This window comes from Hyperolius riggenbachi, chromosome 4, assembly GCF_040937935.1.
Source record: "Hyperolius riggenbachi isolate aHypRig1 chromosome 4, aHypRig1.pri, whole genome shotgun sequence".
Taxonomy (NCBI): Eukaryota; Metazoa; Chordata; class Amphibia; order Anura; family Hyperoliidae; genus Hyperolius; species Hyperolius riggenbachi.
In genome coordinates, this window is record NC_090649.1 from 494,174,824 (window position 1) to 494,319,002 (window position 144,179).

The 144,179-nt window shown below is 46.0% G+C and overlaps 1 protein-coding gene across 4 annotated transcripts; it reads left to right on the forward strand.

Annotated features, from left to right (window-relative positions):
- The first annotated feature begins 10,918 nt into the window (after window positions 1-10,918).
- Window positions 10,919-100,502, forward strand: FOXN2 (forkhead box N2). Of its 4 annotated transcripts, none has more exons than XM_068233056.1 (7): window positions 10,919-11,064; window positions 60,994-61,544; window positions 74,146-74,270; window positions 80,038-80,099; window positions 85,798-85,866; window positions 90,903-90,950; window positions 95,036-100,502. In XM_068233056.1, the coding sequence occupies exons 2-7, from the start codon at window positions 61,008-61,010 to the stop codon at window positions 95,554-95,556; spliced, it is 1,362 nt and encodes a 453-aa protein (XP_068089157.1). In that variant the 5' UTR covers window positions 10,919-11,064; window positions 60,994-61,007; the 3' UTR covers window positions 95,557-100,502. The 4 variants fall into 4 exon arrangements, with proteins under 4 accessions (XP_068089157.1, XP_068089158.1, XP_068089159.1 ...); XM_068233057.1 differs by having other exon boundaries at window positions 60,994-61,532; XM_068233058.1 differs by lacking the exon at window positions 90,903-90,950.
- Window positions 100,503-144,179: the final 43,677 nt, after the last annotated feature.

Sequence of the window (144,179 nt, forward strand, 5' to 3'; positions counted from 1 at the left end):
AACTCCGCCGCAACTGTCGCTAGTCCGCGTGAGTATGCGGACTAGCGACAGCAACCTCCATAAAGAACATGGAGCTACTGGCGGGGGGAGGAGGAACGTCGGCGACAGCTTCCGCCGCACCGCTGGTCCCTCTTCCGCATGTGTACGCGGAGGGACGTGGCGACCAGCTGTCGCCAAACTGTCGCACATACGCTCCCGTGTGCTAGCAACAGCCCCAAAAAGTTGCCCGTGAGTATGGGCCATTAGAGGGAAATATACATATCTGGGGCTTCCTCCAGGCCGATTGTTCCCTCGCCGCCCTCCTCCGCCTCATGGATCGGCGAAGGAACAATCGGCCTGGAGGGGGCTGGGACGTGACGTACTGTGACTAAGGGGACACTTTTAGGTGATGCACACCAGAGATCCCTTTTTACGTCAGAGCATAAGATCTGCAGGTTCTTATTCTTCTTGTTATACGCTCATGCTATGCAGACATTACACTCACAGAGGACAGAGACAACTTGCACGCACCACAACTAAGACGCCTTTGTCAACTTTTTTATTATCATTTTTATTCTAAGAATAGAGTCTGTTCATTTATTGCCAAAACTAACACTGGACGGTTGGAGCACGTACCAAGAAACACCCTGCGACTGGTTATCTTCCTCGTCTAAAACAAATATGCCTCACAGTGCACCCGAGGTGACATGTGACATGATAAGATAAACGTGTATGTACAGTAAAAGACATATTAATAACCAGGCTGTTTTACATGTTTTATTTTGCTGTCTGAAAGAGTTAATTTTCAGACATGCAAGTTACAGCTTCTGTCTTGTCAGGAACATAGTAGACATCACTGATAAGCAAATTACAGCCATAAATGATTTCCTGGCAGAATACAACTTCTGAGGGCAGGGAAGAGATAAAATAAATAAACTATTGACTTTTTTCCCCCTAATTCTGGGACACTTAATAGGCTGCCACTGATTAGAGACAGTAAAAACATTCAACCTACTATGTAAATGTATAAATAAAAAAGAAAACCATTGGATACTTTAAAAAGTAATTTTTAGGAGTAGGAGGATAAATATAATTGTTAATATCATCAGTTTATTTTCACCTCTGGTTCACTTTAAGCCTGATTTAAGTCAGCTGGGGCGAAGCTACCCGAAGATCCCCCACGCCCATCCCCAAGCGATCCGCTGGACTCAACCTCAGCAACGCCAATCCTGCCGCCAATTCCATTGTTCACGCCGCTCCCCTGCCCGCGGATTGACGTCACCCATGTGCTGCTCGTTGTCCCTGCGTCTTCTCCCCGCCCCCCACATAGCAGCACAGCATCATCAGCTACATGGCTGACGTGGATGTGCGCAGCCTGTCCCAGCGAAGTCGCTCAAGGGGATTAGCTCCTCATCCCCAACAGGTGACATCAGTTGGGCATGTGCATGAGCCCTTAGTGCTATGTCTAAAGGTGCGTACAGAACTTTGACTTCTGTTTCCTGTCAGGAATCGGAACCCGATTCCCTTGGGCGTCATCGCTGGGCTGGCCAGTGCAGACATGTGTCAGCTGTAGCTGACAATGCGTTGTGTTGCTATGCGGGGGCAGTATCTTACTCAGAGCATATGTATATCTATAGACAACAAACAAACAAAAAAACTTTTAGCTTATCACATTGTTAGGGGGTGTAGTTATAGATAATGGCAGTTGGTGCTGTCTGTTTTTTTCATGCCTGCCAGCAGTAAAGATGATGACCTGCAGGCTGATTGTGGATCAAACAACATGAACAAATGACATGGGGAATATCAATCATTTCTTGATCTCTATTCAATTTTTCAACTCCTCACTTTGCAATGTATTGATTTCTTTTTTCCCCTTTTTGCCAAAGTTCCTCTTTAACAGGGACATGGAAAATAAAACCAGCCTGGTTGAGGTTCTAAAGCTAAACCTCCCCTCCTCTGTTCAATGCTACAACAACGGCTGAAGTTGTACTTTAGGGAGGAATTCGGATGATTGGCTGTAACAAGGTTATAATCCTGTATTCCAGAATCCAGCATTTAAAACATTTAATAAAAAGCTCTGCTATACGATTGCTGTCACAGGCGTGTTTTAATAAACTGCTAATAGATGGTAATTGTTTTTGGAACAAGCTATATCGCTGCTTATTTTACGGTTAAAAGATACTACCGATTACATGCATAATGAAAATGACACTCCGACACAATAAATATTTGCAAAATAACAATTAAAATAAGGATGATTGGAATTAGGGAAATGTAATGCTTAATGAATTCATTTACAGGGTCTCTCGGGAAATAGAAGATTTGAGCAGTTGTAGCTTTGTTGTTGGTTAGTCAGGTCTGTTTATGCCGTCATAATTACCACAATATTAATGATGGGTAATGTGGCAGATCTGTTTTTAAAGGGAACCTGAACTGAGTAAAATTCTTTAAAATAAACACATGAGGTAACTTCAAATGAACATTGCATAGTTACCTCGCCATCAGTTCCTCTCAGAAGCTCACCATTTTCTTCTTACAGTGATCCCTTCCAGTTCTGACAACATTTTGTCAGAACTGAAATATATCAGTTACTGTCAGTTATATATCGGTTGCTGTCAGTTATAGCTGAGAGGAGAACTGATGTGCCAGGTAATGTCCATGTTTCCCTATGGCTCAAGTGGGCGATGTTACAGTTTAACAGTGTGCTGACCAGGAAGCTGTTATGGGGTAATGGCTGTTTTCATAATGGAGGACGGAGAATTCCATTGATCACAGTGAACAAACAGGACGCAGGAGAGGAGAAAGACACTGAGGAGTAGAATACATGGGAGGCAAGTATGACTTGTGTATGTTTATTTTGACTTTTCATTTTCAGTTCAGGTTTTCTTTAAGTTATCACTCCTGAGAAGGGGCGGCGCCAGCTTCAAATGTTTGCGGGGCACAAAGGAGGTACGATGGTTGGCTGGTGGGAACCATTTGGGTGTTCAGAATTGATTTTGGATGGCAAATGTTAGATATTTTTTGCCTAAGGCCCGGTTCACATTAGCGGTGGCCGTCCGGAATCGCCGTGCCGGAGCCGGACCGCTTGCAGAACGGACGGAACGGACGCACGGCATAGCAATGAAAGCCTATGCGTCCGTTCACATGCGTCCGTTCTGCCGGACCGGAGCCGGACCGGAGCCGGACCGGATCCGGACTCCGGCGTCCGTTCCAACATGCGCTATTTTTTGGTCCGGCTCCTCCGGCAGCCGTATCCGGGGCGGAGCCGGACTGCACCATCCGGCCAATACAAAGCAATGAGAGCCGGAGAGCGCACAACACACTGGCTACAAAAACCGGACGTTCTACCCCACTTCCTATGCATTTTGGATGGGGACCACATGGGCCCAGCGAAGAGTGGGGCAGCAGCGATTTCATGCTGGAGCTCGTTTTGGCAGCAACATGTCTGATGTCTGATAACGAGGAGGCGAACAACAGGAAGGAGAGAATTCCCAGGTTTACGAGTAAAAAATGCCTGGATCCATGGTCCCAACTGCAGTCTCTGTATCCACGGATGGTCTCCACACATCCACCTGTCTCCAACAATGACCCCAGACCCTTCTGCTGACCTCCCAGACCCCAGGTATTTACAGGATGTTATCTCCTTAAGAAACCGGATCCGGACCGCAACCGTGTTCACACCGCACGGAAACCGGATGCAAACGGACCGGATCCGGATCGGATCCGGATAGGAACCGTACGGATCAGGTCCGGTCCGGATACGGTGCGGTCCGGACATCCGGTGCGGTTTTTACTAAACCGCAAGTGTGAACGGGGCCTAACTCAGGTGCTAAAATTAAAGCGGACCTGAACTCAGAACTTCCTCTGTGCTCTAAAAGATAAGCAACAGCATAATAACCTTAAAAAAACAACAACATTTCTTTGTTACAGCTGATACAAATCCTGCAATAAATCAAATATAAAATAACATATATATATATATATATAAATATATATATATATATATATATATATATATTTAAAAATATAATTAAAAATAAATACAGTGTGTCTACTTCCTGTTTTCATGAAAGCAGACATCTTGTTAACATCCTGTGCTTACAAATGAGCTTATCTGGCCTTGGCTGTCACATGACACAGCTGAGAGATCAAATTACAACTTGTGATTATTCCCAGATGAGGGGGCATTGGACAGGCTAAACTCTCTAAATACATACATGGTGCATTTCTCGCTGTTTTCCTTCTGTCCTGCGCAAGAGTTCAGCTCCACTTTAAGGCTAGTTCAGGATTGATGGGGACCAAATGTAAATATCACAAACAGGACTCAGAGCCTTTAGAGCAGTGCAGATTGTCCAAATGATGGTGCTATTATGGAAAAAAGATGTACTTGGGTAGTTGGCTGGCGTGCTTAAATCCCTGCTTGTTGGCAAGCTGCTCCTGTGTGAACAGATCACAGATAAATCATTCCAGGCCCAAGCCTGTGTCTGAGGACGAGCAAGAGGGAGGAGGAAGAGGCAGGAGGGAGAGACTGTGTGTGTAATTCAGTATCTTAGTAGCTAAGCATTGCTGCAGACTAAAGCTTGCATTTTACAGACAGGAAGTTCTGAATCAGGATAATACCATATATTGACTAATTTTAAGTAAGCTTTCAGCTATTAAGCATTCCTAAGACTGTTTTCCTGTTGCTGTGCTTATATGTACTTATGTTAATAATAAAGGCATGTCCGTTCCGTACAAAGGTCTCAGTTTATGTGGAGTGTGTGCAAGCCATTATTCCCCCCCCCCCCCCCCATAAAAAAAAACCCCAAAGTGACAGCATTTAGGGAGGGAATTAAAGAAAAATCGCTTTTTTTATAATATATACATATATACATGCATACATATATATATATAAAACCAATAAAATTGATAATCCCCCCCCTAAAAATCGCAACAGCAATATTTATTTCCTTTTAAAGAATGCACACTGCCTGGCTGTCCTGCCTGGCAATGTGCATTGTTTAACGGTAAATAAATATGGCAGCCTCCACATTCCTCTCCCTTCGGATACACTTTAAAAGTCATCTCCCCAAGTACCATCCTCTTTGTATTGAGACCACCATATGTGATACATCTGCTTCAGCAGTATCGGTTCATAGAAAGTAGAAATCAGTTTGGAGAAAGCAGAATGATATTGCTGATCCTGTGCTGTATGTAGGCCATGTACCTTGGCAGACCCTGATCATGAGCTAATCCCAGACACTGAACATCTGGATGTGCAATCAGCATTACATAACTGCCAGCATTAAGTCATATCAAGACTCATTTTGTCATTTTTTCATCTTTAGTCAAGACAAGACAAGACAAGACAAATAACATTTATATTGCGCTTTTCTCCTTGCGGACTCAAAGCGCCAGAGCAGAGCAGCAGCCACTAGGGCGCGCTCTATTGGCAGTAGCAGTGTAAGGGAGACTTGCCAAAGGTCTCCTACTGAATTAGTGCTGGCTTACTGAACAGGCAGAGTCGAGATTCGAACCCAGGTCTCCTGTGTCAGAGGCAGAGCCCTTATCCATTACACTATCCAGCCTACTTCTTGTAGTACCAGTCCAGAGACTTCTAGGTAGAGAAGTGTGTTTATTATGTCATCAACAAAACAAAGAAAGAAAATAGAACCTAAATCTTTTCAAGGGGAATACAAACAAATGCTAATCAGATGTAACCAGGACTGGATATCTGAGTAACGTTACATAGACAATACAATTTGTGGTAAATTAAAGGGAATCTGAAGTGAAAATGAACTTAAGAGATAATTAATTGTATGTGTAGTACTGCTAAGAAATAGAACATAATTAGCACTGATATGAGTCTCATATTGTTTCCAGTAAAGGAAGAGTTAAGAGACTTCACTTGTTGTGTACGGAAAAGAGCTTCTCTGAACTCTACAACTAATTGAGTCAGAGAGCAGTGCTATTTTCTGAAGCACTTATCCATCAAAGAAACAGTGAAAGACAACTTTAGATAAGATTTTACTGCGGAGAAGTTCAAAGGGTCATTAGCGCTGATCTGTGTCATACCATGTTAGGCCCCGTTTACACTTAATCAGTTGCTCTCAGTTATAACTGAAAGGACAACTGATTTTCAAAGTAATGCCCATGTTTTCCTATGGCACCGTTCACACTTAACGCGTTTTAACTGAAATCTTCTTCCCAATGCACTGCTATGGAAAAAACGCATACCAACGCGCACTAACGCATACTAACTGATTATGTGTAAACTGGCCTTACCCCAAAAATAAGACAGTGACTTATATTAATGTTTGCTCCAAAAGATGCACTAGGGCTTATTTTCAGGGGATGTCTTATATTTCTATTAGGAAGTGTCTCTCAGCAGAACTTTTCCTGTTCCTTTGTACTGTGCTGTTCCTGGATTTGAAGGTATGCTACTGTACTGATTAGGCACCTACTGTCACGGTCACTTACCTGTCTAGACATGGCAGCTGGCACACACGGATGTCGGCAGGCGGCCTGGCACACTGCATCTGACTTCTACCAGGGCTGGCATGGGTGCATGCGTGCGTTGTGCATTTGGTGGGTACGCCGGTGCTGGTGTGTCACTAGGCACGCACATAACGGTCATCTGTTATGTACATGTTCTATTGCGCATATAGATGTGCGCGTGATGGCGTGCGGGCTTGCGCATCACTGCGTGGGTCCATATGTGTCATTGCGTTCTGACATATGCGTGTGACGTGTTACGCAGTTCGTGCCACTCGGCCTATTTAAGTGTGGAGAGTGCCACTCTCCAGTGCTATAGTATTGCAGCTTGTGAGTGTGTTACTCCTGTGACGTGACCTGATTCCTGTTGCTGATCCTGGCCTGTCTGACTGCCCGCTCTGGTTTTGACTTCTGCTCTGTCTGACTGCCCGCTCTGTTGGAGAAACCGGCCCGTCTGAGAACCCGCTCTGTTACTGACCTCTTGCCTGTCCGAGGACGAGAACTGTTGCCAACTCCTGCCTGTCGTTATCCTTACCTGATTACCGAATCTCTACTTTCTTCTAGGTCCATCGGTTGGCTGAGTCCCTGCAGTACCAGACTCAGCCAGTGGGAGTGCTCCAGTTCCTCCTTGGCAAGGCGTCACACCATTGGTCCTGCAAGCTCTCTTGCCCTTTGTTCACTGGTCACCCCTGTTCCCACTCCAGGGCAACCAGTTAATAAGTCGCAGGGGTTGCTGTCCTCAGCACATCGGTCTCCTCCAACAAAGATACGTGATACCTACCCTGTCAGCTGATAACCTTGCTGTGCTGGGATGAAATGTCTGGTGCCTCAGCTGCACTGCACCGATGTGTCCCCGCTTGCTTGCCGTCTCTTCCTCCTCTTTAACTTCCGCTAGGGCTTATTTTCGGGTTAAGGCTTATTTTCAGAGAAAGAGGATACTTTAAAATCGTATCATCCTGATTCAAAACTTCATAGTTTAAAATGCAGAGTGTAGTTTGTAAACTGAAAATATTAGAGAATGATTCAATGTTATAAAATAAGCTATATAACTGAAAATAAAAATGAGACTCTTTTCTTTGCTACTGATGTTCTATCAATTATCCGTACTACACATGGAATTCATTATAAGTTTGTTTTTGTTTTTTTCGCTTCAGTGTCACTTTAAAGAGACGCTGTAACAAAATGTTGAGCCTTATTTCTTCTATCCTATAAGTTCCTATACCTGTTCTAATGTGCTCTGGCTTACTGCAGCTTTTCATAGCAGGAAGCTATGAACTCATAAAAAGGACCTGGCTTAGTCTGAGATGCATCACAGTGACGCTGATAAGAAGTTAGGAGTCAGTGCAGGGCCTAGGTTAATGGGTGCATATCAATTCAGCACCACTCAGTTTGGCACGGTGAGAGCCGAATGACGGCTCTCACCGCTGCCGCTAAACTCTGAGGCGGCGTTAAATACAATATAATATTCCCTCTCCGTATTGTCGCACCTTGGAGGGAAATGTAATTCGGGGTCTAGCTACGCGCCCCGGGCAGCATAGCTGCTATGGCGCGCCCAGTTTCGGCGCTCGGCTCTCAGAGCCGCTCCGAAAACAGCTAATCCGGGGTTAATAAATCACTTTCTCTTGACAGATGAAAAGCAGCTAAGATTCAAAAGTGAAATTTCCCTTGTCCTGTCAAGGGAAAGATGGAACCAATTGTCCTTTAATTCACCTAAAAAATAAATAATTTAGGTTTTCATTCATCACTTCATATTTTCATTTATGCCAGTCTTATGAAAATGAGGGAGATTATCGCTAGACACAAAATGAATGTGTCAAGGAGGGATAGGCGAGCATGAAAAGGTGAGACTTGAGAGCTCGTTTAAAGGTATAAAAAGCAAGTCTGATGGGTGGTGAGAGTGAGTTCCAGAGAGTAGGTGCAGCCCTAGTGAAGTCTTGCAATCATGCACGGGAATGATATATGCGCAGTGCGAACAAGCGCATGTTGTCGGAGGATCGGAGTGGGTGGATCAGGATATGCCTGTGGACCAGGTCAGAGGTGTAGGTCAGGCAGGTCATGTGCACTGATTTGTAGGCCAAAAACATTTTTACTACTAGGCCAAGCACAGAACTTTGAAATTGATCCTGAAGCGGAGGGGGAGCCAGTGGAGGGCTTTACAGAGGGAAGGCGGAGTGATGGGAAGAGTTGATCAGTCTGGCCGCCGCATCCATTACAGATTAAAGGGAGGCAATACGGTTAGAGGGGAGGCCAGACAAAAGAGAATTGCAATCGTCCAGATGGGAAATGACAAGGGCATGGATGAGGAGTTTGGTGCAGGATTGGGTAACACTTTGGATGTGGGGTGCAAAAGAGAGAGCAGAATCCAGGGTGACACCTAGGCAGCGGGCTTGGGAGGTACGGTGGATGGTAGTGTTGTCCATTGTGACATGCCTATCTGGGAGGAGGGGGGGCTAATATCAGAAGCTCAGTATTGTCCAGATAAGCCTTAGGAACCTGGCGGCCATCCAGGAGGAAATGGATGTGAGGCCCAGTGCACACCAAAACCTCTAGCAGATGTGCAAAACTCTAGAGGTTTTTGAAGCAGATTTCAGAGCGATTCTAGGCATGTTTAGGGCCCGTTCTCACCTGAGCGGGAATCGCGCGATTCCCACTCACGGCAAACCGCTAGCGGTTCTGCAAGAACCGATACACAATGTAGCGAGTGGCAGTGTTCTCACTGCTGCGGTTTGCCGGCGACGAGCGTTCCGTGTTTAGCGATCGTGATTAGCGTGCAAGCAAAAACCGCCGCAGTGTCCAGTGATTTTTACGTGCTAATCGCGGGAAAATCACTCCCGCATGCAATTTTAAGTGTGAACGGGCCCTTAGAGCGGATTCCTAAACATGCCTAGCGGTTTTGGGAGCGTTTTTGTGTAGCAGATTACACATATTGTTACAGTAAAAGCTGTTACTGAACAGCTTCTGTAATAAAAACGCCTGGAATACCACTCTGAAGTAACGTTTTTCAGAGCGGTTTGAGCTTTTCCTATCCTTTACATTGAGGCAGAAACGCTTCTGCAAACCGCAAACGTGCAGCAGGAGGCACGTTTGCGGTTTGCTACAATCCTCAAACCAACGGTGTGCACCATCCCATTGAGATACATTAACCGAGCGGTTTGACAGGCGGATGCGGCCGGCGGATCGCATCAAAAACCTCTCGGTGTGCACTGGGCCTGAGGCAGGTGGAGACCTTGTCCATGGTGGAGGAGAGATCTGGGGTGTGGAGGTATATCGGGGTGTCGTCCTCATAGGTAGCTGAGGCTCATGGAGATGAATTTCCCAATCGAGGCGGTGCAGGGTGAGAATAGCAAAGGTCCCAGATCCATAGTTACTTCTGAATTTTCAACACAGTCATTTTTAAAATGAAAATGCTATTTTCGATTGTGAAAAAATATTTACAAAAATAATTGTATTTTTTCTCTGTACGGTCAAGGGAAGATTTTTATTTCTGATTCAAAGATCTGTCATTTTACCACAACATTTTTCCCAAAATAATTTTATTAAACGTGAAAATTCAGAAAAAAAATATCCCAATCTATCGTATTACAAAATGATTTTCAACGGCATTTTCGCTTGAAAGTCGAATTTTACATTACTTTTGCAGTATTTGCATGTTTGCTCAAGATTAGAAATGTATAATAATTTCCCTTTAGATAAATCTCTTATGTCCCCAGGAATGAATGGAGGGTGACGTGTTTACATAGGATTTATTGCCCTCCCTCATATTCCCGCCATGTGTGACAGACTGTGAGCACGTGACTTCTCCTCAGCGCACGGCACGCGCTCTATATAGAATGTGATCATCCACAAGCCCCTCCCCGAACGGAGCACTGAGCGCCACGCGCGCAGCATAGCGACGGTTGCCATGCCATTATTCCAAACAGCTACCAGGGGCAACACCACCACGTGACCCCCCGCGTGTCAGACGGCATCCCCCGCCCCGCCCACTCTGTCAAGGCCGCGTGCGCCCGCCGTCTCCACGGCAACGCATCGCGTGACTGCAGCAGATTTCCCGCGTCAGCGGCCCTTCTTCCCCTCATCGACACAGCATAGAAACTGCGCGGCAGGCTCCGCCCTCCATCCCGCTCGTCATCCTGGAGGAAGGGAGGGGGTGAAAGAAAGCCCCGTCACATGGCCAGCGGGCGGGCGGCGTGCCGTGAGCGTCAGCTCCGGGGCGCCGCCCACGTTCACCACAAAGGCGCAAAAAAGCCGCGAAAAGGAGCAGCTGTCAGCTGTATCCATGGTAACGCGCGGACAGCGGCGAGCGCGCGGCTGGGGGCGGGGTCAGAGCTTCCCGAGCAGCCGCTAGTATAATGTAACCACACGTGAGGTAAAAATGAAAGGAATGGAGCGTCCGAGGCGTGGCCAGGAAGGATGTAGCGTCTGGGGCGTGGCGAGCCGTGCGTGCCTCACGCCGAGGGCGGGGGGAGGTTCCATTGGGCGCCGCGTTGCCATGGCGACTCGGTGGGGGATTTGGTGGCGTTGCTGTGCGCGGATGGAGGGAGCAGCTGCTGATCTCTGACACATTCTCCCCGCTCCGCACTGCCACACCGTGCCGGGACGCGCTTCATGCCGGTGAGTACCGACCAGGGGCGCCCCGCCCACTCCTTCTCAGTGTCCGCGGGGCCGCCGCGTGCCGGGCGTGATGTCACACAGGGAGGGGGGGGGGCAGCCTTTATGTCTGTGCAGCATGCTGGGCATTCTATAGGTCACTGTTCTCAGTGTAGCATTCTGCTCTCCATATGGCACACCGGTCATTATACAGCTCGCTGGTCTCTATATAGCTCACTGGTCTCTATATAACATGCTGGGCTTCATATGGCACACCGGTCATTATACAGCTCGCTGGTCTCTATATAGCTCACTGGTCTCTATATAACATGCTGGGCTTCATATGGCACACTGGTCATTATACAGCTCGCCGGTCTCTATATAACATGCTGGTCTCCATATAGCGCGCTGGGCTTCATATGGCACACCGGTCATTATACAGCTCGCCGGCCTCTATATAGCTCACCGGTCTCTATATAACATGCTGGGCTTCATATGGCACACTGGTCATTATACAGCTCGCCGGTCTCTATATAACATGCTGGTCTCCATATAGCTCGCTGGGCTTCGTATGGCACACCGGCGGTCATTATACAGCTCGCCGGCCTCTATAGCGCACTGCCCTCCGCATGGCACATCGGTCTCTATATAACATGCCGGTCGCCATATGGCACACCGGTCGTTATACAGCTCGCCGGTCTCTATATAACATGCTGGTCTCCATATAGCTCGCTGGGCTTCATATGGCACACCGGTCATTATATAGCTTGCTGGGCATTATATAGCTCACCGGCCTCTATATAGCGCACTGCCCTCCGCATGGCACATCAGTCTCTAGATAACATGCCGGTCTCAGTATAACATGCCGGTTGCCATATGGCACACTGGTCATTATATAGCTCGCCGGCCTCCATATAGCGCACTTCCCTCCGCATGGCACATTGGTCTCTATATAACATGCTGGTCATTATACAGCTCGCCGGCCTCTATATAGCGCACTGCCCTCCACACGGCACATCGGTCTCTATATAACATGCTCGTCATTATATAGCTCGCCGGTCTCTATATAACGCGCTGCCCTTCGTCTCGCATGCTGGGCATTCTATAGGTCACTGCTCTCAGTGTAGCACTGGTCTCCATATGGCACGCCGGTCATTATACAACTCGCCGGACTCTATATAGCGTGCTTCCCTCCGCATGGCACACTGGTCACTATATAGCTTGCCGGCCTCTATAGCGCGCTGCCCTCTGCATGGCCCATCGGTCTCTGTATATAACATGCTGGTCCATTATACAGCTCGCCGGCCTCTAAATAGCGCACTGGTCAATATACAGCCCGTGGGTCTCCTTATAGCGCACCAGTCATTATACAGCTCGCCAGTCTCCATATAGTTCACTGGTCATTATACAGCTCGCCAGTCTCCATATAGTTCACTGGTCATTATACAGCTTGCCGATCTCCATATAGTGCACTGGTCATTATACAGCTCGTGGGTCTCCATATAGCGCACTGGTCATTATACAGCTCGCCAGTCTCCGTATAGCGCATTGGTCATTATACAACTCACCGGTCTCCATATAGCGCACCGGTCATTATACAGCCTGCTTGTCTCCATATAGCGCACCAGTCTCTATATGGCACACCAGTCTCTGTATAACACGCTGCTTGCCAGTCTTGATATAGTGCGCCGCCCTCCGTATGGCATACCAGTCTCTATATAATGCACCGCTATCCATATAGCACTCTAGTCTCAGTATAGCGCCGGTCTCTATATAATGCACTGGTCTCAAAATTGTGCTGCCAACCCTCTGTATGGCACGAAGGTCTCTATATAACGCGCCACTTTCTGTATAATCACCCCAGTTTCTATATAGCAGGCCGCCTTCATATGACATGCTGGTCTCTATATAGCACACTGCTCTCTTTATAGCACACCAGTCTCTGTATAGCATGGGGGTCTCCATATAGCACACTGGTAGAGAAGAGCATGTGTGTTACATTGAGGTCCCTCTTGGGGTGCAAATTAAACCTGCATACATATTAGTGCCTGTCTTAGTGAGAGGGCAGAGTGGAGTCATCAGTTCTGTATGATGAAAAGGGAGCAAATTATTATTTATTGTATTTTTATACATATTATGCAGCTGGAATCTCCCAGGAATGTATACATATGTAGGTGGAATTGGCACCTCCAGCACACCTACTGCTGGCTAGCTCTGTGGGCCTCGGCTTGTGGGTGGACACATGACTAGGTTGGATAACATGCTGGTATTCTAGTGTTTTATCTGGGGGAAGAGATAATGAAGTTAATTGTGCATACTGAACATCTGCCCTCCCCAACCTCTTCTGCCTATCAGTCCTTCCCCAGCCATGACCTCTTCTGCCTTTGCTTGCCCAACCCCATATGACATCTACTGCCACCCCCCTTCCCATATGACCTGCCTCTATTTCACCCCCCCCCCCCCCCCATCCCAACATGAGCTTCCCTGCCTCTGGCCTACCCTCTGCTCACCTCCCATGACCTCTCTCTCTCCTGCTTCTGACCTAGGCCTAGCACAGCCCCATATGTGTACCTATCCCACCTCTGCACTGATCCATGAAGCTAAGTGGCACAGAGTACCCAGATAGCTCATGATGACCCAGAACCACTAGGGGGGCTAAATATATCCGTGTGTCTTATACATTGGTGCATTATGTTTGAAGATTGTTTCCTATTAGTGAAACACTTGCCCGTTGGCTTCTGGACACACTAGCTATAAAGCTTGCTGTGGACATTTGAGATGTTCTGGTGTTGTTGAGTGACAGTTGAGGAACATTCATTGATCTCCCTGTTCTGTTGTTTTGAGAGGGGAAAGGAGTGGAGTGGAGTGTGGGGGGGGGGGGGGGGGGGGGGGGGAGCAGGGGAGGAGTTCTGCTGTAGGAACTGCAGTAAAGTTAGCGGGGTAAGAACATTTCCCCTCTGCCTGTCTTTAGTAGCACACAACAATCTCCATGTAGCCAGTGGAAGCAGAACTAAAAGATTTACTCCGGAAACTTGCCAAAGCCGTGGTGATGAAACGGGATCCATGTTCCTCCACCCAGAACTATGGGGAAGCTTGACAGACTGTGCATGTGATATTTTAATGGGAGTGTTTAAAGCAGACCTGAACTCAGAACTTCCTCTCTGCTCTAAAAGATAAGCAACAGCATACTAACATTTTAAGAAAAAGTCTTTGTTACAGCTTATACAAATCCTGCAATAAATATGCAGTGTGTCTACTTCCTGCTTTCATGGAAGCAGACATAGGGTTAACATCCTATGTTGACAAATTAGCTGATCTGCCCAGGCAGCAGAGATTTCGGAACTGACACAGGAGAGAGCTCAAATTACACTTGTGATTAGTCAGGCAAAGCTCTCTCTAAATACATACAGGGTGTATTTCTCTCTGCTTCCCTTCTGTCCTGTGCAAGAGTTCAGGCCCATTTTACCCTCTGGAGCTGGTGCAAAAAGCTCCATCTCTGTCTATAGGAGCTCAATGGCAACTTTATCTGGTTGGAAGTTTGTATGTGTCTTGCACTATGGATGGATATGACCCCCCATAGCAGCACCAGTAGATGTCAGATGAGAAGTCCATACAGCTCCTGTACATTTCCATCTGAAGCCACGTCCTCCTTGCACTGCATTGGTGGCTTGGCAGAAGTATTCCCTGTGTGTAGAGAGGCAGCCTGATTCCAATGTCTGGATATTTATTGTGTGACCATGGTTACACGGATGAGGATGCAGGCTGTCCATTTTAATGATTGGCAGCTATATGTGACTTGGTGTGCTTAGTAAGGCCGAGCTGTCCTCGTTTTATGGCCTCTGTGTTTAGGGATATAACATCCCTGTGTTATAAAGAGGACACTAGGCCTGGTGGATGGTGTGTAGGGGGTGAATCCTGTATCAGCCTGCTTCTGCATTGCTGATTGAACGTTCTGGCATTCCCAGATCCCGTGTACATCTCAGGTCCGGATCCAGCAGATACAGGTCTATCCAGTCTGGCTGTGCTCTTGTACTTTTGCCCTACAATGGGTTGGCTGTGCACAACGTGCTGGGGAGAGGGTGGTGCTGCGTGATATGGCTGGCTTTGTCTCCACTTAACCTCTCAGCTGCTAGTGGTAGAATGAGAGGAATGCCACGTCTGTTGCCGATCTTCCTTTACCTTGTAGAATGCAAGGAGACCGGCCAGCCAGCAGCTTTTATCCAACATCCTGTTTTGCTTGTAGCTTTCTGTATTGAATGCTCCTATTTCCTGTTATTTCCCCCCTCTGTTCTCAGTCAGTCCTGAGGACAATATCATAAGCAGCACATAGATTGCTGTGAGTCTTGTGAGCTTTGTTGATTGCCATGGTGATGCCAACTCCCTGTTCCTAGATCTATGGATTGATAAATGAATTGTACTTAGAAAGGAGATTGTGTATCAGCATAGCATTGGTGTATCGCAGACTGGTGATGTAGTGCCCAATCAGACTGGCAGGGCGGCGGTATATCCGGGACCCACAGAGGGTTAACTTCTTATGTAGGGATTTGGGACTCGAATGTAATTGTCTGAGTGGTCATGTGACTAATAGGTCTGTACACTGTACTAAAGTTCTTAAAGAGCAACCAGGGATTGAATTTAATTCAGTCAGTAGCTGATACCCTGTCCCACGAGAAATTATTATTTAAGTATTTATATAGCACCGACATATTCCGCAGCGCTGTACAGAGTATATTGTCTTGTCACTAACTGTCCCTCAGAGAGGCTCTAAGCCTACCATAGTCATATGTCTGTGTATGTATCGTAGTCTAGTGCCAATTAACTTATCTGTATGTTTTTGGGACGTGGGAGGAAACCAGAGTGTCCGGAGGAAACCCACACAGACACGAAGAGGGCATACAAAATACTTGCAAATGTTTGACCTGGCTGGGAACCGGGGACCCAGCGCTGCAAGGCGAGAGCGCTAACCTCTACGCCACAGAGCTGCCCCTAGAGAAAGCTTTACCTTTTATTACATCCTTACCTTAGATCTAGATCATCAGGGCCATCTGTGTGGCTGAATATTGTGGTCAAACCCCTCCCACAGTGTGATGCCATGGTCCTGACCGTTTCCTGTCTGTGAACCTCATTGCATTGTGGGAAATAATGGCTTTTTCCAATTGCCAAGCAAGCAGCATCCCCCCTCTGTGCATAGAACTCTCAGTAACGAACATTCCGTACAGATCACCTGGCAGAAGTAAAGGTGGCACCACCAGTGATACATTTCAGAATGTAAATCAGGGAGAGGAAAGATTTTACAGGGGCACACACTGACTAAGTCTATAATAACATTTTCATTCATAATGTTATATTCACTACAGTCCCTGTTTAAGTTATGCGGATAGTTCCCAAGGGTTTCTGCCTATTGCCTCCTCACCATCTGTACAAGTGAAATAGCCCATTTTTCTAGAAATAAAAAATGCCGTATAACTTTTTGTGGACCTTTATAGTGCTGATCATGGGGCTGTGTTCCTGTTTACAACCCCCCCCCCCCCCCCCCCCCAGCTTTGTGTGCTTTGCTCTTTATGTCAGTTCTTTGGTCAGTCAGTTGGTCAGTTTTGTGTTTAGGGCCCGTTTCCACAACTGCGGAATATGCAATATTTCCCAGCGTCCGAGTCCCATGGAGAAATGCTGCCTATTCCATCAAGGGCTTGCTGACCGATTTGCAAGCCAATGGAAATAAGCCCCAACTCGAGGTGTATGTATAAACAAAAGCATGTGCTATCCTGGTAAAGCTAGAGAAGAGCGAGGGAAAGAGGTTTTCTGACCTGCTGTTTACGCAGCTATGCAAGCTGTGATTTGGTGTTGGCATAATGCAGATTTCTGTAGCACTACTGCAGCATCTAATGAAAACAATTGCGTCAAGGAATAGGCTATTGCTGGGTATGTAGAATGCTGCTTGAATGTCCTCCTCCAGGCACAGTTGTGAACCTAATTGCTACAGAGAACCTAAGTATTCCCTCTTTGTGTCAAACATGTCTGCTAAAGAAGCTACCAGTATTTATAAAATATGACCTGAAGCAGCCTGGCTGAAGAAGTTAACATCCAGGTCTGGGTAGTATCTCTGCAGCTTGGCTTAGCATCATTATGATGTTTAGGGTAGTGTGGCACAAAGCTGGCTGAGGAGGTGGCAGCCTTAAAGGGAACCTATACTGAGAGGCATATGGAGGTTTCCTTTTAAACAATAACAGTTGCCTGGCAGTCCTGCTGATCTTTGGCTGCAGTAGTAGCTGAATCACGCACCTGAAACAAGTATGCAGTTAATCCAGTCTGACTTCAGTCAGAACACCTGATCTGCATGCCTGTTCAGGGGCTGTGGCTAAAAGTATTAAAGACACAGGATCAGCAGGAGAGTCAGGCAACTGGTATTATTTTAAAAGGAACAATCCATATCCTTCACAGTTTAGGTTCCCTTTAAACAGCAGCTGCCCTAGGCTTGGGCCTTTTTGGCCTTACCATGCGTCCGGTCTTTGACATCTGCTGCTTTGGGAAACAGTTGTTATCATGCTTATTTAGACATGTGGTTCATTTCTGTAGGTATTTTCACTGTATGACCTGCTCATCACTGGTTGTGTACAGGTATGTAGCAGTGGCAATACTTGTGGAGTTTGGAGAAACAGAGCAGATTGGTCAGCGCTGGCTTGCAGCAGCCAATCAGGTCTCGCTTTTCATCTGGAGTTGCCAGAGCAATGTTAATGTTGTAATTGGTGATAAGATGGCTCCAGTGCATTGGCTTCCCATGTAAGATGAGGACTGGCCTTTCTGTGGAGTGTCAGGCTACAGATGTGTCTCTGTATGAACCCTGATTAGGGCCTTTTGTTCTTATTCACAGCAGCCCTGCCAGTCAGCTTCATTAAGCCCTGAATGTGTGAATGGGATTAGGTGTTTAGCTTTGCTTGCTGTGTGCTCTTTGTCCTCAGTAGCCTGAACTGCTGTTTGGTTTATAGTCCTCTCCAGTTTATGTACTTCCATAGCTGAGGCCAGCTGTTTATTGCCAGGCAGGCTCTGCCCTCCTCTCTGGATACACCTGGCCATGGATAGTCCTCTCCATGCTCTCCAGCAGCCAGGGCTGGCTCCATACTGCCAGGCAGGCTCTGCTCTCCTCTCTGGGCACACCTGGCCATGGATAGTCCTCTCCAGCAGCCAGGGCCGGCTCCATACTGCCAGGCAGGCTCTGGACTCCTCTCTGGGCACACCTGGCCATGGATAGTCCTCTCCATGCTCTCCAGCAGCCAGGGCCGGCTCCATACTGCCAGGCAGGCTCTGCTCTCCTCTCTGGGCACACCTGGCCATGGATAGTCCTCTCCAGCAGCCAGGGCCGGCTCCATACTGCCAGGCAGGCTCTGCTCTCCTCTCTGGACACACCTGGCCATGGATAGTCCTCTCCATGCTCTCCAGCAGCCAGGGCTGGCTCCATACTGCCAGGCAGACTCTGCTCTCCTCTCTGGACACACCTGGCCATGGATAGTCCTCTCCATGCACTCCAGCAGCCAGGGCTGGCTCCATACTGCCAGGCAGGCTCTGGTCTCCTCTCTGGACACACCTGGCCATGGATAGTCCTCTCCATGCTCTCCAGCAGCCAGGGCTAGCTCCATACTGCCAGGCAGGCTCTGCTCTCCTCTCTGGACACACCTGGCTATAGATAGTCCTCTCCATGCACTCCAGCAGCCAGGGCTGGCTCCATACTGCCAGACAGGCTCTGCTCTCCTCTCTGGGCACACCTGGCCATGGATAGTCCTCTCCATGCTCTCCAGCAGCCAGGGCTGGCTCCATACTGCCAGACAGGGTCTGGCCTCCTCTCTGGATACACCTGGCCATGGATAGTCCTCTCCATGCACTCCAGCAGCCAGGGCCGGCTCCATACTGCCAGGCAGGCTCTGCCCTCCTCCCTGGACACACCTGGCTATGGATAGTCCTCTCCATGCTCTGAGGCAGCCAGGGCTAGCTCCATACTGCCAGGCAGGCTCTGCCCTCCTCCCTGGACACACCTGGCTATGGATAGTCCTCTCCATGCTCTGAGGCAGCCAAGGCTGGCTCCATACTGCCAGGCAGGCTCTGCCCTCCTCCCTGGACACACCTGGCCATGGATAGTCCTCTCCATGCTCTGAGGCAGCCAGGGCTAGCTCCATACTGCCAGGCAGGCTCTGCTCTCCTCTCTGGATACACCTGGCCATGGATAGTCCTCTCCATGCTCTCCAGCAGCCAGGGCTGGCTCCATACTGCCAGGCAGGCTCTGGCCTCCGCTCTGTACACACCTGGTCATGGATAGTCTTCTCCAAGCTCTCCAGGAGCCAGGGCCGGCTCCATACTGCCAGGCAGGCTCTGCTCTCCTCTCTGGACACACCTGGCCATGGATAGTCCTCTCCATGCTCTCCAGCAGCCAGGGCTAGCTCCATACTGCCAGGCAGGCTCTGCTCTCTTCTCTGGGCACACCTGGCCATGGATAGTCCTCTCCATGCTCTCCAGCAGCCAGTGCCGGCTCCATACTGCCAGGCAGGCTCTGCCCTCCTCTCTGGACACACCTGGCTATGGATAGTCCTCTCCATGCACTCCAGCAGCCAGGGCCGGCTCCATACTGCCAGGCAGGCTCTGCTCTCTTCTCTGGGCACACCTGGCCATGGATAGTCCTCACCATGCTCTCCAGCAGCCAGGGCTAGCTCCATACTGCCAGGCAGGCTCTGCCCTCCTCTTTGGACACACCTGGCTATGGATAGTCCTCTCCATGCTCTCCAGCAGCGAGGGCCGGCTCCATACTGCCAGGCATGCTCTGCTCTCCTCTCTGGACACACCTGGCCATGGATAGTCCTCTCCATGCTCTCCAGCAGCCAGGGCCGGCTCCATACTGCCAGGCAGGCTCTGGCCTCCTCTCTGTACACACCTGGCCATGGATAGTCCTCTCCAGCAGCCAAGGCTGGCTCCATACTGCCAGACAGGCTCTGGCCTCCTCTCTGGACACACCTGGCCATGGATAGTCCTCTCCATGCTCTCCAGCAGCCAGGGCCGGCTCCATACTGCCAGGCAGGCTCTGGCCTCCTCTCTGGACACACCTGGCCATGGATAGTCCTCTCCATGCTCTCCAGCAGCCAGGGCCGGCTCCATACTGCAAGGCAGGCTCTGGCCTCCTCTCTGGACACACCTGGCCATGGATAGTCCTCTCCATGCTCTCCAGCAGCCAGGGCTAGCTCCATACTGCCAGGCAGGCTCTGGCCTCCTCTCTGGACACACCTGGCCATGGATAGTCCTCTCCATGCTCTCCAGCAGCCAGGGCCGGCTCCATACTGCCAGGCAGGCTCTGGTCTCCTCTCTGGACACACCTGGCCATGGATAGTCCTCTCCATGCTCTCCAGCAGCCAGGGCCGGCTCCATACTGCCAGGCAGGCTCTGGCCTCCTCTCTGGACACACCTGGCCATGGATAGTCCTCTCCATGCTCTCCAGCAGCCAGGGCCGGCTCCATACTGCCAGGCAGGCTCTGGTCTCCTCTCTGGACACACCTGGCCATGGATAGTCCTCTCCATGCTCTCCAGCAGCCAGGGCCGGCTCCATACTGCCAGACAGGCTCTGGCCTCCTCTCTGTACACACCTGGCCATGGATAGTCCTCTCCATGCTCTCCAGCAGCCAGGGCTGGCTCCATACTGCCAGGCAGGCTCTGCTCTCCTCTGGGCACACCTGGCCATGGATAGTCCTCTCCATGCTCTCCAGCAGCCAGGGCTGGCTCCATACTGCCAGGCAGGCTCTGACCTCCTCTCTGGACACACCTGGCCATGGATAGTCCTCTCCCTGCTCTCCAGCAGCCAGGGCCGTCTCCATACTGCCAGGCAGGCTCTGACCTCCTCTCTGGACACACCTGGCCATGGATAGTCCTCTCCATGCACTTCAGCAGCCAGGGCCGTCTCCATACTGCCAGGCAGGCTCTGACCTCCTCTCTGGACACACCTGGCCATGGATAGTCCTCTCCATGCACTCCAGCAGCCAGGGATGGCTCCATACTGCCAGGCAGGCTATGCCCTCCTCTCTGGAGACACCTGGCCATGGATAGTCCTCTCCATGCACTCCAGCAGCCAGGGATGGCTCCATACTGCCAGGCAGGCTCTGGACCCACCTGGCCACTGTAAGGCTCTGTACACATTGGCTGTCTTGCGATTTTAAAATCGCATGCCATTTTAATTGCAAAGCCTTCATGAAAATAAAAAATTGCATGGCACCACTGTGTACAGGTCATCACGATTTTCATGGTTTTTCAAAAGACTTTGCAATTAAACCTATTCGATTTTAAAAACGCAATGCAGCCAGTGTGTACAGGCCCTGACTGCAATAAGAAAAGCAAGGTCAATAAATGGCAGTGCTTGTTGGGAGGACTCCCCTTCTGCTGTGACACACATGGTGACAAGAGGCTGAGCCAGCAATAGGGAGTGCACTGCCTGCTACCCCACCCACTGCCCAGTTCAGCATTCCTGCCTGCACTTCCTGCTGTCACTGCTCTCTGGGGGCTGCTGCTTCCTGTCAGTTAGTGCTGCCTGACAGTCTCGCATGCTGTTTCCTGTGCTCGATGAAAGGCTGTATTAGCTGAATGTTTCTGTACAGCTTATAGTGAAGTGCAACATGCTCACTTAATGTTTCTGTCTCTTTCTTTGAAAATGATCTCGACAAAAATAAATGAATGTAAAATGAAACTAGAGACAGGCAGAGAAATATACATGTGGGTTGTGTTACTGGGCAGAGGATTTTGTAATTCTATCTGGCCGGTTGTGCAACTAAAGCAAAGCAGAAGGTTTTTTTTTGAACAGATTTTTTTTTTTTTTTTTTTTTGCCTCTTTAAATGTATTGCCTCCCTTCAGTGCGAGAGCACAAGTGTGTATTGCTAATGTGCAGAGTAAGGTTATGTTAATCTTGGTGGGGCAGCCACAAATGTGCATACAGGTATCTTCTAACCCCCCCCCCCCCTCCAACCCCCGTGTGTGTACAGGTATCTGGAGTATCACCCGTGGGTTTATCCTTTAGACAAGACACTGGACATTTTATACATTTATATCGCACTTTTCTCCTGGCAAGCTTAAAGCACCAGAGCTGAAGCCACTAGGGGGCGCTCTATAGGCAGTAGCAGTGTTAGGCCAGAGCTGCAGCCACTAGGGTGCGCTCTATAGGCAGTAGCAGTGTTAGGCCAGAGCTGCAGCCACTAGGGGGCGCTCTATAGGCAGTAGCAGTGTTAGGCCAGAGCTGCAGCCACTAGGGGGTGCTCTATAGGCAGTAGCAGTGTTGGGCCAGAGCTGCAGCCACTAGGGGGTGCTCTATAGGCAGTAGCAGTGTTAGGCCAGAGCTGCAGCCACTAGGGGGTGCTCTATAGGCAGTAGCAGTGTTAGGCTAGAGCTGCAGCCACTAGGGACATGCTCTATTGGCAGTAGCAGTGTTAGGCCAGAGCTGCAGCCACGAGGGGGCGCTCTCTAGGCAGTAACAGTGTTAGGCCAGAGCTGCAGCCACTAGGGGGCGCTCTATAGGCAGTAGCAGTGTTAGTTCAGAACTGCAGCCACTAGGGGGCGCTCTATAGGCAGTAGCAGTGTTAGTTCAGAACTGCAGCTACTAGGGGGCGCTCTATAGGCATTAGCAGTGTTAGGCCAGAGCTGCAGCCACTAGGACATGCTCTATAGGCAGTAGCAGTGTGTGTTCAGAGCTGCAGCCACTAGGGGGTGCTCTATAGGCATTAGCAGTGTTAGGCCAAAGCTGCAGCCACTAGGGGGTGCTCTACAGGCAGTAGCAGTGTTAGGCCAGAGCTGCAGCCACTAGGGGGTGCTCTATAGGCAGTAGCAGTGTTAGGCCAGAGCTGCAGCCACTAGGGGACGCTCTATAGGCAGTAGCAGTGTTAGGCCAGAGCTGCAGCCACTAGGGGGTGCTCTATAGGCAGTAGCAGTGTTAGGCCAGAGCTGCAGCCACTAGGGGGTGCTCTATAGGCATTAGCAGTGTTAGGCCAGAGCTGCAGCCACTAGGGTACGCTCTATAGGCAGTAGCAGTGTTAGGCCAGAGCTGCAGCCACTAGGGGTGCTCTACAGGCAGTAGCAGTGTTAGGCCAAAGCTGCAGCCACTAGGGGTGCTCTATAGGCAGTAGCAGTGTTAGGCCAGAGCTGCAGCCACTAGGGGAGAGGCTCTATAGTCAGTAGCAGTGTTTGGCCAGAGCTGCAGCCACTAGGGGACGCTATATAGGCAGTAGCAGTGTTAGGCCAGAGCTGCAGCCACTAGGGGGTGCTCTATAGGCATTAGCAGTGTTAGGCCAGAGCTGCAGCCACTAGGGTACGCTCTATAGGCAGTAGCAGTGTTAGGCCAGAGCTGCAGCCACTAGGGGGTGCTCTACAGGCAGTAGCAGTGTTAGGCCAGAGCTGCAGCCACTAGGGGGTGCTCTACAGGCAGTAGCAGTGTTAGGCCAGAGCTGCAGCCACTAGGGGGAGCTCTATAGGCAGTAGCAGTGTTAGGGAGTCTTGCTCAAGGTGTCCTTCCAGGTGGAAATGTAATTGAAATCCACTATATGTTTGCAGCGTTTTAGATCAGTTCAGGTTTTCTTTAAATTCAGTCTTACATGCCTGAGTGTATCATTGTATTGGCCTCCAGTGACCCCCATCACAGCATGGTTTTGCTTTAGGCTGGATTCTCAGTGGTCAGTTGCATAATGCATTATTATTAGTATTATTCTTATTATTATTATTTATTGTATTTATAAAGTGCCAACATATTACGCAGCGCTGGACAATAAATAGAGATACATACATTGCAACAAGGGGTGACAGGCAGAGAGGTAGCAAACGGTCATATAACATAGCACAAGGTTATACATGCAATCGGGGTATAAAATGCGTTTTACAGAGACCCGGCAAAACAAGTCCGAGTTAGTCCATGAGAAGGGTGTCATTGCTGGGGACATAAGGTAGGACTGTGGAAAAGGTGGTTGATTGATAGAGTTATAGTGTGGTAGATGTGGGGTAGGCCAATTTAAAGAAATATGTTTTGAGGGCTTGCTTGAAGGTGTTGAAGGAAGGAACAAGTCTGAGGGGGAGTGGAAGGGATTTCCGTAGGGTGGGCGCAGCTCTTGAGAAATCTTGTAAGCGTGCATGGGAATGAGAAATGCGTGGGGAGGTCAGGTGGAGATCACTGGAGGACCGGAGGGGGCGGGCAGGTATATGTTGACGAGCTCAGAATTGTAGGTTGGGCAAGTCTTGTGCACAGATTTATAGGTAAGGCACAAAACCTTAAAACTGATCCTGAAGCTGATATGGAGCCAGTGTAGGGCTTCGCAGAGGGGAGAAGTGGAAGCATAGTAGTGGGAAAGTCTGAGTCTAGCTGCTGCATTCATGACTGAAGGGGTTCAATGCGTTTTAAGGGGAGGCCAGATAGTAGGGCATTGCAGTAGTCAAGGCGTGTGCTATGAGTGTGAACTGCAATGGAGACTGGACATAGACGTTAATACAAACCCTGTATTCAGCAAGTTAGAATAATGTGATCAGATACAACACAGTACTGTGAACAGCCCCATAAAACTGTATGGACAGTGAGCGGAAACGCAGAATTACAGTATTCTGCAACACAACTGAGCAGTGTGAACTAGGCCTTAATGTCTAATGCTGGGCATACACGGACCGGAGGGAGGCTTATCAATCGAGACAGATGGCTCGATTGATAAGATCCAACCTGTCCGATAACCCGCCGGTACCGGGCGCAGAACAATGGGAGAAGCGAGCGGCTGATTAGCAGCCACCCGCGGGGACGAGCGGGGATCGATACGAGCGGGGATGCGGCGCATAATCTATGCCGTGTATGCCCGGCATAAGCAGTGAGCTGGGAGTCAGCTGGTCTGAGGCTGCCTTTCCAAACTGCAGTGGAGGACAGTGAGGTCACTGGTTCCTTTTTGCTTTATGAATCATAGGAAATAGAATTACACTGCAGGGCACTTGGTTTAGTTTTGTAAACCCAGAACCTCTAGGAACTGTAAAGCCATCTTCTAAACAAGCGCATAGTGTGATTATTGCCTTCTGAGAATAGTTGATGGTGCGTTTTATAACTTCTTGCCTGAAATTCAGCACCTATGATGGCTTCAGGATAGCGGCCGGAGCCATGTCATTTCTTCTCTTTGGGAGCCAGGAATGCACCCTGTGTATGTTTAGGTTGATGAGACAAGCGGTACAGGGTACCCAGTTCTGTTGTGGTGAACCAGTCTGTCTGGAGATGTTGTAGTAAGCGGAAAGTCCTCTGTTTAAATCACTGATGTGCATGATTTAATGAAAATGCATAATGTGCACATGCAGGGCTTTGGAGTCGGTACAAAATTCATCTGACTCCTCCTCCTCAAGGTACCCAAAAATTGCTAAGACTCAACAGCCGAGTGTGTGTGGTCTTCAATGTTATACCCATAGTGCATCATTCAAGGTGTACACACACGCAGAGTTACTGTCACTCACAGAGCTAGGGTCTCAATCTTTTGGGGGAGTGCCCAGACAAAGGCGTTCTGCTGCTGTGGAGGAGGGACGACAGTGCAGCGCATGACAGGGAAGCTTCAAGCAGGCAGTGTGAGCAGGGGAACAATGGTCTCTGCCTGATCTTACCCTCCAGATCTCTCATTGGGGCTGGTGCTTGGTGAGACCGTCCCAACCGGTCACATTGGTTGAGAACCATCTAGTGTGTGTACAAGGCTTCACACTGATGATGGGCAGATAGTCTGACAGCTGTGCATATACATTGGATCAAGGTTTCTATCTGATTGGCTAAAGGTGGCCATACATGCATAGATTGCTTCCTGATGCGGCCAAACAATCAAACCCTCTCTGATTACAATCTGATCAGAGAGGGATCGTTCCCTACCATACACAGCACAAAAAATGTAATTCGATTTCAGCAGGAAGTCTATTTAAAATCGATTGAACTGCAGCTTTGTACAAAATTACATCCGATCAAACATGTTGTGCAATTGACTCCCTGTAGATTTCATCAGAGCAATCAAAACCGGAATTGATGTGTGTATGGCCTGCTTAAAGCGGATCTGATCTCAGAACTTCCTCTCTGCTCTAAAAGACAAGCAACAGCATAATAACATTTAAAGAAAAATATTTCCTTGTTACAGCTGATTGCAATAAATCTGCAGTGTGTCTACTTCCTGCTTTCATGGAAGCAGACCTATTGTTAACATTTTGTGCTTTCAGATCATCTTATCTGCCATGGCAGTCAGCTGACACGGGGAGAGATCAAACTACAACTTGTGGTTAGTCGCAGATGAGGAGGATTAAAAAGGCTAAACTCTCTAAATATATACAGAGTGCATTTCTCTGATTTCCTTCTGTCCCTTGCAAGAGGAGTTTAGGTCCACTTTAACAGGAAATTAAGCAGGCTAGATATTCCATATGCAGGAACCAGGGCAGAAAATACAGCCGTTATGCCATCTTCTGAGAATAAGTAGCTTGTTTTGGTGCTCTGTAACCCCATAGAAAGGTTTCGGAGCAGGAAATGCTTGTACATGATGTTGTCTTATTGCTATTATAAGTTAGGATTCATTTTGTTGAAGAGCTACAGTAATCCTCTCCTGATAACATAATTCTTATATCTGACTATTGGCCATCTCCTATGTAGTCTCTGATAATGGCTATTTACTCTTCCAGCTAGTGCAAACAGCTGAGAGGCTGCAGCAATAATAAGGTTCCTCCAGGCCCAGCTCTGCATGAAATAGGAAGTAAAGGCTGATTTCCATTGTAAACAGGGCGTTGGTGTGTACTGAGTACCTGCAAAGACCTTCGATCTCTCTGTATGCTCCAGGATTTCCCTTGTAGACCTTGTACAGCTGTTTTATGAAATGATCTTTGCTCTTTATGGATTATATTTTAAGAGCCTGTACATGTTTCTGTACTAAGTATGTTTTCCTACAACTATATTCTGTGTAAAGTGTTTTCAGCATAAAATGACTAATATCTAATTCAGGGATGGGTGACACTGCGGATTGTTCATAGCATTAACACTTTGTATAGTCCTGAAATGAATGTCTCATGAAGCAGTTGTGTGGTTCTTTTAGTAGAATGACTGTATGGGCTCAGCAACACTCCTGACAAAGATGAATGCTTTACTATTGCATCTATAGATGCAAAGAAGAAATGCATGTATAAGGCTGCTTACACACCAAGACGTTACAGGCGCACGTTAGTGCGCCTGTAACGCTCCCCCCAACGCACAGCAATGTAACACAAGTGGGTTGTTCACACAGCCGACGTTGCGTTACATGTAACGCTGCACGTTCTCCGGAAAGTGCAGCATGCTACGGCGTTGGAGCGGCTATAGCCGCGTTAGACTGTTTGCACATGCGCAGTGGGGGGCGGAGAGGAGGCGGGGAGAGCCAGCTACAGTAGCCGCGCACACATGGCTACTTAATATTCACTGCACTGGCGGCCGCTGATTGGCCGGCGGGACCACGTGATGCGGAGTGTCTCGCTCCGCATCACGTGGACCCGCTGGCCAATCAGCGCCACTCTAGGAGACATTATAGGAATCGAGCCGCCTAACGCGGCTCACTCTACCGTCGGCTCTTGCAGCACCATACGTTGTGTTAGGTGCACGTTATGCGACCTTAACGTAGCACCTAACGCAACGTCTTGGTGTGCAAGTAGCCTAAATATGCTCCAGAAAAGCCACCACCTTCTCTGTGCCCAAACTCAAAGTACACGGGGGAGGGAGGGTTGGGTGTATGGGGCTGTGTCTGTCTGTGCGCATGGCTTGGTATGGGGCTGTGTCTGTGCGCATGGCTTGGTACGGGGCTGTGTCTGTGCGCATGGCTTGGTACGGGGCTGTGTCTGTGCGCATGGCTTGGTACGGGGCTGTGTCTGTGCGCATGGCTTGGTACGGGGCTGTGTCTGTGCGCATGGCTTGGTACGGGGCTGTGTCTGTGCGCATGGCTTGGTACGGGGCTGTGTCTGTGCGCATGGCTTGGTACGGGGCTGTGTCTGTGCGCATGGCTTGGTACGGGGCTGTGTCTGCGCATGGCTTGGTACGGGGCTGTGTCTGTGCGCGTGGCTTGGTACGGGGCTGTGTCTGTGCGCGTGGCTTGGTACGGGGCTGTGTCTGTGCGCGTGGCTTGGTACGGGGCTGTGTCTGTGCGCGTGGCTTGGTACGGGGCTGTGTCTGTGCGCGTGGCTTGGTACGGGGCTGTGTCTGTGCGCGTGGCTTGGTACGGGGCTGTGTCTGTGCGCATGGCTTGGTACGGGGCTGTGTCTGCGCATGGCTTGGTACGGGGCTGTGTCTGTGCGCGTGGCTTGGTACGGGGCTGTGTCTGTGCGCATGGCTTGGTGCGGGGCTGTGTCTGTGCGCATGGCTTGGTGCGGGGCTGTGTCTGTGCGCATGGCTTGGTGCGGGGCTGTGTCTGTGCGCATGGCTTGGTGCGGGGCTGTGTCTGTGCGCGTGGCTTGGTACGGGGCTGTGTCTGTGCGCGTGGCTTGGTACGGGGCTGTGTCTGTGCGCGTGGCTTGGTACGGGGCTGTGTCTGCGCATGGCTTGGTACGGGGCTGTGTCTGTGCGCATGGCTTGGTACGGGGCTGTGTCTGTGCGCGTGGCTTGGTACGGGGCTGTGTCTGTGCGCGTGGCTTGGTACGGGGCTGTGTCTGTGCGCATGGCTTGGTACGGGGCTGTGTCTGTGCGCATGGCTTGGTGCGGGGCTGTGTCTGCGCATGGCTTGGTACGGGGCTGTGTCTGTGCGCATGGCTTGGTACGGGGCTGTGTCTGTGCGCGTGGCTTGGTACGGGGCTGTGTCTGTGCGCATGGCTTGGTACGGGGCTGTGTCTGTGCGCATGGCTTGGTGCGGGGCTGTGTCTGCGCATGGCTTGGGCAGCCCTGCACATCTGGGGAGGAGCCGTTAATTCTGATCAATATATGAAGGCTTTCAAGCAGCATATGGTGCTGTCCAGACAATTTATTTTTCAGAGAAGGTCTTCTTTACTTCAGCAAGACAATGATGAATGGCGTGTTACAACATGACTCTGTAATATAAGTTGGGTGCCAAACTGGCCCACATGCACTCCTGACTGGTTACCCAGCGTTAAACTGAAAAATGCAACATCGGAGACTTGAACTGTTTGGCGCACATCCTGCTGGTGCCCAGATGGTCATCACAGCGTTCCTGGCTTTAGCTGCTGTGCAGTAGTGCGCACAAGCAGGGGGTGTGAAGTAGGACAGAGCATACACTAATAAGAGAAGGCCTTTGGTGCTCTTGTGTTTCCTGAAGTTTTTTTTGTTTGTTTTTTTCCCAGTACCAAAACTGTCAAGCCCCATACACACTCTCAACAGCCGTCTTTTATGCAGCACAATTATCAAACCACTTTTTTTGTTTTAGAACAACCAAAAAAGGTTGCTTGCTATTGTTCAAACAACTGAGAAGATGTTAATCCAACAGTCGTGTGAACAATAGCAAACAACTTTGGTTGTTTCAACTTGTTTCACAACAAAAGCTGTTTGATAATTGTGCTGCATAAAAGACCGCTGTTGAGCGGGGTGTATGGGGGTTTAGTTTCCTGATAACTGTGTGTGGCCTCTAACATCTAAGCCTGTGTGCTACAGCTGTTATCTAGGAAACCATCTTCCTTTCAAAGTTCCGCAGCAAGTGGAGAGCTTTAGAATGATAACTCCTTGTTGTTGAATCTCAATAATTCGCACATTTGCCTGTAAAGCATAATCTCCTGACATTTGCAGAGACTCCAGTGGGATAAATAACATGGTGTTTGCTGCAGGTCTGTGTTGTGGAATCGGCTAGTAGTGACTAGAAGCAGCTGCTAATGAGTACATGTCATTCACATAATAACGGAACAATGGAATAATGTGGAGAAAAGACAAAGGGAAACTTGGCGTATTCTTCACAGAGCTACAATTCTTCTATCATTCTCATGACTCCTTTCCATTCTTCATATAATGCTTTAGATCAATTGGGAATAGATGATTCCTGTATGAGTGCTATCTTGTAGTGCCCACAAGCTCAGTGCAAGGTTCAGTCGTTAACACACAAACACACTTACAGGATACCGGAGGTGACATGTGACATGATGAGATAGCCGTGTATGTACAGTGCCTAGCACACAAATAACTATGCTGAGTTCCTTTTTTTCTTTCTCTGTCTGAAAGAGTTAAATATCGGGTATGTAAGTGGCTGACTCAGTCCTGACTCCGACAGGAAGTGACTACAGTGTGACCCTACTGATGATAAATTCCCCCCTTTTTTTTTCAGCCACTTACATACCCGATATTTAACTCTTTCAGGCAGAGAAAGGAAAAAAAGGAACTCAGCATAGTTATTTGTGTGCTAAGCACTGTACATACACATGTCTATCTCATTATGTCACATGTCACCTCGGGTATCCTTTAACTGAAACCAATGTCCAGTTACTTACCTGGGGCTTCCTCCAGCCCCCTGAAGTCCTCCTACTCACTCTTCGTGATTCAGTGCTCCGCTGTTCCTCCGCTGTATCCCTCCCTAAGCCGGGCAGCTCACCTGATCAATGTACATATGCTGCACTGGTCACACGCCTCCTCTGGCGCCTCCTGTGGCCAGGAGCGTTCTGCGCAGGTGGAGTAGCAGTTTTTTCTTACTGCACAAACGCAGCTACGGGAGCGTGTTGGAAGAGGGGTGGGGCTGCGCATGAGTCAGTGGGAGGGGCTACCGGGGAACCAAGCAACACATAACAGTGAGGAACCAGGTAGACCTCTGGGGGCTGGAGGAAGCCCCAGATAATTAACTGGGAAATTTTTTACTTTTCCAACTTAAGCTTCCTTTAAGCTGGCCTTACGTCGACTGATGATTTTTTTTTTCCCTTTTAATACCCAGCTGATTTGCTAGAATTTGCTAGTAATTGATGCACCAAACGATGCCTAATGAAATCAGGTGATCACGCTAGACTGAAGGTATGGTTTGGTCAGGAGCGGGTCAGTAGTAGCATTAGATTTCAGGATAAGAGTTGCACTGGGCAGTGGAGCTCACACTCACCTGTCCTTTGGCGCACTTCCCATGTCTTCTCTCCACAGCTGAGGAGCGCTCTTTCCTCTGTCTCCCCCCCCCCCCCCCCCCCCCTAAGGCGCTGGTGTCACATGACAAACGCTAGGGGCTGAACACTATCGGCCTCCAGTGGTCACATAAGGTACATGCCAGAACCTGCTGCTTGGCAGAGGCTGAACTCTCTATAAAGCGATTGTCAGATTCCTCCTGGAATGGTCACTGTAGATTCTTGCAGTCCATAACACTGTGTGTATTTAGCTTTCCCCTCGTGATCCTGGCCCACACACCTATAAATAAATATATTGGCCATACTCCTGGTGTCTGGAACATCCCCCAAATCTCCTTAGTTGACCCCAGAATCTGTATTTCTTGTTGCATAAAAGATCTGAGCGATCCAACCGGCAGGACGCAGTGCGTATAGAGGAACATTGTCATTACAGTGCGTGTATTGGTCATGCATGCTGCTGGTCACAAGACTTGGCTTTGTGCTTTGTTTGCATGTACTATGAGCAGGCTTCAGCAGGCCAGAGATCTCAAGGATCCTCAAAGTGTACCTGAGACGAGGGAAACAAAAGGATTTTTACTTACCTGGGGCTTTTTTTCAGCCCCCTGTAGTCTGTTATGCAGCACATTTGTCAAACAACTTTTGTGAAACAATTTGAAACAACCAAAAAAAAGTTGTTTGCTGTTCAAACAACTGACGTCAATCCAACAGTTAGGTTGATATCTTATCAGTTGTGTGAACAATAGCAGGCAACTTGTTTTTGGCTGTTTGATAATTGTGCTGCATAAAAGACCTCTGCTGAGGGTGTGTATGGGGAGCTAGTAAAAAAGGGCACACAGGGATAGTGGACAAAAAGGGCGCCGCCATAGACTGAAGGTTTATAACAAATATTGATGGGTAATCTGACAGGAAGTTGTATGTGTCCAAACTGCTCCTGGTTGATAATCGACCGGATAATGAATCGCTTTTTTTTTTTTTTCCTCTTTTCCCTTTTAAAATCAATGGGAATCGATTATAAAAAAAAAATAAAAAAATCATCCGGATACTTGAGAGGGAAGGCTCTTGGTCTTATAGAGCCTCTCCTCTTCTGGTCCTTGTTACAGCGCTGCTCCCAGTAGCAGTATTCAACAAATTTGTTGAAATCCTGCCCTCTCCGCTGCCGAAGGAGGCTTCTGAAGTCTTTGGTAGTGTCCGAGTGCTTCTGAAGACTGGCCACTCCGTACTGAGCACGCTTTTAGCACCCTCTCTCGCACACTCACGTGCTTGCAGTATGGAGCTGCTTGTCTTCGGGAGGACTCAAACGGGGGAGCCAGCGATTAACGGAGGGCACTGGGAGAGGAGAGGGAGAGCTCTATAGAACCCAGAGCCTTCCTTTTCCTTAGGTAAGTATCTGGCATTAAGAGATGCACTGCAGTATGTAAATGTTACACATGGAATGGGAGAGGCTGCTGTACATGGATGGTACACATGGAAGAAGGGTCTGCTGTACATGAATGATACACATGGAAGAGGGGGCTGCACATGGAATGGGAGAGGCTGCTGTACATGGATGATACACATGGAGGAGGCTGCACATGGAATGGGAGGGGGCTGCTGTACATGGAGGGTACACATGGAAGAAGGGCCTGCTGTACATGAATGATACACATGGAAGAGGGGGCTGCACATGGAATGGGAGGAGGCTGCTGTACATGGATGATACACATGGAAAAGGGGGCTGCACATGGAATGGGAGGGGCTGCTGTACATGGATGATGCACATGGAAGAGGGGGCTGCACATGGAATGGGAGGGGCTGCTGTACATGGGTGTTACACATGAAAGAGGGGGCTGCACATGGAATGGAAGAGGCTGCTATACATGGATGATGCACATGGAAGAGGGGGCTGCACATGGAATGGGAGGGGCTGCAGTACATGGATGCTACACATGGAAGAGGGGGCTGCATATGGAATGGGAGGGGCTGCTGTACATGGATGATGCACATGGAAGAGGGGGCTGCACATGGAATGGGAGGGGCTGCTGTACATGGGTGTTACACATGAAAGAGGGGGCTGCACATGGAATGGGAGAGGGGCTGCTGTACATGGATGATACACATGGAAGAGGGGGTTGCACAAGGAATGGGAGGGCTGCTGTACATGGATGTTACACATGGAAGAGGGGGCTGCACATGGAATGGGAGGGGCTGCTGTACATGGGTGTTACACATGAAAGAGGGGGCTGCACATGGAATGGGAGAGGGGCTGCTGTACATGGATGATACACATGGAAGAGGGGGCTGCACATGGAATGGGAGGGGCTGCTGTACATGGATGTTACTCATGGAAGAGGGGGCTGCACTTGGAATGAGTGGGGGGATGCTGCATAGAACGGGAGTCACAGCACACTTGGCCTAGGGGTGTAAATAGTATAAATCCGGTCTTATTATCAGCACTTTGTAGAATGGCCAAAGCATTGGGAGTTTGTTTTGTTCTGCTTATAAAATGTTCTTGGAGTTATCTAGACTCCGCCAGCGAAACTTGTGATCAGATTTTAGAGTTGGCTTGTAAACCGGTCGTGTGCATCTTTGTGTGGTGCACAATGTGTCCCGTGTGGCGGTCTCGCTGTGCTTTGAGTCTTGCGGGATGATTTCGTGTGTTAGGCGGTCTGGTTAATGCACCCCTTTCCTTTCACACCTTCTATAGCTGCTAAATGATCCTCTGGGCTCCTGATAATGTCCTGTTGTTGAGAGACTTGCTTTATTATGGCCGGCGTTACAGCCATTCACATGCAGATCGCTCAGGATTTGCATAACAGTTGCATACTTGAGTAGGATGAAAGAATGGCCTTTGTTACCCCTTCAGCTAATTTTCAGCTTGTTCCAATGGGCACCTCTTGCCACTGGCTGGTTTAAGTAGCCGCTACTTACACAAACAAAGAGCATTGTCCCAAGAAACAGGCACTGTGGGGAAGTTTAACATTTTCACTGTTCTTTGATTTTGTGATTTGTTGTTCCTAGAAGCCTTTGTTCACTTCTTGATTGAGAGCTGCTGTTTTCCCTGTGTGTGTCGGGAAGAAAGACGTGGTTGCTTTGTGGCACTGCAGTAACTTTGTAGGTGTGTGTTGCACTCAACAATGAAACAGGGCTGTGGAGTTGGAGTCGGGGCAATTTTGGGCACCCGGAGTCGGAGTCGTGGTTTCAGAAACTGAGGAGTCTGAGTTGGAGTCGGAAGATTTTTGTACCGACTCCACAGCCCTGCAATGATACTCTGTAAAGTTGGCTGTAGCTAGAAGCCCAGCTAAAGCTAAGGACCCTTTCACACTGGCGTGGTACGCACAATTGCCACACTGCTACCGCAGCCTAATGTATACCTGTGGAGGAGTTCACACTCCCTACGTTGTGGTGCGCTGCACCCAAAGTGCCGATCTCTTGCTGGCGCAAAACTACCTTACTGTGCGGTGATCTGCGTAGGCCCGGTAGTCGTATTAGTCGATGACGATGCAGGAATTTAAAAAATTTGTTACACTTGTTTTGTTTTTTGTTTTTTTTTGTTACGGTACGCTTCCGTGCACTTCCACACTCTTGAAGCAGGAAGTGACTGCAATCGTATCACTTCCTTCTTGGCTGGTGGCCAGACAGGGAGCACCGCGTACTAACTCAGTAAATCCTGATGGCCTGTTTTTGGCGGGTGGAGTGCTGCACAGCGGACGCCGATTCATCGCTGCCTAATATGGTGGCGCTTTATAAATACAATAAATAGTGTGAAACCGGCCTCAAGAATGTCATACATCAGGTGACTTAGCGGCCGATCAGTCATCCGAGTTGATTATTATAATTGGATGAAAATCGGTGCCGCTAAAATCACGCCCAATCGTCGACGCGACCAATTTAATAAGCTCAGATGAGCGGCCTGTTTGGGGAGGCCCTCCCTGCAGTTTCACTCTGTATCTCCTGCACTGTTATTTATTTTATTGGAGGATTATAATTCTTGCCCACATTCCTGTTACAAATCTCATTCCTGTCCCTTTGTGTAGAGAATGACTTCTGCTTTCTTAGCGGAGTGAGGCGACATCTGCTTGTCACTCCGTCAGCCACAATCTGCCGGGCCGTTATTCTAGCAATGAATAGCTTCTTAATTATTAATGGCTCTCCATCTTGCAGCAGATTTATCACTTTTAATGTGTCATTTTGTCACGGTTTCCTGGCTTTGCGATAATTGTGATATTTACTCTGGCGAGGTCTCGGGTGGCGGGAGAATTGGGAGAGGGCTGCGCTTTCATACATCCGTCTTCTCGGCCACTCTGCATTCCTTCTCCATTCAGAAATCTTTGGGGAGTTTAAAGAGAAACCGTTACCAAGAATTGAACTTCATCCCAATCAGTAGCTGATACCCCCTTTCCCATGAGAAATGTATTCCTTTTCTCAAACGGATCATCAGGCGGGTCTGTATGGCTGATATTTGGGTGAAACCCCTCCCACAGTGTGATGTCAGGACCATGGTTCTGACATCACACTGTTTCGAGCCTTGTTGCATTGTGGGAAATAACAGCTCTTTCAAACTGCCAAAAAAGCAGCATCTCCTTCTACTGACCTAACCTTCCAGCAGTAAAAATGTTACCATGTAATGTCAGAATGCAAATCAGGGAGAAGAAAGATTTTACAATGGGCAAACACTGACTAGTAATTAATACATACGGTAATTATTGTAAAAAATGAAGCTTTATTTTTTTTTTTTTTTTTTCTCCTCTCCTGACACAGGCGTGGCTGTACTGTGCCTGCGCTCCTCCTCTCTTGACACATACGTGGCTGTACTGTGCCTGCGCTCCTCTCCTGACATGAGTGGCTGTACTGTGCCTGCACTCCTCTCCTGACACATGCGTGGCTGTACTGTGCCTGCACTCCTCTCCTGACACATGCGTGGCTGTACTGTGCCTGCGCGCCTCCTCTCCTGGCACATGCGTGGCTGTACTGTGCCTGCGCTCCTCTCCTGACACATGCGTGGCTGTACTGTGCCTGCGCTCCTCTCCTGACACATGCGTGGCTGTACTGTGCCTGCGCTCCTCTCCTGACACATGCGTGGCCATACTGTGCCTGCGCTCCTCCTCTCCTAGCACATGCGTGGCTGTACTGTGCCTGCGCTCCTCTCCTGACACATGCGTGGCCGTACTGTGCCTGCGCTCCTCTCCTGACACATGCGTGGCTGTACTGTGCCTGCGCTCCTCTCCTGACACAGGCGTGGCTGTACTGTGCCTGCGCTCCTCCTCTCTTGACACATACGTGGCTGTACTGTGCCTGCGCTCCTCTCCTGACACATGCGTGGCTGTACTGTGCTTGCGCTCCTCTCCTGACACATGCGTGGCCGTACTGTGCCTGCGCTCCTCTCCTGACACATGCGTGGCTGTACTGTGCCTGCGCTCCTCTCCTGACACATGCGTGGCTGTACTGTGCCTGCGCTCCTCTCCTGACACATGCGTGGCTGTACTGTGCCTGCGCTCCTCTCCTGGCACGTGTGGCTGTACTGTGCCTGCGCTCCTCTCCTGACATGCGTGGCTGTACTGTGCCTGCGCTCCTCTCCTGACACATGCGTGGCTGTACTGTGCCTGCGCTCCTCTCCTGACACATGCGTGGCTGTACTGTGCCTGCGCTCCTCTCCTGACACATGCGTGGCTGTACTGTGCCTGCGCTCCTCTCCTGACACATGCGTGGCTGTACTGTGCCTGCGCTCCTCTCCTGACACATGCGTGGCCATACTGTGCCTGCGCTCCTCTCCTGACACATGCGTGGCTGTACTGTGCCTGCGCTCCTCTCCTGACACATACATGGCTGTACTGTGCCTGCGCTCCTCTCCTGACACATGCGTGGCTGTACTGTGCCTGCGCTCCTCTCCTGACACATGCGTGGCCGTACTGTGCCTGCGCTCCTCTCCTGACACATGCGTGGCTGTACTGTGCCTGCGCTCCTCTCCTGACACATGCGTGGCTGTACTGTGCCTGCGCTCCTCTCCTGACACATGCGTGGCTGTACTGTGCCTGCGCTCCTCTCCTGACACATGCGTGGCTGTACTGTGCCTGCGCTCCTCTCCTGACACATGCGTGGCCGTACTGTGCCTGCGCTCCTCTCCTGGCACGTGTGGCTGTACTGTGCCTGCGCTCCTCTCCTGACACATGCGTGGCTGTACTTTCCCTGCGCTCCTCTCCTGGCACATGCGTGGCTGTACTGTCCCTGCGCTCCTCTCCTGACACATGCGTGGCTGTACTGTCCCTGCGCTCCTCTCCTGGCACGTGTGGCTGTACTGTGCCTGCGCTCCTCTCCTGGCACGTGTGGCTGTACTGTGCCTGCGCTCCTCTCCTGACACATGCGTGGCTGTACTGTGCCTGCGCTCCTCTCCTGACACATGCGTGGCTGTACTGTGCCTGCGCTCCTCTCCTGACACATGCGTGGCTGTACTGTGCCTGCGCGCCTCCTCTCCTGGCACATGCGTGGCCATACTGTGCCTGCGCTCCTCTCCTGACACATGCGTGGCTGTACTGTGCCTGCGCTCCTCTCCTGACACATACATGGCTGTACTGTGCCTGCGCTCCTCTCCTGACACATGCGTGGCTGTACTGTGCCTGCGCTCCTCTCCTGACACATGCGTGGCTGTACTGTGCCTGCGCTCCTCTCCTGACACATGCGTGGCTGTACTGTGCCTGCGCTCCTCTCCTGACACATGCGTGGCTGTACTGTGCCTGCTCTCCTCTCCTGACACATGCGTGGCTGTATTGTGCCTGCGCTCCTCCTCTCCTGACACATACATGGCTGTACTGTGCCTGCGCTCCTCTCCAGACACATACATGGCTGTACTGTGCCTGCGCTCCTCTCCTGACACATACATGGCTGTACTGTGCCCGCAGGAGTACTGCGCAGTGAACCAGAGATGCTCATGCAGTGGCAGCCCGGATACCTGTGGTGTACATGCACAGGGTGCCACATAGTGGATCCACAGTCACTGCTAGGCTCCACGTTATTGTTTTACGTGGCCAGCAGGGAATCAATCTCCTCTATCTGTACTGTTGTCTATCTTGTTAATGTACTGTTAGCATTGTGACATCCGATAGTAACTGAATATAGATCTGAACACGGGAGACTTTATTCCTCCTCCTGTCATCTATAATAGAGACGGGCAGCTGTCTTGTTCCTTCCAGCCATTCTTATGGCCTGAAGCTCTGGTGTAAGGAGCACTGTGTGCGCTGAAAGACACTAATGCCTCAGTTGTCCTGGAGACGGACATCACGCAGCATTGTAATCAAATCTGGGCTTTTTACTGGGCGTTTTGGGATTCAAATCTGACCTCCAATCTGAGCAGCTGCTCCAGCGGGATGGACAATGCCGTGCTGGAGGGGAGATGCAGACAAAGAGATGCAAAGCTGCTTTGTACAGCGCTTTCCATGCTTTCAGGCCTGCTGTACAGTGATCAGCACTGTAATCTTCCACTTCTCATCCTCTGCCTTCTATGCTGTCACCCCTGCAGTACAGTGATCAGCACTGTAACCTTCCATGCTGTCCCATCCTCTGCCTTCCATGCTGTCAGGCCTGCAGTACAGTGATCAGCACTGTAACCTTCCACTCCTCATCCTCTGCCTTCTATGCTGTCACCCCTGCAGTACAGTGATCAGCACTGTAACCTTCCATGCTGTCCCATCCTCTGCCTTCCATGCTGTCAGGCCTGCAGTACAGTGATCAGCACTGTAACCCTCCACTCCTCATCCTCTGCCTTCCATGCTGTCAGGCCTGCAGTACAGTGATCAGCACTGTAACCTTCCACTCCTCATCCTCTGCCTTCTATGCTGTCACCCCTGCAGTACAGTGATCAGCACTGTAACCTTCCATGCTGTCCCATCCTCTGCCTTCCATGCTGTCAGGCCTGCAGTACAGTGATCAGCACTGTAACCCTCCACTCCTCATCCTCTGCCTTCCATGCTGTCAGGCCTGCAGTACAGTGATCAGCACTGTAACCTTCCACTTCCCATCCTCTGCCTTCCATGCTGTCAGGCCTGCAGTACAGTGATCAGCACTGTAACCTTCCACTTCTCATCCTCTGCCTTCCATGCTGTCAGGCCTGCAGTACACTGATCAGAGCTGTAACCTTCCACTTCTCATCCTCTGCCTTCCATGCTGTCAGGCCTGCAGTACAGTGATCAGCACTGTAACCTTCCACTTCTCATCCTCTGCCTTCCATGCTGTCAGGCCTGCAGTACAGTGATCAGCACTGTAACCTTCCACTTCTCATCCTCTGCCTTCCATGCTGTCAGGCCTGCAGTACAGTGATCAGCACTGTAACCTTCCACTTCTCATCCTCTGCCTTCCATGCTGTCAGGCCTGCAGTACAGTGATCAGCACTGTAACCTTCCACTTCTCATCCTCTGCCTTCCATGCTGTCAGGCCTGCAGTACACTGATCAGAGCTGTAACCTTCCACTTCTCATTCTCTGCCTTCCATGCTGTCAGGCCTGCAGTGCAGTGATCAGCACAGTAACTTTCCACTTCTCATCCTCTGCCTTCCATGCTGTCAGGCCTGCAGTGCAGTGATCAGCACAGTAACCTTCCACTTCTCATCCTCTGCCTTCCATGCTGTCCCATCCTCTGCCTTCCATGCTGTCAGGCCTGCAGTACAGTGATCAGCACTGTAACCTTCCACTTCCCATCCTCTGCCTTCCATGCTGTAAGGCCTGCAGTACACTGATCAGCACTGTAACCTTCCACTTCTCATCCTCTGCCTTCCATGCTGTCAGGCCTGCAGTGCAGTGATCAGCACTGTAACCCTCCACTTCCCATCCTCTGCCTTCCATGCTGTCCCATCCTCTGCCTTCAATGCTGTCAGGCCTGCAGTACAGTGATCAGCACTGTAACCTTCCACTTCTCATCCTCTGCCTTCCATGCTGTCAGGCCTGCAGTGCAGTGATCAGCACTGTAACCCTTCACTACTCAGCTTCCAAACAGCTCTGAAGCATTAAGAGGTCACACAACATTTTATCTGTCAGAGTGCGGAGCATGTCCCAGCACAAGATCGCAGCCCCGCGTGTCGGCCTATCCGTTCCTGGAGCAAAGATCAGCACCGTGGCCGTGCGATGATACCCAGAGGTACGCAAACCTGCACGAGCCACTCTACCGAAGGGGATATAAAATATAATCATCATTTTATATAAACACTTAATACCATTACCCTCCATAGCATATATTTTTTTTTTCATTTGATTTACTTCTCTGCTCCTTAGTGTAAAATTTTAAAGCTCAAATCTGATTAAGGAGCACATATCCCAGACTTAGAGGAACTGTCGCGAAAATCTTAAAATTTAAAACGCATACAAATAAGAAGTACATTTCCAGAGTAAAATGAGCCAAAAATTACTTCTCTCCTATGGTGCTGTCACTTACAGTAGGTAGTAGAGATCTGACAGATGCAACAGGTTTTGGGCTAGTCCATCTCTCCATAGGGGATTCTCAGCATGGCCTATATTCTTTATAAAGCCACTCCCTGAAAAAGATTTATACAAAGAAGCTGGCCTGCCTCCGTGTTCACTACACACATTTTGGCAGTTGGACGGAGCAACTGCCATTCACTAAGTGCTTTTGATAATAAAGAAAACTTGAAAATCTGTCGGTAATGTCAGATTTCTACTCACTGTAAGTGACAGCAACATAGGAGAAAAGTAATTTATGGCTCATTTCACTTTGGCAGAAACTTACTTATTTGTATATGTTTACATGTATTTAAGATTTTCGTAAAGGAGGTCCTTTGACAACTGTCGCAAAAAAAAAAGTTTAAAATGCACGTGCGTTAGTTGTACATTTTGTCCCAGAGTAAAATGCACTACAGTATAAATGTGTTTTTTTTGTTTGTTTTTGTTTTTTTCTTCTCTTATGTTACTATCGCTCACAGTAGCTAATAAAATTCTGACAGGTTTTGGACTAGCCCATCTCTTCATGGGGGATTCTCAGTATTTACATAAAAAAAAAAAAAAAACACTTCCTGGAAAGGGCCTTCACAATGGTGCTGGAAAGCCAGTGTCATCCTATGCGCACTATCACTATTCACACACAATCGATTGAAAATCTATGCACACTGCCTGCTGGGTCTCTCAATCCATCTCGTCGTCCTCCCTCTCCTCCCAGGCATTGTACTGTAGAAACAGCAGAGCTTATATTCACCTGCCTGCTGCCTTCCCCCCCCCCCCCCCTTCCCTCTCTCCCGGGCCAAGTGGAAACAGTGGAGGTTATACTCACCTGTCTGCTGGGTCTCCCCATACCCCCCCTCCCTCTCCCGGGCCATGTAGAAACAGAGGTTATACTCACCTGGCTACTGGGTCTCACCGAAAGTCAAGGAAGCATCTGTGAAGATGGTAAAACCAGAATAAAATCCAAACCTTGAGATTACTGTAATCCACTGTCTGGAGTATCACTAAGAGGTAATGTACTGGTGAGCTCTGTAATACCACAGTGACCTGTAGGCCAAGGAAGCCCTCCACTGCAAGTATCCTCTCTATATGGTAAAGACAGCTCCTCAAGCCTAGGTACAGAAGACTTCATGTGCAGACATACAAAGGCTACATTGCAAGATGCATAAGGACCCGTTTCCACTAGTGCGATGCGAATCGCTGGGATTCCACTGCTGACAAAATCGCATGCGGATTCGCTCTAGTGGAAACGGGCCCTTAGAGTTCTAAAGAGTCTGCAGACTTCTGGAAAAGGGTGTTATTGTCAGATGAAGTTCTAGTTCACCATGAGCTTGATGGGTAATCCTTAACAATGGTCAGATGAGACCAAGATTAATCTGTATGAAAGACCCTGCAAGAGGAAAGTGTGGAGACGAAAAGGAATTGCCCAAGATCCAGAGCATACTGGCTCATCTGTGAAGCGTGGCGGTGGGGGAGTTGTGGTCTGAGCATGTATGGTTGGTACTGGCAATTCATTTCCCAGTGAATTCTGAGATGATTAGATCCATCTGCTTGAGTTTTAGTAAATGCCTCCAAACTCATTGGATGGCCATATATCCTGCAACAAGCTCATATTCACTAACGTACTGCTAAAGTAATGCTGGAGTTTCTCTCTCAAGCTAAAAACTAAAAATCATTGAATGGCCAAGCCACCTGATTTTAATATGCTAAAGAATAAATGTACAGGGGCAAGCCAAGTAGCCTCCCCTGTGAAATGGCCCTGATGCATAAACGTAATGCGGAAATGTGCAGCTAAAATACTCCCAGCTGCCATGAAATGACTGTTGTATTTTGCCTAAAACATCACTTTTTTTTTTCTCTCCGAGGCATGCTAACCTAGCCACAGAATACTTATCAGATCGTGAATGATGGCAGTGCCAGGGCTCATGGAGGATGGCAGTGCCAGGGCTGATGGATGATGGTAGTGCCAGGGCTGATGGATGATGGCAGTGCCAGGGCTGATGGATGATGGATAGCTGTAGCATCATTCTGAACAAAGAAAATAATGCCAGTCTATCTGCAAGGGTCGATATGAATTTTATTTAGATAATCTGCACTTGACTATGAAGCCTCTTGGCAAAGTGGATTGATATGCACTGTCCTATGGACAAGACAAACATTTATATCGCGCTTTTCTCCTGGCGGACTCAAAGTGCCAGAGCTGCAGCCACTAGGGCGCGCTCTATTGGCAGTAGCAGTGTAAGGGAGACTTGCCTAAGGTCTCCTACTGAATTAGTGCTGGCTTACTGAACAGGCAGAGCCGAAATTCGAACCCTGGTCTCCTGTGTCAGAGGCAGAGCCCTTAACCATTACCCCAACCAGCCACTGCTGCATGGAGGGGGGAGAGGGGGAGGGCAAGAAGCAGGAGGGTGGCATTGCAGATGGGAATAAGCAGTCAGACAATCCCGCCCTGATGAATTCTCTCTGGCAGAGGGGACAAAGGAAGCCTGTCCAAACTTCTCACTGTTAGCCCAAAACAACCAGCTGAGACTTCAAAACACTACTGCACCTTTTACAGGGCTGTATCAGATGAAAGCTCTCTTTTAAAGGCAATATAAAGAGGTTTCTTTTTGGGGTTTTTTTTTCCCTTCAAAAAGCAGGTTTGCTGTTACATTTTCAGATGTGACCTGTTTATTGCTCCACCTGCTGGTCTCACTGGCATGCTTTGTAACTTGTCGGAGCAGGAAGAGGGCAGATGATCACTCGCCAAGTCTAGGAAGTCGCTAAACAGGAAACCAGATGTCTACCACTGACACTCTGTTCAAAAATCAATAAAAGAAACGCCACACAAGCCTGGAGACTTGCACCATATCTGCATCCGACATTGCAAGTGGAGAACGGCTGTGATTCACGTGTAGTGGAAATGGGCCTTAAAGAGAAACCGTGATCAAGAATTGAACTTCATCCCAATCAGTAGCTGATACCCCCTTTTACAAGAGAAATATATTCCTTTTCTCAAATGGATCATCGGGGCTCTGTATGGCTGATATTGTGGTGAAACCCCTCCCACAGGAAACTCTGAGGACCATGGTCCTGGCAGTTTCCTGTCTGAACCTCGTTGCATTGTGGGAAATGGCGGTTTGCAGCCGTTACCAACTCCCAAAACGCCAGCAGCAACTACTTCCAGTGACATCACCTGCCAGCAGTATAAATGTCACCATGTGATAAATGTCAGAATGTAAATCAGGGAGAGGAAAGATTTTACAATGGGCAAACACTGACTAAATCATTTATACATAATTCTTGTAAAAATGAAGCACTTTTTTTATTACATTATTTTCACTGGAGTTCCTCTTTAAGCCCATGTTTACGATACTCTAGGTTGTTTTTCAGAAATGAATATCTTTGTAGTTTTTGTTTCCTGTTGATTAAAGGTGCATAGCCATTCCCAGGTGTCACCTGCAATGCTTGTGCTCAGTCATTAGGATGACACTGTGAGGGATGAGCGCTGTACAGACAGTTCACTGGGGTATAGCTGAAAGGCGTGTGCTTTTATGTATGGGAGGAGGGACAATGGGGGCAGCTCATGACAGAGTAGCCCCAGCAGGTGGGGTAAATGTGGTAATGGTGCGCTTGGCTGTCATTAGTGTAAAGGTAGCCGTGCGTCTAGCTATGGATGGGCAGAATCAACCAAGAGACAAAGCTCCTCTATTATTGAATCTGATTAGAGAGAGATCTGTCAGCTGCCCATACACCCCAGGCCAATTCCCAATCAACTTCATGCTGAAATCGGATTTGTGCGCCGCATCCCCCGCCCTGACGCTGTGCCCTCCTAATGTAAATGTGCCCCGTGTAAGGTGTACATTACCTCTCCGCGGCCTCCACTTGTCCCCTGCTGGCTTCCTCCCCTCCATACACGCGAGCCCCCAAGTGGTTTCCTAGTAATGTGCCGTCACACAGGCCCTTACTAGGAAACCACGTGGGGCGTGTGTGTATGGAGAGGAGAATGTACCCGGAGCAGCGGAGGGACAAGCGCAGGCCGCACCCAAAAAAGTGTCATTTTTAATTAAAATATTTTAGGTGACTTTCTTTTTAGCGCTATAAGCAATAGCTAAAATAAGTACTTGTACTGGGATAACTGTTCCTTTTTTTTCTTGATCGAAAAAAGACTATTTTAAACGTACATTTCATTGTTTTGGTCGAATAAACGGGAAAATCAAACGTTTTTTCACTGTACAGTGTATGGGCACCATTTGTTCTGCAGTACGGTAGTTTGCGTGGTTTCCGGTCTTATTGAGCCGATCTCATTTCAGGTAACAGGATGAGAGTGTCTGTTAGATAGAGGCTTAGGACACAATGGCCTCGATTCATAAACTGCAGTGCGATAAAAAAATCTTGTCGGGAAAATACAGCACTCTGTATTTTCCCGGTCTGTGTGCTAATTCATAAAGATTTCCCCAGCTGCCCTTGGAGGTCGGTAAATTACCGCAGCCCTTTGAGCGGTAGAGTAGAGCAGTGTCTCGATTCTCTTTGCCCTGCAGAAATGAATCACACAGACGGCTTTCTGGCTCTCTCCACTGATGACTCAAACAGACTTCGGCTCTCTGCACTTTTGCATTCATCAGAGCTGTCGGTAACTTGTTATCGCCTCACTAGAGGTGTCGGCAACTACCGCCAGGCTTACCGCTTGTTGAAGGCTTTATGAATTGACATATTGCTAAGTGGTCGGTAAAAGTCAGCTGTTTTCAGCATTACCGCATGAGGTAATGCTTTATGAATCGAGGCCATTGGTGGTTTGCTTGTTTTGTCTCTCCTGTACAAAGCCCAGCAGGGGGAATATTGTACAATGTACATCATCACCTGTATGCTACAAATGGCAGAGAGCTGAGAAAGTCAGTGCAGCTGGAAGCAGTGTGCTCTGCCTACAATGCAGAATATTTGTATTTCCCGGAGAGGCGTGAGCTGCAGCTGCCCCGGATTGTCCCGCGTGTAACGGGAGATAAATGTTCCCTTTATGTCGCTTCAGTGTTTGGGCTTTGTTCAGTGCAGAGGAGGACTTGGCAAGCGTCGCTCCATCTTGTCTGCTGCATCTCTTTAAATACTTGCTTATAATGGAGATGGGTTTATAGGAGTCATGGGAATTGTGTCCATTTCACATCCTCCAAATGTCTGTTGGAGGGGTCAGTGGAGCGGCCATATGGCTGTGTATTTTTGTCAGTTAGCTGGGGGGGGGGGGGGGGATGCAAATGTTCTTTTAGGCTGTTTGAGGCAGCTTGTTAGGACATGCCGTGTTTTGTAGCTGGTAAAGGAGGCCGAGAGCCACAAGTTAGATCTTTCCAGACTTTCCCTATTCGTCATGGGCAATATAGAACATTCCAGGCCTTGGAGGACTTCCTTGGGGGGGGGGAGGGGGGGGTATTGTTGACCTATTTGGCCTTGAAGAAGGATTTCAAAGCTCAAACTAACCCTGAAACTGAGCAAGAGGAATTCTTATAGCAATCATGTTGTTTGGTGAAAATTGAAAAGTAGTTGAAGCTGAACTGATTGAATCGAAAAATGGTGTAGCTATCTAGTTTGTAGTTTGCAGGAAGTCGGTTCAAGACCTGAACAGGAAATATCAGTCCTCTTTCCTCACATAGACAGGCGGCTTCAGTGATGCTGATAAAACTAGTCTGGCATCAACCTCGTGTTTTGTGTTTCCTCCGGCCCCTCTGGTTTCCTCCCACATTTTAAATTCATACAGATCAGTTATCGGCTCCCCTCCAAAAACTCCTCCTGTGTTAAGTTCAAGCTAGTGCTAGCAGGAAATCATTTGCTTTGGGTAGTATTCAAGTATTAGGCTGGTTTCACAGGGGGACGTTACAGTCGCACGTTAGAGCAGCCTGTAACGCATCCCCACCGCACAGCAATGAAAAATCAATGGGCTGTTCACAGTGCACATGTTGCGTTACAGTGTAAGACAGCACGTCTACATAACGTACTGCATGCAGTACTTTACATGCGGCTAAGCCGCGTTAGGGCCCGTTCAGACTACAAAGTGCGGACCGCAACGCATGCGGACCGCAACGCGTACGAACGCACACCATCCGCGTTCGTATGCGTTGCGTGGCTGATCCCATCACTGAAAAGTGAATGGGACAGCCGCGCGTTTTTGTAAAATCTGCGTGCAGCATGCGTTCCCGGACCGCACAGGTCCGGAACGCATGCTGTGTGAACATCAGACATTGCACTCTATGCAATGTCTGATGTCCTGCGTGTCAGCCCCCCCGCACGCGTTTCCAAAACGCATATGGAAACGCGTGCAGTGTGAACGGACCACTGCTTGCACATGCTCAGTACGGGTTTTTTTTTTTTTGGGGGGTGGAGAAGAGGCGGGGAGAGGCCGCTACGTAGCCAGGCACATGGCTACTTAATATTCACTGCACTTGCAGTGTTTTCTTCCTGGAGCGGCCGCTGATTGGCTGGCGGGACCACATGATGCGGAGAGCTCCGCTCACGTGGTCTCCGCAGTGCCTCCGACAGAGCAGGCGCACCAAAAGCTGCTTGTAACACGGCTCTTGGTAGCGTCCTGCTCCACCACCACCAGGCGTTGCGTTAGGGGCACGTTATGCGATCTTAACGCCCCCTCTAACGCAACGTCCTGGTGTGAAACCAGCCTTAACCTTGATATCGCACACCTAAAAGACCTAGGCCCAGAATATTTGTCTGATCTTGCGGGGGTCTGGGACATGCCCAGGTTTTGCGAGGGAGGCTGTTGATCAGCTTATTAACTGCTTTTCCATTGCAAGAAGTTTGTAAACCTCACTTATGATAATGGCATTGAAATGCTTCTCATTTTAAAGGACAACTGAAGGGAGAGGGATATGGAGTCTGCCATATTTATTTCCTTTTAAACTATGCACATTGCTTGGCTATCCTGATTATTCTCTGCCTCTTATGGTTTTAACCATAGCCCCTGAACAAGCATGCAGGTGTTTCTGACATTATTGTCAGATCTGACAAGATTAGCTGCATGCTTGTTACTGGTGTGATTCAATCACTACTACAGCCAAACAGATCATCGGCAACTGGTATTGTTTTAAAAGGAAATAAATATGGTAGCCTCCATATTCTTCTCATTTCAGTTGTCCTTTAAAGAGACACTGAAGCGAAAAAAAAAAAGATTTGTATGTGTAGTACAGCTAAGAAATAAAACATTAGGAGCAGAGACATAAGTCTAATATTGGTTCCAGTGCAGGGGGAAAAAAAAAATTTATATTGCGCTTTTCTCCTGGTGGACTCAAAGCGCCAGAGCAGAGCAGCAGCCACTAGGGCGCGCTCTATTGGCAGTAGCAGTGTAAGGGAGTCTTGCCTAAGGTCTCCTACTGAATTAGTGCTGGCTTGCTGAACAGGCAGAGCCGAGATTCGAACCCTGGTCTCCTGTGTCAGAGGCAGAGCCCTTAACCATTACACCATCAGCCATCAGGAAGAGTTAAGAAACTCAGTTGTTATCTATGCAAAAGAGCAATTGAGCTCCAAGACTTTCAAAATCGCAGAGAGCTCTGTCTTCTAAAACTTATCTCAACTGTCAGCCACTGTATTTTCTTTTTCTCTCCAGAAGACAGGTCAAAAGTTCACTGGGCTGCTCTGTAAAATCATTTAGAATGCTGAGTAGTGTGTAAACTGCAAATATTAGAGCATGATGCAATGTTATAAAAAAAAACACTATATAACTTAAAATAAAAATGAGACTATTTTGCTACTATTCTAGTAATTATCAGTACTACACAACCAATTCACTATATCGTAGTTTTTTTTTTGTTTTTTTTTTGTTTTGTTTTGCTTCCGTATCTCTTTAAATCAATTAGCCTTTTATTTGCCGTAAGCGTCGGATTGTGGTAATTTTCCAGTGGAGTAATGGCGACTTACTATGGACAACGCACACAGATCCCCCAGAAGCCCCGGTTTGTTTTAGTTTTTCCTTCAGGTGCAGATGTGGCAGCGCGATGGGACTTGTAATCCTCTGTATTATTTAGTGAAGATCAGCTCTTAAGCCTGGAGAAAGCGCTGTCACTGGAGAGCGAGGTCACTCCGCAGCCGCCGTGGGCGAGAGTGAAAGAGAATTCAGGACAGATGATATCTGCACCTGAGAGCAAACATGACTAGGCAGAATTCTTCAAATGCCGTCTCACTTCTACCGCTCTAAGGGGAGCTTTACCGAAGGATAGTCCTGGGGAAAATCAATGCATTGCAAAGGGAGAAGGTAAAAGATCAATTAAGAAATAATAAATGTCATTAAAGAACCACTCAGCAAAAAAAAGTAAACAGTTAAAATCAAAAGACCAAAACCGACAGGCTTTGGACTAGTCCATATCCTCATGGGGGATTATCAAGATTTTCTTTGTTTTCAAAAGCATTTTCTGAAATGCAGTTGCTAAGCCTAACTGCCAGAAGAGTAAGATACTAGCCAGCCTCCCTACTCACTTTGAACACTATTGTAGCATTTAGACATAGCAAATTCCATTCAGGAAATGCTTTTGAAATCAAAGAAAACCCTGAGAATCCCCCATGATGAGATGGACTATTCCAAACGGGAACTCCAGCGGTTATTTTTGTGTCGTTACTGTAGGATTACGGCGGAGCGGCGATACCTGAAGCTGCGGTGGCGTGCGGGCTGGGAATCCCTGCTCTAGAGTGTGTACAGGGCTGACTGACAACCATTTTTTAAATTGTATTTCTAAAGCAAACTGAAGTCAGAGTATCTCAAATACAGATAACGCCGCTTAATAAGATATCATTCAATATTTACCATTCATGTAACATTCTGTGGAGACACAGATCAAATGCTAAGGGGAGTCCATGTGCACAACGCGGTACTAATCACTGAAGATGGACACACACTCATCAATGTTTTTGTTTTCTTATTAAGATTTTGATCTCCTAAATTATATTTATCAATCCTACCATACACCATTCAGTTTTCAGAGCACTCAACCTGATTTTTCCAAAACATCCAATCAGATTCTTATATAAAAAAAGTGTTCTTTATCGATCAGAAGTGGTGTTTTTCAATTTGTTCAATATGGCTGGAAAAATGTAAGAAGGGAGGGGGGTGGGGCAGAAGGGGGAGGGGGTGTGGGGCAGAAGGGGGGGAGGGGGTGTGGGGCTTGAAGCGGACCCGGGCTCAGAACTTCCCCTCTGCTCTAAAAGATGAGCAACAGCATAATCTTTTTAAAGAAAAACATTGCTTTGTTACAGCTGATATAAATCCGCAGTGTGTCTACTTCCTGCTTTCATGGAAGCAGACAAAGGGTTAACATCCTGTGCTTACCAATTAGCTGACTGCTGTGGCAGTCAGCTGACACGGCTTAGATAAATTACAATTATTAGTCACAGATGAGGGGGAATTATGCTGGGGATACACAGTACGTTTCTGTACCGTGTATCGACCAGCTGATCCGACCAGCTGACAATATTCAGCTGGCCCGATCATGCCGCTCGACTGCCGCCCGCTCGATCCCCGCTGGCGGACAATGGCAGGGAATCGAGCAGCTGATTAGGAAGCACCGGCGAGGACGAGCGGCAATCGATCCGGTGCAATAAACGAGCCGTGTATGCACGGCATTAGACAGGCTAAACTCTCTAAATGCATGCAGATTGCATTTCTCTCCGTTTTCCTTCTGTCCTGTGCAAGAGTTCAGCTCCACTTTAATACAATGAAACCTTTGAATTGACGTGATTACATCTGCTCTCTGTGTAGTATGCTTTGCTTAAAGAGACTCTGTAACAACAAAAACCTCCACTGGGGGGTACTCACCTCGGGTGGGGGAAGCCTCCGGATCCTAATGAGGCTTCCCACGCCGTCCTCTGTCCCACGGGGGTCTCGCTGCAGCCCTCCGAACAGCCGGCGACTGTGCCGACTGTCAGTTCAATATTTACCTTTGCTGGCTCCAGCGGGGGCGCTGTGGCGACTTTCGGCACGGAAATAGACGGAAATACCCGATCTCCGTCGGGTCCGCTCTACTGCGCAGGCGCCGGAAACTTGCGCCTGCGCAGTAGAGCAGACCCGACGGCGATCGGGTATTTCCGCCTACTTCGGAGCCGACAGCCGTCAGAGCGCCTGCGCAGGAGCCAGGAAGGTAGATATTGCGTCACCGCTGCACGGAGGGCTGCAGCGAGACTCCTGACGGATGGAGGACGGCGTGGGAAGCCTCATTAGGATCCGGAGGCTTCCCCCACCCGAGGTGAGTACCCCCCAGGGGCCGTTTTGTCGTTACAGTTCCTCTTTAAGCCATCACACTTCTGCACATTTTGTAATAACGTGCATTTATTTGACTGCAATGAACGGATAATGTACTTTTCTGTCTTGTTTGCTTAAAGAGGAACTCCAGTGAAAATAATGTCATAAAAAAGTGCTTCATTTTTACAATAATTATGTATAAATGATTTAGTCAGTGTTTGCCCATTGTAAAATCTTTTAAATCTGATTCACATTCTGACATTTATCACATGGTGACATTTTTACTGCTGGCAAGTGATGTAGCTGCTGCTTGCTGTTTTGGCAGTTGGAAACAGCTGTAAACGGCTATTTCCCACAATGTAACAGTTCACAGACAAACTGCCAAGAGTACCACAGTACTCAGAGCTTCTTGTGGGAGGGATTTTACCACAATATCAGTCATACAGCCCCCTGATGGTCTGTTTGTGAAATGGAATAGATTTCTCATGTAAAAGGGGGTATCAGCTACTGATTGGGATAAAGTTCAATTCTTGGTCGGAGTTTCTCTTTAAAGGACATCCAAGGTGAAAATAAACTGATAAAAACAATCGTACCTATCCTCATTCTCCTACAAATTACTTTATCAGTGAGGGTTATGCTATAGTTTGACCCAGTCCCGACCCGGACAGAAACTGCCACTTACATACCTGATGTTTAACTCTTTCAGGCAGAGAAAGAAAAAAAGGAACACAGCATAGTTATTAGTGTGCTAGGCACTGTACATACACGTCTATCTCATCATGTCACCTCGGTTGTCCTTTAGAATAAACCTGAAGTGGAATTCAATCCGTTTATTAACCACTTAAGCCCTGAGTGTATTTTTACCTTATGGACCAGAGCAATTTTTACATTTCAGCGCTCCTCCCAATCATTTGTCAATAACATTACCACTACTTATCACAACAAAATGATCTGTATCTTGTTTTTTCTGCCACTAATTAGGCTTTCTTTGGGTGGTACCTTTTGCTAAGAATTATTTTTTTCTAATGCATTTTAATGGGAATATTAAGAAAAATTTTTTAAAAAATCATTATTTCTCAGTTTTCAGCCATTACAGTTTTAAAATAATACATGCTTCCATAATTAAAACCCACGTATTTTATTTGCCCATTTGTCCTGGTTATTACACCATTTAAATTATCTTGCTATCACAATGTATGGCGCCAATATTTTATTTGGAAATAAAGGTGCAGGTTTTCATTTTTGCGTCTGTCACTATTTACAAGCGCATAATTTAAAAAAATAACAGTAATATACCCTCCTGACATACATGTAAAAAAAAGTTCAGTCCCTAAGGTAAGTATTTATGTCGTTTTGTTTTTTTTACTTTATTTTATAATTTTTTTCTAAATGCAAAAGTTTTATTTGGGCATTTATGGGAGAGAGTGGGAGGTAAGGGGTTAATTTTAAATTATGTGCAGGTCTCTTTATTAAAGTAAATGATTGTAGGTGTAATTTTACTTTTTGGCCACAAGATGTCCTCAGTTATTAGCTTCTGCGCATGCTTTTAGTACACAAACAGGAACTAATGCGTGTAAGTTACAGTGTTTACAAATGACCGCAGGCATCTAATTGATGTGCGATCATGGACACTGGGAACTAGAAAGTGAATGGGAACTGCATTCCCATTCATTGATCTCCGGGCTAACATGTAGCAGTAAGAATTAGTGCGTGAGCACGTGAGAGCACGCACAGCGGCGATTGTAGCAGAGTTACGAATATCTTATCCCCTGAGGCTTAGATGAAGTTTTTTAGGGGAGTAGATATACTGTACTGTAAACATTAAGTGGTTAAAGGCTGCCCTAAACTGCATGACTTTCCTACAGTTATTTTTCCTGTTTTGTCCAATGTAAAAATTCAATCAGATCCAAAGTTGAGCGGACCGCTGGGCAGGCAGTTGCACTAGAAATCCATTTACTACTTTTGGGGTGTTCTGAGGGTGGAAGAAGGGATGAGATTATGGTGCACAATGAAGCTGCTTCTGGTGAGTGGGAAAGTGAGATGAATGCACTGTTACTCCTTGCACACCTTATAGATGGTTCTTGGTCTGGGGTGCCTCTGGGTAGAGTCTAGCGTGCTTACGGTGGCCCCCGATCTGAAGTGAGGCATGGCCAGTTAGATTGAGGTGTGGCAAGTGGGGGGAGCCAGAGCATATTCCCCAAATAACAACCAGGCATGATGTCCTCAAAATAACCAACTGCAGCAGGCGGTTCCCCCAAGTAACATATTTGTGCAGTATGTCCCAGTGACAGCCATGATGGATGCCAGTAAGGGAGCAGACTCCTGTGCTCTGTGAACTCCAGTTTCCTGGTACTAAGACTGGGGAGGATCTCACAGTTACATGTCCTGATACACTTTATTCCCAGGCAGCATCCATCTTTGCCACATGCCATCTCCCAGCCTCCAATCCACCTGCCATAATAAGGGATTATACAGAGCAGGGGAGCTGCAGGAGGCGTGTGTGCTGGAGATCCAGGCCTAGCCCTCTCCAGTAATTGTTGCCCACTTCTCAGCTCTGCAGCATTGCTATGTCCCATCAGGTGGTCTGCACGCCCAATACTCCTGCAGCCATTGCAGTGCCATACCCTGACTACACCACTGTGTGGCACTAGAGGTAAAACACCAGAGGGAAATCTCTACCTGGAAATGCTCTTTCATAGGGAGTTGGTTCAGCTTCCAGTTACTCTATAGAAAAACTCCATCTAGTGGAATGCAGCGGGAATAACATTCACTATTTATACCTTTTTTTTTTTTTTTTTTTAGAAATGCTTTGTCCTGTAAGTTAGCATATTAAGCAACTGCAGAAAATGCCAACTCACCATACTTGAATTGAGTCAGAAGATGGCTATACCGATTTATTAAACTGTTTCAAGGATAGAATGACTAGGGAAAACCATTTTTCTTCCACGATTGAGTCAAGAAGCGAATGTGAGAATGAGTGTCTGGTGTATAATTGTGCAGGTTGGGGTCCTTTGTGATACCGCAACAGCAGGCCAAACTTACACGTTAACAATGGATGCATATTGTGTCATTCGACATAAATATCCATCTTCTCAGCTATCCTCTGATGCATTCATAGGGCCTGATTCACAAAGCGGTGATAACTCAGTTATCACGCCTAAAATACTTTAGGCATGATAAGCTTTGCACCGCTGAGTTAGCACCGATTTGTGCTCTTTATCGCGCGCAAAGTCCCGCACGCAAAACTTTGCGCGCAACTCTGCGCGCAGCACCCATAGGGTTTAATGGGCGCATCGCGCGCGCAAAACTTTGCGCGAGTTTCTTCTTATCATGCCTAAACTGAGTTTAGGCGTGATAAAGGGCTTTTCACTGGCGTGCAAACACTTTGCACCGCTTTGTGAATCAGGCCCATAGAGTGATAACAGAGTTTTAGACTGCAGAAGTTTTGTTTTTATAACTGTTTTAAAGCGGCTTCCACAGGGGTTTAAGGAGTAACTGATATACAGTAACTGGGCAATACGATATTAAAGAGTAACTGTCGGGCATAAAATCAAAAATCAATTCTTTATTTTTATCTGGTAAACGAGTAATAAGGATGCTAATCAGGCAATCCAAACGTTAAAATCACTATTACTTTTCTTGTTAAATGATCATTCCACAGTTTACCTGACTCTTATTTGGTACACAAGAGAAGTTGCAGGGCATGCTGGGTTGTCTTTTTTTGCTTCTCTACTTCCCCTCAGCTTAACTAATGCAGCCTGATTGGCTGAAGCCTCTTCCCCCTCCTGTTTTCCCCTCCCACATCTCTGTTCCTCTCTGATTGGCCAATATTTTTCCCACAATCCTTCAGGGCAAGGTGAGACGTCGCCCCTCCCAGACGCAGGAACAGACAGCACTTCCCCTATAAAACATTGTAACAGTTAGTCCACCCTCAGTGCTGTTTGTTCCTGCGTCCAGGCAGGTCGGCATCTCCCCTAAGGATTGAGCCTGTGTGCTGGGCTGCAGGTTTTAATTCTATGGGCGGCTGAGATGGTGGTACTGAGGCCATCTAGCCTTCGCTTCACGCTGGACACCCGAGTGAAGTTTGCCTACCTTTCTGCTCCTAACTGTAGGAGGGCAAGTGTGGAAGGCATGGCGTTCTTTTCCCGCTCTGAATGAGGTTGGTTCCGGAGCGCAGGTAAGCCGCTGGCGTGCTGTTGCGGGCTGAGCGTGGGGAGGTGCATGGTGCATGATGGACGCTGGTCCAGATGGTTCCCCTGTGGCGTGTATCTTCCGACGGGTATGTCGGAAGACGCGTTTTAGCTTGTCGGGCCTTCTCTCCGTCACTTCCGGTTCCGCCTCTGTGAATTTTAGGCGGAAGCATAAGAGAACGCTGTGCGTGGCTGGCGGGCATTAGTTACTCTGCAGAGGAGAGACTGCTGTCTTGGCTGCTGGATGTCTCCAGGATGTCGGCGCCGGATAAGGCAGAGAGTAACCCAGCCGCTCAGAAGGTGAGAGTATGGGATCTCTTTCTGAGCCATACGCTAAGGTGCATTTGAATGGTGCTTATATCTGCTGTTTTTTCTCTATATATTTTTCAGACTAAACAGAATGATGCAGGAGATAAGGCGAGGCCTCCTCCTACCTATAAGCGATGCCCTATGTGTAGCGTTAAGATGCCATTGCCATACTCCAAAACTTTGTGTCAACAGTGTATGGAGAAAGTTTTAGGAGAGCAGTCAGGTCCCTCTGTACAGGAGACCTTGCAGGCTTTTAGGGAAGAGATTAACTCTTCATTGGCTTCATTTAAATCCTCTTTAACAGTAGCATGTGCTTCTACTTCTCAGGTTGCTACTGTGTCTGTTCCTGTTTTGAATCCTATCTCAGAAAGTGAGAATCAGGATCAGGGGGAGACAGGGGTTAGTTCGGCTGAGTCTGACTCTAGAGAGATTGAAATTGATACATCTTCTAGATTCAAATTTCGTGTGGAGGATACTGAAGCCTTGATTGCAGCTATTAATGATACGCTGGAATTGAATAAGGATACAGTGTCTGGTCTGTCCATACATGATCAATTATATAAGGGGATGGAGGAGAAAGAAGGTCTTACTTTTCCTGTCCACAATGCTATTAAGCAGTCGATTCTTAGAGAATGGAAAGATCCTGAGAAGAGGCTACTTATTTCCAAAACAGTAAAACGCAGATTTCCTTTCACTGTTGAGGATTCGGCTCTTTGGGACAAATGTCCAAAATTGGACGCTCCTTTTTCCCAAGTTTCCAAACCAGGTGATTTGGCATTTGAGGATTTAGGGGATCTTAAAGATCCGGTAGATAAGAGAATTGATGCTTATCTCAAGAGATCTTGGGAGGCAACGGCAGCTTCCTTTAGGCCTGCGGTAGCTTCTACATGTGTAGCCAGAACACTAGAATTATGGGTCAATCAACTGAAAGCTAGCATTCTGGCGGGTGCTTCAGTTGAACAGTTATTGGAATCCATCACGGTTATAAATAAGGCGGCTAACTATTTGGCAGATGCCTCGGCGGAAGCGGTTAGGTTTACCGCTAGGTCAACGGCTCTGGTGAATGTGGCACGCAGGGCTCTGTGGTTAAAAACTTGGGATGGTAATTTAGCATCCAAAAACAGACTGTGTGGAGTTCCTTTTTTTGGAGATTTGCTGTTTGGTCCAGATTTGGACTTGGCTCTAGAAAGGACTTCGAATAAAAGAAAGACCTTTCCTAAGAAGCAAAAAACGGCAAATAAACGGTTTTTTCGTAAACCAAAAGCTGATCAAAAAGAACCGGTTAGAGAGCAGAAAGGAGTCAAAAGATGTTTCTCTGACAAATCCAGAAGAGGGGGTTTTAGGTCTAAGCCCTCTGAATCTCAAACGAAGCCACAATGACTCGTTTGTGGCGGTGGGGGGAAGACTAAAATACTTTGCCCACAAATGGTCGATGATGGCAAAAAGTCCATTCATTCGGCAGACAGTCAAATTCGGTTATCAGATAGAGTTTGCTTTACCCCCTCCGTCAAGATTCATTGTGTCAAGACATCCAAAGGATCCGGCTCTTTTTCCCGAGATCCTGCAAATATTAAAAAATATGTTGGATCAAAATGTGGTTTGCAATGTTCCAAAGAAGGAACAAAAAGAGGGTTTCTATTCAACAATATTTCTAGTAAAGAAACAATCGGGAAAATTCCGATTGATTCTAAACTTAAAGAGACTAAATCCGTTCATGAGAAAGAAAAAGTTTCGTATGGAAACGATTTTTACAGTAAGAGATCTGTTATTTCCCGGGGTTTTTATGGCATCTCTAGACCTCAGAGATGCCTATTGGCACGTCCCAATTCACAAGAGGTCACAGAAATTCTTAAGATTTGCCCTCCAAATAGACGGGCAGGTAAGGCACTTTCAGTTCCTATGCCTCCCGTTTGGGATCACTTCTGCACCAAGGATATTTACAAAAATCCTAGGCGAAGCTCTAATGCCATTAAGAGAAGAGTCGGTCCTTGTAGTGCCTTATCTGGACGACCTACTGATATTGGGAAATTCGGAGGCACAAGTAAAGCATCATCTGCAGAGAGTATCAACTCATTTACAATCCTTGGGCTGGATTATAAATCGAGAAAAATCATGCCTAGATCCAAGCCAAAATATGGTATTTCTGGGTATTCTGATAGATTCTTTAAGTCAAAAGTTGTTTCTTCCACAGGAAAAAGTGGAAAAGGTAAAATTGGCAGTTCAAAAATTGCAGGAGGAGTTACGACCTACGCTAAGATTGGTCTCCCGAGTGTTGGGGTTGATGTCCTCAACAATGGTGGCAGTGCCATGGGCATTGTCTCATATAAGGAGACTCCAGCGTGTATTCCTGGAGAATTGGGATGGTCAGCCTCAAAGCCTGGAGATTCGTGTAAGAATTCCAGCATCAGTCTCCCTGTCCCTTCGATGGTGGTTGGAGGAGGTCAATTTGTTGAAGGGAAGACTGTGGAAAGAGCCGGTAGATCAGATTTTAACCACGGATGCAAGTTCGTGGGGTTGGGGGGCTCATGTGGGGCATTTGGCCTTCCAGGGCAGATGGTCAAAAACAGAGTCCCAAATGTCCTCGAATTGGAGAGAATTGAGAGCTGTGAAATTGGCCTTGATTCAAGCGGAGACCATTCTGGGTCAATCACACGTCCTGATTCAGTCAGACAATATAACAACGGTGGCGTTCTTAAACAAACAGGGAGGCACGAGATCCCTGTTATTGCAGGAAGAAGCGGAAGAGATTTTATTTTGGGCAGAAAGGAATGTGTTGTCCTTGAGAGCAGTCCATCTCAAGGGCACATTGAACATAGACGCAGACAAATTAAGCAGAAATGCAATTCGGGCTTCAGAATGGTCCTTAAACAAGAAAATATTTTTACAGATTGCGGAGAAATGGGGAACACCATCAGTGGATCTGTTGGCAACACAAGAGAATGCTCAGGTACAAAGGTATTATTCTTTGAACCCGAGAGACGATGCGATTGGAGTAAATGCGTTCAATCACCAATGGAATTTTCATTTGATGTATGTGTTTCCACCTCTAAATATGATCCCGGCTGTCCTCATGAAATGGAGGGATCTGAGAGGACGCATGATTCTGATTGCGCCTCGCTGGCCCAGGAGGAGCTGGTTTGCAATGATGAAGTCATTTACAATCGAGGAGCCTTGGATGCTACCTCTCATACCGGATCTGCTAGTTCAGGGGAACCTGTGGCATCCGCATCCAGAGCGCCTGAATCTGGCAGCTTGGATCCTGAATTAGACTGGTTAAGGGGATTAGGAGTGTCCAATAAAGCAGCTCTGACATTGATCGGAAGTCGTAAAGATGTTACAAGAAAGATCTATTTAAAATACTGGAAGACTTTCCACCTTTGGTTGCGAAAGTCAAAGTTTGATAATCTATCTATCCCAGCAGTCTTGGATTTTCTCCAGGATGGTTGGGATAAGAAGTTATCCGTCAGTACATTAAAAGTTCAGATGGCAGCCCTTTCGGCTCTGTCGGGTCTTCCGATTTCTTCATCTCCTCTAATTTTAAGATTCATGAAGGCTGTATCAAGGAAATCTCCGGTTTTTAGACCGTATGTATCTCCATGGGATTTATCCATAGTGTTGCAGGGATTGTCTAGAGGGCCGTTTGAGCCATTGACAGAATGTTCCCTTAAGAATCTCACGCTTAAAGTAGTGTTCTTAATTGCAATAACTTCAGCAAGAAGGGTAAGCGAATTGCAGGCTTTATCAGTTAAAAATCCATATTTTCAGGACTTTCAGGATAGGTTGGTGCTACAGACTGACCCGAAATTCTGTCCAAAGGTGATGTCTAAATTTCATAGATCACAAGATATAGTCTTACCTACATTTTGTGTAGATCCAAGTTGTGAGAAGGAAAGAGTATTTCACACATTGGATGTTAGAAGGTCAGTATTGGAATATTTAGCCAGAACGGCTAGGTTTAGGAAATCAGTTTCATTATTTTTATTATTTGCAGGCAAGAATGCAGGGCAGGCTGCATCTAAATCTACAATTGCAAATTGGATCAGGTCAGCTATTATTGAGTCTTATAGAGTAATGAAAGTAGATCCTCCAGCTTCTTTTAAGGCTCATTCTACAAGGGCCATGGCAGCTTCATGGGCAAATAGGGCAGGAGCTTCTCCTGAGCAAATCTGTAAGGCGGCGACGTGGTCGACCTTTTCTACATTCATTCGCCATTATCGAGTGGATGCATTATCGGCTCACGACCAAGCGTTTGGAAGGAAGATTCTCCAAGCAGTGGTCCCACCCTGAGGTTGTATTACTTGTTAATCGTCTCACCTTGCCCTGAAGGATTGTGGGAAAAAAGCAGAGTTAGTACCTGCTAACGATGTTTTGAACAATCCTTCAGGGCAACGATCCCACCCGGGTGTTTTGTCTTTGTCGGATAATGGCACTTTGTGTGGGTTAGTTGGTTGTTCACCTGTCGGTACTTGTCTAAACGCACTGAGGGTGGACTAACTGTTACAATGTTTTATAGGGGAAGTGCTGTCTGTTCCTGCGTCTGGGAGGGGCGACGTCTCACCTTGCCCTGAAGGATTGTTCAAAACATCGTTAGCAGGTACTAACTCTGCTTTTCTCATGCTGAGACGATGCACTTTCTATAGTGAAGGGCGGGCAAATCAGGCAGAGGAGAGTAATGCTTGGGCATACACGGGGTTGAGGTAGGCTTATCAATCGAGCTGCTGATGGCTCAATTGATAATATCCGACAAGTCCGATGACCCGCCGGATAGATTCCCCGTCGATCCCCGCGGGCGGGGAATCGAGCAGAAGATAAGCAAGCGCCCGCAGGGACGAGCAGGAATCGATATGGCGGCTAATTGAGCTGCTGGGTCGACCCGTGTATTCCCAGCATAAGGGCGGATATTACATCACAACTGGCTTCAAAATAGCCACAGTAAATATGGAAACTGTCTAGAAAAGGATCCTCTACTTTTCCTTTCTAAAATTCACAGAAATCATAACGTGGACAGTGCAATACATGTTTTATGTAAGTAGAGCAACTATTTATCTACTTATATATTTTTTTTTTGTTTTTCCTGAGATCGTTTGGCTGACCACTCCTCTTTAAACACATCCTCAGGTTGTTTAACCACTTCATGTTCCTGGGTTTTTACTGCTTACAATTCTTTACAATTTCAGTTGTGTTACTATTAATACAGCAATAACTTTTCTATGCAATTTTTTTTCCCCCCAAGAATGGTTTATTCATTAATGGGCATTATACAGGGGAACATTAAGTGTAAAGGCAGGAAAAACACATTTCTTCATTTTCACCCTTCCTAATATTTACATGTGCCATGTTTATAAAACACCTCCAATACATTATTTGGCTTGTGATGGGTAAAATCATACCACATTTGCCATATTTCATCACTGTTTGGGGCATGTAGCAGAGACCGTTATCCCAAGCCTGTGCGGCTGTAGCGATTGCATGCGATCGCCATGGCGCACAGTTTGGTGACCCTAACCCTTAACAGATGCATCACTAGGCAACAGCACAGCTGTGCATTTATACAGCGCTGAGTCCTCAAACTGTCGCCCTAGTGACTGCATCCAATCAATACAGGCAGCAGTCATTACAGGTTTCCACGAAACTTAAGGCCAAGTATGGGTGACAAAAGGGTTAATTAGGTAGGGATTAATACTATGCTACAGAGCACATACCCCACAATTTTTTAGTGCGACACTGTCACTTTACCGAGCTTTTCACTTAATGTATGATGCACACATTGGTGGTGAATCGGTCTAACGTCTTTGTGCCCTTTGTGTTGCAGAGTGACAGGATTGCATGGGTCCGGTTACGGGAATGACTCCTGACAAGAACGTAGACACTCCCGGAGGAGAGAAAGTCGCAGGACTGAGTCAGACGGACACAATGGGTAGCCTGCCGGAGGAAGTTGGCGCTGACAGGCCAAAGGCCTCCGCTGTGGACTGCGGCCCTGCAGACGAAGAGCTGACAAACTTGAACTGGCTTCACGAGAGCACAAACTTGCTGAATAACTTCAGTTTGGGAAGCGAGGGTCTTGCAGCAAATAATCCTCTGTATGACATCGAAGGTGACAATTCTCCATCAGGGTGTCGAAACCCAGAGAAGACTTCTGCCTCTTCCAAACCTCCCTACTCCTTCAGCCTGCTGATTTATATGGCCATCGAGCACTCTCCCAACAAATGTCTGCCAGTGAAGGAGATCTACAGCTGGATCCTTCACCGGTTCCCTTATTTTGCCACTGCCCCCACCGGCTGGAAGAACTCCGTCAGACACAACCTCTCGCTAAACAAATGCTTTCGGAAAGTTGAAAGAAGTCACGGGAAAGTAAGTGATAAAGTGAGTTGGGTTTTAAAGTAGAATCTCATTCTATATTTAAGCTTTTATTGTAATGCTGTATTGCCCATATAGTTATCCTTCATGCCTTTGTCCCAAAATAACGTCACCTGTGTAAAATTCACAAGTTGCCCCCAGGCCAACTCACCCTCTCTTCCAGATCCACTGCTGGCGGTTGCAATTGCATGGTGGAATATGCTCTATGTAGTTCACTCTGTGATCTGCCCCTTCTTACTTTATGGTACAGCAAGTGCTAGATACAACAATATTGTGTGATTGTCTTGGAGAACTGTATTTGTGTGGTTTTTTTTTGGGGGGGGGAAAGAGGGTCCATTCTACTGCTAGGTATCAATGCGACTGACACCCAGATAGTGCTGTGTGCAGTGGGTATCAGGTGAAGAAGGCGTGTATGTATGTAAGCAGCACAGGTGAGAACAGACACGTCACTACCCAACCATACGAGCAGGACCGCCATCAGAAATTTTGGTGTGACCTCATGTTCCCGTCTCATCTCTTTTCTCCCAATGCCTCTTTTGTCTGCCTCTTTTATCCCCCGTGTTACCTCTTGTCCCCTTCTGTCTCAGCTTGTCCCCCTGCCCTAGCCAGGTATAGGTGCCCCCAGTATAGGTATCCAGGCATAGGTGTCCCCAGTATAAGTAGCCAGGTGTAGGTGGTGCCCCAGTATAGGTAGCCTGGTATAGCTTGTGCCCCAGTATAGCCCAGTATAGGTATTCAATTATAGGTGGTGCCCCTGGTATAGGTTGCCTGGTATAGTTGGCCCCAGTAAAGATAGCCTGGTATGGGTGGTGCACCAGTATAGGTTAGCCAGGTACAGGTGCCCCCAGTATAGGTAGCAAGCTATAGGCGCCCCAGTATAAGTAGCCAAGTATAGCTGGTGCCCCAGTATAAGTAGCTAGGTATAGGTGGTTCCAGCCGCAGTATAGACAGGTAGGTGGTGCCCCAGTATGTGTAGCCTGTAGCCAGATATAGGTGGTGCCCCAGTATAGAAAGTCTGCTGTAGCGGGCTCACTCATCTGCTCCCCACGTTCAAGCGGTGATGTCACTCTTCTCTCAGTGCTGGAACGCGGTGTGCTGGTTAGTGAACCACAGGCCCGCAGCCAGCACAAGCAGCTCTTCCAGCACTTTGGCTTCTGGGGCCCTGGGCCCCTCACTGCAGTGTCAGATGTCCCCAACCCCCCCCCCCCCCCCCCCCCCATCCGATGGCTGCCCTGTATGTAAGCAGCACAGATGGGCACAGACACAGCACTACCCAACCATACGAGTGTCTTGTATGTAAGCGGCACAGATGTAGCACTACCCAACCATACCAGTGAAAATCCATCCTGGTGGATCTGATCTGCAGATGAATGTCAGGTAAATCATTTGTGTATGATGATCTGCAGATCTCATGGACTATGAATGCAATTTGCAGGAATGGATTTTTGGCAGGAACAGATCTTTTGCAGATACTGATCTTTTGTGTCTGTACAGCATCTTAGTGTGCAGCATCTTGCAAAGATTTTTTTCTGATGGGGAGTGCAGCTCCATAGAAAAGACTGTGTAGGTGTGGCTCTCATACTACATGGAAGGGGGTAAGATTTCTGTCTGATGGGGAGTGCAGCTCCATAGAATAGACTGTGTAGGTGTGGCTCTCATACTACATGGAAGGGGGTAAGATTTCTGTCTGATGGGGAGTGCAGCTCCATAGAATAGACTGTGTAGGTGTGGCTCTCATACTACATGGAAGGGGGTAAGATTTCTGTCTGATGGGGAGTGCAGCTCCATAGAATAGACTGTGTAGGTGTGGCTCTCATACTACATGGAAGGGGGTAAGATCTCTATCTGATGGGGAGTGCAGCTCCATAGAATAGACTGTGTAGGTGTGGCTCTCATACTACATGGATGGTGGTAAGATTGGTCTGTGATCTTTCATTTTCCAAAGACTATAGTCTGATGTGTGTATGAGCCTTTAGTCTCTTGCAGGGCTGTGGAGTTGGTACAAAAATACTCTTATTATTTTAGAAAATCTCTGACTCCAACTCCAGGTATCCAAAACTGCTGTGACTCCCCAGCCCTGCTAACCAAACTTGATGGAATTTGTATTTGTGCTGTTTGTAGGGGTACAGCTTTACGGAGCTGTTTGCGTGTTTAGGTCTGCTATCAGTCAGATTGATTATCGTTCACATTAGCGTGTATTTTCAGGACAGTCGTGCAGATGTTTGGCATCCTTCACGACTTGCAAATTCGTGAATCCTCTGAATAAAATATGTTCATTTCCCCCCCCCCCCCCCCCCCCCAAATGCACTTTATATTTAAGGGCCGTGACTAGTTTCTGTAGCATGTAACGGTTGTGTTCAGTTCCATTTCTCTCCTGTCCTTTGCTGGGAAGTATGGGTGATGTCCCAGCCATAGAGGAGCGCAGTGCAGTTGTTACTACAGAGCTGATAGTGCATATTAATCACTCTATATATGGCTGTGGCTCTGCACACTGCAAGTCTAGCTATGGGCTCAGATAACCGTCTGGTTTGGGTTGTCATGGCAGCACTTCCTTCTGCTGGCTCTGCTCTTGAGCTTTTAGTAATGTGAGACAAGCCCGTGTTCCTGCTAAACGAAAGATCTTCCCTACATGAAATAAATGCAGGACGAGCCGTAATCACTACGCAAAGGAATGTGCAGGGAGAAATGGCTTCTATTTGTGCTTAAAGTGGACCTGTATGCAGTTTAGCTAAAGCAAACGGCACAGTACAACTACGCGCTCACAATAGATTAAACACAACAGATGTGGACTGCTTTGGGTTCCAGCAGCGAGTGTTCATGTCTCCTCACTTGGCGTAGTCTGCAGGACAGTAGCTATTCTAGTGGGGCTACATTTCTCATCCGATTACTGGGTGGACAACATCTCAGGCAGACAGACCTCTACCAGTCAGATCCAAGAACTGGAAACTATTCAGGTGGTTAGATCTTTACCAGGCTTAAAGGGCAACTGTAACGAGAGGTATATGGAGGCTGCCATATTTATTTCCTTTAAAGTGAATGGGAACCGCATTTAAAAAAAATGAGACAGATACTTACCCAAGGAGAGGGAAGGCTCTGGGTCCTATAGAGCCTTCCGGCTCCTCTCCTGGTCCCCTCGTTCCAGTGCTGGCTCGCCCGGTAGCAGTGACTAATTTAGTCAAATACTGCTTTACCCGGCCGAAGGAGGCTTCAGAAGTCTTCAGGGAGCCCGAGTGCTCCTGAAGAAGGGTGGCCCTGTACTGCACCTGCGCAAGCACGCTCTCTTGCACGCTCACGCCTGTGCAGTATGGAGCCACACGTCTTCAGGAGGACACGGCTCCTGAAGACTTCCAAATACCCTTTCGGCGGGGGATTGAAACGGGGGGAGCCAGCACAGGATAGAGAGCACCGAGAGAGGAGACGGAAGGCTCTATACAACCCAGAGCCTTCCCTCTCCTTAGGTAAGTATTTGCTTCATTTTTTTTAAAAATGTGGTTCCCATTCACTTTAAGCAATAATAGTTGCCTGGGTGTCCTGCTGATCCTCTGCCTCTAATGCTTTTAGCCATAGCCCCTGAACAAGCATGCAGCAGATCAGGTGTTTCTGACATTTATTGTGAGATCTGACAAGATTAGCTGCATGCTTGTTTCTGGTGGGATTCAGACACTACTGCAGCCAAATGGATCAGCAGGGCTACCAGGCAACTGGTATTATTTAAAATAAATAAATATTGCAGCCTCCATAGTTTTCTCACTTCATTTGTCTTTTAACCTCTCTGGCGTTTTGATTACGCACGGCCGCGGGAGGGTTTTTGTGACTTAAGTTATTTATTTATTTTTTTATGTAGCTAGCCTAGCGCTAGCTACATGATTCCCCCCTCCCTGCTCTCTCCCTCCCACCCTTCCGATCGCCGCCGGCGATCAAACCCATCAGGAAATCCCGTTCTGAACGGTATTTCCTGTAGGGCTTCTCCCTTCACCATGTTGACGAACGGAATGACGTCATCGACGTCGTGATGTCAGGGGGAGTCCTAATCCACCCCATAGCGCAGCCTGGCGGTGATTGGACTCCTGTGCCACGCCCCCATGCCTCCACATCACTCAGATCTCAAATCAGATTATTATCTGGGGAACATGGCTACTTAATTTATATATGTAGGGTGCACATGGCTTCGTGTTAGAAAACAGGACAGAGAGGGAATAAGCAGTAACTCCAGAAAAGTAACTTCAGCAATGTCTCGAGCCAAAAAAACGCATGCAATTATAACACATGTATGTGAGAAACGATGCTGTTTTTAGAGGGGAAGGGGGCTCTGATGGGGGGAGGGTGGGGGCGTATTTTCAATGTTTGCCATAGGCTCTATATTACCCAGGTATGCCCCTGGTCAGCAGTTTCCTCTAGCATGTGTATGAACCTTTAGCATCTCTAGACGTTTATTGCTGTCTGGTTTCACTGACTTCCTATTGCTCTCATGAGTTTCAGGAAAAACTCAGCCGACACTGACTGCAATAAAGCCCTTTTTCTAAAAGGTAAGGGTGGATTTATTTAGGCTTAATCTATATTGCAGCTGCAAGCACTGGTAGATGGCACAGAAACTGCAAATTTATTTGAACATTTTACAGTGGAGGAAATAATTATTTGAGCCCTCACTGATTTTGTAAGTTTGTCCAATGACAAAGAAATGAAAAGTCTCAGAACAGTATCATTTCAATGGTAGGTTTATTTTAACAGTGGCAGATAGCACATCAAAAGGAAAATCGAAAAAATAACCTTAAATAAAAGATAGCAACTGATTTGCATTTCATTGAGTGAAATAAGTTTTTGAACCCCTACCAACCATTAAGAGTTCTGGCTCCCACAGAGTGGTTAGACACTTCTACTCAATTAGTCACCCTCATTAAGGACACCTGTCTTAACTAGTCACCTGTATAAAAGACACCTGTCCACAGAATCAATCAAGCAAGCAGACTCCAAACTCTCCAACATGGGAAAGACCAAAGAGCTGTCCAAGGATGTCAAAGACAAAATTGTAGACCTGCACAAGGCTGGAATGGGCTACAAAACCATTAGCAAGAAGCTGGGAGAGAAGGTGACAACTGTTGGTGCGATTGTTCGAAAATGGAAGGAGCACAAAATGACCATCAATCGACCTCGCTCTGGGGCTCCACGCAAGATCTCACCTCGTGGGGTGTCAATGGTTCTGAGAAAGGTGAAAAAGCATCCTAGAACTACACGGGAGGAGTTATTGAATGACCTCAAATTAGCAGGGACCACAGTCACCAAGAAAACCATTGGAAACACATTACACCGCAATGGATTAAAATCCTGCAGGGCTCGCAAGGTCCCCCTGCTCAAGAAGGCACATGTGCAGGCCCGTCTGAAGTTTGCCAATGAACACCTGAATGATTCTGTGAGTGACTAGGAGAAGGTGCTGTGGTCTGATGAGACCAAAATAGAGCTCTTTGGCATTAACTCAACTCGCTGTGTTTGGAGGAAGAAAAATGCTGCCTATGACCCCCAAAACACCGTCCCCCCCGTCAAGCAAGGTGGAAACATTTTGCTTTGGGGGTGTTTTTCTGCTAAGGGCACAGGACAACTTAATCGCATTAACGGGAAAATGGACGGAGCCATGTATCGTGAAATCCTGAACGACAACCTCCTTCCCTCTGCCAGGAAACTGAAAATGGGTCGTGGATGGGTGTTCCAGCACGACAATGACCCAAAACATACAGCAAAGGCAACAAAGGAGTGGCTCAAGAAGAAGCACATTAAGGTCATGGAGTGGCCTAGTCAGTCTCTGGACCTTAATCCAATAGAAAACCTATGGAGGGAGCTCAAGCTCAGAGTTGCACAGAGACAGCCTCGAAACATTAGGGATTTAGAGATGATCTGCAAAGAGGAGTGGACCAACATTCCTCCTAAAATGTGTGCAAACTTGGTCATCAATTACAAGAAACGTTTGACCTCTGTGCTTGCAAACAAGGGTTTTTCCACTAAGTATTAAGTCTTTTATTGTTAGAGGGTTCAAAAACTTATTTCACTCAATGAAATGCAAATCAGTTGCTATCTTATTTTTTCGATTTTCCTTTTGATGTGCTATCTGCCACTGTTAAAATAAACCTACCATTGAAATGATACTGTTCTGAGACTTTTCATTTCTTTGTCATTGGACAAACTTACAAAATCAGTGAAGGGTCAAATAATTATTTCCTCCACTGTATATAGATCAATAAATTGCATATAGCTTATTTACCGCACAGTGTCTAATATGACCAATATTGGCCTATATTGTTGGCTTATAAAATTACTAGTAGACCTACGCTCGTTTAAAAATGGGCTCTAGGTCTGTCTCTCACCACCGCCGCATGTCAGTGCGCATCCGCCCGCCTGGCTATCAGGCCCCGTCCTCTTGGCCCAATGGCTGTCCATGCTGCGCATATGCGCAGTAGCAAAAAGCACGGGCCCAAGGACACAGGGACAGTTACTAATTGTATATGCCTTGGTGAATTCAAATATAGGGAGCTTATTTTCACTATCTGTGTCTAAACCTGTTGTGGGTGTTCGATAGATTGTGGACCTATAACTTTATAACTACATTGTGTAGGTCATTTATTCAACTATATAAATGTTCTAGTAAATTTGCAGTTTTTATGCCGTCTATACTAGTTTTGCGCTTTTTCTTTGGTTTTGAAGAGTGGATTTCAGCCAGATTACAGTTTGAGAAAAAAAATTCAAACCTCGAGGAATCGTCAATGTCTGACCCACTCGTGGTTGTCACAAATGGCAATAAAGAAAAATCCCATTTGGGACATTGTTGTCAATGACAAATTCAGTGTGGTTGCCACCCTCCAGCACTGTGCGTAAAACTGACCAAAATGTGGGCTTACAGAGATCGCACATCAGTAATTGCATCGCCCCAGACAGAATAAAGACCATCATATACCATTTCAGCGCTCTAATAATGCCCAACGACATGGACCCCAGACTTATTACATAGTACAGTTAGGAAAGCCACAATATCCTATCAATACCTAATCAGCCAAGTATATCCAACAACTGCCCCAAATCTTTTCACATTTATGCTCTGGACATAGATCAGTTTCTCCAATCTCAAATAGCTTTTCATATGTGTCCTCCACATGTCTACCGTAGGAGGAGTGGAGTCTTTCCATGACATAAGATTTATCCTACGTACACACATGCGACAACGATCGTTCGTTGAGGACGACGAACGAACTTTTAATTGATGAAAGAACGACCTAAGTAAAGTTAGTTTTAAAAGGTGTGCAACGATCTGATCGTTAGAACGAACGTTACATCACGTAAAGCAACTATTGCGCCTGCGCATAAAAATGAGAAGTTTCACGGAGAAATTGGGAAATGCGCATGTCAAGCCTAGTACGAACGACCGTTTCCAACGATGTACTACTTTTGCAAACGATCGTCGTTGGTTAAAATCCGCCGAGACAGAACTTTCTTTTGTAGCGATTTGGCTCGTTCGTCGTTTGCCTTAATAGTCGGTGGTTCGTTTTTTGTAACGATCGTCGTTGGTAAAGATCGGAGAACGATCGTTACAAACGACTATAGTCGCATGTGTGTACGCACCTTTAGCTTACAAGCCTGACCCAGTAGGCCAGATTTATCAAAGCATTACTGACAGTTCGTTCTTCTTAACAGTTCTAACCAGCAGGGGGAACTTCTACATGATAAGAAGTCTTAAAGCACACCCGAGGTGAAAATAAATTCATGAAATAAAATAAACAATTGTAACTATCCTCCTTCTCCTAAAAATGACTTTTTAACCACTTAATGACCACGGGCTTAAACTCCCCTGGTGACCAGGCCATTTTTTACTAATTAGGCCACTGCAGCTTTAAGGCCAAGCTGCAGGGCCATACAACACAGCACACAAGACATTATTTCCCCCCCCCCTTTTCTGCCTACTAACAGAGACTTCTGTTGGTGGGCTCTGATCCCCACTGGGATGTTTATTTTTTTATTTTTTTAAATAAGTTTTACTAATCTTTCTTACTAACAGTCTCCTAGCGGCGACCACTGATGGCGGAGCTCCGTCATTCAAGCAGAGATGCGCGCGCAATCTCTTATAAAACCCCGCCCCAGGACTTCACGTCAATTGCCGTGGAGTGGTCCTGGCGCTGCCGCCGCTGCGTTCACGCCAATCGCTTTGGAGCGGTCGGCAAAGGGTTAAGATATTCCAGTTTTATTTTTTATATTTACATCTACTTTTTAAGTTTGTACAGTTTTTTTTTTTTTATTGTTTTTGCTCAATGACACATTCATTGAAGTATGCCAGAGCTAAAATCTATGAACGATTGACCCTTTTTATCCCTTTCCTGCTCTCAGAAGCCATTTTCTGCTAGGAAAGTGTTTTATAGTTGGAATTTCTTATCAGTGAGGGTCACACTGTAGTGTTCTGACTCAGACAGGAACTGCCACTTGCATACCTGATGATTCAGGGCCCGTTTCCACTATTGCGGTGCGGATTCGCCGCATATCACCGCTGATGAAATCGCATGCGGATTTTGCCGTGATTTCGCAAAGGCAGGGTATATGCGATTTTTACCCATGTCACTGCCTGTGTCAATTTACATTACTTTCGATGCGAAATCGCGGTGAAATCCGCATGCAAAAAAAAACGCATGCGATTTCCCTATTAAATACATTGTCTGCGATTCGCCTGCGTGTGGAATGTGCATACGAATATGTTGCAGAACACAAAAACGCAAATGAAAACTGACAAGTGGAAACCATCCCATCAACTTGTATTGCCTATGCGAATCCGTATGCGTTGTCTGCATGCGGATTCGCGCTAGTGGAAACGGGCCCTAACTCTTTCAGGCAGAGAAAGATCACAGCATAGGTTTTTTTTTTTTTTTTAAATTTATTTTTTTACGCGATCTCTTCATTTCAGAAGCTCAAAGGTAATTCGACAAATGAAATATCTGGAAATAAAATGTTCATTGCTAATGCTTGGTTGAAAACCCTTTGCTGACAATGGCAGTCTGAAGTCTTGAACTCGTAGACCTCACCAGATGCCGGGTCTCCTCCTTTTTAGTGTCCTTTCAGTTGCTGTTTGTTGGCATTTCTTTCTGAAGTTTAGCTTTCAGCAAGTGAAATGCTGCTCAGTTGGGTTAAAGGGGAACTGAAGTGAGAGGTATACGGAGGCTGCCATATTTATTTCCTTTTGATCAATACCAGTTGCCTGGCAGCCCTGCTGGTCTATTTCTCTGCAGTAGTATCTAAATAACACCAGAAACCAGCATGCAGCTAGTCCTGTCAGATCTGACTTTCAAGTCTGAAACACCTGATCTGCTGCATGCTTGTTCAGGGGCTATGGCTAGAGGTGCGTACACACATGCGACTATAGTCGTTTGTAACGATCGTTCCCCGATCTTTACCAACGACGATCGTTACAAAAAACGAACCACCGACTATAAAGGCAAACGACGAACGAGCCAAATCGCTACAAAAGAAAGTTCTGTCTCGGCGGATTTTAACCAACGACGATCGTTTGCAAAAGTAGTACATCGTTGGAAACGGTCGTTCGTACTATGCTTGACATGCGCATTTCACAAATTTCTCCATGAAACTTCTCATTTTTATGCGCAGGCGCAATAGTTGCTTTACGTGATGTAACGTTCGTTCTAACGATCAGATCGTTACACACCTTTTAAAACTATCTTTACATAGGTCGTTCTTTCATCAATTAAAAGTTCGTTCGTCGTTCTCAACGAACGATCGTTGTCGCATGTGTGTACGTAGCATAATAGTATTAGAGGCAGAGGATCAGCAGAACAGCCAGGCAACTGGTATTGATAAAAAGGAAATAAATATGGCAGCCTCCGTATACCTCTTACTTCAGTTCCTCTTTAAGATCAGGTCACTGACTTGGTCGTTCAAGAATTTTTCACTTTCGTCTAATTCCTGGGTTGCTTTGGCTGTAGGTTTTGGGTCATTGTCCATCTGTATCAAGAAATGCTGCCCAATCAGTTTGACTACATTTAGCTGGATTTGAGCAGACAGTATGTCTCTGAACACCTCAGAATTCCTTTGGCTGCTTCTGTCCTGTGTCACATCATCAATAAACACTAGAGCCCCAGTGTCACTGGCAGCCATGCACTCCTTAGCCATCAGAATGCCTCAACCATGTTTTACAGATGATGTGGGTTGCTTTGGATAATGACCTGTTCCACGCCTTCTCCATACTTTACGTTTCTTGCCATCATTCTGGTAGAGGCTGATCTTGATTTCATCTGTCCTAAGAATGTTTTTCCAGAACTGTCCTGTCTAGCCGTTCTATTCTTATGAGTGGCTTGCACCTTGCAGTGCACCCTCTGTATTTACACTCATGCAGTCTTCTCTTTATAGTAGACTTGGTTATCAATACACCTCCCCCTGGAGAGTATTGTGCACTTGGTTGGCTTTTGTGAAGGGATTTCTCTTCACCATGGAAATGATTGTACTGTTGTCTTCTGTGCATGTCCAGGTGTTTTTGCGTTGCTGAGTTCACCAGTGATTGCTTTCTTTCTCGGGATGTACCAAACTGTCGATTTTGCCACTCGTAATATTGTAGCAATTTCTCGGATGTTTTTTTTTTCTGTTTTCGCAGCTTAAGGATGATTTCTCTCACCTGCATGGAGAGCTCTTTCGATCGCATGTTGTCTGTTCACAGCAAAATCTTCCACATGCAAGAACCACACATCAAATCATCTCCAGGCCTTGTATCTGCTTAAAGTGGACCCAAATTAAAAATACAAGATTTCAGAAATAAAATCTATTTTCTAACTTCTAATAATAAATAGCAGCCTTTTTTCAGCTGCATGATGACAAATATAAAATATTTTACATTTATTGGAGGAACCCCTCCCTTCCTTTCATATTGCCAGGACAGAATCCGGCAGACTGGTGGAGGAGATAAAAAACAAAACACAGGCTGCTACTGATGATGTCACAGGGGAGGTGATCTCAGCTTGTGTGATATTTCACATAGACCACGCCCCTGTGAGGGAGGGTAGCTGATGACAAACATCCCCATGATCTAAAACCTCCTACTAATCTCAGAAGTAATGGCTGCCACCTGTATAACCCTAGTTATGGAAAGAGAAGGGTGAAAAGCATGCACTGAAATGCTCATAGGCTTGAAGGAGTGTTTATTTATCTTTCTATGTGTCAGAGTGCTGCAACTAAATATTTTGAATTTAAGTTTGGTTTGGGTCTGCTTTAACTGATAATAATGGACTTGCCCACATCTACCCATGGAATAGCCTTTGAATCAATTGTCCATTTACTTTTGAGCCCCTGAAATGAAGGGATTTTGTACAGCTGACAGACTGTACACACGTCGTACTGTCGGCAGAACGTCCGCCCAGCGGGAGGGTCTGACGGACCCTTCGTTTCTTACAATAGCGTGTTTACGCACCTTTAGAAAAATACGTTAGCTGGCTCCCATTTTTATACAATCGTTCGTTCACTCCACTGAATTAAAGCTGAGAGTCTGTACTTCACCTGCATCGGAAATGTTTCATTTACAATTCACTGTGGTGATGTACAGATCCAAAAGTAGAAAAAATGGTGGTTCTGTCCAAATATTTATGGCCCTAACTGTGATACTTAGTTGCACTCAGGGAAGCCTCAGGATACTATTGGGTCTTCCCTTAGTATGCTTTAGACATCACCCCCCCCCCAGCATGGTCCACCTGCATACCGGGGCCACGCCTCTCTTATGTGACGAGAGCGTGACTGTGCAGTAGCATGGAGCCGTTCCTTCCCGAGCATCCTCAGCTTACTGCGCACTCTCTCACGGCCAAACATGCTGAATCCAGCGCTGGAGATTTGGGTGCAGCCGGCGCCACCATAGGCCGTAATAGGAACCACGGCTATAGCAGCGCACGGAGTAACTTCAGCGCCATCAGAAGAGGGAGTTGAAGTTGCTTTTAAAACAATAATTCGGCTTCCAGCGATAGCCACTATCCATGGCGGCCTGGAGGGGGAATAGTAATACTTTTAGCCACAGCCCCTGAACAGGCATGCAGATCAGGTGCTCTGACTGATGTCAGACTGGATTAGCTGCATGCTTGTTTCAGGTATGCGATTCAGCCACTACTGCAGCCAAAGAGATCAGCAGGACTGCCAGGCAACTGGTATTGTTTAAAAGGAAACATCCATATCCCTCTCAGTTTTTAGGTTTCCTTTAAAAACAGACTCAAACTCTTGCACAGCCCACAATGAAAAGTCTTTATTCTGAATAAAGTAATGTGTTTTGTGCTGGTTTAGGCAGAGTAGTGTGTCTATCTCTGTAACCCTAACCCTTGTACAGTCTCCACAGCCCTGGCTGTAAAGAGTGCTTACCTGTTATGACGACTGATTTGATGACCATCTCAGGCTTCTATTACTTCTATTAGTTTTTATTTTCTATTAGCTGTGCTGGAGACCAGATCTTATGGAATCCAGACTTTGTTTTTCAGAGTATTTTGGTTGTAGCCCAGCAGCTTGTCAGTCACACCTGTCTGGTTCTAGAATGAAGTCTCTGTAAATAGCTTGTCTGTACTTTATCTCTACTAATTAGCATTGTTGCCAACTGTGCTTGCAGGTAAACGGGAAAGGCTCCTTATGGTGTGTGGATCCGGAGTATAAACCCAATCTAGTCCAAGCACTGAAGAAACAGCCATTCTCTGCAGCCCTCGCGTTGTACACCCCTCCTGCCTCCCCTACAAGGTGAGATGTTTAGTAACGCCGCAAATGGAGCTCAATGCCATGGACTTTCAATGGATTCAAATGTCCAAGTTATACCTTTATTGCAAACCTGAATGATTGAATACACCTGAAAAGTTCATATGTTCAGCTGTTCCGTGATGTCAGACGGCAGGTGGGGAGGGGCTTGCACAATGGAGTTTGCCGTCACTCAGCCAAGTTGATCCGCCAGGCGGATTGCTGGAGAAGCGTCGGTCGGAAGCCACTGTACACACGCCTGACTGCCGGCTGACTATGATCATGCGTGTGTACAAGCCTTAGAGGAAACCAGAGCTGACCATAAACGTTTTATACATACCTGGGGCTTCCTCCAGCCCCATCTGCACAGACCGCTCCCATCCCGCCGTCCTCAGCCTTCTCTGTCTTCTGTACCGGGTCCCATAACTCCCTCCAGTCGGGGCCAGTCTGCTCAGGAGAAGTGCGCCCTCCGGTGGCTGCTGGAGACATGCGTAAAGAGCGCTCTTCCATTGCTTTGGAATGGCCGCAACTGGAGGAAGTTACGGAACCCGATACTGGAGTAGGCTGAGGACGGCGGCGTGGGAGTGATCAGTGCGGATGGGGCTGGAGGAAGCCGCTGGTATGTATAAAACTTTTATTAATTGTCAGCTCTGGTACGCTTAAAGAGGAACTCTAGTGAAAATAATGTAGTAAAAAAAAGTGCTTAATTTTTTACCATAATTATGTATAAATAATTTAGTCAGTGTTTGCTCATTGTAAAATCTTTCCTCTCCCAGATTTACATTCTGACATGTATTACATGGTGACATTGTTACTATGGGCAGGTTATGTAGCTGCTGCTAGCTGTTTTGGCTGTTAGAGACAGCTGTAAACAGCTAATTCCTGTCTGTGAACATTGTTACATTGTGGCAGTTTGCCCAGAGTACCGAGGTACTCAGAGCTTCTTGTGGGAGGGGTTTCATCACAAAATCAGTCATACAGCGCCCCCTGATGGTCTGTTTGTGAAAATTATTATATTTCTCATGTAAAAGGGGGTATCAGCTACTGATTGGGATAAAGTTCAATTCTAGGTTGGAGTTTCTCTTTAAATGCTAGGTACACACCATACAATTTAGTGTTAGATAGATGGTTCGATAATTTCCATCATGTCTGATATTAGTTTCAATTGTTTTTCTGGGTGATTTTCTCATAGAAGTGAATGGAAATTGATAATAAAAGATAAGAGGATCAAACGAAAAAACCCATTGTGTGTACCTAGCATAAGACAATCTCAGCATGCTTTTCTCACCAGGTAAAAGTCTTGGCTTCTGCAGCTGTTCCACAAGCTCATTTGAATAATTACCACTTGTGCTGGAAATCAGAAAGGACTTCAGCCAGTTTCACAGCAGAACTAGTACTATATGTACCTATGTTTATCCATGTCACATCAGGTGCGCTTTAAAAGGAACATGAAGCAACAGATATATGGAGGCTGAAATATTAATTTCTTTTTTAACACTAGTTGCCTGGCAGTCCTACTGATGTCTTTGGCTGCAGTAGTGTCTGAAGCACACCTGAAACAAGCATGCAGCTAATCATTCTTCAGTCAGAAACATCTGATATGCTGCATGCTTGTTCAGGGCCTAGGACTAAAAGAATTGGGCGGCAGAGGATCAGCAGGACAGCCAGGCAACTGGTATTGTTTAAAATGAAATAAATATGGCAGCCTCCATCTCCTCCACGTTTCACGTTCACTTTATGGGCATCTACACTTTAAAACAAAAAACGAATTGTTTAAAAGTGATCAGCTGCAAAAGTTTTAATATCCCTGAAGTTCTTTTCTAGACAGCTATCCGACTGATGACATTGCAATAAGTCCTAAGTGACGAATATTATTAGCGAGTCCTGAAGAAGCTTGCAATTTTTCTTCTGGCCCCAGTTTAAAGTGGAACCGAGATAAACTTTACTCATTGCAGAATTGTGTTCCTTACATATAGTTTATAGGTCATTCCTCAAGCCAAATATTTTTTATTTATTTTTAATACTCTAATTCCCTATAAACTAAACAAGCCACGCCCACAGCTCCTCCAATGTTTTGGCACTCTGAGGGCTGGCGCACACCAGAGCGGTTCTGAAGCGGTTTTTAAAACGCTTGCAGGGGGAAAACCGCTTGGCTAATGAAAGTGAATGGGCTGGTGCACACCAGAGCGGCTCGTTTTTTCCACAAACGCAAACTCAGGGGCTGCAGCATTTTGTAGATTTCTGAGGCGTTTCTGCCTCAAATTTATAGTATAGGAAAGTGGAAAACTGCTCTGAAAAATGCTAGATCAGAGCTGGTTTCCAGGCGTTTTTGTTACAGAAGCTGTTCAGTAACAGCTTTACTGTAACAATATTTGTAATCTGCTACACAAAGCACTCCAAAAAACGCTAGGCATGTTTAGAAAACATGCCTAGAATCGCTCTGAAATCTGCTTCAAAAACCTCTAGCGTTTTGCAGATCTGCTAAAGGTTTTGGTGTGCACTGGGCTTCAGTTTCGTGTAGCAAGGGCTTATGGGAGCTCAGTCTGGGCAGGAGGAGGAGGTGTTACTAACCAGAGATTTTAAATACAGAGGGGAGGAAGAGAGGGGACTGAAGTTTTCACAGGCTGAGGGGTGGAGATGCAGAGCAGCTTGCCTGTGTGTAATGATTACAAGCAGAGCATGGCTACTGTCACAGGAATAAGTAATCATAAACTGTTGAAGCTGTTTTCAGCTAGATTTGCTGTGTAAACTTTAGATAAGATATATAGACAAGTTACTTGTTATAGTTTTTCATATTGGATCCGCTTTAAGAGGGACCTTTTTAAGGGGTCAAAATCTAGCTTTCTTTTAACCGCCAATATTAGACCATAAACATTTCATGCTTTCAGTACTAGTGCTGGAAACGCTAGCGTACGTCCCAACATGTTGCATAACCTGCAAATAGAAGTATTACATCTTTCTGATAACTATTCATTTCCTCCTCCTGAACAACCTTTTATAGGACACCATTGCAGCTCTCGTATCCAGCATGTGTACAGCTAACACCTAATGAGCCAGGCCTGTGTTGGCTTTCTATTCTAATAACTAAGCCTTTATGAAAACACCAGTAGATTGTGCAGTGAGGGCGTTCTCGTTACACCCAGACTGGCTGAGCTTGTGAGGAACTCCACGCTTGAGTTGGATGTTGGGATAGTTCCAAAGTTAGACTATCAGACCGGATTTGCTGTTCCTAGTCCTTCTCTACCTCAAACATCAGAGTAAATAGAGCTACCGAGCAGGAAATAGTTTATATATGCAAGAGCATGGCGCTCACAGGCCTCAGATATATCACCTTAAAGGCGTTATCAGGGAAATTATACTAAAAGAGCTTTATGCACCTGGGGCTTTCTCCAGCCCCTTGCAGCCGACTGTCCCATGCGGACCGCTCTGCGCCGCCGTCCCGGTCTCTGCGCAGGGTGCGAAGGCCGACCCCGAGGCCGTCCGCACCGTGCCTGCGCGAACCACCGCTGTCAATCAGCCCAATTTGTGCGCAGCTTACTGCGCTGGGGTCATCCTCTGCACCATGCACGGAGTCCGGGACAGCAGCGCAGAGCGGTCGGTGTGGGACAGTCGGCTGCAAGGGGCTGGAGAAAGCCCCAGGTGAGTAAAGCTCATTTAGTATAATTTCCTCGATAACTCCTTTCAAGGATACCCGAAGTGACATGTGACATAATGATAGACATGTGTATGTACAGTGCCTAGCACACAAATAACTAGGCTGTGTTCCTTTTTTTTCTTTCTCTGCCTGAAAGAGTTAAATATCAGGTATATAAGTGGCTGACTCAATCCTGACTCAGACAGGAAGTGACTACAGTGTGACCCTCACTGATAAGAAATTCCAACTATAAAACACTTTCCTAGCAGAAAATGGCTTCTAAGAGCAGGAAAGAGATAAAATGGATAAATAGTTCATAGATTTTAGCTCTGGCATACTTCAATGAATGTGTCATTGAGCAAAAACAATAAAACAGTTAAAACTTAAAAAGTAGATTTAAACATAAAATAAAACTGTAGAATTTCATATTATTTTCTGGAGAAAAACACCGCCACACTACACGCTAGTGAGCGACTCGCCGAGTGCAGCGACCTACTGGCAGGTCAGATGTAGCTTCAGGACTGTTCCCAGGTCGTCCAGCCTCAGCTTCCCTTTCACCTTCAGCTGCTTCTTCCACACTAGGGGCTTGGTGCACTAAACCGTGATAACTCTAATATCACACCTTGTCAAAGATAGCACACCTTATCAAAGGTAACACACCTTATCAGAGTGGTATAGCGAGTGCTAAGAACATATGCCTGCTAATTGGCAATGGCACTCGTCCTGCCCTGAGCCCCTGCGGGTTTGTAGCGCTCGCTATGCTGCTCTGATAAGGTGTGATATCTTTGATAAGGTGTGATATCTTTGATAAGGTGTGATATCTTTGATAAGGTGTGATATCTTTGATAAGGTGTGATGTCTTTGATAAGGTGTGATATTTGAGTTATCACGGTTTAGTGAATCAAGCCCCTTTTGTGCTGCACTTCCAGTTCCTCAATAAAAGGGCCTCATATAGTGTAAAACTGCTATAATTTATTACAATTCCAATGCACTCACATGCTCCAAAGATATTCTACAGCATAGAGTTTTGGGACCGTCTCTCCCCCGCTTGTTGGCCGCTTAGCAGGCTGAGGACCTCTGTATTCCCGGGTAGTGTTCCTACCGCCGCACACTCAGCTTGTTCTGCTCGGTATCCCAGGTTGTCCCGCCACCTCTCAGTGTTGCATGTGTGGCTTCACTTCCGCATCTAAGCTCCGCCCGACATGTGTTCGGTATCAATGACTCATCGGAGGCACCTAAAAAAGAAAACTAAGAAAAGCATTTGGCAAACAGCGGCGGTGCTTCTTATTGTTAAATAATCGTGTCTTGGCACACGCAGGGGGATACCGAACCGCCAAGCATACCTGTAGCGTCCAGATGAGACGAGAGGATTTACTGTAGTGTTTAGCAGTATGGGAAATGCTGGTACCGTTGTTAAAAACAGCTTCCATTCATGTGAATGGAAGCTGCGGTTGATCTGTTAAACACTTGGCACTGCTTGAAAGGGAAGTGTTGCTAGCCTTGAGGCTAGCGATGAGTGGTGCTGCTATGGAGGGGGCGGAGGGATGACATGAGCAGGTGGGGCTAATGTAGACAGTAGCATCAGCATGTGCTCAGATGGGATCATTTGAGAAACTGGCTCTGTTGCTGATGCCTCAGCTGACCAGCTGCCTCAGCCGAGAACTATCTATCTATCCGGTTTGTCCACCTTCAAGATCAACTCAGTAAACAGGTTTAAAGGACAACTAAAGTGAGAAGAATATGAAGGCTGCCATGTTTATTTTCTGGCAGCCCTGCTGGTCTATTTGGCTGCAGAAGTGTCTGAATCGCACCAGAAACAAGCATGCAGCTAATCTTGTCAGATCTGACAATAATGTCAGAAACACCTGATCTGCTGCATGCTTGTTCAGGGGCAAAGGATCAGCAGGGCTGCCAGGCAAATGGTATTGCTTAGAAGGAAACATATGGCAGCCTCCACATACCTCTTGTTACAGTTGTCCTTTATAGTAAGGTATACACTCAGAAATTGCCGTATGTGTGGTGGAGCTGCTCTGATGTCTCCTGCATGCTAGTATATTATATGATATTCAAGATATTTACTCGCTAGAAAGCCGTCAGATATTCTTTGACGTTTTTGTTCTTTTTTTTTTCTCCCTTTAGCGTGTCGCCGCCACTATGTTTATCGTCTGCATTGAAGCAGTCTCAAGGGCATTCGGTGAAAGGTAGGTACATGTTTACATTTCTTTATGACTGATTAGGGGGGGGGGGGGGATAATGGTGCTTTTGCTTTTTAATGTCTGTGTTTGGAATACCTTTTAACTTTCCATTATACAACAGACATTTCAGAAGTGATAATAGTTAGCTCTCTAGGAAGGATTCTGCAGTTTATTCATATTTGAGCATAGATGGCAGGAGACCTCTCGTGTGCAGTGTGTGTGGTACCTTGTAGATCCAGAATCGACATACAATGAATGGACAAGACTTAATTATCTATGTGTATGTCTAGGATTATACAGTACATAAAGTGTGTGTGTGTATACAGTATATAAGGTATGTGTGTACAGTATACAGTAACGTGTGTGTGTGTGTATATACAGTATATATAATGTGTGTGTACAGTACATAACTCATATGTGTGTGTGTGTATACAATATATAACGGGAGTACAGAATATAATGTGTATAATATGACTTGTATGTGTACAGTATATAAGTTGTGTGTGTGTATATAATGTGTGCGTACATAATATTGTGTGTGTGTAATATGACGTGTGTATACAATACATGTGTATATGTGTGCGTGCATAATGAGTGTGTGTATACAGTATATATTGAGGGTATGTACAGTATGTGTAAACTTTTCCGTAGGTGTGCTGTGTTGAGCATGGCAGCTTCGTCCCCCACACTGTCCTGATTTTATGCAAAGTTTTGTCTGCAGTATAGTTGCTATGGAAACTGTAAATTTTAGCTGAGTCTTGCAAAATGCTCTTCCACACTTTAGATAGAAGATAGAGTACAATACAGAGGGATAGAATCCTCAGGTATAGAGTACACGGTGGGAATACAGAGGGATAGAATCCTCAGGTATATAGTACACGGTGGGAATACAGAGGGATAGAATCCTCAGGTATAGAGTACACGGTGGGAATACAGAGGGATAGAATCCTCAGGTATAGAGTATATGGTGGGAATACAGAGGGATAGTATCCTCAGGTATAGGGTACATGGTGGGAATACAGAGGGATAGTATCCTCAGGTATAGGGTACATGGTGGGAATACAGAGGGATAGTATCCTCAGGTATAGGGTACATGGTGGGAATACAGAGGGATAGAATCCTCAGGTATAGAGAACATGGTGGGAATACAGAGGGATAGAATCCTCAGGTATAGAGTACACTGTGGGAATACAGAGGGATAGAATCCTCAGGTATATAGTACATGGTTGGAATACAGAGGGATAGAATCCTCAGGTATCGAGTACATGGTGGGAAAACAGAGGGATAGAATCCTCAGGTATGTAGTACATGGTGGGAATACAGAGGGATAGAATCCTCAGGTATATAGGACACGGTGGGAATGCAGAGGGATAGAATCCTCAGGTATATAGGACACGGTGGGAATGCAGAGGGATAGAATCCTCAGGTATAGAGTACATGGTGGGAATACAGAGGGATAGAATCCTCAGGTATAGAGTACACGGTGGGAATACAGAGGGATAGAATCCTCAGGTATAGAGTACACAGTGGGAATACAGAGGGATAGAATCCTCAGGTATAGAGTACACGGTGGGAATACAGAGAGATAGAATCCTCAGGTATAGAGTACACGGTGGGAATGCAGAGGGATAGAATCCTCAGGTATAGAGTACATGGTGGGAATACAGAGGGATAGAATCCTCAGGTATCGAGTACATGGTGGGAATACAGAGGGATAGAATCCTCAGGTATAGAGTACACGGTGGGAATACAGAGGGATAGAATCCTCAGGTGTAGAGTACATGGTGGGAATACAGAGGGATAGAATCCTCAGGTATAGAGTACACAGTGGGAATACAGAGGGATAGAATCCTCAGGTATAGAGTACACAGTGGGAATACAGAGGGATAGAATCCTCAGGTGTAGAGTACATGGTGGGAATACAGAGGGATAGAATCCTCAGGTATAGAGTACACGGTGGGAATACAGAGGGATAGAATCCTCAGGTATAGAGTACACGGTGGGAATACAGAGGGATAGAATCCTCAGGTATATAGTACACGGTGGGAATACAGAGGGATAGAATCCTCAGGTGTAGAGTACACGGTGGGAATACAGAGGGATAGAATCCTCAGGTGTAGAGTACACGGTGGGAATACAGAGTGATAGAATCCTCAGGTATAGAGTACACAGTGGGAATACAGAGTACTAGAATCCTCAGGTATATAGTACACGGTGGGAATACAGAGGGATAGAATCCTCAGGTATCGAGTACATGGTGGGAATACAGAGGGATAGAATCCTCAGGTATAGAGTACACGGTGGGAATACAGAGGGATAGAATCCTCAGGTGTAGAGTACATGGTGGGAATACAGAGGGATAGAATCCTCAGGTATAGAGTACATGGTGGGAATACAGAGGGATAGAATCCTCAGGTATAGAGTACATGGTGGGAATACAGAGGGATAGTATCCTCAGGTATAGGGTACATGGTGGGAATACAGAGGGATAGAATCCTCAGGTATAGAGTACACGGTGGGAATGCAGAGGGATAGAATCCTCAGGTATAGAGTACATGGTGGGAATACAGAGGGATAGAATCCTCAGGTATAGAGTACACAGTGGGAATACAGAGTACTAGAATCCTCAGGTATAGAGTACACAGTGGGAATACAGAGGGATAGAATCCTCAGGTGTAGAGTACACGGTGGGAATACAGAGGGATAGAATCCTCAGGTGTAGAGTACACGGTGGGAATACAGAGGGATAGAATCCTCAGGTATAGAGTACACGGTGGGAATACAGAGGGATAGAATCCTCAGGTATAGAGTACACAGTGGGAATACAGAGTACTAGAATCCTCAGGTGTAGAGTACATGGTGGGAATACAGAGGGATAGAATCCTCAGGTATAGAGTACATGGTGGGAATACAGAGGGATAGAATCCTCAGGTATATAGTACATGGTGGGAATACAGAGGGATAGAATCCTCAGGTATAGAGTACACAGTGGGAATACAGAGTACTAGAATCCTCAGGTATAGAGTACATGGTGGGAATACAGAGGGATAGAACCCTCAGGTATAGAGTACACGGTGGGAATACAGAGGGATAGAATCCTCAGGTATCGAGTACACAGTGGGAATACAGAGGGATAGAATCCTTAGGTATAGAGTACACGGTGGGAATACAAAGGGATAAAATCCTCAGGTATATAGTACATGGTGGGAATACAGAGGGATAGAATCCTCAGGTATATAGTACATGGTGGGAATACAGAGGGATAGAATCCTCAGGGATAGAGTACACGGTGGGAATACAGAGGGATAGAATCCTCAGGTATAGAGTACACGGTGGGAATACAGAGGGATAGAATCCTCAGGTACAGAGTACACGGTGGGAATACAGAGGGCTAGAATCCTCAGGTACAGAGTACACGGTGGGAATACAGAGGGATAGAATCCTCAGGTATAGAGTACACTGTGGGAATACAGAGGGATAGAATCCTCAGGTATCGAGTACACGGTGGGAATACAGAGGGATAGAATCCTCAGGTATAGAGTACACGGTGGGAATACAGAGGGCTAGAATCCTCAGGTACAGAGTACACGGTGGGAATACAGAGGGATAGAATCCTCAGGTATAGAGTACACTGTGGGAATACAGAGGGATAGAATCCTCAGGTATCGAGTACACGGTGGGAATACAGAGGGATAGAATCCTCAGGTATAGAGTACACGGTGGGAATACAGAGGGATAGAATCCTCAGGTATCGAGTACACGGTGGGAATACAGAGGGATATTGGTCACTGATTTGTTTTTGTTTTGTTTTTGAATGTCAAAAATGTATATTTGTGAATGTTGAGATGTTATATTGGTTTCACTGGTAAAAATAATTGAAATGGGTATATATTTGTTTTTTGTTAAGTTGCCTAATAATAATTATGCACAGTAATAGTCACCTGCACACACAGATATCCCCCTAAAATAGCTAAAACTAAAAACTACGTTTAAAAATATTCAGCTTTGATATTGAGTTTTTTGGTTTCATTGAGAACGTGGTTGTTGTTCAATAATAAAATTTTTCCTCAAAAATACAACTTGCCTAATAATTCTGCACTCCCTGTACAAACTCCATGCAGATAGTACCCTGGCTGGGAGTTGAAACCAGAGACCCAGCGCTGCAAGGCGAGGGCGCTAACCAGTTCACCCCTGTGCTGCCCAATCTTTTGGTTTTTGGCTTCGCCTCTCGATACTGGGCAAGCCAGCTTCGTGGGTTATACATACTGTAGCTTTAAGGAGAATTACTTGTGTAATTGGATTGGGCATTGCATAAACGAAAGAATCATCGGTTTTGTAAACCCATTCATTTGATTTTCCTGCCCCTCAGAAGTCATCAGCTGCACAACTTCCGAAGGTTCCGCAGACTGCTCTAGTGCACGTTGTGACTAATGCCTGCGGAGCTAAATCCATAATGGATTATAGTGATATTATTGATTCGTGACTAATGCCTGCGAAGCAGTGATGTTATTGATCATGCGGCATTTGGGGGTTGATTTAGCAGAAGCCTGTTACAAGTACTCTTATCTGTTAACCCACCGGTGTTCAGAGGAAATCTCCAAAGTCCCCAAGACTGTCCCCAAGACCTCTTGTATAAATCACCATTTATCCTGCGCTCCTACATCTGCTTTTATGCCTAAAGAGGACCTGTAGCCAAGAATTCAACTTCATCCCAATTAGTAGCTGATGCCGCCTTTCCCATGAGAAATCTCTGAGACCATCAGCGACGTCTGTATGGCTGATATTGTGGAGAAACCACTCCCACAGCGTGATGTCATGACCATGGTCCTGACAGTTTCCTGTCTGTGAACCTTGTTGCATTGTGGTAAATAATGGCTGTTTCCATCTGCCAAGCAATTAGTATCTCCCTCTGTGCATAGTACTCTCAGCAATGAACATTCTGTACAGATCACTTGGCAGAATTAAAGATGTCACCACCAAGGATACATTTCAGAATGTAAATCAGGGAAAGGGAAAGCTTTTTACAATGGGCAAACACTGACTCAATAATTTTATAAAGCAATATTGTAAAAAAAAAAACAGGCAATTTTTGTTATTATTTTAACCACAGTTTCTCTTTAAAGAGGAACTGTCCCGAAAATCTTAAAAGTTAAAACATACAAATAAGTACATTTCTTCCAGAGTAAAATGAGCCATAAATTACTTCTTTCCTATGTTGCTGGCAGTTACAGTAGGTAGTAGAAATCTGACATTACCGGCAGATTTTGGGCTAGTCCATCTCTCCATAGGGTATTCTCAGCATGGCCTTAATTCTTTGTAAAGACTTTCCATGAAAAGGATTTATACAAAGATGCTGGCCAGCTTCCCTGCTCGCTGCACACTTTTGTGGCAGTTGGACGGAGCAACTGCTATCTGGTAAGTGCTTTTAAAAATAAAGAAAACCCTGAAACCCCCCCCCCCCATGAGAAGATGGGTTAGTCCAAAATCTGTCGGTAATCTCAAATTTTTACTGCTTACTGTAAGTGACAAGACCTAGGAGAAAAGTGATTTATGGCTCATTTTACTCTAGAATAAATGTACTTCTTATTTGTATATATTTACATGTATTTTAAACTTTTAAGATTTTCGCGACCGAGGTCCTTTTCAGTGTGTGATATTTGTGTGATATTTTGAAACCGACAGCCTTTCTCTTTCTTTCCTGCAGATCCTGACATTGATGCTGCCACTGCGATGATGTTGCTGAACAGCTCTATCAAGCAAGAAGCGCTGGACTGTAAGAATAACCTATTTGTCTGTTCCTCAGTCATTATGTCCTGGCATAGATCCTGGGGGAGTGGAATAAGGCGGTTATATGCTGCAGTCATGCTTGAGTTCTGTGTGCTAATGCAGAAACTGATACCGTGACACTGGCATGGATTCAGCAGACTTCCTTAAGGCCCTGTCTCCACGGAGTCGGACATTCAGGCTCTGACGCAGCAAAATCTGCCTTACCTCTCACATCCCATTGCAGACTATTGGCTGTTTTGACAAAAAATTCAGTTTTTGTGCTTGCGGATTGAGGGTAAAAAGTTGGCTCCTGCAGTGGTTTTCTGGAAGCTGCGTGCAGAGCGTGGCGGCGAGGATCTGCTAAAGACTCCTTACCCAACTGCCAGGGGTGTTAACCTGCAGTAATTGTCATATTTTATTGTAATAGTAGTATTATTATTATGCATAGGATCTGTGGCTTAACCACTTTACCCCCGCGCGTACGTATTTCTCCGCCCCTTTTTCCATCCTTTAACAACCAGGGACGGAGAAACACGTACTTTCCGCGTTCCCGACGCTGCCCGCGTTCCCGCTCGTAAACACGCCGCCCGCCGCTAGTAAACACGCCGCCGCCCGCTCGCCCAGAGATCAATGAACGGGAAAATCCATTCCCGTTCGTTGATCTAAGCCCCGCAATGATCCGCTGCTCTCCGATGGGCAGCGCGATCATTGTGATCTTACCCAGCCTCCAAGTACTTCCTCCAAGCTTCCGGAAGGAAGCTTGGAGGTCGCATTAAAACAAAAAGTTACTGTGGCCATCTTGTGGCCAAATAGTAAACTACACCCTACACATTTTTCACATACAAATAAATGACTTTTACACATAAAATTAAATCATTACCTCCCACACTCCCCATTTTTTTTTTTTTTTTGTAATTAAAAAAAAATTAAAAAATTTACAATTAAAAAAAATACATAAATAGTTACCTTAGGGACTGAACTTTTTAAATATTTATGTCAAGAGGGTATAACACTGTTACTTTATAAACTATGGGCTTGTAATTAGGGATGGACGCAAAAATGAAAAAAATGCACCTTTATTTCCAAATAAAATATTGGCGCCAAACATTGTGATAGGGACATAATTTAAATGGTTTTATAACCGGGACAAAAGGGCAAATACGTTTCATGGGTTTTAATTACAGTAGCATGCATTATTTAAAAACTATAATGGCCGAAAACTGAAAAATAATTATTTTTTTCCCCACATTTTTCCTATTTTCCCATTAAAACACATTTAGAAAAAAATAATTCTTGGCATAATGTCCCACTTAAAGAAAGCCTAATTGGTGGCGGAAAAAACAAGATATAGTTCATTTCATTGCGATAAGTAATGATAAAGTTATAGACGAATGAATGGAAGGAGCGCTGAAAGGTGAAAATTGCTCTGGTGCTCAGGGGGTAAAACCCCTCAGTGGTGAAGTGGTTAAAGCCTATATCCATTAAAATAAAAAACAAAACCTATACTCACCTAAGGAGAGGGAAGGCTCTGGGTCCTATAGGGCTTTCCCGCTCCCCTGTGAATTCCCACTCTGCGGGATTTGTAAAAAACGAGCCTCCCCATAAGGTAGCTTAGTAATGGTGTGTGGCACTGGGGTTGGGGTGACACAATTAATTTCCTATGGGATGATGCTCCTCTGGCCTCCAGCCCGTTCGGGATCCTCCATCTTCTGCCAGTACAGCGCTGTACTCTCATCTCCTGCACTACATCTCCCAGTGTTAGGTTGAGAAATCTTCGGACGCTGTTGACCCTTCCACTTAACCCAAGGGGTTACCCAGATGTGGATCTAAGTGACCATGGGTCTTCACCAGAGCACCCTGCAAGGGATGATGGACTTGTTGCGGCCTAGTGCCCACCAGGTCACAACTGGGATAACCTCAGGAAGTGGTTGAGAGAACAGTGACACCTCGATGTAGACACTTCAGGTATTATTAGAATCCAGGTACAGTCCGGGTCAGGGCAGGCGGCAGACGAGCAGAATCCAGGTACAGTCCGGGTCAGGGCAGGAGGCAGACAAGAGCAGAATCCAGGTACAATCCGGGTCAGAGGGCAGGCAGCAGAATCCAGGTACAATCCGGGTCAGAGGGCAGGCAGCAGAATCCAGGTACAATCCGGGTCAGAAACAGTATCAATAATAAGCAGCAGGTCAGTAGCTCAAGGCAAGGGTAACCACTAGCTATCAGAACGAACAGCACTGTCTATTTGAAAGGGCTGGCCTTTTATAGCCCGTTTGGCGCGAAATCTGAACGCCTGCGCATGCGTACAAACGTACGGCATAACCCTGCGCATGCGTACATTACGTGTGACGCCATTGCGTATCCACGTGCACACGCCCCCGGCCGAGATCAACAAACTACGGCCAGCCACACTCGGGCGCATGGAGAGCGGGGAACGCCATCCACGGAGCTGCGGCCCGTAAGTATAACACCCAGCATGCATTGTGGTGTGTACGTGACCCTGGCTGGGAAATGCAAATGTTGGCAATGAGAAGGTTGAGGACCCCGGGCCGGGTGCTAGTGGAGCAGCACCCCACAGGCCAGCTATTTTGTCACTCCAGGCGAGAAAACCTGTGGGGACAGAAGGAGGCACAGGAGGACAGAAGGAGGTACACAGAGGGGCAGTGGGAGGCACAAATGGGGGCAGAAGGAGGCTTAAAAGGGAACAGAAGGAGGCACAAAAGGGGGGCAGAAGGAGGAACAGGGAGACAGTAGGAGGCACAAAGGGGAACAGAAGGAGGCACAAAAGGGGGGCAGAGGGGGTGTAAGGAGGAAGAGGGGGACAGACAGAACCACAGGGAGACAGAATAAGGCATGCAGGGGCACAGAAGGAGGTACAGGGGGACAGAGGAAGGCGCAGGGGACAGAGGTGGCACATGAGGACTGAAGAGGCACATGGAGACAGACTGAGGCACAAAGGGGGACAGAACGAGGCAGAGTGGGACTGAATGAGAAACAGGAGGGCAGAAGTGGCACAAGGGGACATAAGGAGAAACAGGGGCACAGAAGGAGGCATAAAGGGAGACAGAAGGACAAACGGGGTCAGACATGGCACAAGGAGACAGGAGGCACAAAGGGGGAAAAATGAACAGGGGGACACAATGGCAGCTACCTGCAATTTACGCTAAGCAGATGCAGCAGAAGCAAGGATTAGAACACCCATGGGGGTGTGGCTTAGTTCAGGGGGTGGGGCTTAATCCAGCAACATGGTGCCCCCAGGACCAATGGCACTGCCTATGCCTATAAGCGCCCCTGCCACAGGCAATTAATGGTGCTACTCTGACCCCCAGTGGCACACACCATTATGAAGCTACCATATGGGAAGATTTGCTTTTTGAAAAGTAAAAAAAACGCTGTTAGGTGCACTTTAAAGAGATCATGAAGTGAGAGGTATGTGGAGGCTGACATATTTATTTAATTTTAAACCATACCGGTTGCCTGGCAGTCCTGATCCTCTGCCTCGAATACGTTTAACCATATACCCTAAACAAGCATGCAGCAGATCCGGTGCTTCTGACAAGAATCTGACAAGTTTAGCTCTATGCTTGTTTCAGGTGTGTGATTCAGACATTATTGCAGCCAAAGAGATTAGCAGGGCTGCCAGGCAACTGGTATTGTGTAATGCTGGGAATACACAGGTCGATGCTGGCGCTCGACTCTGCGCCCGATCGTTTTGCCTGCTAGATTCTCTCATCTTCCTCTCATTTTTCTTATCTATTTTCAATTCACTTCAATTGCGCGACAAAACAATCAAACTGTGATCGGACATGTCGGAAATTATCTATCGAGTCCTCTTATCAGCTCAGAATCGAGCTGTGTATTCCCAGCATAAAAGGAAATAAATATGGCAGCCTACCTTTCAGTTTATTTGTCCTTTAAAGGATAGAATTGTGCACACCATTCCATCGGACTCCCGGAATCCCACCTAGAATGTCTAGATAGAGAGCTTGTGTCACAACCCAGTAACCCTCCAATCCACACAGGAGGTTGTTCATAAAAGTAATCTCTTCTTTCTAAGATAGATTAGCAGGCAGTGCTTGGATAAGGCAGAGCTGCAGGCTACCATAGCCTCCTCACTAAGGGCTCTTTTATGCTGGGAATACACGACTCGATTCTGAGCCATTTAGATGACTCGATAGATAATTTCTGACACGTCCGATTTCCCGCCTGATCCTTTCGCCGCTCGATTCTGCATTGAGGACAATTGAAAAAGGTAATAAAACCGATCTCAGTGTTCTCCCCAGAAATATTTTCCAGCCGGGTGGGGCGAGATGAGAATGCAGGGCCAGTGCGTCTGTGAGCAATTCTGCTTACAGCAGAGGAGGAGGTGTGCCGATGACAGCCGGGTGGTCAACAAAACTAGCCGGGTGGGGCACCCGGCTAAAAGAGCCTGGGGAGAACACTGCGATCTGAAGATAAGAGAATCGCCTGCAGAATCAAGCGGGGAATTGATCGAGCTGGAGAATTGAGCTGCAAAATCGAGCTGTATATGGCCAGCATTACACTATCGCCTGACGGCAGCACATTTTACAGCTTGTCCTCCGCTCCGGTGTCTGTGCAGAGCGTTTTGCAGCCAGCTACAAGCGGCCAGGACTTGCGGTGACCAATGTTTGTGCGCTCGAGCCGCCAGCAGCCAACCCTGGATACTGAATGCTGCAGTAACTTCACCGCGCGTCATCCACTGACGCACATGGCTGCAGACATTCCCATTCAGTTGCATTATTTTTAACCAATGGGCCCTTGGCCCCAGCAATAGGCGACTAAACTGCACAGTTTGTCGGAAAGAGCCCTAACGCCGCCCCGTAACGCTGAACCGCTTCCTAACATCTTTGGATAGACAAGATGACTTCTCTTGTTAACTATCTTAGTTGAGTGGGGAAGACACACTGGCTGCAGTAGCCAGTTATCTGTGTTATAGTAAGCAGAGGAGGGACAGCAGTATTTCTGTGCATTATAGCAGAGGGGACAGCTGTACATGAAGTCATTCTCTGCATTCATCTCTTACAGGTGTTTGTTGCAATATCAGAGAGAATGTGAAGCTGGAAGGAGCAGATGGTAAGTGTTCAGCCTGCGTTATTTACCTATATCCATGTTTGTATTACTCATCGTCTGAAGTGAGGGATATGGTGGCTGCCATATTTATTTCCTTTAAAAAAAATGCAAATTGCGTGGCAGTCCTGCTTATCCTCTGCCTCCAATACTCTTAACGTGTGTAGACACCTTTGACTAATGTCGCCCATCAGGGACCAGGACCCTATCGCGTTGGGCGACATCACTGTGCAGGCCTGTTCAGATGTGCATCAGCTATGTAACTGACAGCTGTTGCTATGTGGGGAGGGCTGTCAAGGGAGCAGTGCCTACGTGATGTCACGTGGGGGGCAGTGGAGTGGTGTGCAAAAGGGAGTTGGCAACCATTACGGGTGCCGCTTGGCTTTCTAGTGCAGTTCCCAGCAGTCCTGTTATCGTGTATACTAATGCATATCCCATGTATAATTTATTACAGTCAGGATCACAGCAGAAATAGCAGTGCTGCAGTCCTGGTTATAAGGAGGGAGAGCAGTGAATATCTGCTGTCACCCTCTTGATCTCAGGACTGGGCACACATCGGAGGGCGAGGCCTGTATGGCAACACTGCTGGCATTACCACTTGCCAGACTAATACAATAACTCTATACAGACCTTTCCAGTTCACCAAAACTTTTTACTTTTTCTGCCAATCTCCAGTGGTAATAGTTATGTCACACTGACTGGCCTGAGTGTCAGGGATGAGGCTGGGGTGGCATCCAGTTGCTATAGCAACCAGACACTGTATTAAAGGAACACGATCAATTAACATTTTTTTTTTTGTTTTTTTTTTATTGAGATAGGAATTATTTGGAAAGTGCTGCTAAGTATTGGTGTGTACGTTTCAATGCTTATCTGTTTGTTTACGGTTATCTAATGCCTTTCACACTTCACTGATGGCAAGACTACTTAATCATGAAGGGAGGGGGATTCCCTCACACTACATCTGTTAACCCTGTGTGGGAGAGAGAGCTCTCACAGGCAGCTAACTCCCTGTGTCTCTGACTGAACTGTCTGCATGAGAGCAGAGGAAAATTGTGTGTGAAACCTGACACCAGAGGCTTTTCAGTTTGACATGCAAAAAACAGGGTAATATTGAAACAGAGATTCGCCTTATGCAAATGAAACATTCCAAAATCTGCACACAATAAATTACAGCTTTTGCCTATGATATTTAACATGAAAAGTAGGAAAAATGTTTACACAGCTACTTAGAGGTTATTTGTACATTTGTCATTTTAGAACACTTGGTTTGATAATGTTCCTTTAAAGTGGACCCAAATTAAAAAATACAAGATTTCAGAAATAAAATCGATATTCTAACTTATTATAGCAGCCTTTTTCAGCTGCATGATGACAAATAAAAAATATTTTACATTTATTGGAGGAACCCCCTCCCTTCCTTTCATATTGCCGGGACAGAATCCGGCAGACTGGTGGAGGAGATAAAAAACAAAACACAGGCTGCTACTGATGATGTCACAGGGGAGGTGATCTCAGCTTGTGTGAGATTTCACATAGACCACACCCCTGTGAGGGAGGGTAGCTGATGACAAACACACCCATGATCTAAAACCTCCTACTAAGCTCAGAAGTAATGGCTGCCACCTGTATAACCCTAGTTATGAGAAGAGAAGAGTGAAAAACATGCACTGAAATGCTCATAGGCTTGAAGGAGTGTTTGTTTATCTTTGTGTCAGAGCGGTGCAACTAAATATTTACAATTCAAAAAAAAATGTTTGGTATGGGTCCACTTTGAGCAAGTGGCAGCTACTGAGAGCAAATGTATAGTGATCTGTAGCCAGCAGGGGGACATCGGAGGACAGTACTGTTAAAAACTAATGTGCCATATATCACCCTAAAACTTTTACAACTAAGGTGAAGTTGCTGTAAAGTTATATATTTAGGTGTCGGGTGCCCTTTTATTAAAGTGAGTACAGGAGAACGTCATTGGACTGGAACATTGAATGGAAGTACCGTGCAGGATTATTGCCGTGCAGCGTCCAGCATTGCCGTGCAGCGACCAGCATTGCCGTGCAGCGACCAGCATTGCCGTGCAGCGACCAGCATTGCCGTGCAGCGACCAGCATTGCCGTGCAGCGTCCAGCATTGCCGTGCAGCGTCCAGCATTGCCGTGCAGCGTCCAGCATTGCCGTGCAGCGTCCAGCATTGCCGTGCAGCGTCCAGCATTGCCGTGCAGCGTCCAGCATTGCCGTGCAGCGTCCAGCATTGCCGTGCAGCGTCCAGCATTGCCGTGCAGCGTCCAGCATTGCCGTGCAGCGACCAGCACTGCCGTGCAGCGACCAGCACTGCCGTGCAGCGACCAGCACTGCCGTGCAGCGACCAGCACTGCCGTGCAGCGACCAGCACTGCCGTGCAGCGACCAGCACTGCCGTGCAGCGACCAGCACTGCCGTGCAGCGTTCAGCATTGCCGTGCAGCGTCCAGCATTGCCGCGCAGCGTTATTACCATGCAGCATTGTTCTGGTTGGATTTGTCCATTTGAGGAGCACTGTTGCTTTCTTGCTATGTTCCTCTGGCACAGCATTGCCCTATGGTTAACTAGTGGCTGCCTGGATGTCCCGGTATCGGCGGGTACCACATGGGGCCATAAAACAGCCAGCAGTCAGATCTCACGTTCCAGGCCAGCAGTATGAACGCTGCTTGTTTGCTGGTGCAGATCACACATTGCCCTCACAGCTCTGCTTACATGTAACATAACGTCAGCCATGATTGACAGAACACTCTCTATTCCTCGCTAGTTATAGCACAATGGCTTCCACTGGTGCAAGCGGCAGAGCTGACTGAGTGCTCCATAAATCATGCACAGCCAGTCCTGGAAGAGCTTGTTAGACTTGTGAAGTGCTGATGTGTAGATCTCACCACAGAAATCGCATGTCTGCTATACGTTACTAATGCTATCAAATGAAATTAACGTAATGCATAAAAGTGCTTCTTTTGTACAATATACCTTTATACATTATTTCTTTGCCCATTGTAAAATCTTTCCTCCGATTTACATTTTGAAATTTTATCTCAGGTGGCAATCTCTTTAGTTCTGTCAGGTGATCTCAGTGGAATGTTTGTTTCTGAGTGTTCCAAAGCCAGTGAAAATATATCTGGTCTCCCAGAATCCTAATTAGACAGCTAATCAGCCTAGGCTAAACTTCACTGGAAAGAGGCTAATATTAAATGTACAATAATATATAGATCATAGGAAATGTTCTTAAAGAGAACCCGAGGTGGGTTTGAAGAATATTATCTGCATACAGAGGCTGGATCTGCCTATACAGCCCAGCCTCTGTTGCTATCCCAAACCCCCCTAAGGTCCCCCTGCATACTGCAATACCTCATAAATCACAGCCACACTGCTGACAAACATCTTGTCAGAGCTGGCTGTGTTTATCTCTATAGTGTCAGTCTCAGCTGCTCTCCCCGCCTCCTGCAGAACTCCGGTCCCCGCCTGCATCCCTTCCCTCCCTGCTGATTGGAGGGAAGGGACGGGGGCAGGGACCGGAACTATGCAGGAGGTGGGGGAGCAGCTGAGACTGACACTACAGATGTAAACACAGCCTCACAGCACGGCTGTGATTTATGAGGGATTGCAGAGTGCAGGGGGACCTTAGTGGTGTTTGGGATAGCAACAGAGGCTGGGCTGTATAGGCAGATCCAGCCTCTGTATGCAGATGACATTCTTTAAACACACCTCGGGTTCTCTTTAAAGCAACTCTGAACTTTTATTTATTACTTCCATGTTAAAGATGCCTAAATAACATTGTTGTACTAATATACAGTATTAGAAAAAGTAAATACATTTATAATGAAAGAGATTTATACAGCCTTCAGGTATAAAAAATAGTTATTTTTTCATGTTCTTTATTGCTTCTGCAGGGTGGACAGTTAAAAACAAAGTAAACTCCTAGAAACTGTGCAGTTTGTTTTAGTTATTGATTTATATGGAGTTAAAGCACATTTCCTTCTAGTAATAGTAATTAGGATATTGATTACTGTTGGTGAAATTTGTGCTGTGAAGTAGACTTTGTATTTGAACTTACCTCTTGTGTTTTGTGTTTTCAGGCCAGAAGCCACAGTCCCTGAAGGTGGCCCTGCCTAAGAAGCGCAACTACAGCAGCGCCTTCAAGCACTGCGCATCTCTCGCCCTTCAGGAGAACGACTCCGCGGTGATAAACATCGATCCCAAGGAGGATCACAACTACAGCGCCAGCGGCACAGACTCTCAGCGCTGCGAGTCCCGCTCCAGCGTATCTTCCCTGTCCTCCGTCGATGAGGTGTACGAGTTCATCCCAAAGAACAGTCGGGCAGGAAGTGACGGGAGTGAAGGCTTCCACAGCGAGGACGACACCGACATGGACTTTGAGGAGGATACGCTCGGCGATAGTGGCTACGCTGCCCAGCCCTGCGTGAATTCTGCCAGCAAAGATCAGCAGGGCAAGAAGCTGAGGAAAGAAGCCTGCCAAGACATCGACGAGGAGCTGAAGGAGGCCGCTGGGTCTCTCCTGCACCTGGCCGGGATCCGCACCTGTTTAGATTCCCTCCTAAAAACTGCAAAAGCCCAGTCCCAGAAGCATAGAAAATAGAGCGCCCCCTGCCTGCTGGTTCTGCTATAGCCGGTTCTGTTTTGCTTCCCCGCCCTCCATCCACTGAAAGCGTGGCAATATTTTTCACACTTTTTTTTTTTTCACTAGGAGATCAAAGCCATAAAAGACACCAGGCTTACTGAGTATTTGTTCTGCTTGTTCTCCGCTAGATCGATTGCGTTTCCTCCTTCCCCCAAGATTACTGCCTTCGAATAATTCACCTGTATTTTATTGTTCTACTTGTAGCAGGAATGCATGACATACGGACTTCCCAAAAATAAGCTATTTAACTGAGATGATGTATCCGACGCAACCAGTTCCTCCAATCCTGACGCAACCCTCACTATAAGCTGCTGATGTAATACTGATTGCTATGTTAATATATATATTATTATTTTGGGACATCGTGCGGCTGAAAGTGATAAAGTATATCGCAGTATTAGGGATACTTTTGCCAACTATTTATATATGGGTTAGTAAGAAATGTGCATAGCGCACGTGAGTAATATATTTGTTAAAAACAAAAAAGTTCTTCCCCTCCTTGTTTTTGAACTTTAAGGTTTGAAATGCTAATTACACTGCTACCTTCAGACTCTCAGAAGCTGAAAGTTAGACTGCCATAGACTTAGAGAATCATTCGCCTCTCTTGCTGTATTTATAAACCTTGCTGGGGGATTAGCTGGCGCCCGGTGGCCAGGACGGCTAAGTTGCTTGTCGGCACCTAGAATTTCAAGCGGGAGGGGGGTGGGGGGTAGTAATTCTCTTCTCCTGGCTAGTAAATAGACTTGGTGACTGCCAGATTGGACTAGCCGGGTTCTCTAACCTCTAGTTTGCTGCCATTTCTGTCGTGTTCATTCTGTGCTTGCAGAAGTAGAGTTGGCATGCTCATCTCTCTGATCTGTGTGGGGGAAAATGTGCATCTCTTTCGTCCATGCTCCATTTGTAGAATAGAGTAAGAATAAGTGCATGCTAGTTACACCGGTTTCTTTGAAGCATTAACCACATAATGACGAGTGCTTTACATGGGTGTATGTGTATTGGGGATTTCTGATTTCCGATTTTTTTTTTTTTTGTTGAATGTACATTTGGGTTTAACGATTTTCATATATTCCCATCATTGTTTCGGTTGACGCTTTGCTAATTCACTGGGGAAGGGTGATATCCTGACTTTTTATGCATCTGACATTGGAAGCTTACGCTGCAGCGGGTGGCACATTTTCAGTAATAGATGCCAGATGGGTGTCGGTCTCGATAAACTTCCGACTCCAGACACAAGTCTCCTCCGAGTCCTGTGTGGACATTCTGTGTCAGAACCTGTTTTAACCACTTCCGGACCTTGGTAATAGAAATCTATGCCCTGTTTGGGACCTGCTATCCCTGCCAGGGCGTAGATTTCAATTACCGTGCCGCGCGCTCCCGCCGCTGCAGCCCACTCGCCCTGCTGTCTGACGGCAGAGCTTCGTGAGCCGGTCAGGAGACTATTTCATTGGCTCCTGACCCTGTGATCACTGTGATTGGCTCACAGAGCAAGAGGGCGGCAGCAACAGAAGAGCAGCACAATCCTCGAGAGAGACTGGTCTGTGCGGAGTGATGTCGGTGAGCCCTGTTTTGTTTTTTTACTAAAAAGTGTCTGGTCCTTAAAGAGACACTGAAGCGAAAAAATATATATGATATAATGAATTGGTTGTGTACTATGACTAATTACTAGAAGATTAGCAGCAAAGAAAATATTCTCATATTTTTATTTTCAGGTATATAGTGTGTTTTCTAACATTGCATCATTCTATAATATGTGCAGATTACACAACACTCTGCATTCAAAATGATTCTTTCAGAGCAGTCTGTGAACTAATGACCTCTCCTCTGGCAGAGGAAAAGAAAACAGTTGAAATAATAAGTCAGAAGACAGCCCTCTCCACAACTTTGAAAGTCGTAGAGATTAATGGCTTTTTTGCATAGAGATAACAACTGGAGTTTCTTAACTCTTCCTGTACTGGAAACAATTGCACTGATGTATCTGATCTTAATGTTTTATTTCTTAGCTGTGCTACACATACAAATCATAATATAAAACAAATTTCGCTTCAGTGTCATTTTAAGGGGCCAGAGACTTCTCGTACTTTTGTGGTAACGTTCTGTATCAGATTGAATAACTGATGTCAAGTAACCTTTGAAGTTACCATACTTCAGATTTCCAGACTATGTTTTAGGGCATGAAAGATGTGGGGTTTTATTTTTGTGGGGGCGGGGTTTAAAAGCTTTGACCCGCCCACTAGAATGAGTTGTTTGCCCCATCACATAAAATACTTTTCTAATCAAATTCATGATTTGCAGAATGAAACGAGGCTGGGAAACATTAGACAATAAGAGTGAGTTACTACAGAACAGCAATATGAGGCGTTTGTGATAGGAGTCCAGCTAGCCAGACGGGTGCCTTTCAGTCATGTGATATGTGGGTGGTTTGGTGGTTATTGTAGTACAATCTCATTGGTTAGTCTGATTTCATCTATTCAGGAAAAAGGTTAATTTGGTTAAACTAAATGTGCGTTTTGGCGCATGCTGATAGGCTGAATGGCATATTGGCTTATCTTGGGTCTGCGGTAAGATCCCCTCACCAGTCTGATCTCACATTTCTCTGCATTCTCTCTGTACTTAGAGACTCTAACAAAATGTTCAGCCTTATTTCTTCTATCCTATAAGTTCCTATACCTGTTCTAATGTGATCTGTCTTACTGCAGCCTTTCCTAGTTGCACAGTGGCTGTATTATCTCTGTATTCTTTCTTCTGGTGGCTTTGTCGGGCTCAGGCAGGAATGTGCTGTTCTGCTGTGATAGAAGTGATACACACCCTCTCCACGCCCCCTGCATGCTCTGTTCTCAGCCTATCACACTCTGGTTAGCAGCCATGTCTTTTGTTTGTAAACACTGCCTAAAACTGGCAATTACAAGCCAGAATTGCAGCAGGGAGTGGCAGAAACAGCACAGAAGGGCCCAGGAGAACATAATGAATAGAATGGTATGCTTTTTATTGTAAGCATTTTAGAGTACAGATTCTCTTTAAATATTAAAACCAGCTGAGGCTGCTGGATGGAACGTGGCTGCCTCAGCATTTTCCAAAATAAAGGGTCGCAGCCGTCATTTGTGCAGCATCAGCCTACAGCTGCGATGGGATAGGTGGAGGAGAATGTGGCGATGTCTATCCTACTTTCAGGACAGGAGGTCCAGGCTAGATCCATCAGCCATACAGGTGAAACTCGCAAAGTATCTTGCAAAAGTCCATTTATGTCAGTAATTCAGAACCAGACTGAGAGACCATTTAAAGCGGTAGGATCAGCCATAATATGCCAGGACAAAAAACACATATATAAGTAGATAAATACTTCATCTACTTACATAGCTCATGTATTGTACTGTCCACATTTTGATTTCAGTGAATGTTATATAGTAAATGAAGAGAATTCGGTTCCTGGTGGGGGGCCATGTCTTTTGCCCACAGTTTAGGCTAAATCCTGATGTCATTTAACTTTTTTTCTTTTCTCCTCCAATCGCTGAGTCGCCTCAGCCTTGCTTGTAAACACAAGTGAGCAGAGGATCAGGTTTCAGCAAGTCAGCTAGGCAGGGAAATAAAGGGAAGAGGAGGAATATATTATAGATAAAAAGAACCCCCAGCATGCAACTGTTTGGCAATGGCAATTAAAGGGCCAGTGCTCCTGAAATATGTGATAACTCCAAATCATAACAGCAGAGTTTTTTTTTTTTTTTTTTGAATGCAGGATTAGCATCTTAATCACTTAATACACTCAGACCAGTTGCTGTTGAAATTTGATTGTTATGGTGAGAATACCGCTTTAAAGGCTGAGGAACCCTTTGCAGGACTTTTGGCTGAATTAGCGGATTAGAGGCCGACACTTTGAGCCGGAGAATATGGAAGATTTTCACAATATTGTAATGGGCTGAGATTTTAATTTTGGGGTTCTCATAAGCTGTAAGCCATAATCATCAAAATGATAACACATAAAGGCTTGAAATATCTGGCTTTGCATGTAATGAGTCTGTTTCATATATATTAGTCACACCTTTTAAGTTGAATTACTGAAGAAAATGGACTTCCGCATGATATTCTAATTTTTTGAGTTTTGCCGGTAGCTACTGCATCCTGCGCTTCTGCAGCCATCGGGATGCTCCCCTCTTCCTGCTGCTCTTGTGGGATTCTATAGATCAGTGATGGCTAACCTTGGCACTCCAGCTGTGACATAACTACAAATCCCATCATGCCTCTGCCTCCCCGAGTTATGCTTAGAGCTGTCAGAGTATTGCAGTGCTTCATGGGACTTGTAGTTCCACCACAGCTGGAGTGCCAAGGTTAGCCATCACTGCTATAGATGAATGACCTGAAGAAAATTGCCCAATGACTGAAGGATGCCGTAATGGTGATATTTGGAGGGTTCCAGTCACTGCCTCTGCCATTTTATGGCCTGGATGTAGTTCTACAACCAGTTTTCAGAAACATACGCTTTAAAGAGCAACTTTGACCCAGGATTGATCTTTATCCCAATTCGTAACCAATACCTCCTTTTTACCTCTTGTGTAATTTACAATGCATGTCTTTGGGGCTGATGTTGGGGTTAAACAGTGTGATGTCTAAAGGCTCATACACACATCAGACTTTAGTCTTTGGAAAATGAAAGATCACAGACCAATGTTACCCCCTTCCATGCAGTATGAGAGCCATACTCTACACAGTCTATTCTATGGAGCTGCACTCCCCATCAGACAGAGATCTTACCCCCTTCCATGTACTATGAGAGCCATACCTACACAGACTATTCTATGGAGCTGCACTCCCCATCAGACAGAAATCTTACCCCCTTCCATGTAGTATGAGAGCCACACCTACACAGTCTATTCTATGGCGCTGCACTCCCCATCAGACAGAAATCTTACCTCCCTCCATGTAGTATGAGAGCCACACCTACACAGTCTATTCTATGGAGCTGCACTCCCCATCAGACAGAAATCTTACCCCCTTCCATGTAGTATGAGAGCCACACCTACACAGTCTATTCTATGGAGCTGCACTCCCCATCAGGCAGAAATCTTACCCCCTTCCATGTAGTATGAGAGCCACACCTACACAGTCTATTCTATGGAGCTGCACTCCCCATCAGACAGAAATCTTACCCCCTTCCATGTAGTATGAGAGCCACACCTACACAGTCTATTCTATGGAGCTGCACTCCCCATCAGACAGAAATCTTACCCCCTTCCATGTAGTATGAGAGCCACACCTACACAGTCTATTCTATGGAGCTGATCTCCCCATCAGATAGAAATCTTTGCAAGATGCTGCACACACAGATGCTGCACACATGCAACAGATCAGTATCTGCAAAATGCATTCATAGTCTATGATATCTGCAGATCATCATACACACCTTGTTTAACAGACATTCATCTGCAGATCACATCCACCAGGCTGGATCAGCAGATGATTGTTGATCTGCAGATGATTGTCTGTTAAGGTGTGTATGAGGACCTGCAGATCTCGTAGACTATGAATGCATTTTGCAGGAATGGATCTTTTGCAGGATCTGATCTTTTGCAGATACAGATCTGTTGCATGTGTACAACATCTGTGTGTGCAGCATCTTGCAAAGATTTCTGTCTGATGGGGAGTTCAGCTCAATAGAAAAGACTGTGTAGGTATGGCTCTCATACTACATGAAGGGTGGTAAGATTGGTCTGTGATCTTTCATTTTCCAAAGACTATAGTCTGATGTGTGTATGCGCCTTTAGCCTAGGCTATTAGAATTTCTTGGCTGTGAACATCGTTGCATTGTGGGAAATTATGTGCTGTTGACAAGCAAGCAGTACCTCCCTCTGGGCATAAAAAAATAAGACAAAACTTTTAACCTATCAAATTGTTAGTGATCATGTCTATCATGTAAGGTCATTTTGTGTTTTGTTTTTTTTTCATGCCTGCCAGCACTAAAGATGATGACCTGCAAGCTCACTGAGAATCAGACATGAACAAATTACTCAGCGAATATCAATCCTTTCTTGATCTGTCTTCTATTTCTTAACTTTTCCCTTTGCTACCACATCCTGTGACCCCCCCCCCCCCCCCCCCCCACACACACACACACACACACACACACACACACACACACACACACACACACACACACACACACACACACACACACACACACACACACACACACACACACACACACACACACACACACACACACACACACATGCCTACCTTTCTGGTGTTTTTTTGCATATTCACTGAATGTGGAACTGAAAAACTACAACAGTCCTACATTAATCTTGTGTCTCCACTGGTGCAGTTTCTGGAACGCACCATTGAATGAGAACTTCCATGATCAGTTCAGAATACCTTTCCTTCTCCATGAGGTGTACTGTGATATTTGATTCTAGTCTTTACTCTCCTGATGATGCTACAAGGACTTATTCAGTAAAGAGCAGCAACCTAAAACATTAGATGATGTAGTCTGACCTAGAATGAGCATACAGATCAGATGATTTAGTCACATGCTGTGTACAGGTGTCTGACCCAGAATGAGCATACAGATCAGGTGATGTAGTCACATGCTGTGTACAGGTGTCTGACCCAGAATGAGCATACAGATCAGGTGATGTAGTCACATGCTGTGTACAGGTGTCTGACCCAGAATGAGCATACAGATCAGGTGATGTAGTCACATGCTGTGTACAGGTGTCTGACCCAGAATGAGCATACAGATCAGATGATGTAGTCACATGCTGTGTACAGGTGTCTGACCCAGAATGAACATACAGATCAGGTGATGTAGTCACATGCTGTGTACAGGTGTCTGACCCAGAATGAACATACAGATCAGGTGATGTAGTCACATGCTGTGTACAGGTGTCTGACCCAGAATGAGCATACAGATCAGGTGATGTAGTCACATGCTGTGTACAGGTGTCTGACTGAGAATGAGCATACAGATCAGATGATGTAGTCACATGCTGTGTACAGGTGTCTGACCCAGAATGAGTATACAGATCAGATGATTCGGTCACATGTTGTGTTCAGGTGTCTGACCCAGAATGAGCATACAGATCAGATGATGAAGTCACATGCTGTGTACAGGTGTCTCACCCAGAATGAGTATACAGATCAGATGATGTAGCTGCATGCTGTTTACAGGTGTCTGACACAGATCAGCACAACTGCCAGTAAACTTATTTCCTTTAATAAAATGAAAATATGGCCACTTCCGAATTTTTTGGACTTTAAGGTTCCCGTTAAGTCTCTCTGACTCTAACCAGGTAAGCAGAATTCTGTTGGCATTCCTTTGTAAGCTCAGTCCGTATGCATTAAGTCAAGCTGTGCACATTCATTACAGGGAGAGGTGTCCTATTTGCGGCTGCAAGTCTTAATCGTGCTTCCAACTTGTGTGCGCAAACATGTAAATACTGGGAAAGGTTCTGTTCCCTGAATGTGATCGGACCCTTTGTTCACTGGCCATGTCATGTAAATAGCTACAGAATGTCCTTTTTAATCACCGATCCTGCAAAGCGAGTGTTTTGGAGCAGGTGAACTATAGTAGTTTAGTATCTTATTGTTAGTTTTTGACCCAGGAAATCTATTTATTGTGCACTTAATTTAGGAAATTTGGTTTATGACACGTTATTGAGAATAAATGGGAACGAACAAAGCGGTCACTGCACTCCATGTCTGTAAAGCAATGCCTCTGCAAGCCAAACTGCACTGTATTCAGTTCATTTTATTCACCTTGCTTAGAAATTCAGCAGTCGTCAATTTTGGGAGTGTTGGGTTTGTTTTAATTTTATTTAGGACCTTGGGTGCAGCCATCTTAGTGGACCTGAACTCTTGAACAGGACAGAAGGAAAACATAAAAATGCACCGTGTGTATTTCGAGAGCTTAGCCTGTCTAATTATCCCTCATCTCTGGCTAATCGCAAGTTGTAATTTGATCTCTCAGCTGTCTGCTTCTGCCTCAGCAGAGCAGCTAATTTGTAAACACAGCTTCCCTGAAAGCAGGAAGTAGACACTGCAGATTTATTACATCATTTGTATCCGCTATGACAAATTATTATGCAGTTGCTTATCTTTGAGAGCAGAGAGGAAGTTCTGAGTTCAGGTCCGCTTTAAGAGTTTCTGCACAAAGCAGAAGGCATTTGGAGTACACTGAAGCAGCTTGCAGATGCCGTGTGGAGCTTTGCATTACTGTTGATTAGTAAAGCTGGATTCAGTACTTTGACAATTTTTCCTTTACATTGTGTAACAATCTGTAGCAAATAATCAGGAATGATCTTAGAGCCATATGGATAGTGCAGGGAGGATGCTGATGACGCTCCTGTGGATTACTACACTTTCTAAACCTGACACCTGCTTCACACAATTGCTTTAATCACTAGTGCTACTCTTGACTTGCATTCCTGCAAGCGTCCCAGCACAGCCACAGCAAGAGGGTGATACAGGGATTCATTGTTGATCAGTATTTTGGAAATTCAGAATTACGTAGTTTCAGCAGAGTTGAGAAAATGAATGTATGGGAGTGTACAGACCGCTGTCTTTTCCCGATTCCTGATTGTTCACAGGACCTCTCATTAGCACAGCAGATAAAAGGCACAGGAAGTTACTTAGACAAGAGACAACACACAAGCTATGTACACACAACACATCAATGTCAAGAGAGAGGCCTCCTTTTTTGATTGATTTTAATCAGATTCAATGTTAATATTGAATCTATTAAAACTTTTCTATTGTATTCCCCATGTTAGGCAGGCAGCTACGACCTTTCTAGCAGGTACTTTAAGCGTGTGACGCTCGTGGGAAGAAGGTTTTCTGCTTCTCTGTAGTACATTGGGGTGACGGGATGGACAAGGGCTTCTGCATCTCTGTAGCACGTTGGGATGATGGGATGGACAAGATCTTCTGCTTCTCTGTAGTACATTGGGATGATGGGATGGACAAGGTCCTTTGCTTCTCTGTAGTACGTTGGGGTGACGGCATGGACAAGATCTTCTGCTTCTCTGTAGTACGTTGGGGTGACGGGATGGACTAGGTCTTCTGATTCTCTGTAGAATGATGGGATGGACAAGGTCGTCGTCTTCTCTGTAGAATGATGGGGGGATGGGATGGACAAGGTCTTCTTCTCTAGAATGATGGGGTAATGGGATGGGCAAGGTCCTTTGCTTCTCTGTAGTACGTTGGGGTGAGGCATGGACAAGATCTTCTGCTTCTCTGTAGAATGATGGGGTGATGGGATGGACAAGGTCTTCTTCTCTTGAATGATAGGGTGATGGGATGGACAAAGGTCCTTTGCTTCTCTGTAGTACGTTCGGGTGACGGCATGGACAAGATCTTCTGCTTCTCTGTAGTACGATGGGGTGACGGGATGGACTAGGTCTTCTGATTCTCTGTAGAATGATGGGGTGATGGGATGGACAAGGTCGTCTTCTTCTCTGTAGAATGATGGGGGGATGGGATGGACAAGGTCTTCTTCTCTAGAATGATGGGGTGATGGGATGGGCAAGGTCCTTTGCTTCTCTGTAGTACGTTGGGGTGAAGGCATGGACAAGATCTTCTGCTTCTCTGTAGAATGATGGGGTGATGGGATGGACAAGGTCTTCTTCTCTGTAGAATGATGGGATGGACTAGGTCTTTTTCTTCTCGATGGGGCGATGGGATGGACCAGGTCTTTTTCTTCTCTGTGGAATGATGGGGTGATGGGATGGACAAGGTCTTCTTCTCTAGAATGATAGGGTGATGGGATGGACAAGGTCCTTTGCTTCTCTGTAGTACGTTGGGGTGAGGCATGGACAAGATCTTCTGCTTCTCTGTAGAATGATGGGGTGATGGGATGGACAAGGTCTTCTTCTTCTCTGTAGAATGATGGGATGGACCAGGTCTTCTTCTCTGTACAATGATGGGGTGATGGGATGAACAAGGTCTTCTTCTTCTTATTCTCTAGAATGATTGGGTGATGGGATGGATGAGGTCTTCTGCTTCCCTTTAGTGTTGGGATGATGGGATGGTGTCCAGTATGGGCAGTCACAAGGAGGCTACAGAAACCAGCCAGATTCACTTTAGTGATCAGATGGGATTTTCCTGCTGCTTCTGGGTTTCCATAGTTTGAACTTCTTCATTTCTTTTAAGCCCGTCTTACTGGACACTTGAGGTGCTAGTCTCTCCCTCTCTCTTGGTTGAAGATTGGCTCACTGCTCTCTATCCAGACAACCAACGGCTTGGCAGTATAGAGAAGGACGTTTATCGCCGGCCATTGAAAATGTGACTTGTAACGTCAGTGCTACTGATCATGGTGCAAGGGAGCCCACTTAATAACTACAAGAATGACTTCTTCTGGAGTGCAGGATATAGGTCCCCCTAGTGGCTATGAATGACATATATTAATGTGTACATTTTTGTGTTCCTTTTTTGCTAAATAATGTTTCTGCTCATGTATATAGTGTAACTATCATAACCTGTGGAAATCTTAATGGCTTGTATAAGGTTCAGTGATCCAATATTGGTAACCTGCATTTATTTGTTAAGTAAGATAGTTTGAGTATAAAATCCTTAAAAGAAAAAAAAAAGAAAAATACAAAAAAGTAAAATAAAAATGTGAGGGTTATTCTGCAGGGATGTTCATTGGGTACACAGATGCTGTGTATCTTCTCAGTGTTCCGGGCTCCGTGTGTTGCAAGGTGACTGGATCATCGTAGCATTATATGGGAGGGGTCATTTAAAGGATACCCAAGGTGACATGTGACATGATGAGATAGACATGTGTATGTACAGTGCCTAGCACACAAATAACTAGGCTGTGTTCCTTTTTTCCTTTCTCTGCCTGAAAGAGTTAAATATTAGGTATGTAAGTGGCTGACTCAGTCCTGACTCAGACAGGAAGTGACTACAGTGTGACCCTCACTGATAAGAAATTCCCCTTTTATCTCTGTCCTGCTCTCAGAGGCCATTTTCTGCTAGGAATGTGTTTTATAGTTGGGATTTATTATCAGTGAGGATCACGTAGTCACTTCCTGTCTGAGTCAGGACTGAGTCAGCCACTTACATACCTGATATTTAACTCTTTCAGGCAGAGAAATAAAAAAAGGAACACAGCATAGTTATTTGTGTGCTTGGCACTGTACATACACATGTCTATCTCATCATGTCACATGTCACCTCCGGTATCCTTTAATGAGTGGAGACAAAGCACTAATGCCCTGTAGAAGATGAAGGAACCTTCCTATTGCTTTGTTTGCCACAACCTGGCATCATAAGGGAGAGCTTACCTCCCGAGTGACCCCTCTGAATTTGGGAAGTTGGGAGAAACGAGATGGGCAAGACCGGTTCCAATAGCTGCCCCTGTTTTTTAACAAAGTTTACAAGCTGTATTTGTAGGAACCATTGTTGCCCCCTCTCCTGCCTGGGCTGTGACGGCTCTGCTCTGATATTTCCATGGAATTGTTGCTCTCAGAACAGAGTGACCCTGGCCGAGAGAGAGAAGGGAATGCTTTGTATCTTACAAGGACAACCTTTAGTCATTTGTTTCAATCGTTTTTTCTCTCTCTAGGGCAAAATCTATCCATAGTTTACAATCTTTTTCCGTTGCCATCCAGATTTCATATGAAATCTGTAATAAAGAGGCCCTGTTGTGACAAGTAGTAGAATGCAGAAAATTATTCAGAAAAAACATTTTTACAGCTGTTTTCCTGGTTTCAGCGTCCGAAACACACATCTGAATATTTCTGTATAATGAATGTAGCCCCCCCCCCCCCCCCCAGTGATGTCACAGCCTAGGCTGATTAGCTGGAAAAACTGCAGGACGGCCCAGCGCATCTCTGCTTCTCTGGAAGTTCTGCAGTAGAAGAATCCCCCCCCCCCCCCCTCCTTCAATAAAACTTATATGGATATAAGAGTAAGACACAGAATATTTGCTTAAAAATGTTTCCTGGCTGGGGGACTTTGAGCTCATAATATTGAGCATAGTTTCTGGCCATTAGCAGCTGCCATCACCTTGTGACATGCGGACCTCGGCACACAGGGAACCGAGGAAGCGGCAGGGTGCTCCCCACCCTACGCATTGCATCACTGTTTTTAGCATGGAGAAGCCTCGCTTGTTCTATGACCTAAACCGATTGCAAATACACTTATTTAAAGAATTGTGTTTGGCTGTTTCTTGTGAGATGCTTTATGCAAGGAAGCTGAAACCGTTTCTTTAACAATAACTGCCAGTGCCATTATTTCTATTTTATGACCTTATTTTCCATTTAAAATAAGTGCTTACATATTATTATGAGTATTATGTTGCCATCCTCTAGTGATATGAATACATTCGTGATTGCCAAGTTGTTGTATCTACTATTTATTTTGAAATGTAACAGATACTTTCTGATCATTGCGAAGCATTTTTTGTTTAAGAAGAAAAAAAAATCCTCCACTGTTATTTTTGGTTAGTCAGAAAAGTGTATAGCTTTGTATAGAAAACTGCCAGTAGATGAACCAATGGTTTGGCCCCACCACTGCCCCTCCCCCCACTACTGCCCCTCCCCCATTCTTATTTTTTATTTCATTCTCCCCCTCTACGTTTTGTTGCCCTCTTCATAGTTTACAGATGTTTAGTTTTTGTATGCTAACCTCTGTTCATGGAAATGTTTATAAAGTTTATTTTTACCAAAGATATGCAATTCATTCTGATAAAAGTATTGCAAAATAAACTTTTGTTTTATAACATAAAGTGCGGCTTTGTCTCTTTACCGATTCCCGTCAAAGGAAGGATATCTGCACTCTTAGAAGGAAGGCGCCATTAGTGGGTACACCTCACCTTTTTTTTTTGTAAATATTTTATTACAGCAAAGTCCCCAATATCCGGCACTAGCGGGGATTGCCTGATGTCCAAAACATGTGCTTGCCGGTTGCTTGCACAACCGGGTAAACAAAGCACAAACCTCCCCCTGCAAATCCTTACCGAGCCTCCAGCGATGGCTGGCAGCCATCATGTACCTCCTAGCAGGTTCTTAACCTCCCTGGTAGTTTGAATATTTTAGGATCTGAAAGCGGTGCAATTTTTTCACACGCTTTTAGACCCTAAAAATCCTACTGCTAGATAGATCTGTGGCAGCCCTGCACTTTACATACCTTACATGGATTCACCTCGGGATCACCACTCTGAGCTGCGGAATTCCGTCCAGTGCCTGACTCAGGATTACTGCTAAGGATGTTAACAGCTTTCCAGCGTCCTCCGTGCGCGCAAGTCAGCATGTCACATGACCCCGATCGGGTCAGGTGACACGCCAGCTGTCGTGCATTGCGCTGGAAAGCTGCTAGGCGGTACAGGGAGGCTGCCAGATGTCGCTGGAGGCTCGGTAAGTATTTTATGCCTCCAAAACCCCCACTAAACTATAGTCCCCATTATCCCTCAGGCATGCCGGTTAGTTGAGACTTCCAGTTGCCTGAATTCCAGATAATGGGGACTGTTGTATATCTTTCCATGGGACAACACTGAAGATATGGCACATTTAAACAATGTAAAGTAGTTGGTGTACAGATTATATAACTCAACACACAGCCATTGATATCACAAACATTGGTTCGCACGACAGCCGGGGGCCCAGTCTCTCTCACTAGCTGGGGCCCCGAAACCACCATGTGATACCCAGAGGGAAGTGCGGGTGGGCCCCAGACCTCTCAACCCCAGGGAATTCACCCCCACTGCCTCTAAGCTGAATGCTAACTGAAACACACACACAATTGCACACAGCCATTGATGTCTAGTCCGCAGGCAACAAAAAGTGAGTACACCCCTAAGTGAAGAATGTCTAAATTGTGCCCAATTTGTCAATATTTTGTGTGTCCTCCATTATTTTCCAGCGCTACTGTATCTCTCCTGGGCATGGAGGTCACTAGACTGTCACAGGTGCCACTGGAATCTTGTTCCACTCTTCCATGATGATATCATAAAGGTGGATGCTAAGAGACCTTGTGCTCCTCCCTCTTCTGTCTGAGGATGCCCCACAGATGCTCAGTAGGGTTTAGGTCTGGAGTCGTGCTTGTCTAGTCCAGCACCTTTACCCTCAGTTACTTTAGCAAGGCAGTGGTCATCTTGGAGATGTGTTTGGCGTAATTATCATGTTGTAATACTGCCCTGTGGCCAAGTTTCTTAAAGAGACTCTGAAGCGAGAATAAATCTCGCTTTAGAGCTCATAGTTAGTAGGGGCATGTGTGCCCCTGCTAAAACGCCGCTATCCCGCAGCTAAACGGGGGGGGGGGGGGTCCCTTCACCCCCAAACCCACCCCCGCAAAATCAACGACCAAATTGGTCGTAAAATTTTCTCTTCCTGGAGGCAGGGCTAATGGCCGCAGCCCTGCCTCCAGTCGCGTCTATCAGACGCGCATCGCCGCCTTTCCCCCGCCCCTCTCAGTGAAGGAAGACTGAGAGGGGCGGAGGTACGCGTCTGATAGATGCGCAAGAGGCAGGGCTGCGGCGGTTAGCCCTGCCCCAATGCGGAAGCGCTCCCCAGCTGCAAGGAGGGGATTTGGGGGTGAAGGGACCCCCGTTAAGCCGCGGGATAGCGGCAGTTTAGCAGGGGCACACATGCCCCTGCTATCTATGAGGTCTGAAGCGAGATTTATTCTCGCTTCAGACTCTCTTTAAAGGGAAGGTCCAAGCAAAAAAAAAAAAATGAGTTTCACTTACCTGGGGCTTCTACCAGCCCCATGTAGCCATCCTGTGCCCTCGTAGTCACTCACTGCTGCTCCAGTCCCCTGCTGGCAGCTTTCTGACCTCGGAGGTCAGGGCCGCATTGCGTACATTTTTACGCATTCCCGCTAGTGCAGGAACATTAACATATACATTTTTACGCGTTAGTGGTGCAACGCATACATTTTTGTTCCTGCACTAGCTGGAATGCGTAAAAATGTATGCAATGCGGCCCTGACCTCCGAGGTCAGAAAGCTGCCAGCGGGGTACTGGAGCAGCAGTGAGTGACTACGAGGGCACAGGATGGCTACATGGGGCTGGTAGAAGCCCCAGGTAAGTGAAACTCATTTTTTTTTTTTTGCTTGGACCTTCCCTTTAAGGGAGTGGATCACCCTCTGCTTCAGTATGTCCCAGTAGGGATAAAGCAATTGGAGGCAAATAATTTCTCCTTATACAAGTGTGTTAAAGCCCAAAACAAAAGTTGATATGCATACACATAAACTACAAGTTCACATAAAAATGGCAAAATGTCCCATCAAGATATTTAGTTATCCCATATACATGGTACAGGGCTTGAGGAGATAAACAGTTCCAGTTTTCTTTCCTCCACCAGGATCACCCAAATTAAAACAGACTCACCAGATGAATCTGACCACTGCTAGACAGGTCAAATATGCACACATCCAGGGAGCCTCGGTGCTTCAGGGTCCTGGTACAGACTTTTGCCACATGCTGAGCTTCCAGTGACCAGTTAGGGCTGGTGCACACTGAGCGGGTTTTCTGGCGTTTTTACAGCCGCTTGCGGCTGTGAATACGCTAGGGTTATGTATTTCAATGGGCACACCAGAGCGGGAGGCGTTTTGCTGATACTCATACTCCCAGGGTGAGGCATTTTTTGGATTTCGGAGGAGTTTCTGCCTCCAATGTTAACCACTTTACCCCCGGCGGTACGAATTTCTCCGCCCCTTTTTTCCCTCCTAAAAAACCAGGGACGGAGAAATCCGTACCTTCCGCGCTCCCGCCCCTGTCCGCGCTACCGCCGCTCGTGCGCGCGCACCCGCCGCTCGTGCACACCGCCGCCCGCTTGCCCGGAGATCAATGAACGGGAAAATCCATTCCCGTTCGTTGATCTAAGCCCCCGCAATGATCTGCTGCTTCTTTCAGAAACAGCGCAATCATTGTGAGTCTCCCAGCCTCCTACTGCTTCCTGTAAGCGTCCTTCCGGTCGCTTACAGGTCGCATGTAAACATACTCACTGTGGCCATCTTGTGTCCAAATAGTAAACTACACCCTAATGCTTTTTACACATACAAATTGTTTTACATAATAAATTAACTCATTACCTCCCACACTCCCCAATTTTATTTATTTTTTTTGTAATTTAAAAAAAAAAAATATATACAATAAAAAAAAAAACATAAATAGTTACCTTAGGGACTGAACTTTTTAAATATTTATGTCAAGAGAGTATAACACTGTTACTTTATAAAATACGGGCTTGTAATTAGGGATGGATGCAAAACTGAAAAAAATGCACCTTTATTTCCAAATAAAATATTGGGGCCAAACATTGATAGGGACATAATTTAAACGGTTTTATAATCGGGAATAATGGGCAAATAAATTTCATGGGTTTTAATTACAGTAGCATGCATTATTTTAAAACTATAATGGCCGAAAACTGAAAATAATTTTTTCCCACATTTTTTCCTATTTTCCCCATTAAAACACATTTAGAATAAAATAATTCTTGGCGTAATGTCCCACCTAAAGAAAGCCTAATTGGTGGCGGAAAAAACAAGATATAGTTCATTTCATTGCGCTAAGTAATAATAAAGTTATAGACGAATGAATGGACGGAGCGCTGAAAGGTGAAAATTGCTCTGGTGGTCAGGGGGTAAATCCCCTCAGTGGTGAATTGGTTAAGTATAGGAAAAACGCAAACCGATCTGAAAAACGCCAGATCAGAGCGGTTTTCCAGGCGTTTTTGTTACAGAAGTTGTTCAGTAACAGCTTTACTGTAACAATATATGATATCTACTACACCAAAAACGCTACCCAAAACAGCAAAATGCTAGCTGAAACGCTACCCAAAACCGCAAAACGGTAGGTGAAATGCTACATAAAAATAAGAAAAAGCGTTCCAAAAACCGCTAGCGTTTTGCGGGATCTGCTAGCGGTTTTTGGTGTGCACCAGGCCTCAGATAGTGTGAGAGTGATATTAAAAATAAGCACATTTATTTCTTCTCATAAACTACACATATACAAAGACTTACTTCCAGGGTCCTTTTCACAGGGACCCTTAGTAGTTAAAAGCATATAGAGCTTGATTCACAAAAGAGTGCTAACTGTTAGCACGGCCGTTTTCGCGTGAATTTTCGCATTGCACGCGATCGTGAATTTTCCCGTGAAACGATAACGTTTTAGTGCGCAAATGTGAATTTTTGCGTGAAAACGATATTGCAATCTCGCGCAATGCGATAATTCGTGCGAAAAATGGCCGTGCTAACATTTAGCACTCTTTTGTGAATCAAGCCCATAGTGTATCCAAATACACATAAATCCAAAATCAATCTTAGTCAAATTGCCCAGTCTCCAGTTCCGACCGGTTTCGGCCTTCCACCGTCCTCCGGGAATTTGGCGGAAAGCTGAAACCGGTCGGAACTGGAGACTGGGCAATTTGACCGAGATCGTTTTAAGATTTATGTGCATTTGGATACACAATATGCTTTTAAAGTGAACCTCCGGGCTAAAAATCGACTCTGCAGCACTGAAAAGGCTTGGTGTTTCTTTAACAGTTTCACAGCATCAGAACTTTGTTTCTCTTATACAAGCCTCATTTTTAGCTGCACAGAAAAAAACTGCCCGGGCTTTTTACCCCTGATGCTGTGCAAAGCATGATGGGATTTCTTATGTTGTTGTTCTCATTCTGCTGTTTTGGTGCAATTTTTTTTTTTTTTTTTTTTTTTTTTTTTTTTTTACATTTTGAATTTGACATTTGAAGCCTAGTGTGTGCAGCTGGGAGGGGTTATCAGGACACAGGGCAGTTGGAACTGTCTCCTGCTCCTTGTCACCTCCTTTCAACCAAAAAGATGGCTGCCCCCACGACAAAGATGGCAGCCCCCATGAATCACAAACATTTGCCTGTTCTTTTAAAACAGAGTGGGTAAGAGATTATATTACCTATCTATTCTAATTAACATAACTAATGTAACTTGATGACAGTATGTTTGTTTAGGCTGAAGTTCCCCATTAACTACTAAAGGCCCATACACACGTCGGATTTTTGCGAACGACCCGTTGTTTGAACGTTCCGTCCGCACGTCAAATCCGGCGTGTGTACAGACTATCGTTCAGGTGATAAGACTGGTTTTCAGCAGTCTTATCACCTGAACGATAGTCTGTACACATGCCGGATTTGACGTGCGAACGACTGAACGTTCAAACGACGGGTCGTTCGCAAAAATCCGACGTGTGTATGGGCCTTAAGGGTCCCTGTGAAAAGGACCCTGGAAGTAAGTCTTTGTATATGTGTTGTTCATGAGAAGAAATAAATGTGCTTAATTTTTTTGGATGGAAAAGTAACCTGCTGCTTTTTTCTTTGGTGATGGTCACTATGAGCCACTATCTCTGAGCACTGTGGTGATATACAGAAGCTGATTTGAACACCAAGCGCTGTGGATATATGTAGCACTCTTAAAACTCTGGGTGATACAATTGCATCGCCCAGGAGGGGGCGCAGCACTTTTTTAAAAAAATTTTATTTTTTAAATCATGTAGCGAGCCTTGGGCTTGCTACATGATAGCCGCTTCGGCGATCAGAGTAAGCAGGAAATCCCGTTCAGAACGGGATTTCCTGCTGGGCTTCCCCGGTCGCCATGGCGACGGGGCGGGATGACGTCATGGACGTCGTGACGTCAGAGGGAGTCCCGATCCACCCCTCAGCGCTGCCTGGCACTGATTGGCCATGCTGCGCAAGGGGTCTGGGGGGAGGGGGGGGGGGCTGCGTGGCACGGCGGGTAGCGGCGGATCGGCGGCGAGCGGCGGCGATCAGAAGTTACACGCAGCTAGCAAGCTGTGTGTAACAAAAAAAAATTATGCAAATCGCGTGTAACAAAAAAAAATGCAGCCGCTGCCAGCTCATGCGGCCATGTTTGTGGAGGCAGGAGAGCTTGGCCGTGGGGTCGGGAGCCGGCCCGGGGGGCTATTCAGCGGCGGATACCCGGCGGAACGGTGCGGACGGCGTCCTCTGTGCCTTCATATGTGATGCAGGGATTTCACTTTTCTTTTTCGATTTGGCGTCGGAAGTCCTTTAACCTCCTTGCCGTTTATCCCGAGCTCAGCTCGGGGTAACCTGCGCAGGAGGATTTCTCAGGCCCCGCTGGGCCGATTTGCATTATTTTTTTTCCTACACGCAGCTAGCACTTTGCTAGCTGCGTGTAGTACGCGATCGCCGCCAATTCGCCGCTACCCGCCGCGCCGAGCCGCCCCCGCCCCAGACCACTGCACAGCCTGGCCAATCAGTGCCAGGCAGCGCTGAGGGGCGGATTGGGGTTCCCTGTGACGTCACGACGTTGATGACGTCATCCCGCCCCGTCGCCATGGCAACCGGGGAAGCCCTGCAGGAAATCCCGTTCTCAACGGGATTTCCTGCATACTCTGATCGGGATGCCGCCGCTCAGCGGCTATCATGTAGCGAGCCCTGGGCTCGCTACATGATTTAAAAAAAATAAATAAATTTAAAAAAAGTGCGGCGCTGCCTCCTTGCCGGATTTTTTAGACCGGCAAGGAGGTTAAGACCATTTGTGGATGTGGTTTGCCCTGAGCAGCTGGTGGATTATACACATCTGAGGCTGGATCAGCGCCCGTATTTACTACAAAGCATTGTGATATGTTATCTTACCTGTTATATCTGTGATTATTACCCCATATGCCGCCTCCTTGTGAAATGATTGTGTCATTGCAGTAAAACTAACACATTCAGGTGTGCACAGCAATGCAAGAAATTCTACTCTTGTTTTGAGCAGACTTATGAATCGATCACACTCACATGGCAGTTTACAGTAATAGATGGAGAAATGGCGTCTTTGAGGCCAAATAACTCAAAAGGATCTCTGATTAGCCTTCTGATGTTTGGGGACATTTTGTATCCACATCAGATTCTCACACAAAACTTAAAGGAGAACTGTAGTGAGAGGTATATGGAGGCTGCCATATTTATTACCTGTTAAACAATACCAGTTGCCTGACAGCCCTGCTGATCTATTTGGCTGAAGTAGTGGCTGCATCACACCAGAAACAAGCATGCAGCTAATCTTGTCATATCTGTCAAAATTATCAGAAACCCCTGATCTGCTGCATGCTTGTTCAGGGGCTATGGCTGAAAGTATTAGAGGCAGAGGGTCAGCAGGACAACCAGGTGACTGGTATTGCTTAAATGGAAATAAATATGGCAGCCACCATACACCTCTCTCTACAGTTCTCCTTTAAGAGCACACTTGAGGTGACTGAAAATCGAGTATGTGTACCTGACTTTGAGGGAATTCATTTTTAATTTACTTTTTTTTTTTTTAGCTGACCAGTAGATAACATTTGGCCTTAATTCTGGTGGGGTTATCAAACAAATTACCTCGTGATGTCATTTACCTCATGAGGTAATGTCCTGTTTTACCTCATGAGGTAAATTATGAGGTAATTTACCGAAAATGGCTTTTCTCATGGAAATTAGGGGGCATGTTACCGATCAGTGTAAGGGCTCGTTTCCACTATTGCGGTGTGGAATCGCCTGGATTCCACCACTGATGAAATCGCATGCGGATGCGATTCCGCATGCGATTTTTGCCGCGAATTCGCATAGGTGAGGGTATATGCGATTTTAACCATGTCACTGCCTGGCAAAAAAAACGCATGGGGAAAACGCATGCGATTTCCCTATTAAATACATTGTGTGCGATTTCTGCAGGGTGTTCCGTGCAGATTTTCTCTGCACAATAAAACGCTCCCGCAGACGCATAAGTGGAAACAGGCCCATTCACTTATATTGTCTATGCGAATCCGCATACGGAAGACGCATGCGGATACGTGATAGTGGAAACGGGGCCTAAGACCTGCCTGTACCTGGAGGTAAAGTCAATATGTATGCATTTTGAAGTGTTTCTATTCAGGCTGTGTAATAAATAGAAAAAGAATAGTAGAAATAAAACTCCAAATATTTACTGGATTTTTTTTTTAAGGGATGCCTATAAATATACTTTTCATAGATTGCTACATAATCAAATACACCGTCCCCCCTCAAAAAAAAAAAAAAAAACTTCTTCCAAAGCCTATCCTAACTTGTATAAGACAATTAAAGACTACTATTATTTATTTACTGCATACTTACCGCTGAAATACCTCATGTTTTACCTCACTTTATGCATTTACCTCACGTTTTACCTCATGTTCGGAAATGGAGAAAAATCTTTCAGAATTGCTAAAAAAAGAGAAAAATACCTCATGAGGTATTTTACCTACAAAAAAATATTTACCTCACATAGCTACCAGAATTGATTGTATAAAACATGTAAGGCTGGCCAGGTAGATACATCATTCCTTCGCTGTTTTAATCACTTTGAGTATGATGGGGGATCTATTCCTCTAACCTCCTTAGCGGTATGGCTCTTTTTGGATTTTAAGGTCTAAAAACGGTGCAATTTTATTCTGATTCTAAAATTCTGAAAAAATCCCGCCAGAAGCATCCTCCATCTGGCAGCCCTGCTGAACTCGCCTCTCCGGGATCCAGACCAGCACAGCATTTCTTCCTTATGAATTGCACATGTGCCGTTGGCTCCTTGTGGCCGCTCTGTCCACACACAGAGGGCGACTTGTTCACACTAGGGGTGTTTTTGGCCTTTTTTTCAAGCGCAGGCGATTTTCAAAATCGCCCTAAAAGAGTTTGTGCAATGATTCCCTATGAGAGAGTTCACAGCTGAGTGGTTCGTTTCTGATCCGCTCAGCAAAGCGCTGCCTGTACCATTTCTGAGGCGATTCCACTTCAATGGAAGGTATAGGGAAACGCAAACACTCACAAAATCACTTTGTGCAATGATTGATTTTGTGGTTTTAAGAATAAATACATTGTATTTATTATTTTCCGAGTCAAAGAATTCACTTCATGTCTTGCATCAGGGAGTGAATTACAAAACAACACTTTTACCAACAACGCAGCGCTCAGTGGAGCGCAGGGAGGGGGAGGAACGCACAAAAATTCAAAACGCTAAGACCTCACCATGCTCCCGCACTACTGAGAGTGCTGTGAGTGGGCGTGCCTCAATGAGGAAGGTGCTCTTGGACAGCGCACTAGTGAGCCATAGCCCTTACAGAAACCATCCTGCCAGTTTAAAGAGGAACTTCAGCCTAAACAAACTTACTGTCATTAAATTACATTAGTTATGTAGATAGGCAATATAATCTCTTACCCACCCTGTTTTAAAAGAACAGGCAAATGTTTGTGATTTCATGGGGGCAGCCATCTTTTTGGTTGAAAGGAGGTGACAGGGAGCATGAGACACAGTTCCAACTGTCCTGTCTCCTGATCACCCCTCATAATTGCTAGGCAACGAGAACAACAACATCAGAAATCCCATCATGCTTTGCACAGCATTAGGGGAAAAACGTTCGGGCAGTTTTCTTTAATGGGGCGGAGCTTAGCTTCTGCGCAGCTTAAAATGATGCTTTGATAAGAAAAACAAACTTCTGATGCTGTGAAACTGTTAAAGAAACACCAAGCCTTTTCAGTGCTGCTGAGTAGATTTTTAGTCAGGAGGTTCACTTTAATGAGGGAAGAAGTTTGCTTTTCTGAAAAGAATAAATGGCATGCCATTGGTCCTACTTAAAGCAGATCCGAACTCTAGCACAGCACACAATAAAAAGTCTTTATTTCACATATAGTTGCTGAGTAAATGCACTGGACTGTACTCAGTGCTTGTCTAGCTAGATCAGAGTGCCAATTAGCTGTTATCAGCAGCTGTGAATCATCGCAGTGAGCTGTGCCTGGCAGCTCTCTTCCCTACAGTAACCACAAGCTTATCCCTTTCAGTGCTTCCAATGAAGTGAATCCAGGTAAAACTTAATTTTAATTTTTTAGGATTTCCATAAGTTGTAATGAAGACTTTTTTCACTAAAGGTTATCAAGCTGTGGCTTATCCTTCAGAGAGGAAGTTCTGAGCTCAGTTCCACTTTAAAGAGACTCTGTAACAATTTTGAGTCTTATTTCTTCTATCCTATAAGTTTCTATACTTGTTCTAATGCGGTCTGTCTTACTGCAGCATTTTCTAGTTGCACTGTCTCTGTAATAAATCTTATCATCTTTCCTCTGTCGGCTCTGTCGGGCTGAGGCTGGAATGTGTGCTGTACTCAGCCTATCATACTCTGGTTAGAAGCCATGTCTTTTGTTTGTAAACACTGCCTAAAACTGGCAATTACAAGCCAGGATTGCAGCAGGGAGTGGCAGAAACAGCACAGAGGGGCCCAGGAGAACATAATGAGGAGAATGATATGCTTTTTATTGTAAGAATTTTAGAGTACAGAATCTCTTTAAGCCCAATAGAGCTCACTGCTCAAATCTTAGCTTGCATAAATGAATTGACCACCCAAGTCTTCCACCCAACAACAGTGTGGCTGCATGTCTCCTCAAACAGCATACTTAGACAGCATGTTCCCCAGAATAACATAATGCCCCATCAAACAGCATCACTTTCCACCTCTTCATGGTGGGTTTGTAGTGATTTAATACGGCACTGCCACAGTTTTTGGTGGTATTTATCGTTCTGTACAGCAGTCAGTGCTACATATGGAGACGTGCTTCATACAGAATTTCCTGCCTTGGGGTTATGTGTAAGCAGGTGAGGGCATTTCTTACTGACTCACGCTCAGGGCCAGGGCATTGGATCGGTGTAGTTTACTAGATTTAATTGACCTCTGTGCATTTCTTTACGTAATAATCCAATAAGAATTCATTACGATATTCATATTAACGTTTATTGGAAACCATTCATTGTGAAGTTTTCAGAAGTGGCTTCTATCTGCAGGAAGGAGTGTCGGTTCAGCTATTAGCTGCAGCTTATAATGTAGGCCTGGCCATAGGAATCGATCATCGCTATATTTAGCTTGGACTGGATCAGATTTCTCCTCTTTCCTGTAAGGTGACCACAGCGGAAGCTGAAATAACTCTGTCTGCAGAAAAGAACAATGTGCTCAGAAGGCGCTCTTGTTTCTGCCTGTGATCTCCATTGATTTCTCCTTTGATAGTTGATGACTCCTCATCCAGCAGCTTCTTCAAGATGTGGAGGAACTTTGTCACTCGTCAATTCACATCGGAACAGATTGTGTTGATTAGAAACTTCTCCTGCACTACCTGATAACATAGCTCCCAACTGTCCCTCTTTCGGAGGGACAGTCCCTCTTTGGTAGCCCTGTCCCTCTTTCCTTCTCATTTGTCCCTCTTTCAGGACGTTGTCCCTCTTTCTATGTAAATATATATATATTTCTCTACTAAAAATGGGTTTGATTGACTCTAAACTTTATTCCCATCCTTTCAATTGATATATTACTAATTCTAAAATGTTAATATGAAGGAAATTGAACCAGGACAGAAAGGACCGGTGTGGTTTGAATTCTAAAACAACATATTTCTGATGAAATCTTTATGGTATGCGTGACTAGGGGTGTGACAGGGGTGTGATTAGTCCAGTGGGAGGGGGGGGACAAGGGTTTCCCAATGATCCCCTCCGCTGATCTGAAGATAGCTTGTGACCGACACTGGTGGAGGAGCCGGCATACCAGACCCAGATAGAGGAACAGAGGACAGATTCCATGGTGGCAGAGTAGAAGCTCATCAGAAGATCCTGGGTCATACCGAACATCTTCAGCTAGTGAAGGAAGACTAGTCTCTCCTGGGCCTTTCCTCTGGGTAAAGGAAGTGTTATCCTTCCAGCTCAGGTTGTTGGAGAGGCTTGTGCCCAGTAGGCGGACGCAGGATACTCTACTTCCACGCCATCACTGGAGTTTGGCGGAGGGGTGGGGCGTGCTCTCTGAAGTCTAGGACCAGCTCAATGGTTTTGGCCGTGTTGAGGACCAGCCTGTTCTCTCTGCACCAGTGGCATATTCTCTCATCCTGCTGACGGTAGCCCTGCTGGTCGTTCTTGGTGACAAGGCCAACAATGGTAGCAGAGGATGCTGGGAGGTGATGGGTGTGGCAAAAACCTATAATATTACTATGCTATGTATTGTACAGTGTAATGTTTCTGCAATGTTTATTTCATACTCTGTTTTGATGCCAGCTAATTTAATTAAGATCTTCTATTGTTGCTGCCTAATGTCTAGTACACACAATAAGATTTTCTGGCAGATTTCCTGCCAGATCGATTATTTTCAACACTTCCGATCTGATTTCTATTGATTTTCTGAATGATTTTCTCTAGAAGTGAACAAAAAAATCGATCGGAAAATCGATCAAAATCACATCAGACATGGTGAAAATAGTGTCTTTTGTCTGCATTGTTCTGAAGAAGGGGACCATGAGTGGCCCCGAAACAATTGTTAACCATAGTGTTGACATATGATTGAGAATAAACTACGCTCATTGAGAAGCTGGTGTGCGAACCAATCTTTTCTATTACTTGGATTCTATTGGGATGTTGCTTAGCGTGCAAGGTTATGCACCCGAAATAAATGTGGAAAAGTGGGCCTCTCTGCATCCTACTTACATGGCGAATATAGGCAGGAAATCTGCCGGAAAATCTCATCGTGTGTTCAAGGCAATAGGGTTAGATAGCTGGAGGTGCCACATGCTGAGGGTCTATAGACTTGTTTACTTACTGAAACAATGGCCTTGCTGGAAACTTCTGGACCCTCAGATAATGTCTGGCATATACGGCGCGATAATGCGCTGATAAGTACACTGCCGTGTATGCCTAGCATAAGACTTATTGTGATCCAGGCTTCGCTGGGTACACACAATGCTGGGTACACACAATACATTTTTCTGCTTGATTTTGCACTCGATTCTGCACGCAATTCTCTTATCTTCCGCTCTGTTTTTCTTATCTTTTTCCATTAACTTCTATGAGAAATCGAGCGCAGAATCGATCGGAAGGAATATCGGACATGACGGAAATGATCGGATCCATCTATCCAGCGGACAATCGTACCGTGTGTACCCAGCATAAGAGCCAGGCGAGCTGTGTGTAGGGAGAGAATTGTGCTGGGGTTGTGAATGAGCAGATCTGCTGTATATTGTGCGGTGGAGTCTGGGAGTCTCATCTCAAAAAGTTGGGAGGTATGCTGATAATGCACTGAAGATTTGAGAGGATCTTTGGGAAGACACCCCAGTTGGGGTGCGCAGTTCAGCTGCAAACTCATTTTTTCATTCTGTCTCTGAAGTTGAACATATTCAGCACACTGGAAAGCTTATTGAGCTGCAGTCACTCCTATATAGTAGAAAGGCTTTCCTTAACAACCCACCCCATGCATTTCTATCCTGATGTCTCTAAGGCCCTTTTCCCCGGGTAGTTGTAAGGCAGTGAAATGCCTCTCAAACTCTCACAACTGCTCACTGCTGCCTGGCAACTGATTGCTGAGCACACAATTTAACTGCCCATGGAAAAGAGGCCTTAACCATTTCTCTGCTGTGGTGCCGCACTTCGGCATGCCCCCGTGCTTTCCCCCGGTAGCCCTGGGATCAGTGAAAGAGAACATGGTTCCCGATCACCGATCCGTGTCCCCAGCAGAAAAACCGAAGCGCTCTTACTAGAGGCTTCAGTCTTTCTGCACAAAAAAGTTACCCCATCCGCCTTGTGCTTTCGATTAGCGAGAAGCACAAGGAGAAAAAAAAACTCAAGGTGGCCATCTTGTGGCCAAATAGTAAAACTACATCTACAAACATTTTACATACCATTTTACACATATTCTAACATTAAAAATTAACTGCTTATTTCCCAACACCAAAAAATTACCCAAATAAAATTTTTAATGAAGAAAAAATTACAATAAAAAAAAGAAAAACAAAAACAAAACATAAATAGTTACCTAAGGGTCTGAACTTTTTAAATATGCATGTGAAGGGGGGTATACTACCAACAATTTTTAAATTATAAGCTTATAAATAGTGATGGACGCAAAACTGAAAAAATGCACCTTTATTTCCAAATAAAATATTGGCGCCATACATTGTGTTAGGGACAAAATTTAAATGGTATAATAACCGAGCCAAATGGGCAAATAAAATACATCGATTTTAATTATGGAAGCATGTATTATTTTAAAGCTATAATGGCCGAAAACTGAGAAATGAATGATTTTTTAATTTTTTTTCTTAATATTCCTGTTAAAATGCATTTATAAAAAAATAATTCTTAGCAAAATGTACCACCCAAACAAATCCTAATTAGTGGCGGAAAAAACAAGATATAGATCAATAAATTGTGATAAGTAGTGATAAAGTTATTAGCGAATGAATGGGAGGTGAAAATTGCTCTGATGCATAAGGTGAAAAATCCCCATGGGCTGAAATGGTTAAAGGGAACCCGAGCCGAAGCAGGGAAGGAAAAGAGACAGTTACCTAAATGGGAGGGAAGCCTTGTTGTCAATCTCCCTGGGGGCCATGCTCAGCAATGGGGGACATCAGAGCAGTGAGGGAAGCCTGAATAGGACCCTGAGGCTTCCTTCTCATTATGTACATATCTCACTATGTTCCCGAGTTTCTGCTCGGGTACACTTTAAGCTGGGTACGCACGTATAAAGAATGTCTTCCGGCAAGGATTGGGACTAGGTGACAGGGCCAAATTCTGTACAGATGCGTTCTGTTGCTATGGAAAGGGGAGGAGGGGGCAGGGAGAGGGAAAGAACAATGCTCCTAGTCTGGGGGACATCTTACACTTGGGGGGGGGGGGGGGGGGGGGGCGTCCTGGCAGGTGCAGCGTGAGGGCAATTTCCAATAGATTTCATGCTGAAATCACTTTGCAGTGTGTGACCAGGCAATACAGTAGATCCCTCTCTGATCAGATTCGATGGGATCTATCTGATGGTCGATCTGCCGTACACCGAGTGCTCAAGTGACGTACGGCCATCTTCTTTCTGATCAGATTGTACAATCAAGATTATATGGTGTATGGCCAGCTTTAGTCCATTCAATACCAATAAAAGTTTTGCTTGAACTCTGAGGGAAAAAAACATTTTTTAATTTATAATAACTCAAGCGAACACCCATAATCCAGCGTTCTGAAGCTCACACTATAGACCCCCTAATTAAAGTGAATTTGTGATTGGCTGAACTGGGCTGTTGCTCTTTGTCACATTATAGGTCTTTATTGTCAGACTGAAATATACATTGCTGATCAGGAAGGCCTCTCAGTCCCCTCACAGCTGCAGTGAGATGAGGCAGTAATTGCCATCCTGTCTGGTGCATTTTCTTTAATGCATTCCTTATCATTAACAACCTATTAATGTAATATGACATCACCTCTGGCCAATCAGGGCCATTTCCTGAGAAGAAAAACCTCCATTCTCTGGACAGACAGCGAGTGAGTGACAGCAGCTTCCACACAAAGCAGTCGCTAAGCAACAAAGAGTAAATTCTCTGCAAGTTTATTTTAAACCATTCTCCCTCCTGATGAGCAAATGTTATTTTTATGCCCTTACTGAGCCTGAGCGCTAAATATAGATGATCCATTATATTGTTATGGTGCACATCAATGTCGCTAGAGCCAATGTCATTTGTATTCCATATAGTACCCATCAGAGGGTAATTGTAACAGAATACAGTCAAGACCGAAATGTGAACTTGTTGCTTCTAATTTTTCTTAAAGAGTAACTGTCAGGCTGCAAAAGCTAATTTAAACCTCTATTCTCCTGTGTTAAACAGTTTAGAAGGAAGCCAAAAAGGCAATACTGAAGTTAAAAATCTCTCTTACTTTTGATGTGTGCTGACAGCAAGGCTCTGTATTTCCAAGCCCTTAAAAAGGACAAGAGGCCGCATACCATACAGCAAAGCATTCTGGGGCCCTCCCCTCGGCTGCTAGTGAGAAGTTACAGGCTCAAGTTACAACAGCATGTAATGCAGCCCAGCTCACAGCACTGATAAATCTCCGGGCAGAGTACACTGCAGGAGTCCGCTATTGTTCCTAGCCACATGGCTAATTAATATTCACTGCACAGTAGTGTTATTCAGTACGAGGTTTTCTGTGAGTGGAAACATCAGGAAGCAGGCAGGACATGACGACACATTTGGCTTCATAGGAGACAGACAAACATGGAACCTGCCATGAGCTGTCAGGAGCATCATTCTCTGCAAATACTATATAAAAATTCTGTGAAATCCAAACGTGGACAGTGAAATGCATATGTAATGAAAGTACAGCCAATGTTTAGCTACTGATATATGTTTTTTTTTCTCTGAGACCTTATACCTAACAGCTCCTCTTTAAAAGGATACCACAACTGACATGTGGCATAATGAGATAGACATGGGTATGTACAGTGCCTAACACACAGATAACTAGGCTGTGTTCCTTTTTTTCTTTCTCTGCCTGAAAGAGTTAAACATCAGGTACGCAAGTGACAATTTCTGTCCTGGTCGGACTGGGCCAGACTATTGCATAACCCTCACTGATAAGTAATTACAGCCATAAAACACTTTCCGGTCAGTAAATGGCTTCCTGGAGCAGGAAAGAGATAAAAAGGGTCAATAGTTCATACATTTTAGCTCTGGCATACTTCAATGAAGGTGTCATTGAGCAGAGACAATGAAACAGTAAAAACTAGATTTAAATATAAAATAAAACTGTGCGATATCTAAAAAAGTCATTTTTAGGAGAAGGAGGATAGATACAATTGTTTTTCTCATCAGTTTATTTTCACCTCGGATGTCCTGTAAAGGACAACTGAAGCGAGAGGGATAAGTATAGTACTGGGGGGTGGAGGCTCCCAAAATAGGTAATGTGATGAAACATAAAATAATAAGAAGGGGGAGGGAAGTGTTTTTACTACTCCAGATGGAAGAACCAAAACCACAGGGTTACTGTGAAAAGATTGAATTATTTATTCAGCACAATTAAAAGGATAACGCATTTCAGGGTCTCAGCCTCGCTTCTTCGGGTCAATACAAGTGCCTTTAAAATATGGTCACAAGCCTGAATACTATGAGTGGGCTATGGAGGCTGCCATATTTATTTCCTTTTAAGCAATACCAGTTGCCTGGCTGTACTGCTGACCTTCTGCCTCTAATACTTTCAGCCATAGCCCCTGAACAAGCATGCAGCAGAACAGGTGTTCCTGATATTATTGTCACATCTGACAAGATTAGCTGCATGCTTGTTTGTGGTGTTAATCAGACACTACTGCAGCCAAATAGATCAGGAGGTCTGCCAGGGAACTGGTATTGTTTAATAGGAAATAAATATGACAGCCTCCATATACCTCTCACTTCAGTTGTCCTTTAAAAATGAAGCCATCAGGGCTCGTTTGTTGCCTTGCTGCATTAGTCCCTGTCCATGAATGTTACAGGGGAGCAGCTCCTGAGATCACAGAGGGGCCCAGAGCTGTGGGAGCTCCAACTTCTAACCTTCCATTCCTCTAATAAAGGGGTCCGGCCTTCAGATCAGGTGTTTTTGTGGCTACCCCCTCATCGTGGCCAATTGCAACGCGCTATTAGCATGCTGGCTGTTCTGGATTAGGCAATGGTCCTGTTTACATGGCCACGTTGGGGGTGTGGCCGGGCTTAGGCAGAGAGAACACATAGTAGGCACAGCTGTGACAGGCAGCTTTGTCGGCCAATCACAGGGCTACTGCTCATCTCCTGCATGAGCGCCTGGGTACTTTGAAAGGTAAAGTCCATGGAGCATCGCGTGCGCAGCGGGATTTTTGAACTGGCGCTGCTGAATTTAACTGGCGCTTGCTTGCTGAGTGTAGTGAGTCTCTAGTGCGGCATTAGGACTATTAGAAAATGGCGTCCGAAAGCCCTGCACTGGAGACTGTTTGTGTCACCTACAGGGTCATATGCATAGCACTGCCCCCCTCAGTGACGTACTCTCTGCTGGGCACAGTGTGCCTACAGGGTCATATGCATAGCACCGCCCCCCTCAGTGACGTACTCCCTGCTGGGCAGAGTGTGTCTACAGAGTCATATGCATAGCGCCACCACCCCCCTCAGTGACGTACTCTCTGCTGGGCACAGTGTGCCTACAGGGTCATATGCATAGCACTGCCCCCCTCAGTGACGTACTCCCTGCTGGGCAGAGTGTGTCTACAGAGTCATATGCATAGCACCGCCCCCCTCAGTGACGTACTCCCTGCTGGGCAGAGTGTGCCTACAGGGTCATCTGCATAGCACCGCCCCCCTCAGTGACGTACTCCCTGCTGGGCACAGTGCATCTACAGGGTCATATGCATAGCACCGCCCCCCTCAGTGACGTACTTCCTGCTGGGCAGAGTGCGCCTACAGGGTCATATGCATAGCACCGCTCCCCTCAGTGACGTACGCCCTGCTGGGTAGAGTGTGTCTACAGAGTCATATGCATAGCACCACCCCCCTCAGTGACGTACTCCCTGCTGGGCAGAGTGTGTCTACAGAGTCATATGCATAGCACTGCCCCCCTCAGTGACATACTCCCTGCTGGGCAGAGTGCGCTGACAGGGTCATGTCCATAGCACCGCCCCCACTCAGTGACGTACTCCCAGCTGGGCAAGACGTACATCACTAAGACTACTGTCAGTCCGTGCATGCGCACTGCAATGCACTGTGCTCCTTTATTTACACTACGTGCATCACCCATACACTTACAATACCCCATGCACCGCATTGGACTGCAATAAGTGTGAAAGTCTCCATAGACTTTCATTACTTTTGAAGCCCCTTGCGGTAAAATAGGGTAACATGACGCAGATTTCAGGGGTGCTCGGATACCCCTTTTCAAAATCCAAATTGACCCAGATATCCAGATATCCGGATCCGAACTTTTGGGTATCCGAATAGAATCGGATATCCGACTCCAGTATCCGGGCTATCCTGTCACACTGGCACTGCTCACAGCACAGCAGTTCTGTAGAAAGCTAACACAGTAGCAGTGGTGCTCAGCAGAGCTCGAATATTCGAGTAGCTCGAATATTCGAGCTCTTTTTCAGCTATTCGAGCTCGGTATTCGAGCTCCGAATAGCTGCAGCTATTCGAATGGGCTATTCGAGTAAACGCGAATAGCCCATTCACTATTCGAGCTATTCGAGCAAACGGCGCTATTCGAGCTCGGTACCGAGCTCGAATAGCGTCATAGCCCAGATTGATGTCCTTAGAGCCAATCAGAGGGCTCCCAGGCCCTCTGACGGCAGCCAATCACAGAGGGGGACCCTGGCCAGCCCCTACCCTATAAATAGCGGCCGCCATGTTCCGTTTTTCCATCCTTGCCTGAGACTTGCATAGAGAGAGAGTTGCTCCTTTGTGCTTTGGCTTAGCAAGAGCTTTATTGTGGTCATTTACCTAGAGTTTTTGCTCACATACACCTCCTATACACACCTATATTGTTGTTAGTTAGATAGACATTGTATTTTAGTTAGTAGCTTTTGTGTTACATAGAGACAGGCCAGCTGTTGCAGGCAAGCTTACAGCTTTAGGCCTCAGGGCCTGCCTGTGTGGGCAGCTGTCCTCCTGTCCTCTGTTAGTTTATTTCTCATTAGTATTAGACAGTATTAGACAGTATTAGATAGTATTAGACAGTATTTCTGCTGTCCCTTTACTACTTAGTGATTGTATTTTGTATTGTAGTTATATACTATTGTAACTGTACTAGGACACTCACTGTCACTGTTCATACTAGGCTACTAGCTCGGACTCCTGCGTGTGTGTGTGCACTCACTGTCTGTGTACTGTACACACACTCTATTTCCTTCTGATTACTGATTGATTATTGTAAATTCTACTTCCTGACAGTTACTACTTACTTACTGTAGTAGGGACACTCACTCAGTCACTGTTCATAGGCCAGCTCCTGCGCGTGTTTGCACGTGCGTGCACTCACTGTCTGTAGTGTACACACACTCTATTTCCTTGTGATTACTACTGATAGTGATTATTGTAACTGCTGCTAGTTGTACTTCCTGACTGTTACTACTTACTTACGGTACTAGGGACACTCACTCACTCTCTGTTCATAGGCCAGCTCCTGCGCGTGTTTGCGCGTGCGTGCACTCACTGTCTGTAGTGTACACACACTCTATTTCCTTGTGATTACTACTGATTATTGTAACTGCTGCTAGTTGTACTTCCTGACTGTTACTACTTACTTACGGTACTAGGGACACTCACTCACTCTCTGTTCATAGGCCAGCTCCTGCGCGTGTTTGCGCGTGCGTGCACTCACTGTCTGTAGTGTACACACACTCTATTTCCTTGTGATTACTACTGATTATTGTAACTGCTGCTAGTTGTACTTCCTGACTGTTACTACTTACTTACGGTACTAGGGACACTCACTCACTCTCTGTTCATAGGCCAGCTCCTGCGCGTGTTTGCGCGTGCGTGCACTCACTGTCTGTAGTGTACACACACTCTATTTCCTTGTGATTACTACTGATTATTGTAACTGCTGCTAGTTGTACTTCCTGACTGTTACTACTTACTTACTGTACTAGGGAGTCGGGACACTCACTCAGTCACCTCACTCACCAACCCACCCCATTAAAGTACCCCACTTTTCTCCCGCCCTTTTCAAAAACTTTTGTGTTTACGCCCAAAACATCGAAGATGTCTGAAAGTGGCAGCCAGCGCGGTTTGGGCAAGGGGAAGGGCAGCAAGGGAATCAGGAGGAGAGGGAGCAGCATTGTGGCAAGCCGCGGCCGCGCCACCATGCACAGTTCCGCAGCAGCAGCAGCAGCGTCAGTGGCTAACATTCCTCCCATAGCCACTGGCCGTGGACGCCTTGGGCGCCGCCCAGCAGGAGCATCTGCAACTCACGCTGCAGAGACACAGCAGCAGCAGCGTGTAGCACCTGCTCCGATTTTCCTCCAGCCGGGTCGGAAACGTCCCATTGAGGAAAAGGATGCAGACACTGTGGTGCAACTGATGACGGAGGATGAGCAGCCCGCCATCAGCTCTGCATCCGAGGCCTCCACCCTCACCACCACCACTACCACCACCCCTGTTCGCAGCAGCCGCCCAGCAGGGTCTGGGGAGGAGGCCAGTTCACCGTCACAAGTTGGCGACCTGTCACTCAGCAGTATTTTTACCCTAGGCACCATCAGGGTATTGTCTGCTGTTGTTGGCGATTTGGAGGAGGAGATGCTGATGGGCACTTTGGGGGATGAGGGATTGGACAGCAAGACTGTGGCGACAGTCAAGCAGCCCATCCATGCATCAGGAGAGGAGTTTGGGGGGTCATCATCCCAGCAGGACATGTTTCAGGAGGGGGAGGATGATGATGACACGGCGACAGACAGAGACTGGGTGCCACCACCTCCAGGGGATGTCGTCCTCAGCAGCTCTGAGGAGGAGGAGGAGGATGCGCTTGTGGGCCTTGCAAGGAGGCGCATCATTGCAAGCATTGGCAGCAGTAGGCAGGTCCCACAGCCTGCTGGTGTCTCAGGCTCAGCAGCAGCAGCAGCAGCATCTGCCAGTACCACCACCAGCCGCACCCAAGCCCCCCCCCCCCCCCAACCACCACAGGGAGACAGGCAGCAGCGGTTCCATGCCGTAGGGGGTCGTTTTTGTCACCAATCTGGCGTTTTTTCACCATGCCCACAGTGTACAGCAAGTACGCCACTTGCAACCACTGTCAGCGGAAGTTGAGCAGAGGTGCAGACCCCTAAAAGTTCAGCACCAGCTCGCTCATCAACCACCTTGCTGCGAAACATTTCCACCAGCATGAGGAGTTCCAGAGGCTGAAGGCATCTGGTGCTGGCAGTGGCACCACAACCATCACTGCACAGCCTTCAGCAGCAGCAGCAGCAGCAACAGCAGCCACCCGCCCTCCTGCTCCTCCAGCAGCACCAGCAGGAGTGCGGAAACGCACTGCTCCTCCCCCCTCTGCAACTCCTGCCGCCGACACTGAGGCCTGTTCTGGCAGCCAGTCCTCAGTGGCCTCCTCTGCTGTGTCTGCTGATTCCCGTGCCAGCAAAAGGCCACGCCAGAGCCTTTTGAGCGAGTCCTTCCAGGGGGTGGTTAGGGCTCTGCCTCCCAGCAGCCGTCGCGTGCTGCAGCTGAACGGCTTGCTGGCACGGGCCATGTGCTCCCAACTCCTGCCGTACACGCTCGTGCAGGAGGGGAGCGACATACGGGCGCTGCTTGCTTGCGCAGCCCCAGACTGGCAGCTCCCCAGCAGACACTTCTTCGCCCGCAAGGCCATTCCTGCACTGCACCGCTTTGTGATGGCCAATGTGGAGCGAGGGCTGGAGCACGCGGTTGGTGAAAGGGTCCACGTCACCATGGACTCCTGGAGCAGCCGCTTCGGGACAGGCCGCTACCTGTCTTTCACTGTCCACTGGGTCAGCTTGGTGGAAGGGGGTGAGGATGGGAGAGCAGCAGCGGGCACAGCAGCAGCAACACAGTGGGTGGTGCCCCCCCGCAGGGTCAGGGGAACTGCAGCAGGTTCCTCCGATCCTCTGCCATCCTCCGGCACACCTGGCCAAACCCCCCGCCTCAGCAGCAGCGTGAAGGCCCGCCACTGCCAAGCGCTGCTGCACTTGGTCAGCCTTGGGAAGACCAAGCTGACGGCAACCCATGTGTTGGCCAAACTCCAGGAGCAGGAGAGGATTTGGCTGACCCCCAGAGGCCTCAGAGTCGGAGAGGTGGTGGCCGACAATGGGGCCAATCTGGTTGCCGCAATAGACAGGGGAAACCTGACCCACATCCCCTGTCTTGCCCACGTGCTGAACCTGGTGGTGCAAAAGTTCTTGCGCACCTACCAGGGGATGGGCGAACTGCTGGAAACGGCAAGGAACGTTGTGCGTCACTTCCGGCGCTCGGCTGCAGCCTGTGCGAGCCTGGAAGACGTGCAAAAGGAGCTGGAGCTGCAACGCCATCGGCTGATCCTTGACGTTCCGACTCGCTGGAACTCCACCCTGGCGATGTTGGAGCGTCTGGTTGAACAGAAGCACGCTGTCAACCAGTACCTTGCCCTGGCCACTGTTTCCGCCGCTCGGAGAAGGGACAAGACCAGCAACATCCCGTCCATCGTCCCCGATGATGACTGGAGGCACATGCAGCAGGTGTGCTTAGTGCTGGCTCCCTTTCTGCAGGCCACTAACATGGTGAGCAGGGACCATGCTATGGTCTGCGAGTGGGTGCCCCTGGTTTGTCTGCTGAACAGGGCCCTCGATGCTTTGCTGGAACAGGGAGCGGCAGCCTTGGACCAGCAGGAGCGGCAAGCAGCTGCACAGTCCACCTCTGAGGGGGAGGAGGAGGAGGACTTGGTGGAGGTCCCTGACCTTGCTGCTGATGAGGGGGATCAGCACAGCGCAGCTGAGTTGGTGCGGGGGTGGAGAGAGGATGAGGAGGCAGAGGAGGAGGATGAGGAGGACAGCACTGCCATCGATGTGCCAGCAGACGTGGCCCGCCTCTTCCCAATGGCAGCGCACATGCTGGCGTGCCTGCGCAAGGACCCCAGGGTGATCCAGATGAAGCAGAGGGAGGACATCTGGATCAGCATGATGTTGGACCCACGCCTCAAGGGGAAGTTGAGCCAGTTCCTGCCGCCTGCAGGAGGAGACCCAGCGCAACAAATAAGGAGCTTGCAGCAGGCCCTTGTTGAGCGCTTGGAGGAAGCCTTCCCCCAGCCTTCCACCCCCACTGTCCAGCAGCCAGCACAGAGGCAGCAGCAGGTGCCTGCATCCAGCAGCAAGCGCCCCACAGACCTGCTGTCTCTCAGCCACGAGCTCTACAGGACTGTAGAGGCTCCGGCAGCAGTGACTAGAGAGGAGGTGCATAATGCAGCAGCATCCTCCTCCGGTCACAGCCAGCGCCTGACCCGCATGGTGGCTGACTACATGGGGTCCTACAGCGGGCTTGACAGCGATGCCCCTGTTGATCCCATGGAGTATTGGGTCAAGCGCCTGGAGATCTGGAGCGAGCTGGCGCAGTACGCCCTGGAAGTGCTGTCCTGCCCCCCTTCCAGTGTGCTGTCTGAGCGCTGCTTCAGTGCAGCTGGTGGCGTGGTCACCGAGAAACGCTCACGTCTGTCTCACAAGTCTGTGGACAGACTGACGTTTCTCAAGATGAACCAGGCGTGGGTGGAAGGCGAGTTCCTGGCCCCTGTTGTCGGCGAGAGGGGGACATGAACTGGCTAAGAACCATCGTTAATGTGCCTTACCACCCTTTACCACCTCCTGGCTCCTGCTCACTAAGCCAGCCTGGTTCAGTTTGACTATTACGTCGCCTGCAGCCACACATTTTACACCTACAGTGGGCTGCTGTGTACTGCCCTTCTGCTGTCTGTCTGTGTTTCCCACTGCCAGGGTACACAGAATTACCTTCTGCTGCCACACTGCCACCAGCTATTACGTCAAACAATAGCTGCTCACATTACTCCTCCATTCCTCCTGCTACTGCTGCTGTCGGTCTGTGTTTCCCACTGCCAGGGTACACAGAATTACATTCTTCTGCCACCAGCTATTACGTCAAACAATAGCTATATATCTGTGTAATTGGTTGTACAAACAAAACCAAAAAACCATTAAAAAAAAAAAAAAAAAAAAAAAAAAGGTTTCATTTTTCTGAGGTGCCTGGGTTGAAAACTGTGTTGTCCCAGTTGTGTATTGGACACGATGTGGGCTGCACGACCGCTGTCTGGGACCTCCTGCCTGCTGTGTTTATTTACAGCCCTGTTATCACCGCTAGGTACCAGGGCTATTATGTCACGCTGCCTGCCTGCTGCCACACTCACACTACTCCTCCATTCCTCCTGCTGCTGCTGTCTGTCTGTGTTTCCCACTGCCAGGGTACACAGAATTACCTTCTGCTGCCACACTGCCACCAGCTATTACGTCAAACAATAGCTGCTCACATTACTCCTCCATTCCTCCTGCTACTGCTGCTGTCGGTCTGTGTTTCCCACTGCCAGGGTACACAGAATTACATTCTGCTGCCACTCTGCCACCAGCTATTACGTCAAACAATAGCTATATATCTGTGTAATTGGTTGTACAAACAAAACCAAAAAACCATTAAAAAAAAAAAAAAAAAAAAGGGTTTAATTTTTCTGAGGTGCCCGGGTTGAAAACTGTGTTGTCCCAGTTGTGTATTGGACACGATGTGGGCTGCACGACCGCTGTCTGGGACCTCCTTCCTGCTGTGTTTATTTACAGCCCTGTTATCACCGCTAGGTACCAGGGCTATTATGTCACGCTGCCTGCCTGCTGCCACACTCACATTACTCCTCCATTCCTCCTGCTGCTGCTGTCTGTCTGTGTTTCCCACTGCCAGGGTACACAGAATTACCTTCTGCTGCCACACTGCCACCAGCTATTACGTCAAACAATACCTGCTCACATTACTCCTCCATTCCTCCTGCTACTGCTGCTGTCGGTCTGTGTTTCCCACTGCCAGGGTACACAGAATTACATTCTGCTGCCACTCTGCCACCAGCTATTACGTCAAACAATAGCTATATATCTGTGTAATTGGTTGTACAAACAAAACCAAAAAACCATTAAAAAAAAATAAAAAAAGGTTTAATTTTTCTGAGGTGCCCGGGTTGAAAACTGTGTTGTCCCAGTTGTGTATTGGACACGATGTGGGCTGCACGACCGCTGTCTGGGACCTCCTGTTGTGTTTATTTACAGCCCTGGTATCAACGCCAGGTACCAGGGCTATTATGTCACGCTGCCTGCCTGCTGCCACACTCACACTACTCCTCCATTCCTCCTGCTGCTGCTGTCTGTCTGTGTTTCCCACTGCCAGGGTACACAGAATTACCTTCTGCTGCCACACTGCCACCAGCTATTACGTCAAACAATAGCTGCTCACATTACTCCTCCATTCCTCCTGCTGCTGCTGCTGTCTGTCTGTGTTTCCCAGTGCCAGGGTACACAGAATTACATTCTTCTGCCACCAGCTATTACGTCAAAAAATAGCTATATATCTGTGTAATTGGTTGTACAAACAAAACCAAAAAAACATTAAAAAAAAAAAAAAAAAGGGTTTAATCTTTCTGAGGTTCCCGGGTTGAAAACTGTGTTGTCCCAGTTGTGTATTGGACACGATGTGGGCTGCACGACCGCTGTCTGGGACCTCCTGCCTGCTGTGTTTATTTACAGCCCTGGTATCACCGCTAGGTACCAGGGCTATTATGTCACGCTGCCTGCCTCATTGACTGCCTGCTGCCACACACTCATCCTCCTCCTCCTGCTGCTGAATTTACCTCCTGCTGTCTGTGTGTTTCCACTGCCAGGGAGCACATACAATGGCGCTTCCAACATGCGTGCGCCACCAGCTATTTGTTACGCTCAAAAATAGCTGCATTTCTTTAAAAAAAAAATTGAAAAGAGAAATAAGTGAAGAAGAAGACGATATAGAAGAAGATGAAGAAGATGAAGAAGAAGAAGATGAAGAAGAAGAAGATGAAGAAGAAGAAGATGAAGAAGAAAAAGAAGAAGGAGAAGAAGATGAAGAAGAAGAAAATGAAGAAGAAGAAGATGAAGAAGATGAAGAAGAAGAAGAAGAAGAAGATGAAGAAGAAGATGAAGAAGATGAAGAAGAAGATGAAGAAGATGAAGAAGATGATGAAGAAGAAGATGAAGAAGAAGAAGATGAAGAAGATGAAGAAGAAGAAGATGAAGAAGATGAAGAAGATGAAGAAGAAGATGAAGAAGATGAAGAAGTTGAAGAAGATGAAGAAGAAGAAGATGAAGAAGATGAAGAAGATGAAGAAGAAGATGAAGAAGATGAAGAAGAAGATGAAGAAGATGAAGAAGAAGAAGAAGAAGATGAAGAAGATGATGATGAAGAAGATGAAGAAGATGATGAAGAAGAAGATGAAGAAGAAGAAGAAGAAGAAGACAATATAGAAGAAGAAGAAGATATAGAAGAAGATATAGAAGAAGAAGATATAGAAGAAGAAGATATAGAAGAAGAAGAAGATAGAAGATAAAGAAGAAGAAGAAGAAGAAGTATATACAGTACTGAACAAAATTCTGGACACAACTTCTCTTTTCACCTTTTTTTTTTTTAAAGGAACATCCCCACATAATCACTTGCTGTTGTTACTTGGAAAAAAAGATGTTTCTTGCATCATTCACCCTCAAAACAAGTGTTGGAAGCTATTTAAGGCCAATTCGAATAGTCAGCTCGAATAATGAGCTCGAATACAGACTCGAATAGTGAGCTCGAATTCCGAGGTCGAATCGAATAGTAAAAATTATTCGACTCGAATATTCGACTGACCTCGAATAATTTACTATTCGAATTCGACCAAACTCGAATTTTAAAAAGCGGTATTTGAGCACCACTGCACAGTAGTACTACTATTCTAACAACTACTAACACTGACTGCAGTGCTACAGTGCTAACTACACAATAACACGGTAATCCTATCCCCTAATATGTAACCTAACCTATACCTAAGGCTAATAGCTGGCCAGCAGGCAGCAGCTGGCCTGGTCTGTGCACAGCACCCACACAGACACATAGCAGCTGCAGCAGCAGCCCTGCAGCACACACTCTGACTGTCACTCACTGAATGAAATCAAGCTAGCTGGCTGCTACCTAATTAACAATATAACAATAGTGTAGTGATAGTGAAGGGGTTAATCACTGAACAGCTTTAGGTTTATCACTGTATACAGCACTTGCTAGGCCAGCAGCACTGGAGCATGTCTCTCAGTGAGCATTCACAAGCAAGGACGAGATTTCTCATCATGGCAGCCCTCATTATTATACAGTACAGGGGGGCTGGCCAGTGTTCCTTTCTGTGATTGGGTGCCAGGGCTTAGGCTGGGAACCCTCTGATTGGCTCAATGAGGTCAGGTGGGGCTGGCCAGGGTTCCCTTCTGTGATTGGTTGCTAGGGCTTCTGCTGGGAGCCCTCTGATTGGCTCAATGATGTCATCTCCTTAGTTACAGTATTCGGATCCGGATATCCGCAATATCCGGATATGCGAATATCCGCAGAGAGCTATCCGGATTTGCACAGAAATCCGGAATCCGAATTGGATAGCTGAAAAAAGTTCGGATATCCAGATTACCCGGATATCCGGAATCCGGATGAGCATCACTGGCAGGTTTACCCTGCTAGTGTAAAAGGGGCCTTAAAAAAATATTTCAATGACTGCTGACATCTTTCTTATGCAAAATTAATGGACGCTGGCACTTTAAAGGCACTGAAGCCATGTCATTAGAATGAACCAGCAGTCAGACTGAACTGAGACTGTAATGTTTTCAATGAATTTGTGATCTTTTATTTTTTTTTTTCATTTAACCAGCAAGTTAGACAAGGTAGCATTGTGTGTTTTTATAGCTTTTTGTGTTTTTGTAGCCTTATGTGTATTGATTTTTTGTGTGTTTTATAGCTTTGTGTGTATTTATGTTTTCGTAGCTTTGTGTGTTTTTGTTTTTGTAATTTCGTGTGGTTTTTTTTTTGTGCTTTGTGTGTTTTATAGCTTTATATATATTTATGTTTTTGTACCTTTGTGTGTTTTTGTAGCTTTGCGTGTATTGATGTTTTGTAGCTTTGCGTGTATTGATGTATTGTAGCTTTGTGTGTATTGATGTATTGTAGCTTTGTGTGTATTGATGTTGTGTACCTTTGTGTGTATTGATGTTTTGGAGCTTTGTGTGTATTGATGTTTTGTAGCTTTGTGTGTATTGACGTTTTGTAGCTTTGTGTGTATAGACGTTTTGTAGCTTTGGGTGTATTGATGTTTTGCAGCTTTGCGTGTATCGATGTTTTGTAGCTTTGTGTGTATTGATGTTTTGTAGCTTTGTGTGTATTGATGTTTTGTAGCTTTGTGTATATTGATGTTTTGTAGCTTTGTGTGCATTGATGTTTTGTAGCTCTGTGTGTATTGATGTTTTTGTAGCTTTGTGTGTATTGATGTTTTGTAGCTTTGTGTGTATTGATGTTTTGGAGCTTTGTGTGTATTGATGTTTTGGAGCTTTGTGTGTATTGATGTTTTGTAGCTTTGCGAGTATTGATGTTTTGTAGCTTTGCGTGTATTGATGTTTTGGAGCTTTGCGTGTATTGATGTTTTGGAGCTTTGCGTGTGTTGATGTTTTGGAGCTTTGTGTGTTTTGATGTTTTGGAGCTTTGTGTGTATTGATGTTTTGGAGCTTTGTATGTATTGATGCTTTGGAGCTTTGTGTGTATTGATGTTTTTGGAGCTTTGTGTGTATTGACGTTTTGGAGCTTTGTGTGTATTGACGTTTTGGATCTTTGTGTGTATTGACGTTTTGTAGCTTTGTGTGTATTGACGTTTTGCAGCTTTGTGTGTATTGACGTTTTGGAGCTTTGCGTGTAGTGATGTTTTGGAGCTTTGTGTGTATTGATGTTTTGTAGCTTTGTGTGTATTGATGTTTTGTAGCTTTGTGTGTATTGATGTTTTGTAGCTTTGTGTGTATTGACGTTTTGTAGCTTTGCGTGTATTGATGTTTTGTAGCTTTGCATGTATTGATGTTTTGTAGCTTTGCGTGTATCGATGTTTTGTAGCTTTGTGTGTATTGATGTTTTGTAGCTTTGTGTGTATTGATGTTTTTGTAGCTTTGCATGTATTGATGTTTTGTAGCTTTGTGTGTACTGATGTTTTGTAGCTTTGTATGTAGTGACGTTTTGTAGCTTTGTGTGTACTGATGTTTTGTAGCTTTGCATGTATTGATGTTTTGTAGCTTTGTGTGTATTGACGTTTTGTAGCTTTGTGTGTATTGACGTTTTGTAGCTTTGTGTGTACTGATGTTTTGTAGCTTTGTATGTAGTGACGTTTTGTAGCTTTGTGTGTACTGATGTTTTGTAGCTTTGTATGTAGTGATGTTTGTAGCTTTGTGTGTATTGACGTTTTGTAGCTTTGTGTGTACTGATGTTTTGTAGCTTTGTGTGTATTGATGTTTTGGAGCTTTGTGTGTACTGATGTTTTGTAGATTTGTGTGTATTGATGTTTTGGAGCTTTGTGTGTATTGATGTTTTGGAGCTTTGTGTGTATTGATGTTTTGTAGCTTTGTGTGTATTGATGTTTTGGAGCTTTGTGTGTAGTGATGTTTTGGAGCTTTGTGTGTAGTGACGTTTTGTAGCTTTGTGTGTATTGACGTTTTGTAGCTTTGTGTGTAGTGATGTTTTGGAGCTTTGTGTGTAGTGACGTTTTGTAGCTTTGTGTGTATTGATGTTTTGTAGCTTTGTGTGTATTGATGTTTTGGAGCTTTGTGTGTATTGATGTTTTGGAGCTTTGTGTGTATTGATGTTTTGGAGCTTTGTGTGTATTGATGTTTTGGAGCTTTGTGTGTATTGATGTTTTGGAGCTTTGTGTGTAGTGATGTTTTGTAGCTTTGTGTGTATTGATGTTTTGGAGCTTTGTGTGTAGTGACGTTTTGGAGCTTTGTGTGTAGTGACGTTTTGGAGCTTTGTGTGTATTGATGTTTTGGAGCTTTGTGTGTATTGTAGTTTTGGAGCTTTGTGTGTATTGACGTTTTGTAGCTTTGTGTGTATTGACGTTTTGGAGCTTTGTGTGTATTGATGTTTTGTAGCTTTGTGTGTATTGACGTTTTGGAGCTTTGTGTGTATTGATGTTTTGTAGCTTTGTGTGTATTGATGTTTTGGAGCTTTGTGTGTATTGATGTTTTGTAGCTTTGTGTGTATTGACGTTTTGGAGCTTTGTGTGTATTGATGTTTTGTAGCTTTGTGTGTATTGATGTTTTGGAGCTTTGTGTGTACTGATGTTTTGTAGCTTTGTGTGTATTGACGTTTTGGAGCTTTGTGCGTATTGATGTTTTGGAGCTTTGTGTGTAATGATGTTTTGTAGCTTTGTGTGTATTGATGTTTTGGAGCTTTGTGTGTACTGATGTTTTGTAGCTTTGTGTGTATTGATGTTTTGGAGCTTTGTGTGTATTGATGTTTTGGAGCTTTGTGTGTATTGACGTTTTGGAGCTTTGTGTGTATCAATGTTTTGGAGCTTTGTGTGTATTGATGTTTTGTAGCTTTGTGTGTATTGACGTTTTGTAGCTTTGTGTGTAGTGATGTTTTGGAGCTTTGTGTGTATTGATGTTTTGTAGCTTTGTGTGTATTGATGTTTTGGAGCTTTGTGTGTATTGATGTTTTGGAGCTTTGTGTGTATTGATGTTTTGTAGCTTTGTGTGTATTGATGTTTTGGAGCTTTGTGTGTATTGATGTTTTGGAGCTTTGTGTGTATTGATGTTTTGTAGCTTTGTGTGTATTGATGTTTTGGAGCTTTGTGTGTACTGATGTTTTGTAGCTTTGTGTGTATTGATGTTTTGTAGCTTTGTGTGTACTGACGTTTTGTAGCTTTGTGTGTACTGATGTTTTGTAGCTTTGTGTGTATTGATGTTTTGTAGCTTTGTGTGTACTGACGTTTTGTAGCTTTGTGTGTATTGATGTTTTGTAGCTTTGTGTGTATTGATGTTTTGTAGCTTTGTGTGTATTGATGTTTTGGAGCTTTGTGTGTACTGATGTTTTGTAGCTTTGTGTGTATTGATGTTTTGTAGCTTTGTGTGTACTGACGTTTTGTAGCTTTGTGTGTATTGATGTTTTGTAGCTTTGTGTGTATTGATGTTTTGTAGCTTTGTCAGAATCAGAATCAGAATACTTTTATTTCGCCAAACATGCCCGGAATTGTTTTTGGCACAATACAATACAATACAATGGCTCTGGAAGAGTGCATAGAAAGAGAAAGGAGGAAAGAGAAAGAGTGAGTGCATAGAAGGCAAAATCAGATTAACACAACATTGTAAAAAACATTCCAATCCCAGTGTGTCCCTACGATGTCGAAAGTCAGTTAGTCTTGTGGGCTGGTCGGCTGTTCAGCCGTAGCGCCGCCGGCCTCGCCGCTTGTTGATGTTTGCTTTGATGGCAGAACGTGGAGGGAGTTTAGGAGGTTGACTGCCGAGGGGAAGAACGAGCTCCTATGTCTGGTGGTTTTAGTGGAGATGGCTCGTAGCCTCCGTCCCAAGGGCAGGATGCTGAAGTAGCGGTGGCCAGGGTGTGAGGAGTCATTTGCAATCCTCAGTGCCCTGGTTTTTAGTCTTTTGCTGTGTAGTAGGGCAAGTGAGGGGAGGGGGCACCCAATGATCCTCTCCGCTGACCTGATGACCCTCTGTAGTTTGTTCCTATCATTGACGGTGGCGCCAGCATACCACACCAAGATGGAAGAGCAGAGGATCGACTCAATGATGGCGGAGTAAAAGTTGGTTAGAATTTCTTGAGTCATGCTGAACTTTCTCAGCTGGCGGAGGTAGAAGAGTCTCTGTTGTGCTTTACGTTGGGTGGCAGTAATGTTGGGCTTCCAGCTGAGGCCACTGGAGATGGTAGTGCCTAGAAGCCGGGCGCAGGGCACTCTGGTTACCTCCTTGCCGTCAATGTAAATTGGGGGTGGGAGCAGCCTTCCTGAAGTCGATTATTAGCTCCACGGTCTTTGCGGTGTTGAGCACCAGCCTGTGCTCCTTGCTCCAATTGCAGATTCTCTCCACCTGCTGACGGTACTCCTGGACATCATCCTCGGTGACAAGGCCGATGATGGTGGTATATTTGTGTGAAATGATGTTTTGGAGCTTTGTGTGTATTGATGTTTTGGAGCTTTGTGTGTATTGATGTTTTGCAGCTTTGTATGTATTGATGTTTTTGTCACTTTGTGTGTATTGATGTTTTTTGTAGCTTTGTGTGTATTTATGTTTTGTAGCTTTGTGTGTATTGATGTTTTGTAGCTTTGTGTGTATTGATGTTTTGTAGCTTTGTGTGTATTGACGTTTTGTAGCTTTGTGTGTATTGACGTTTTGTAGCTTTGTGTGTATTGATGTTTCGGAGCTTTGTGTGTATTGATGTTTTGTAGCTTTGTGTGTATTGATGTTTTGGAGCTTTGTGTGTATTGATGTTTTGGAGCTTTGTGTGTATTGACGTTTTGGAGCTTTGTGTGTATTGACGTTTTGGAGCTTTGTGTGTATTGATGTTTTGTAGCTTTGTGTGTATTGACGTTTTGGAGCTTTGTGTGTAGTGATGTTTTGGAGCTTTGTGTGTATTGATGTTTTGTAGCTTTGTGTGCACTGATGTTTTGTAGCTTTGTATGTAGTGATGTTTTGTAGCTTTGTGTGTATTGACGTTTTGTAGCTTTGTGTGTATCGATGTTTTGTAGCTATGTGTGTATCTATGTTTTGTAGCTTTGTGTGTATTGATGTTTCGTAGCGTTGTGTGTATTGATGTTTTGTAGCTTTGTGTGTATTGACGTTTTGTAGCTTTGTGTGTATTGATGTTTTGTAGCTTTGTGTGTATTGATGTTTTGTAGCTTTGTGTGTATCGATGTTTTGTAGCTTTGTGCGTATTGATGTTTTTGTAGCTTTGTGCGTATTGATGTTTTTGTAGCTTTGTGCGTATTGATGTTTTGTAGCTTTGTGTGTATTGATGTTTTTGTAGCTTTGTGTGTATTGATGTTTTGGAGCTCTGTGTGTATTGATGTTTTGTAGCTCTGTGTGTATTGACGTTTTGTAGCTTTGGGTGTATTGATGTTTTGTAGCTTTGTGTGTATCGATGTTTTGTAGCTTTGTGTGTATCGATGTTTTGTAGCTTTGTGTGTATCGATGTTTTGTAGCTTTGCGTGTATCGATGTTTTGTAGCTTTGTGTGTATCGATGTTTTGTAGCTTTGTGTGTATCGATGTTTTGTAGCTTTGCGTGTATCAATGTTTTGTAGCTTTGTGTGTATTGATATTTTGTAGCTTTGCGTGTATTGATATTTTGGAGCTTTGCGTGTATTGATGTTTTGTAGCTTTGTGTGTATTGATGTTTTGGAGCTTTGTGTGTATTGATGTTTTGTAGCTTTGTGTGTATTGATGTTTTGTAGCTTTGCGTGTATTGATGTTTTGTAGCTTTGCATGTATTGATGTTTTGGAGCTTTGCGTGTATTGATGTTTTGTAGCTTTGTATGTATTGATGCTTTGGAGCTTTGTGTGTATTGATGTTTTGGAGCTTTGTGTGTATTGACGTTTTTGGAGCTTTGTGTGTATTGACGTTTTGGAGCTTTGTGTGTATTGACGTTTTGGAGCTTTGTGTGTATTGATGTTTTGGAGCTTTGTGTGTATTGATGTTTTGGAGCTTTGTGTGTATTGATGTTTTGTAGCTTTGTGTGTATTGATGTTTTGTAGCTTTGCGTGTATTGATGTTTTGTAGCTTTGCATGTATTGATGTTTTGGAGCTTTGCGTGTATTGATGTTTTGTAGCTTTGTATGTATTGATGCTTTGGAGCTTTGTGTGTATTGATGTTTTGGAGCTTTGTGTGTATTGACGTTTTTGGAGCTTTGTGTATATTGACGTTTTGGAGCTTTGTGTGTATTGACGTTTTGGAGCTTTGTGTGTATTGACGTTTTGTAGCTTTGTGTGTATTGACGTTTTGTAGCTTTGTGTGTATTGACGTTTTTGTAGCTTTGTGTGTATTGATGTTTTGGAGCTTTGTGTGTATTGATGTTTTGTAGCTTTGTGTGTATTGACGTTTTGTAGCTTTGTGTGTATTGACGTTTTGTAGCTTTGTGTGTATTGACGTTTTGTAGCTTTGTGTGTATTGATGTTTTGTAGCTTTGCATGTATTGATGTTTTGGAGCTTTGCATGTATTGATGTTTGTGTGTATCGATGTTTTGTAGCTTTGTGTGTATTGATGTTTTGTAGCTTTGTGTGTATTGATGTTTTGTAGCTTTGTGTGTATTGATGTTTTGGAGCTTTGTGTGTATCGATGTTTTGTAGCTTTGTGTGTATTGATGTTTTGTAGCTTTGTGTGTATTGACGTTTTTGTAGCTTTGTGTGTATTGATGTTTTGGAGCTTTGTGTGTATTGATGTTTTGTAGCTTTGTGTGTATTGACGTTTTGTAGCTTTGTGTGTACTGATGTTTTGTAGCTTTGTGTGTATTGATGTTTTGGAGCTTTGTGTGTATTGACGTTTTGTAGCTTTGTGTGTATTGACGTTTTGTAGCTTTGTGTGTATTGATGTTTTGGAACTTTGTGTGTATTGATGTTTTTGTAGCTTTGTGTGTATTGATGTTTTGTAGCTTTGTGTGTATTGATGTTTTGTAGCTTTGTGTGTATTGATGTTTTGGAGCTTTGTGTGTAGTGATGTTTTGTAGCTTTGTGTGTATTGATGTTTTGTAGCTTTGTGTGTATTGATGTTTTGGAGCTTTGTGTGTATTGATGTTTTGGAGCTTTGTGTGTATTGATGTTTTGGAGCTTTGTGTGTATTGATGTTTTGTAGCTTTGTGTGTATTGATGTTTTGGAGCTTTGTGTGTATTGATGTTTTGTAGCTTTGTGTGTATTGATGTTTTGTAGCTTTGTGTGTATTGATGTTTTGGAGCTTTGTGTGTATTGATGTTTTGTAGCTTTGTGTGTATTGATGTTTTGGAGCTTTGTGTGTATTGACGTTTTGGAGCTTTGTGTGTATCAATGTTTTGGAGCTTTGTGTGTATTGATGTTTTGTAGCTTTGTGTGTAGTGATATTTTGGAGCTTTGTGTGTATTGATGTTTTGTAGCTTTGTGTGTATTGATGTTTTGTAGCTTTGTGTGTATTGACGTTTTGTAGCTTTGTGTGTACTGATGTTTTGTAGCTTTGTATGTAGTGATGTTTTGTAGCTTTGTGTGTATTGACGTTTTGTAGCTTTGTGTGTATTGATGTTTTGTAGCTTTGTGTGTATTGATGTTTTGTAGCTTTGTGTGTATTGACGTTTTGGAGCTTTGTGTGTATTGACGTTTTGGAGCTTT

Excerpts from the sequence above, each read along its gene's own strand:
- FOXN2 (XM_068233056.1), top strand. The coding sequence starts at position 61,008 with ATGGGTCCGGTTACGGGAATGACTCCTGACAAGAACGTAGACACTCCC. Across the intron at positions 80,100-85,797 it reads TCAAGGGCATTCGGTGAAAG|ATCCTGACATTGATGCTGCC; the intron begins GTAGGTACATGT and ends TCTTTCCTGCAG. Across the intron at positions 90,951-95,035 it reads GAAGCTGGAAGGAGCAGATG|GCCAGAAGCCACAGTCCCTG; the intron begins GTAAGTGTTCAG and ends TTGTGTTTTCAG.